The following is a 123,185-nucleotide window of genomic DNA, read 5'->3' on the forward strand; positions in this document are numbered from 1 at the left end:
AAAATCTACATCAGCCATTATATTACGGGCAAAATATCTTTGTCATCTATCAACAATTGCATCTTCATTCCTAAGTTTATGACTTAATGAAGTAAATCATCAATCCTCTCTTGAATGCGGTGAAAGGATGTGAGTCTACAGTTATCAACTCATAATATTCGATATTTCAGTACTAACTTATTTTTGTAACATCACACAGAATGTGGGTTAGATTCATTAATGAGACATTAATAATTTTTTTTTCTTTTTCTAACTAAAAAGTCAAGCCACAATAAAAAATGTACACTCTAATTAAAAAAGAAATTGGCCATACATAAATAATTAAGTTCTCACACTTAGCTCGACAAGAAGCACTACCTGACATTTATTTGATTTACATTTTTGTTAGGATATCTATAATGGGTAAGTCAAGCATCAGTAGTCAGCTCTTTGTTATCATATTTCCCCATTTGCCTTCTGAATAAGGAATACTAATAGTTAAAATACTCACAATCAATATTTTTTTTTTTTTTTCTGGGTAAGGTAAAGAAAAATATTCACACTCAATCAAATATAGTACATTGGTATCAACTAATCCATATAATTCTAACTATTTTGCCTTGCATCTTTCTTTAACACACATATATGCTGTTGGGTTCTTAGTTTTCTCTTTTTTTTTTTTCTTTTTTATTCAAGTTGTAGCAAATAGCAATATTAATATTTATCAACCGGCCGGCAAGGATAGTAGCCTCTGAGATGTCAACAATAGACCTAGTCAAGGCTTCGAGCTCTGTTCGAGTCAGAAGCAGCAAAGTGGTCCCTGGAAGTTGGAAAGGTGAATATCAACTTTCTAATTAATGGCCACCAAAGGAGAAAAGATACTAGAGAATCTATTCAAATCATGCATTTCACTTTCATTTTCCAGAAGGTTGATGAGGTATTAAAAAAAAAGAGGGAATGTAGAGACGTATGCAAAGGATTCAATCCAAATGCAAGGATCTAATTCTCAACAGATTCCTTATTCTTTTTTTTTTTTGAGGAGAAAAGATGAGAGTGACAGAAAGAGTTCTATCAAATCAATTGACAAGATCACAATTTTGAGATCACAAATTTCAATTACAACAGTTACCACGCCCTAAGATCTTTCTTATATTTTCGAAGCATTCCCATTAAACATACCAGCAATAATCTCTTAATTAAGCAATTTTGTGGGTAAATGGAATCCTTTTGAAGGGTCAGGCATCAGGTAGAGTGAGACACTGGAACAAATTCGCCTTGAAAACCCAGAAGGAAGCAATGGGTATCAGAATAACTTTGAAGAAAGATGATCCGATAAAATTGCTATTCTTTCGAAATAAATCGACCAATTGTCAAGATACCAAAATGCTGGGATAAGCATACCTCTCCATCAGGAAAAGAAGGATAAGGAATGGACCCCTAGGATGGAAAAGAAAGAAATACAACACTGGGGGAAGACAGCGAGCTTATGACAATTAAAATCAGAGTTTGAGTCCTACTTTTCAGTTGATTCCTGAAGCAGACATCAGTAGAGAAACAATCAGATAAAAGTCATTGACGCAGACACACAAGAAATAACTAACACTCAAACAACTTACTAATAGACCGATCGAATTGGGCGGTGTAAAGGAATGTCGAATTGTATCGCCGACTTCCGCCTGTCTTGGTATTCCAGCTGATCCAGCCTATCAACAAATGCATCTTGGGGAAATAGTAGGAAGCGATTACCTTCAATGAAAACTTTAAATCTTGGACCATATTTACTGATCTCAAGATTTCATCACATCGCCAAAATGTAACCACAGTCCAAATCATCTCCCACAAGTGTGCCAAGTTGAAAACAGAAAAACAAAAGAAGAGAGATGCTATGATTGATAGGGAACAAGTACAGGAGAATCAGCCTCCAAATCACTCTGGGGATGTAGCAGATAACTCGGGCCCAACCCCAACCCCAACCCCAACCCCAATGTCCACCTAGTGTACAGAAGAAAAACCTAACAGAGTTCCCACAATTAAAAACAAACTAATAATGGCATCTCAATACAACAGTATGATTGCCCCTAATGATTTTTCTTGATTTCACTAGTGAATCCATATTTCAACTTACCATCTCAGTGCTACCAACTACTAATACCCATAACCAGCACCATATACTGAACCGTAGCCTCCAGCATTGTTGCCTGCATGCCCTGGATTGGATGGAGGAGAAGCATACATAGAACCATGTGCTTGATACGAATTATAGCCTTGGTCGTTGGAACCTCCAACTGGGTTTTGTGCTGGTGCAGCTTCAGCCATGAAATTCTGAAAAAAAAAACAAGAGAGTTTGTTCTTAACAAATATTATGATAAAGTCAGCAGACAAATGTAGCGCTGTTAAGAACGGATCTATTTCTGGGTCGTTTTGACATGATAGCTGGTGGGGTCTGGTGATCCAAGCACTGGACAAGAGGCCCTAAATGAATGAAGTAATCAAAAAATCATCGAAGTGTAGAAAGCTGACTACTAATTTTGTGTGAAATAAGCAACAATTGTGATGGTAACATGCATCATTAAGTGGCAGGTGTAGTGGTTGTTGACAGGACCTCAGGATTTGAAACACTCTCATTAGCAAGATTCTTTTGTTCATCTAACTTTTCCATGAAAAATGAATGTCGACTGGTTTCGGATGCCATACAAAATGTTCCTATTTGAATGAACCAAACTATCTGCAAGTCAAAGCTTGCAGACTATGAACCATGGGTAATCAGGATGATGGAACTGAGCTTCCGGGCTTAGCAGTAGATGCTCTAGAAAAGTAGAACTGTGGTTTAAAAGCAATACCAATTTCTTTAATATTATTAATGAAAACCTAAAAACCACTTCTTTGAGAAACAGAAGAATTCATTTCCTAGTGTATCTGAAAGTAACAAAAATGTGAATACTGAAGGATGCAAACACAAGGGGTTAAACTTCTAAAAATATACGCTAGAAAAATACCCAGGTCTACCCAATGAAGAGGTTATTCAATTCAATACACGCATCAGAAGTTCAGTGTGGCAACAAGGCAAAATAAAATATAAGCACAGAAACAAGAACCAGCCAAGACAAATGCCAAAGTACAAACCTGTATCAACTGCTGAGCTGCCTGGACCTGAGAGGAAGAACCATTTATCTCAACAGTCATCTCACCGGGCACTCCTCTTGTTTCCTGAATTGTGATTGTTGCCCCACTGGCACGTCGAATGTAACTTATACTTGCTCCTGCTGTCCCAATTACAGCATCAGCATAGGACAGAGGAATTTGCATGTGCTGCGTGACCTGTACCACACAGAACCCACTTTAGTCACAAATTAAGGTCAATTCGACTCCCCGAAAGCCAAACAATTAAATTGAATACATTAGAAAGATCTAATAAGAGAAATTTTAACTCTCTATAGCAGCTCGCACTCCCCCACCCCAAAAAAAAAACAAAAAATATCAATCCTTCATGGTAACCAAAACAAAAGTTTCACCAGTTCTTTCCACATCACATCTTACTGTCTCTGAGATATCAAATTAAATTTAAATGAAAAGAAAGAGAAAAGAAAAAAGAAAAAAAAAACCTGTGTAATGATCGACGGTGGCTGTTGTGTGTTTGCTGAAGGATGAGCCCCGATAGGTCCTTCTCTTCCATAAACAGACAGGCCCTGATGGGGTTGTTTGTCCATAGGCGGCATGTCAGGTGGCGGATAATAATTCTCATGCTGCCGCGGGGGTGGCATATATTGAGGGTTAGCTCCATAACCAGGGCTAGCTCCATAACCAGGACCACTCCCAACATTTGGAGGTGGGCCCCAAGACTGGTGTGGTGGCATGTTATGCTCCATCTGAGGGTTTGGCATTTGCATCTGATAAAGAAAGATAGATATACTGAACCCAAATAATTGAAATATAGCGATATTTCTACTCGAAAAAATTTAGAGAACCGAAAAAATAAACTGCTTGCCATATGATTCTATGCCTTACATGCATTTCAAATAATCCAATTACACTGCGGTCAACTAAAAACTTCCTGAGATGAGATGCAATTAGTTCGACTGCTTTATGCACACCGGAAGGCTCCCCTTGTATCTCAACAACTCTATCATCTTGCAGGGCAAAAACTGGAAGATCTTCTGCAGCAATTCAGAACAAAAAGGCCAAATAACAAGTCAAAAAAGATAGGAGTGCCAACAATTGGATGACATCAAGTAAAAAAGTGCAATCTGATGTACAAGCAGAAGTTATTTAGATCAAACAATATAGTATCTTCTTCCTATTTTTGAAACAACTAATAGCAAAAAAATTTAGGGAAGGTTATCGTTAAATATTTGAATGATCAAGCACAAATTTTTCTTACTTTTGAGAAGTGGTTAGAAATGAAAATTAAAAACAAGGAGAAAGAAGCTCACATACAAAGCCCTAAGACAATTCAGACGATCCAAACTTACTGATCCTTTGAAGATCAAGTAAATATGACTTTTAGCGTCCATGGCCAGAATTCTGAAGGAGATTCAGAACATGCATTGCACCTATCCCAATTTGCAACTCCAAATGAAGACGCTATTGAGGTACTTGATGACAAGTATACCATGATGAGAGGCGGCAAGGATTATTATTCTTTCCTTGTCAAGTGGAAAGGCAAGCCTGTCAAGTACAGCATTTGGATACATGGAGATGATTTTAAGCGCCTTGACCTAGAGCTTTATGACTTTATGACCTTTCCATGTCTTTTATCCATTCCTCGGAGATGAATGATTCCAAAGGGGAGGGGGGTTAATGCAGAACCAAGTTGTTTGGCAAGAAATATTAGAAAAGAATAAAGAAAACAGGGCTGATTCACTTCTGAACCGACCCCTTGGGCCATAGGGCCAAGTAGTTGCACACACGGATTCTAGAAGAGCCAAAACAGTGAACAGCATCCCATGCGTGCAACTACTTGGCCCTATGGCCCAAGGTGTTTGTTTAAAAGTGAACCAGCCCTGTTCTTTTTAATTCTTCGTCTTCTCATATATTTCTTGCCAAACAGCTTGGCATCCACACCATTGTTTGTTAACCAAAACCAGTCCATCAAATAAAATGTAAACGTAAAGGCTTTCCGATTATGTTTTCCCATGTTTTCCACTCAGCCAAAAAAAAAATGCAAGGCAGAAGTTAACAATATAAATTGACCCCTGCCTACAGCGCTTCTCTCCAACCAGTGAGATCCAGCAGGAGATAAGTTTGCAGCGATTGCACAGTTGCCCTACGGAATAAAACAATATCTACAAAGAATTTTATAAGCAGAGAATCAGGGATTGAACTCAAGCAAAATGCTGGTTAAGGGCTCTGATTGAATGGGAGAATATGATAACCAGAAATCTGGCTACATCAAATAGTAAAAACTAATAGAATTTGAAGATTCCTACTTGAAGGAATTCTAAAATCTAGAATAGATGAAAGGTTTACAAAAAGCCCAATTGGGGGTCAATTAAGTACCGAATACCAAGACTAATGGAAGTCAATAATTGGAAGTAAAACAGAATTTGGACATTGATGAAACTGAAACCAGACAAGCAGTAGAGAAACAGGAAATCAATTTGATGTTTAATTTTGAAGCTGTAAGAAGGTTCAGAACAAAAAGAAATTGGCAAGTCTGCAAGCAGAACTGAAATCCATAAGATTTAAGTTGGGGTACGAATTAAAGTAAATTCAGAAGGATGTGATTTTTATGCCACGAATACTCACTGCTAAACAATGATACGAAAAGAAAAGCGAATTGCAGAAAATGACTTTGAGATCAATGGAAAAATAAGAGAAAAATCAAGTCTGAAATACCAGTCCATATATTGAAGGAAGGAAGAAGAAAATAAAACTACAAAAATCTTTTAAAAACTCTTTCTTTACTGTTACTAAATGGACTTGTAGAAGAGGCCCGAGTAACTCACCATGGGCCAAAAGAAAATCCTCCCAGACCTGATTGTCCTACTTATACACTCTAATTGCATCACTATCCTACCAACCCCACACCTCTCAAGCCAAAAACAGTATTAAGTCTCCTAAAAAAGAAAAGCGTCAATTGTACATATTCATGCAGCATCAAATATATCCAGCAGCTGCCACGACAAAACATGACTAAAATAGAGCCCCTAACATAACATAAAAGAAAGGGGTGTAGCATAAGAGCAAATCCAGATCATTATTCAAAGAGCACAATACAAGATGACAAAAACAATAAACATAAAAGAATCAAGGAAAAGAAATCAAGAGAGGAAATAAATGATTATGAACAGAAATGATACTTTTCACAAAGCAAGCATCAATGATTGCCCTAAGCAGAACCACACAGTACCTTGCCCGAGAACTCGAACAATACAATTAGATGCTTCTTGAATAGATTTTATGGTAGCACCCTGCCTCCCAATTAGACTACCAGCTTGCGTAGCAGCCACTAGCAGCCTTGTTGATGCGGTAGCACCAGCACCTGGCGGAGCATGAGCAACATCACCATCCAAACCATCAATGGTGCGTCTATGAACCCTCAGTAGGCCATCCATTGCAGGAGGAATAGAAGCATCAGGCTCTTCTTTTGCTGAAATCAACACCTTTTGAAATAGCAACAAGTTGTGAACAATCAATAGCCAATTTTAAGGATTATGTAACGACATTATCTGAAATCTAATTTCTTCGGAGGATTGTAATACAACACATAAGTGCAAAATTTTCCTCTATGTATTTCACTTTGTAGTACCACACGTAAGTGCAAAAACCTTGTCAGACGCATTCCAGATTGACTGATCAACCTAAACCTAAGTAGTTAGGTATTTGTGATCCTGACTGGTATTATACATAATTGTAGATCTAAACCAGTTCAATTTCCAGGTGTTTTTTATGTATAATGTTCTTAACATTATTTTAAAACTAAGCATCTGAAATTCTTTATAAATAAATCCTTTTTTCAGTATAATATACCATACATTTTGTTATCAAAATCATGTTGTTAGTGAATAATGAACTCTTTGGGTTGACGAATAGTTTGACTGCCTCAAGAATCAAGATCATGACCAGCTGAAATTGGCATCTACTAACCAGACCACATGTTCTGATATTATTAATGGGTTAAGATGTAGGAGGTTAATCCCCCCCCCCCAAAAAAAAAAAAAATCTGAACTTGGCATGTATATTGTGTCAACATGGCAACCAAACATTTTGAGGCGGTTTTGCATCTAGGTGTGATCACCACACACACCGAGGAATCAACAGGTAGCTTTTATTTCTCCACATATTTTGCACATCCACATGGAACGCACATTATAAGGACGAGAGAGAGAGTAGCTTTTATTTCTCTACATATTTTGCACATCCACATGGAGCTCACATTATAAGGATGTGTGTGTGTGTGTGTGTGTGTGTGTGTGAGAGAGAGAGAGAGAGAGAGAGTAATAAAGCTCATACAAATAATTGGTTATTTTTGCACACTATGATTGATACCTTTAGAGAGTAATAAAGAAGCTCATACATATAATTGGTTATTTTTGCACACTATGATTGACACCTTTACCTAGTTCTTGCTCACCAAAATCACTTTGTTATCACGCCCACCATATTTTGGTAACAACAGGAATCCAAGCTTTTGGCACATCCCAATCTGCTTTATAATACGTCTTAATAAGCAAATCCCCCCCCCCCACAAAAGAAAAATACTTTTTTTTTTTTGGATGAATAACTAATTATATTAAAAAACAACTAGCAATATACAAGCACAAAGGAGCAAGGAGCTCAAGGGCAAAGAACAGAGTCCTCCACCAATTCAACTAGAATCAAGATAACTGTTCGAATTTTCCTGAAGTTACCGGGTTTCAGAACCTTGGCTGCCCAGCAAAATAGGGACTGAGAGCCTTGACAGTCTAGACAACAATTACTATCGACATAGATGAAAAGCTGTCTCCATAACAGTGGTGGCATCTTCTATCTTTTATTTTTTTTGGTTTTGCAAATGTAACTGTACCCTCATCACATCTCTAATTATTTAACCATGCAAATGGGTGACTACATTAGCTAACAATAATGTAACCTTCTTATGATGATTTGTTATTATGTGAAAATTCATTGATTTATAATGAAACCACGCCTTAATAAAATTTTGGGCCAAAAAAAGAAGGGGAAAAAGAAAAAAAACCATGCCTACTTTCTGGAAAGAATGAATAATATGACAATTTAAATTCCTTCAGTACTTTTCATGCTCCTCTGATCCAAATCCAATGCTTAATGAGTCAAACCATGTTGATAGTCCAGGTAAAATGCAAATCAAACAGACAAAAAGCCCTGGAAAGCATTATCAGCTTATCACCTCACATATAAACTAGATATAATACCTAGTTTCGGTTGGAATGACGAACCCAAACCCCTAGCTTGCCTTCCAATTAAAGCGGATGCTTAGAAAAGAAAACCATCACAATGTTTCTGTTAAGATATTGGTCATTCATCATAGGTTATCATGCGTGTACCCCAACTGAAGCCTTTCCTATAGCCCCAGCAACTCTTCCTCTCTCCCTTTCTGGACCTGGGGGATTTGTATGCTCCAACTTGAGGGGAAGTACTAAGATATTGGCCCAACAAGGCATCAAGTGCACCTTATTTACCCATTCCTATAGCCCCAGTTTTATTAAGCATGCGATTGTGTAACTCAAGATACAAAGTTCTTTCCAATGTGAGAATCCTTGGGAGTTAAGTGAAGCTGTTCTGTTTCTAGATTGTTTCCTCGGAGGTATCTTATGCCGTGTGTAGTATTCCAGCATATTGTTAATGCTTTTTTTTTAATTTGGTGAACACATTGTTAATGTTTTTTTTATTTGGTGGATGCATATTGTTGATGCAGACCTCAGGAATATGCTGCTATGGTGGCTTTGACAGAAGACAAACTTGACAAATAGGAAGAACAGAACTCCACAAGGAAAAGGGGGAAGAATCAATAATCTTGTTCGATTACACTAAATTTTCCTCAGTTCATTCTAATCTTAATTGGGTGTTACAAGCATGTACTTAAAACAAAACACAAATTCTAGTTGAAATATGAAACTAAAAACAAAGTTCAAACCAAAATGTCACTCCAATGTAGGAAAGCTGAAACAATTAAAAGACTAAAAAATCAAACTGAAATAATTTACTTAAGTCCAACTCTCATTGTGGACCACTGGACCGGGTTTTTTGGGGTTGGACTGAAACAATTCGAGCAGTCTCTAGATACTGCATCAATTGTTTGGTTTTCTGGACATCATTTTTACTCCCGTTTGAGTTACAATGGTTGTGCAGAGTCCATACAGGTATTGACATAGATAGGCCACCGACAACTTTTATCAGAACCAAGAGAATGTTCAACTTACAATTCAGGCAAATAATGGATGTTCAGAGTACCAACATATCAAGCATTTAGTTCACTTATAACATATAGGAAGCGAGCTGGATGGACAAAGAAAAAGAATTTGAGTAATGTTTTCCCTTTTTTTGGTGGTGGACTCTGAATTCCACATGAAAACCAACAAAAATTGTTTATCTAGAAGGTTTTACATAGATTATAGAACTTTGATTCACGAAATTGTTCTGGTGACATTTTAGAGGAGGATAATGCCTAACAGATCTGCCTTGAAAAGTAATTATTATTACAGGTTTCATTTGAACTCAGTCAGTGATATGATTAATTAATATAAATTTTTTTTATTATATGACTAAATTCACTTCAAAACTAGGAAGCATTTTATTTAGGTGATTAAGAATGATCTTCCACATGTATTAAACTAATTATGATCTGAAGCTTTTGAAGGAGTTTAACCAAGGATGAGAATCAGTCAACCAAGTTCTGAAGTTACCAGGTAAAATGCAGAGCTCTTGGTTCAGATGTTCTTACAAGGTATCTCTGAATGCTTATCAGATCTACTTTTCAGCACTTGTAATGCTCAATGCTGATCCCTGCAATCTGGACCAGTGGTTCTTCTAATATGGAGTCACTTTGGTGACTGATTTGTTGCCTTAGGTTGGCGGGCAGAACCTGCACAGATTCATCTCAGTTATTGTGATGAAAGGCACCATATTCGGATTAATGCCCTGTTTAATGTGATACTTCTTTTTTATGTTCTTAGCATTGTAATTATTTTATAGTAAGACATGCATTTAGAATTTTATCATGGGATTTACCATTGATGATATTCCATCCTCACTGAAACTAATATACATTTTTAGATTAGAAGTAGGAGATCTTTCAATCTTTTATCACTATCAGATTGCTAGTTAGGTTTCCTCAGTATACAGAAATAGTTTCAGAGGCATTCTAAGATGTCTGCTGTTAGTGGGTGGAAGCTAAGGATTTTACAGTAATGGATTTGTCATGTCCCAAGCAGGGGAGTTAAATAGGTATCCATCATGTGACCAAATGTCTACTATATCAATTAACAAAACATCTGCATGCAACTAAAAGCATGTTCAACCAAAAGAGCACCAAACTAGATTTACTGGTTAATTAGTAAAACATGCAACCTGAAAATAAAAACACCTTCATAATGCAGTCCTACACATGCAAGAATCTCATATAAAATGCCAAAATTTTCAGTTGGCTTGGAAGCTAAAGACTAACACCAGATGAATAATGTATGACTTCACCACAAAATATAACTGGGCTAAACACACGAGGATCTGAAATGCATTGATTGGATCTTCATGTTCAAATTTCAGTAAAATTAGATTGTCTTCTAAGAAGAACTTACAGCCCTTTCTGAAGTGCCTGGAGGACCATCAAGAATTTTTATACGAGCTCTCGTCTCCTCACACATTCTTTTGATAAACTCCCCTTTACGGCCAATGATGCCACCAACTTTTGGTGAAGGAACCAATAAACGGAATACACTCTCCCCTGGCCATCCAGGCCACCTCTTTTCGCCACCAGAAACTCCCAAATCATCATCATGCCCTCGTTTTGGTTGAGGGAGTGAATTCCCAGGAGGCACAGTCATCTCAGGCTCATCAAAACTCTCCCCTGTTGCAGCTATCTGTTGCACTGGACCATCCAAAGTTCGAGACCAGTAAATAAACTAATTCAACAACAAAGATAAAACTCGATGCATAAACTATCCTGCTAGAAATTTAAAGAGTAACTGACAAAAGAAAATTTGAAATTTTAGATGCTTCATATAAAAGTTTACTACTGAAGATGGATGTGCCAAAGAGAGGAATGGGAGGGGGGGGGGGAACAAAAAGAAGAAGAAAGAGCAGCAGCAGCATCAAGACTGAATTTAATTTTCCCATCCACAAAACATGCAAGAAAGGAAGCACTAAGGATGCAACAGTAACATTATACTAAAATTAAAATAAGTGAACATTAGTGTGTTTCCATCAGAAGGCTTCGTCTTTTGCCAATTAAACAAAAGAAGGGCTCCCAGAGACATCAGGGTCAGGGAGCCAACCACTGAGGAGTGCGAAACACAGTTCATCAATAAGAGGTGGGAAGGAAAGAATTAATTGGGCCTTAAGGTGGTTAACCAAGTATGTTTTACTCATTTCAAATTTACATCTTAGAAATATGCTCGTCAAACATTCTGTTTCTCACCAAAAATAAACTCTTTCAGAATCTTTGGACAAACATGCTAGATCAACGAGCATATTTCAGATCACAAAATGTGATCGTCCCAAACTTTCAGAATCTTGAGAAACAAAATGTTTGACGGGCATATTTCAGATCTAACGGTTTGTCAAAAATAAAAATTTTGTTGGGGGTGAGGTTCCTAAAGTTTGGGACAGATCTAATGGTTAGATGGCATAGATGTGACATTAAACTTAGGGGCTCTTAAAAAGTTCAAAAATTCCATAACTTCAAGAAAAATAAAAAAAAGTGGGTGATATGAGAAGAGGAATGGGATTAAGTGCTGACTTGTCAATAACCTGTAACACAAGCCTCGTAATGAGGTGCGATGGAGATCGAAAGATGTAGAGGCAAGCTACAAGCACTGCCGAAGGAGAATCCTTAAAATAGAAACCCTAGGTTGGTTGCTCAATCACATGACGGTCCGTTACCACTAATGAGAAGCTCCAATTCTACCTTGCTCTTAGGGGGCAAAACACTTTTTAGTAATTGTAATCTCCAGTCTGTAGTCTGTTACATGCCCAGGGCTTTATTTATAGCCTTTTATAATATGTCCTGTGAAATTAGGACTTGGAAACTGACTTTCCTAGTTGTACTCACCATGCTAATCCAAATTCAAATAGGACTCTCATAACTAAACATAAAAGAGTCCTTATCATATCCTAGACTATCAAGCATTCTTAAACTAAAAGAGAACATAAAAAGACTATTCTGCCCTTATAACTTAAATTGGGCAGAATTTACATAATTAGATCAATTAAAACTAATCTATTTTCATACTTGGCCTGGATGTCAAATTTCACACTCACAGAATAGGCCCATGACCAAAAACATATTAAACAAAGGCCCAACCATCAATCCCTCATATCTATCAACCCCAGGTTAATTTCAAAGGAAAAAAAGGTCAATTTGGTGCTGAATCCACATAAAAAAAAAACAACAGCTACATAACCTCAGCACACAGCAGTGCAAAAACTCATAAAATCAGCTATCCCAGTCTATTTTCTGATGGGGTTACATGGTAGCATATAAAAAGGAACAATAAGAATCTGAATCAGATTAAAAAACCGGCACCCGAGATGAATTAATCTATGTGATCTAACTCCCAAAAGAATATAGTAAAACAAATTATGAAAATATCCCTAAGCAAACTATGTGCATAGCTGCATCAAACAGACTCAAGCTGTGTGACGCTAGTAGTCTTCTAGGACTTTCTATTTACACTAACTTCTTATACTTGATTGAGGGACTTTTATGTGTTTATAGTGAAGGCAGACTCCTCTGGCATTAGAGGCACAATTAGAGAATGTTAGTGGAGGGTATTTCTCCTTTCTTGGGCTCTATAGAAAGCTGTGTATTTGTTCACACAAACTTGCATACCTCTTTTCTTTCATACCATGTTCTCCATCATCCTCTGCAAGTAAGTTTTAGTCACCATGGTTGCATTCAACATTGCACCCACATGGAGGCACAGACACAAGCTTGGGAGGCCCATTCTGCACTATGTTCTCAATCATCCTTGAAAGATCTGTTAGACACAATTATATTCAATATTGACTCCATTTGAAGGGCTAAACACAAGCCTGGAGGCCTACAAGGTACCTGTAGCAGCCCAACAGGCTGGAAACATGCTTTGGTAGTATGTTATAGGTTGGACCTTTTATTTTGTTGGGTTTCATTGTAATGAGACCTAATTCATGAGCCAGTAAAGTAAGGATGAAAGGCTTCAAGGTAGATAGATTACTCATAGCATTCAGAGACTTATTTTGAGTTTATTCAATTTAAGCATAGTTGTCACAATGTCTAAATGACTAAGGAATTACCAACACAGTGTCAGTTTAGAAAAATACGGTGGCCCTTGCTGTCAAGGTGCTAGACGGTAAGGAGCCCCCTATGCAATGCTGATGGCTATGAATTTTGGTTGGTGTGAAGTGATTATGAGTGCATTTACGAGTAATTTCATGGAATTTGAGAGGCTATGTATAAGGGTTACCCAAAAAGAATTATATGTATACCTCTTCTTGTAGGTCAAAAAGTTCAAATGATCAAATTGAAGCATTTTTTAAGACTTATGGAGCTGTTGTGTCACACTGGACTTGGTAATCTAGACTTGAATGCTTCCTTTTTCTTCTATCCTGATATGCTCTAATCAAGTGTGATAATACCCTGTTCTCTTCCTGTTTCTTCTTGTCATTTGTCTTGATTCCACACCAGGTGGAACCCATGATTCTGGAATAATTTGCAAATTTCCAAATACAATCATATTCTTTAGAATAGTTTTATTTCATCAACTCTTTCACCCTACTATGTCTAATTGAGTCTACATAAATCCAGGTATAGGTGCCAGGGACCAGGGTCTATAGGCAACAAAGGCTACTAAATCTACAGAAATCTAAGCATAGGTGGCATAGCATTTAGGCAACAAAGGCATTAGAGTAGCTCCAGATGCATGTGAACAAAGTGTAGAAGCACCTGGGCACCAAGGACATGGCTTGACAAATGTGGATCCAATTATAATTGTAGCTCTTATTCCCATTACTGTAGAGAACTGTCGTAGAGTGGTTTGAGAGCTTGATGTGAACACAAGGATCCCCTGGCCGAAAGCTCAAGTGGGGCCCCCAAGACGGCTTCAAGAAACCACCTATTGCTTGGCCGAACCCTTACTTGGGGGGTATTTTGCGCATTTTACCTTTAATTTATTTCTGAAATTAATCTTAGGATTTTCCAGAATATTAGTTGAGTCCAGTTTGTAGAGTCAGGTTTGGTTTTGCTTAAGAGTCCAATTTGATTTAAAGTAGGTTGCTTTGGTCTTAAGTTATCTAATTAGCATATGCTTAACAGAATAACTAAAAGTGTGTTAGAGGGATTCCAATCTAAGGGTTGTAATCTCGTAGTAATTTGATTACCCTTTTAAAGTGTTCGGATAAGAGTCTAGTCCTATATAAGAGTTGGTGTCATTATTTTCAGGCTATAAATAGCATATTCATGTAAGTTATTTTCAGCTTGGATTGTTTAATAAATTGAGTGTTTTGCCAAGAGGTGGCAGGGTTCCTTTGAGGAGACCCTACGGTTGTCTAGTGAAGCATTCTAAACTTGCATCCACTCTTCAAAAGCATTCAGCATTCAAGTTCTAGTTTCAGTTCTGCAGATTCAGCCATCATCTTCAGCCTTTAAACCCTCAATTCCCACAAGTACAGTCAGTCTTCAATCTGCAACATCCAGTTCAGATCAGTCCCAAGCAAGTCCCGCACCTCTACAGCCCATCGCAGCCATCCTCACCTCTGTTCTGCTCCCATGCACAACAGAGTTCCCCTCCCCCTGTTCACAGACCCTCCAGCCCTCTTCCCCACCTAGTACAGACCAATAGAGACCCTCTCCACCCTTCTGCGACTCCCTTAGACCCATCCCCAGCTTTCCCCCAGCTCTCCCCTAGCTCCTTACCCCTTCTCCCCACGGCACCAAATCCTAACCCTCTTAGGAACCACTGATTCCCAGGCCCTTCTCCATCCCTTTCACCTCCATTAGAATCGCAGGAAGCCTTAGATCATAGTCCAAACCATTGTTTCCCAAATCAGCCCAATTTCTGGAGTTTAAAATTTACTGCACTTCATCTTCTTCAAAAAGAATTGCAGTTTTTTTTTTTTTTTGAATTTTCAAAAAACCTTAAGTGCCTAAAAATCCCAAACGTCATTCACTGAAACAAATTCTGAACTGCAGAATATTATCATCCATAGGTCTGAACAGCAGGACAGCAAATCCTTCTTCCTTCCCCTACCCTAGCCAAAACCCCAGCTGGACTGTTAGATTCAAATTTCAAATCTGAATTCTGACAACCAATAAAATTCAGATCTGGATTCCATTCTCAACAGGCCTGATTGCTTTAAAACCCCTAACAAACCCCTCTGCCTATTGCTGGAATTTCCTAAGCAGCCACATTTTAGGGAAATTATAGCTTTAACGTTAACCCTAGATCCGTGGTTACATAAGAGCCTGAGGGTTATTCCATTTTCAAGATTAGCATTGTTTAAATTTAGGCAACAGACAATTGCAAATTAGGTCAGGTATAATTCAATTATTCCAAAGAAAGTATATAATAAAAACTCATCTACATAATCTAACCTTCAGATAAGATGCGCTAGCCTTCCTTGGTAACTGATCTAATGATTAGTGATGACTCATCTCCAAATATGGAATCAAGACAAGGTTGCAAAGCATATAAGCAAAAATAGAACAGCTTTTACTACTGTTTAATTGGTTTCATCTAGTTTTCATTAATGATATTACTTTCCCTTCTTTCTGGATCCTGTGTACACTTCATTTTACATATGCAATATTACATCATAAAAAATAGCACAAAATTAACACACAGAAAATCACATGGAATAACTCAACGGATATGTATTAGAAATTGCATTCAGAAAAAAGAATTCCCAAAATGCTTAAACTTTTGAGTTTTACATACTTGTCTGCTGAAGCTCTTCTAGATCAGCCATCCTAAGAAGAAATTATCAATATCCAGAGAAAATATACCAGCAACCAACCTGACCATAGAAAATGATTCAGTCTTCCAATTCACCAAAGTCGTTTTATAGTAAGAATTCAACTTGGCAGGTACATATCAGTACACATTATCATATACGTGAGAACACACAACATCAACTCATAAACAGATAATCTGCCCTGAGTGAGACAATCCATAACCCTGCTTCGGAGTGTAAATGAAACATAAAATGCCATGGTAAAAAGCCCCATGAAACAAAGGCGAGAAATAAGGATATAGAGGAATTTAAGTAAAAAATACGAATGAAAAGAGAAGAAACATTAATATCATTGCTTCCTATTATCCTAAACCCAGAATACAGGAACCTCACAATATATCAATTCCGCCATGCCAGAAACTAACTCTACTGGGTAGCCCCCATTCTAACTGAAAGATAATTAAAGGATAAAACAAATAGTTTCGTAATCAATGTAGAAAGAGCGAGTAAAATCAAGTTCAAGAAAGCTTCACAAACGCAGGCAACAAGAGTTAAAGCACCAAAAGCGAAGGAAACAAAAACAGAATTGGACAGAGAATAACAAGTAAATAAAAGCATATAAGTAGAAGACGAAAGCCGACACTGAACCCTAAGAACTTCAAGTGACTTGAACTAACTTACAAGGAGGTTTTGCTAATCGAGTTCTCAATAGATAATAATGGCTGGTTGCCGTACGACGCGTCGACGATGAGAAACCCTATATAGCTAGCTTCTACTGTCTCCTGCTGTTTTATTGGTTTTGCAGGATTTTGGGGCCGCGAGAGGCTGCGACGGAGAAGCTCGGGTGGTTAAAGCCGGCGCGTAAGAAGATTAGGTAACGCAGGTTTTGTGACGATGGCTTTAGGTGTCCTAGGCTTCCAAAATATGACCTGTTATACTTTTTATTGACGTGACAGTCCCCACAATTCGAAGGTACTGTTTGTTTTCACGTAAAATGATGGGAAATTCACGGATCAGCTATTCTCAACTTTCTCTTTACAAAACTAACCGCCCATTGTTTCAATTAAAAAAGTTTGGCATATTAAATAAACATAAAAGTTTTTTACATAAACCCCCTTCGTTTCTATTTGATACTCAGCGCACCCCTTCAAAATTGAATCGAATCTTATAAGGCCCCATTTATATTTGACACCGTTCAGTTTTTGTTAGTTTTAACTTTAATTTAGCAATTTTACCCTTGTTTGAATAAATTTATTTAAAATCTTAAAAAAATTTATCTGAGGGTGTGAAGAGTGAAGATGCCTTGTAAAGTTTTCATTTTGAAAGAGGTACATCATGTTTCCAATGGAAATGAAGGGGACTCATGTAAAAGAATTCTTACAATTATTATTTAGGATTTCAAATAAATTTATAAAGTGAGAGTAAAATTGTAAAAACAAATTTGAAACAAAAGGAAACTTGACGGTGTTAAATGTGGAGGGGCTTCGTAAAGTTTCAATTTTGAAGGGGTGCACTGAATTTTCAATTGAAATAGAGGGGCTCACGTAAAAAGCTCTAATCATTATCTTTATTTGGAAACTCCAACCACTTTGTTCTTTTTCTTTATTACTTTCAAAACTGCCTGATATGTCAATATAGTTTGTTTTAAGGATAAAAATGTCTAATGACAATTAAAAAAATAACTTTTGATTAGTTTTATAAGCCCAAAACCAGTGTCAACTAATTTTATTAATTGAAATATTGAGTGTCTATTTTTATAAAAAATAAAACCTAAAAATAGCTATTCATATAATTTTTCCTAAAATAATTCAAGTGGAAAAAAAGGTAAAAGGCCTGTTTAGTCCCATGGCACAAATCCATCATTACTCTGAAAGAAAAGTATCAAGTTCTATTATGAATGTGGCGGGAAGATCAAGGGTTAATCAAGGGTATCAGTGTAAAGAACAGGGCTCCCCATATTTCCCATCTCCTCTTTGCTAATGATTGTTTAATATTTTCTGAAATGAATCTTCAACAAATTAGTCATTTCAAAAGCCTGTATTACCAAGCCAACGGCCAAGCAATCAATGAAAGTAAATCATCATCTATTTTTAGCCCCATTACCCCGGTTCGTTTTTAAAGGTGATTCGCTCGGATTCTCAAAATCAAGTATGGTGAAGGTCCATCAAAATATTTAGGTTTTCCCTCTAACTTTGGAGTCAAGAAGTCAGATATTTTCAAAGAGATGGGTGAGAAAGTTAGCAAGAGAACCCAAGGCTGGAAAGCTAAGTTACTCCCCAAGCTGGCCGTGAAACACTCATCAAATCAGTGTCATTTGCTATTCCTTCATATGCAAGGTCTCACTTCCTCCTACCGGCGGCTCTTCATAATGATTTAAGAAGGTCAATTTCAAATTTCTACTAGGGTTAGAGGAGAGGAACACAGAGTACATTGGACGTCTTGGTCAATCTGTGCAAATCTAAGGATAAGGGGGGGGGGTTCGGCTTTCATGACCCTATCCTTCACAATTGGGCCTTGCTTTCCAAGGTAGCATGGCTGTTATGGGCCCACCCTAAATCCATTTGGGTGAAATTCATCAAAGCTGTGTATTTTCCCCATTGTGACTTTATGGAGGCCCGGAAGGGATCCTGCTCTTCGTGGGCTTGGCAAAGTATTATTAAAGGCAGAGAAGTTTTCCGATTGGGCCTCATTAACCTAATTGAAAATGGAGAAAATACCCCAATTTGGTATTCAAACTGGATTCCAAGATTACCCAACTTCAAGATTTTTTCTGCTAAGCCCAGAGGATGTTCACTTCAGTGAGTCTCCGACCTTATTGAGCCCACTTCAAGATCTTTGAACATAAATCTATTATAACAACTATTTATAGATTAGGAAGTGAATGCAATTCAAAAAATCCAACTCGGCCAATTACCATCTGAAGACTCAGTTGTCTGGGGGGAGCTTCTAATGGCGTCTTCTCTGTTAAGAGCGCCTATCATGTGCAGTGCAACCGCAGGGATTCCCAAGCCTTACTTGCTCCTTCATCCTCTTGTCGACATAAATGGGAAGAAGTATCTCCTAAGTCATGGAAAATGTTTTGGAAAGCTTAGTGTTACCCTAAAGTTCAGACATTTCTATGGAAGGCAGTGAACAAGGGATAATCTTCAAACCACGCAAATCAGGTGTGATCCTACCTGTAGAAGATGTGGCATAGAAGTGGAATCAATTGACCATCTCTTATTCAATTGTGACTTTTCACGAGCGATCTAGTTTGGTATGGGGCTCATCGGATTGATTGATTCGTAGAATCAAAAATCCCTGATCAACATCATCAACAACTGGGGCAACTGGCAATTTCCTGATTCGAAAGTGAGTAGAGAGGCATTCAGTTTATTCTTGTTCACCTGTTGGTTCTCTTGGTTAGCAAGAAATGATCTGAGCTGTAATGGGATGATCTGGAGCCCTGATCGGATTGTGGAGAAAACTTGGAAAGCTTACCGTGAGCTATGGAGGATCTTGCTTCCGATGTGCGATGGTGGTTTGGGTGTGGCTAGGGTTTGGATCCCTCCGTCGGTTTCTACAATCAAGATCAATCCAGACTTCTCGCTTTCTGCAATCGACAATCTGGCAAGTCTGGGTTTTGTCGCAAGAGATTGTAGGGGTTCTTGCCTCCATGCAACCTCAATCCCTTGCACTGCTTTTTCTTGCCCTACTTCTAATTAAATATCCATTTACCAAAAAAACGCGAAAAAAAAAAAAAAGAAAGAAAGTATCAAGCATACATCCTTATGTTTGTAAATTATTTAAGTTATATTTTTCTAAATTTTATTCTATTACTCTTACATCTCCTATGTTCCTTAGTTCTGCTAGAATAATGAAATTAAATAATGACTTAATATTTTACTGTATTTTCATAATTCCCAAATACAATAAAAAAGGATAAAAACACGAGAAAGAAGAGGAAAAGAATGATTAACTTTTTAATTGTTTTTTCTCTCTCTAAGAAATTGCAGAGTAAATCTTTTTTATTAGGAACACAGTGTCATTAGTCAGAACTATTTTAACCATACATACAAAATCAGACTTCTTTCATGAAGATACTAATGTACAAAAATCTCTAGGAGGCCATCCATATATACATATAGATGCCTCTCATTCCATGCACCCAAAAACTGCTTCTTGGTAATCTGTCCATTCCAGATGTGATCACTGATCACACCATTGTCCGTTGCACCAAAAAAATCACCATTGTCTATGCACATCCATGCCCTTGATGGAATGTCCTTAGTTCTCATTCTCGAGTCTCCCCTACAAAATCAAGATTTATCATTAAAAAAGAAGAAGATATGATTGACAAAAATATATAGTAAAAGAAACCAAAAAGGTTCTTGATCTATAATTTTTCATTTTTTTTTTACTACAAAGTGTCTAAAGTGTCTTCTTGGTATTATAAATCAGTACCAACCATGTCAAGGTCAACAATTTTCCATGCAGATTTAGTTTGCTAAGCTGGACCTTTCAAATTAAACCCATTTATCCAATGGTAGCGGTACAATTGGAATAAAATGTGACACACCAACAGGATGTTTTGTAATAAAAAAACCGGATAATAAACATGTAAGCATGCAACACCAGGTGACGTATACCTAATTTTAACATTATGATGCGTTCATGGCACAACATGAGAGACTTGGAAGATTCAAGTCACGTTTTAACCTATCAAAGACCTTCTATAAGGGTACAAGAAAACCAACACAGGCAGGAAGACGGTTCAACAGAAGTGGATTTGGGCCTAATTGGAATTAAAGAAACCCAAAATAGGACAAAATATCCAATAAATTCAGCTCTGGGTCGTCACAGTGAACGTTTGTCATCCGGGTACCAGCTTGTTGGGTTCAGGTTTCTCTATAAAACAGAACTATACATGTCCTACCAAGTGCTATATTGTGCTAACCTGGAGGTTTTTAGTGCAGCTCACTTCAGGCTAGTGCTGTTGAGCCTAGACCTCAGGAGGTTTCGACTTCGATACCTCCCTGTTTCTTACCAGGCTTAAGAATCTAACCCACAACAAGACAGGATAGAAAAACGAAAAGCAGCAGAAGACTACAGCATTGAACACCAAACCGGCCAGCATAAACCTAAGCACAGCCGAAGGGAGAATCAATTCTAGCAGGCTGGACCAAGGACCAGCTATTTCATGCCATAGACAAGCTGCGAACCTAAACTGAACAGCTTCAGCTCATGAGGCTAGGCAGCAAGGCCGGCAGGCATCCCAGCCAGAAGAGTATGAGAGATGGGCAGTCGGGGGATACAGAGAAACACTAAAAACCAGACTCAGATGTCCAAGCAACTAAATTGAGTCCCAACTCTGTATGAGTAAAACACCTCAATCCCCACCCCCACAAAAAAGGGCTTACACACACACCGCCCCCCCCCCCCCCCAAAAAAAAAAAAAAAAAAAAAAAGGAGCCACGAAGAGATCTACAATTATCCTCCTGATCCAGAATAAAGATGCAGCTCCCTTGAATATCTTTACACAACCGAAATAGCAAAAAGAGGCTTGATATGTTTGTCTGATGCAACTTACTGTTGAGGACAGATTACCTAGTTGAGTGTTTTTCTCTTCCGACTCGTAGCCTTAGTTGGTTGACCTTTCTTTGAGGTGCCGGGGTTGTTTTCTGATAGCTCTTCATCATTGCTTCCATTATAATCCTCAGTTTTGTCAGTGGACTCATCCTCTTCTGGTGGTGATTTACTGGTAGTTTTGCGTGTTTGTCTCTTCTGACTCGTAGCCTTGGCTGGTTGACCATTCTTTAAGGTGCTGGGGATGTTCTCCGATGGCTCTTCATCACTATTTTCATCATTGCTTCCATTATGATCCTCAGCTTTGTCAGTGGACTCATCCTTCTCCAGTGGTGATTTACCAGTAGTTTCTAGCTTTGCAAGTCGGTCTCGAAGCTCTCTCAATTTTGCTTTCTTTGAATTCAAAATCAAAACAAACTGAACACAGGCAAGAGGAAAAAGTAATGCCCTGTGAGATGCAATTATTTACTAGTTTTCCAACAGCACTGCCAACCTACAGCCAAAGACTTAACCATAAAACATAGAAATTCATATTATCAAGAATGAAACAAATGGGAGAAATTGGTGCAACAGCACAACTGCAAAAGCAATTATAGTCATTTCCTATGTCCGTCTGGGTGAGCAGAAGATGAAGAAACACTTGTCCAGTCCATAAAATGTCCAATTAAAGGTGTAGAGTGAACTCTACTACACAAAGAAATGTCTTTACCAAGAATGGAATAGGCATCATTTCTAAACCCAAGACATCATTAATGGAAATTAACCCAAGGTCGAAGTAGACAATAGAAGAATATCGACGTAGATTCAAGGTTTAGATAGCAATACAAGTGCAATAAGAAGAGGTGGTCAGCCAGCAGAAGCAGCCATCTAGGCCTGTATCAAGCCCACTTGCAGTTCAAATTTAAGCCCATTAAGGACCCTTCCATATAACTTGTGGAGAAGGATGCAAGAAGATCCTCTTAGTTATTTGTTACTATTTTAATTACTAATTAGTAGCAGATATCAGCTGGTACGTCACTACATATATTAGTTAAAAGTCATTAGAAGGTAGCCCAATGAACCCTACATGCTATGTTGCTTAGCTGCAATTTTATGTGAAACAGTTCCTGTAAGAAAGAGTTAGCTATCCATTGGGAAACTGGACTGACAGGTTGAGGCCCAGGTGAGAAATCCAGCTCACATCCTTCTATTTCTTCTTCATTCTCTGTTCTAGTTGTGAAATTTCAGGTATGCCACCAGATTTTCTCAAGTTGAATACTACTACTGTTTTGATATTGTTTGAGGTCTGTTGTCATCTTGCACATTGCCATTGCACATGTACAGTTAATACAAGCCTACTGCTTCTATTTCTGCCCATCCTGGCCAGCAACAACAGAGTTTGGAAAGCACGATTTTGAGCAGATAAGTATGGGGTTTGTGTGATTTTTGGCTTGTGGAGACAAGGAAACATGTGGAGAAGAAGCCTAGAGGCAAGGATGGTGTGGAAAAGAAGCCATATGAGTTGATGAAAAGTTGAAGATACTGGATGAGTGTTTCTACTGTGATCCTCCTTTTTTAATTTGTATTACCTTTCAAGTGGGTGCCTGTTTGATATAAGTTGTTGGGGTACTGGCCTCATTCTCTTGTGGGTGCAGAGATTTATTCCTAATACAAAGCCCTATTAGGGCATTACTCTGTGGACGTAGACAGTCACTCACTGTACTTGAGATGCTCTGAGACAGCAGGTATACTGAGAAGCAGCAAGCATATACATATTCAAACAATAGGATGCTGGGGGGCAGTATAGAAATAATAAGAGACGGCACAATATGCATACTGGAAGTCAGCTTTTCAGTTGTGAGAAAAAGAATTTTGTGACCCTCATAAAAGAAACAAAGTTTAACTCAAAAGGAAAAATATCACAATAGCTTTGCGTGCAAAAGCAGAACTCTTTCATTTGGCGACAACATTTGTGGAAGGCCAAGCTAAAAGATAGAGATAAGGAAGACTAATAAGGTTTGCAACTCAGGGCTGGCAGAAACACTGTCGATTGTCCTGCATGGTCTGGGTCATCAACCAGAGCTGCAATCTGCAGATAATAACTAATTCTAGCCACTGTAATTTAGGACTAGGCCAATGAAGCTTTAACATACTGGAAGATCCCGAAATAGCAGTTCTGCCAGAACTGGCTTACATGCAACCCCAGTCCATCAAGATGAAATTGTTAGTTAACGCAATTCATAAATGGCCATATTACCCCTTCACTTTTGTAGTTTCATCATTTTACCTTTCTCCTCAACCATCCATTGCTCCAATGCCATCATCCATCTCACCCTTTTTTTTTCTCCAGCAACTTGCACATTTCTTAAACTCTCAACTCCCCAATCTGCAAGGAGTAATCTCTCCAATGCGGCGATCTTCGAGTTGCAAAACCAACCAACCAACTTGGCAACTCTCACCATTCTGCTAATGCATTAATCTCTTCAACCATGTGTTGTAATTGAGAGGTCCATCCAACTGCCGTCCCAAAATCAAAACTTTGAATTGAAATACAAGGAGGTTCAAACTCATGCCCAAATTCAAGTAACAGCTCCTTTGGTACAGAAATCCTCTGATTTCACCCCCCCCCCCACCAAATCATATTTCCTTTCCAACCCTTCCACCACACCTTCCTTGCTGGGAGAATGGAAAAGCAGAATTAGTTAATCTAAAAATCAGTTATTCAAATCATATATGGCAGCTGGGAAAAAAAACGAGAAGGGTCAGGCAACAACCTCATCATTTTCTAATAAACTAATACTGTTTTTCAATTAATCAAACCATGTGGGCTGAGATTCCCTGTTTTCCATTTTCTCAGGTAATGCTTGGAGGACTTAGACAGCTTCTCTATGTGCATCCAGTTTCACAAGCAAGACATGATCTGTCCTTGATCTTATCTAAATAATAGAATTACTTGATGGATTCAACATTAACACCAAAAATGGCCCAGACAAATTGTTTGTTGCTTTGATGTATCCAAATAATAAGGGGAAGAGCTTTAAGCCTTTGGCTAATGTATGCCTACTTGACATCTGAAGTAACCAAATAACTTTTGAGGGAATGTAGAATCTTAGGTGCTGTGCTTATAGAAGGCATTGTTCATACCAGGTTGGTGAGCCATGATATCGTCAATGTGAAGGTTCCTCGTCCAACAATCACATAATACTTATTTGGAGTTAAATAATGGTAGAACCAGAAATAGGGGTGTGAGCAGAGATGGGAAGGGGGAACCAGCAGCAGAGGTATGGGAGAGTTGCAGGAGGACAAAGAAGAAGAAGAAAGAAGGGGACAACATTGTCTTTTACATTTCAAAATTAACGCTAAAGCCGTCAGCGGTGCGGATGCAAATGTTCAGAGGGGCAGTTTTAATCAGAGAAAGTCCAGGGAAGGACCAATAATTTGCTCAAATAGAACTGACGAGGAAAACAGAAACTAGAAAAGAAGGGGATAGATGGTTTGAGTTCCTCGCTCATACCCAGGCATCTCACATCGATGTATTTCACCTAACATAGGACTCTCTCTCACACTGCTCCACAGTCATCGGTAACTAGAAGAAAACTTCTCTTCGTTGAACCTTAAGGGAAAACAAACGTCTCAACGCATATAGGTTAATTATTGCTATGACTACAAAGGAAATAACAGAAACAGAAAGTCCCTTACAAGTTACAAGTAAGACATGAGACCTGTACCGTGAGCAAAATGAGATCCTATTAACTGAAATTAGAAAAGAGCTACAACTAAAGGTTACAAAAATAGAAACTACTAGGAAGCCGAAAGAAATAGCAAGTAAACAAAATAGAAATTATTTTCTACCAAAAGGGTCCCTTATGCAGTTCGATTGTGCAAAACCAGCCTCAGGTGTAGGGATCCACCCTCCACCAGCACCAAAAATTGTGGATATAGCTTTAGGTATTTTAAGTTTTAATTAGCCTATTAGTTGTTCTATTCAACTCATTACCATGAGTTTCTGATCTGAAAGTCAGCAAATTTTCTTCTATTCATCTAGAAGATCATATAAAATGCACTTTCTAAAAGATCTCTGTCCTGTCACAGTTGAACTACATCATCCGTTAAGTAAACTTTATCCATCAATACAAATTTCATACCATTGACACCCTAGTTCTCAAACTTACCAGTTCCCCCCCCCCCCAAAAAAAAAAAAAACCTATTTTTTCATATCTCACAATTCAGCAATCCAAACGATCTCACATTTGGACCCAAATCAACCTCTCCAGCACCCTTATACTCGATCCAGCTTGCAGCCCTATCTAACCATTCTAAACCTAATTTCTTGCAAAATATTCCATTTTGGAAACCCAAAACTCTAACCCAATTTGCTAAAAAAACTCAAATCCAGCATTCAAACTGCTTCTGTGGGACCCCAATCCATTACTGGCAGCTTTCCCATCATTAACTTGACTAGATTGAATCATCAAATCCTAGTTTTAACGTACCACTTCAAATCAACCATAACCCTAATTCTGTGATGCCCAAACTTGTGACCACTCAAGATCCTAGCTTGCTGGTTCTTTGGTTGAATCTTATAAACCTAGACCTGCATAGTGCCACTCCAGCAATACGCAAATCTCCAAGGCCCATAATATCTGGCCTACACCATTATTCACATGTCTTGAACTGCATCACTGTGAGCCCTCTTAAGCGACTGACAACACAAGATTGACCCAACAGCTTGAATGTAAAAACAGATTATAGGGCAGTCAATCTGTACTAGCCAAGACGATATTAACCTGAAGCTGCAGAGAAGAAAGATGCCAGAAGTTCTAACCAGGAGCTAAAAACATTTCGATCTTAGATCTACTTCAATCTGAACTTGGGAATCATTCCTAGATCAAAGCCAATCCTAACTAAGTTGGCAACAGTTAAACATCTAGGATGATGTCTTAATGAATAAACGGTCAGACCTGAAAATGAAACATGCAACAGCTTCTGTAGCTTTCCACCAATCAGATAGGAAATATCCAGTTATTCATGAGGCAGAAAGGACACTGAACGGGGAGATTCAGAAGCTTAAGAAGCATTTGGAAGACTTACTGAAAAGAACCACTATAAAAATGGAAGCCAGTGGATGCTTCTCTTATAGCTAGAGAAGGCAAATAACTAACATATATGGCTACGGTAGTTGTTCTCACCTTTCTAAATAAATGCTCCAACTTTGCAAATAAATTTTAAATAGTTAAATAGATGAAGTAATATTGATAAAACAACATCCAAGGACAATTAATATTCATAACACACCTTAGAATAGACTGCAGATTCAAATTCTTCCTTCTCACGGGAGATCCTCTCAGCTAGTGCCAAAGATTTTTCAGCTTCGAGTTTCATTCTTTCGAATGAATGGGTCTTGCTAACAACTTCTTCCTATCAAGATAAACCAGCATAAATTTTATTCTCCCTATAAATCTTTTGTTTCAGTCAACAAAACATCATAAACAGATAACTATGAGCTCAGGATAGCTTCATATACATAAGTTTTAAGATCAACAGTGTAAACCCATCAAGAAATTTGTATTTAGTTAAGACAAAATTTAAATATACACATGAAATATTGAAAAGGAGCTGGTAAGCCTGGCTTGAGTAGATAATTATATTTCCATTAAGGCAAGTTGAATTCCTCTAAACACAAAATATTGAAAAAGAGCTGGAAGGGCCAAGTCAAGTGCTGTTCAAAACTTCATACCAATTTCCTTTCGTAAGCAAGAATTAACATGTAATTCCCGATTTCCTTTTCAAAGGATTCAAATCATGGTCTGAGGTCTTATGAGATCTCACCAGGATCTCGTATTTTTGAGACCTCTAGACAAGATCTCATACGAGTTGAGTTGATACCAAAAAAATACAATATCTTGGTCGAGATCTTGGATCTGCAAGATCTCAGCTCAACCTAGTCTTTATTAATTACCCCATCTTGGTCGAGACAAGTCGAGATATCGCTATCTCGACACTCCTTCTCCCTTCATCTACAACAAAGATCTCTGATTTCGAAGCTAATCATGAAGCATGGTAAGCGTTCTTCCGAGACTTCATCTTTATCAAAAACTATGTGCTATATTGATTGAGGTGGTGCTAAAGCAATAGAAGTTGGACAAGCAATGTGCTATATTCATTGATTTTACTATAGTACTCTTGTGATGTAACTGATAAGTACATTGTTGTGCTAATGTAAAACTGTGAATAACTAAACATGTTTGATGTACTATTTGACTTTAAACCTTTAGCAAGTAATTGTTGTGTAAATCATGTTGTATAGGTCAGCCTGTTCAGTCCTTCAGCATATTGGTTTCAAAGTTAAAGTCAGGTTGGAACTCATACATACGCTTGTTTCTCGCAAATCTAAGGCCACCAATGTGTTTACAATGACTAAAATAGGCTAAATACCAAGATCCAGCCCAAGCGGAGCCTTTAAACCCATCAAGATGGGCCCTCAAGTTGGGTGGAGTTGACCGGGGATCTTTACCACATCTCGGCCAAGACCTTGTGAGATCTCGGTTTTTGGGGGACCAACATCCTTGTTGAGATCAAGTTCTCAAACCATGACTTGAAAGGGGAGCCAAATGCAAACTTTAAAATTTCAGGGGGTCTGGATGAAAAAACAACAACTAAAATGTGAAGTTTGCAAGGCGTGAACACATAACAGCATCTCCAGGTCAAAGTTATTTTTCTGATTGTAGTAACAATACAGCAGTTGTACCAACTGGCATACTCAGCATATGAACAAGCTTAACAAGTAAGGGAAGAAGAAAAATAATTAAATGTAACAGGAAAAGAAATAAATGCAATTGAAAAGAAGAGATCCAGAATATATTTTTTCTATAGTTTTCAACGAGAGCAGATTCGCAGTCTTACACTTAACCGTATATTTGCATCCATAAGAAAATCCAGGATTTGCAGCGTAGTTTTCTTATTATCAGAGGACGGTTGACACTTCCAACGCCATTCTAGCTTAATTCCTTGTTTTTCAAAAGTCCATGACAACTGCAAAAGAACAACCCCCAAGTCAATACAGACTCACATATAGAGATCATATATTACTGTATTCTCAAACCTTGATGGAGGCATTATATACGCATTGATCACTACGTACATTTATAACCCAAATAGGAAGCATCCAACATTACTAACTACAATTAGAAGTAGAAATTTAAGGACGGCAAGCATTAACTGAATGAATATGAAAATCTTAAAAAAGAAGTGGAGAACTACAAACCCTTTTGGAGCCATCTCCAGCTTCCACGAATTTGTAAACGGAATCAGGCTGTTGAAACCCTAGATACCGCTCGGCGGTCTCGATGTATTCGGAAGCTGATTGGTCCCATTGGGTTGCCCTATCTCGAACTTCAGCTTCTGATGCTGTTTAGCAGAACAGATGGAGTAAATCAGCAAGGAAATTGTTAACATCAACAGTAAGTGATAGTGAGAGACCAAGATATACCGTTGCAGATCCAAGTATCGAGACCGTTAGTGATAGAAAGATCGAAATGAGACTCGAACCAAGTTCCCTTGACGAAAATAATATCTGATTGCTGCTGGACCTCGCCTTCTTGGCTTCTTCCAGGGATTTCAAGTCTCAAGCAGGTATGCCTTGGCGATGAATCCATCTTGTTTTAAGCTTTACTCTGCTTGGTTACCGTTACGCGTCACTCTCATGGTCAATAAGGTTTTTCCTCCCGCCACTTTCTTTGTATGGCGAACTCACAAAACTTCCTTTGGCGGTGCGACGTGGACTCACGGTCCTCAAAACCGTCAGCCGGAACTGCGGCTCTTCGACCTGAGTCACGACTTTGACCATTTTTTTTTCTTTCCTATTTTGGTACAAAAGAGCTTTTGGAGGGTGAGGAATCAGCTCATGGCCTTCCATGCACTTTCCACTAACATGTATAATTCAGGAAGAGGTTGATTCATGACTAATCACAAACATACAATTAGATGATGACTTCTGTAACATTAAGGGTGATTAAAAGTGAAAATTGGTTATTACCTAAAAAATGTAAATAGTGGAAGTGGGTGTTTAAGGGAGCAACAAGAACAAAATGCATTTGATAATGTTTTCATTTCGGAAGAACATTTTTTGAAATTTGACATTTGATAAAACCTAACCTGTTCTGAAGTATTTCCCATAAACTCATCATTAAAAAAAAATCTAATTTTTGAGCAAACAATTTGGTTATGAATTTGGATTTTTGGTGACTGGGAAAGAAGTCTACGTAGAATTTCACCAACCTGGGTGATCCTTATATTTCATGTTACACAGGTTTATCCCTTCTTTTCCATGAGTTTCTGAGATTCACCTTAGCAAATGGTTCTTTAAACCATTACACCCTGTGATCCTTTTACTTAACTATTCATCCAGTGCCTTTTCTCCAAATAAATTTGGTGCATTCATCTGATTGACCTGATTTCCAAAGTTAGTTCTGTTGCTTCATTCCTAGTTTAATTAAGGGGGGATTATTTTGGCCAATCTTGAAATAACTGGTGGCAAATTATGATTACAATTACACCTTACCCTGCTCCAAATGATTAAGTAGAGATCATTTTGAGCAGTAGCTTGTAGAAAGTTAACAGAGTTAAGAAGGCCCAAAAACGAAAAAAGAGAACATGAATCATATAGGATCAATAAAAGCTTCATTACGCAACCACTATCTTCATCACATGTGTCTAGTAATCAGAATTCAGAAACAGTACAAAACACCCAGGAATGGGGTAAGATGAGAATGAAAATCGAGTCTATTAAATCTCTGGTTCTCTTCTCATCTTTCTCCCTCACGACAGCAACAACAGGAAATTTACGTTTCCTATCTGTTCATCAAGACCTATTGAAACAACGTTTATATTACAGAAAGCAAATCTTAGTATCGCTGCTACATGCTAGCATCATTCTTCTTTGTCATTTGCAACCACCTTCGGTGTAGTTTTAGCAGTCAGCCCATTAGAAAAACTTTCAGTTTTCACCAGCCATATCTCTATCTACAAATCAGTAGGAGAGAGAGAATGTGTTACTAGCAAATAATGGAGAAGCTTATGTAGTCCATTTCAAAATGAAAACATCAACAGCATTTCTGTAGGGTTGATACAAAATAAAATTCAAACATTCACCTTAGCTTTCTGAACCATGCGGCCTTTGTTCTCATCCTTCATGCCGACTGTAGAAGTCATAATCTCTGTTGAAGACTCAGAAAATTATCAAGTTAGTTACGTGAAGAAAATGGATTAGCATGAAGAGGGAGTTGGGTGTTTCTTACTCTTCTGGGTAGCCAGTCCATTGTTCTTCAGAATTTCAGCAATTGTGACAACCGTAGTGATTGCTGATGCAAGAAAAACATGTCAATAACAAACAGGAATTCAACTCGGCATTTAGAACTTTTGGCTTTCAGGGTTTAAATTCACATTTACTGGTACTCAGTCCCTAACAACCGGAACTGAAAATGATCTAAGGGGAACAGAGTTTAAGAGGGGTGGGAATGATGGGAATCAAATACAAGAAGACTAAAGAACAGAGTATACAATATATAGTTGATAATACGAGAAGTCTTATCAAGAAAAGATAGATAGGAGAAAGACACAAGAGCAGAAAACTATTATACAATCAAGAGTGTATGAGAATACGAAGAGACCAAAGAACTGTTCTAAGTTAAACGTACCCATGCCCAAGGCGGAGAGCTCAACCTCCTCGTGCTGCTGCATATACTTCTGCGAAACAGAAGAAAAGTTGACATGAGAATAGATGTTGAGCATTAGCTAGAAACAGACCCAAGCAACAGAAAGAGAATATTCAAATGGGGGCTAAAGCGATCCAAGAATCTTGGGATGAAGATCGAAACAATCCATTGCTTCCAATATCTATAGGGTATTTACATGCTACTTACATGTACGCGTAAAAGATTTCAATTATCAATGATGCAATACATTACATTACAGAGATTAAATGAAGCACAAGAACTATACGAGCCATTTTCCAAATGACTTCGAGGCAATTCCATTCGTCTCGAATTAAGAAAAACAGGGAAAGAATACAAAGGCCAAAATTCAAGAAATATTGATCAAAGTAATCCCCATTTTAATGCACTTACTTTTGACATCTCTCCATTTCATGTCAGTAACAAACTCACACTCAAAGAAGTAATCCAAAAGCAGATTCGGATCCAGCAATTAACAGCGGATAAAAGAAACGACGACAGAAAAAAGCATTACAGAACAAGAACTAGATCAGACATAGATCTGTCAGAAAGACAACCCTAGTTTTGGACAATCCAGATAGCGAGACACAGAGAGAGAGAGAGAGAGAGAGAGAGAGAGTTTGATTACCTTAGCGAGATTGACGTAGAAGAAGAGAGGCTTCTTGGTGCTAGAGACCTGAATCTTGTTTGACATCTGCCTCTCAGGGGCTCCAAGCTTGGCCTTCACAGTGGCACTAGCGTCTGCGACTGCAATCGTCTCCATTAAAACCTCGTTATCGCAGTGTTAATTCTTTCTTTGTCTCTCGAACACTACACTATCGTTAGCGTGGGCGAAGAAATGGGGAAAATCAAAGACTTATGAATCGGTCTTGTTGGTGGACGAGTATATATACTCACTGGTCATGGAATCACGACCAATGAAAATTAACCACTTGGCTGTCCTGGATAGGTCCTCTACGATCGGAGCGTTCTTGGCAGTTGGAAACAAAATCATACGGTTATTTAGTTCATCCGAATGACACTTTTACCCCCATTATTGTGTTTTTCCTTTGAAAACTAAAGCTTATCCAGAATCCAGATCACTTTGGACTCATTTAAGGTGAAGCATTGGTACTTACTAACTGATCCAACTCCTTGAGGTTACTTTCGTCAATTTTTATTTATTTATTTTTTGGGTTAAAACCCTCATTAATTATTTTTGGGGGGGAACAGGGAGCTTATATTAAAATCCTCGTTGTTTTTTTTAATAACAAACCGTCATGACCAATAGATGACCTGTGCATGCCTTCCCCTGGAAGATGGAAACGCCAGTTCACCTTAAAATCATAACAAACGCAACCATAATTTTTGAAGTATACATTTATTGTTCATTTTCTTCAACCATGGCACGGAGTTGAGATGTTCCTTTGGAGGGAGGTTAGCTTTGAATGCGAGACCCACAAAATGAGGTAACTATATACATCATATAAATGATACATAAATATGTTTAAGGGTGGAAGACTAATAAATGAGGTAACTATACATCATATAAATGATACATAAATATGTTTAAGATCGTGGGTGGAAGACTAAGGTTATGTTTGATATGATTTTGTGAGTATACAAACGATTTTAAAGTTGCATTTTCACAACACTGGAGAAAATGCAATATCTATATTTCATTAGTTGCTTGACCTGACTGTTATTCAAGAGAGTTTTGTTAGAACTCAACTTCTTAGTTCAATGAGGAACAAAACCAATAGTGATTGTATTTTATTCTAACTATGATTTATCTCCAACTTGTATTAGTTATATAAAGATAATTATTAAATACACATATCGGTAACCTGATGAGATGAAAGCTTTCATATATACTATGGACATAGTTTCCCTACAGAGGTTGAACCACATAATCCTTGTTTTTTCAATATAAATATGTACATGAGTTGAGTCGTATGATAATGTACCCTCCATAAGATATTTGAACACCCCCTTATTTTTTTTATTTTTTTGGTAGTAAATAAGAGCTTAGTATTACTTAGAATAGCAAGTAAATAGAGTAGCGGGATCTATTACATTTAGTATCTTATTATAGTCTATGGAGAACATGAAAGCTACGTGGTTGAACCAATGGTGGAGTGTGTTCTCCCCAAAAAGCTTAAAGCTAATATCATTAGTGATACTAACAATATCAATCAAAATTGGGACATGAGTTATTGGCCACTTCTTGTGATTTGGTGGTTAAAGTAACTCGAGCACTTCATTTTCATTACACCATATGTCATGTATTTGAATGTTGTTAATTTGTACTTGGGCTATTCCATCCTTTAATCCAACCAAGAGTGTTTCACTGATGTTTCCCTTCCCTAGTCCTCCTGTGTTTAGATATTTTAACTGGCCTTCCCATATTAATCCCACACTCCATCCTGAGCTATCTAGTTCTGGATTATGTAGCCCTGTACCACAGCAAAGTTGAACACAGATTTAAGTTAGTAAAGCTTTTACAAAAACAAGTATTCGGTCTAGATACCTCTACATATGTCATGTGATTTGGACCTTCAGCCATGTCATGTGGTTTAAGATTTAGATCATCAATCCAAATTGAGATGTTTTTTAAAACTCTCATTGGGTTGGGATTTGTTTTTTCAAACAGCTTGCTATTCCGCTTTTTCCAAACAAAATGAACACCGGCCCCCTTATTATAAAGACCATATTGACCCATGGTGTTTTTACCTCCAAAATGAAAGTTTCTAGCTTATGGTCTTAATGACATGCACTCCAAAGGCGACTACCTACAAATAATATGTAAATGTAGCACTCACAATCTCGTCAACAAAACATGCATGCTTTGGCAGGAAAACCAAAAAACTAAAATTCATTTTAAAAGTTGTTAGAGCCACTATGTACCAACTCCTCTCTTTGTATAGAAGACGAAGAGACACCCATAAAGAGATATCTCAAGATGATATGTCTCAATTCATGTATTTTCCTTTGAGACTTATTTGTTAGCCACCCTCTCCATAGAACACTCGTTAGCTATTTAGGTCTCTAACATGAAATAACGTCACCTTTAACGCTTATTTGTAAAGCATAAAAAATATTTTGAATCCCACATTTTAAAATTCCAACACTATTTCACTTAAAACCAGCCCCACTCAACTTTTGCTTCCAAAAAAAAAAATTTCTTGTTGCCTCGAAAGTGTTTCTCGAAGTATAAATTGTTATAAATTTAATTTATATTGCAAAAATACCAAAAATCATGGCAGTTTAAACAGTTTTCAGCCAAATTGTTTGCTTCTTAAAGCAAGAAACAGTAGGAATTGTTTTTTCAGTGTATTACCAAACAAATCTTGCGTTTTCACAACAAAATAGCTTAGACTTGATTGAACCACACCTTGGACCAATTCCAATCTATGTTGGAAGAGATTATATTTGGATTATCAAAACTCTTGACTTTGATCTCTCTTAATCTTTTTAAAGGTCAGTCTACGCTACTTCCTATGAGTATCACACATTAATATGCATTAATATGTTGTCATCGCAAAAATAGCTTAGACAAGGGCACAGCTCCCTTAGGGTCAAGGGGGACCCAATTTGAAGATTTTCTCTTGCCCTTCTTATTTTATAAATTTTTGATAATAAGATTCCTCTGGCCCTCTTTCCATGCATGAAATATCAGTATTTTTTTTATTTTTTATTTTTTTTTTTTTTGGAATTCGTCCAAAAAAAATATGAGTATCTAAACTGCTCCATGTAAGTATCATGCCTATCAATATGCATTCCTTAATTTGTAGCATTCTTTCATTTTTTTTAAATGACAAAAATAACCTAGAGGGGTGGTTGATGTTGATTTAACCTTTAAGTAAATTATTTTTTTACCTGGGTAAATAATAGGTAAAAAAACTTATTTGCTGCGATTTTATCCCATATTGAAGTTGGCACTCTGACTAAATGACTAATAGTTCGTCCGTAACTCAACAATAAGACCAAAGTGGTAATTTTATATGTATATCTGTTTGATGAACTTGATTTTAATTATAACTTAAAATTAAAGAAGGGTAAAATTGACATTGTACACTAATTAACACCCACCCCCTCAAAGTCCACAATATTGCCGAATTTCTGTAGTTTCGGTTCCTAGAGAACCTAAACCAACTCCAAACCTCGACATGGCAAGATATTGCCAAAATATCGCCATTTATAGCTCAATTGGCGATATATCTCCGATATCTTGACCTTGGTGATGTGGCCTCCATCATGGCTAGTAATTGGAACCAAAAAGCCATTTCGATTTTCTGCTTCGACGGTTCCTCTTTTTGCTGTAGATTAATATTGTAACAAAGAGATTGTGGATTATTTGCCGGATTTTTTCTTGAGACGCTCTCTAACGAAATCGTTTCGAGCTTTTATGCATGCCTACTGAGGAGCAATATTGATGAAAGAGAGATAACCGCCGACGGCGAACAAAGTAGCCCTAGCTAAGAAGCAGCAGATGATCACTGCCAACGACTTGGGAGCAGAGGGGGAGCACCAAATCATCATGCGTAATTTTTTTTTTCTTGTAATTGATCCTTTGGCATTATCTTTTATTAGAATGACTCTTCGAAATTGATTAGGGCTTTAACATTTGGAAAAGATGTAGAAGTCTATATAACTATTTTTTTCACATTCTTACCCATGACTTCGCTTACTCTGTCGCCAATCACTTTCTCCACCAGCGAATTTCTGGCACTCCCAACCGTTATTATGCAACGACCTCGACGATATTTCAGCGAGATTTCGCCATATCGCCCGGTTCGCTAGGTAGCAAACCGGCGGGCGATATGGGGGGAAATTTCACACCCTGCACCCCCTCCCTACCCCAACACCCCACCAAAAAAAATATATATATATATATATCTCAACACCAATTGAAATGAAGAGGCAATAGTAATTTCATAAAATGAGAAGTTGGACGTTTAATTTTACTATATTACAAGGGGCATAAGTAAATATCTCTAAAATTTAACCTACTAACCTAAATTCGATGGAATCAAATTAACCAAAATACAGTAAATTGAGGATTAAGATTCGTCATTGGTTGAATAATGATGTGATAATGTGTCCATCTTTACTAATTAATCAAGAATAAGACATTAAGCGATAGGTTGTGACTTGTTATCATGCTCACTAAACAGATTAACTAACAGTCAACCACTTGCAAAGGAGTTAGAACTGAAAGCCAAAAAAAATTAAGGCAACATATGAATAATAACAAAAGAATTGGTCAGAAGATGCTCAACAGTTAAGAATTATCCATCGGCAAGATCTTTTAAGGATTTTTTTTTATGTGCATTCAATGTCATAATGCTTTTATCTAATTAAAATGTCTACCTCTCAACGAATTTTTAAACATGTCTTAATCACTTCTCAAATTAAATTAAATTTCGAATTAATGTTATAATATCAATTATGTCGTTCACATGTTTTGTGAGTGTTGAATGAGTCGGTGGGTTTTTTCTAATAAATTTGAAAAGGAAATCATTGTTTTAAATTTTAGTATTTAATTTGATGAAATTATCACTAATCAACGGGACATTTAATTTCAAATTGGCATACCAGACAAGCATAATTAAGTTCATCCATAATGGTCATTTTGTTACAGCAAAAGTGCAAAATAATAATTGAAAACATAATTAACAAGGATTAAGCAAGTAAATATGACAACCACGAGCCACACAATGCTCATTAGGCAAGCCTGATTCTCACACATTAGAGGCTCTAGATTGAACTGATTTTATGATTTCGTTGACATCATCAAATCACACTCAAAATCGCGGATCCTACATCATTGTCAAAAGCAGGTTTTCTCTCATATCACGGATTGGATGAAGTCAAAGCTTTCCGATTGGCATGAGAAGCTTATCTGCTCGGCAAGAAATGAGGTCCTATTGAAATCTGTTGCAACTAGTCTTCCATCTTATGCAATGTCAGTGTTTTTTCTACCTAAATGTGTTCACAACACTCTAAGTGGACTTGTTCGGGATTTTTGGCGGAGAAATAATGGTGTACAGGGAATTGATTGGCTGAAGCGGAGTAAGGTTTGTTTGTGTGAGAGGGATGGAGGTTTAGGTTTTAGGGAATTTGGGTGTTTTAATCAGGCCCTGTTGGCGAGGCAGAGCTGGCGACTGTTAAATGATTAATCTAATCTTTATGCTGTTGTAGTGAAGGTGAAATATTTTCCTAATTGTTCCTATCTAGAAGCTCCTGCTATAAGAGGGAGTTCATTTGGGGGGTGGGGGGTGGCAAAGCCTCCTAGTAGGGAGAGATCTTATTGCCAAGAGTCTTTAAGGGTATTGGCAAGGGGGCTTCCACCTAGATTTTTGAATACCCATGGGTACCCTATCCCCACGATTTCCGAGTTCATGCTTCAATGGGCTCCAATTTCCTCCCCATGGTATCGAATCTCAATAATTGACAATTTAATAATTGGAAGACATATTTACTGAATGCTTCATTTTTTGTAAAAGAGAAAAAGTCTATTTAGCTTATGTCTTTATTATCGGTGAACATAATGGAGAAATCGGTAAGGTCTCTCTCAAAGACGGGACGCTTTTCAGTAAGTCAACATACTTTCTCGCTGTCTCTATAGATTCGTGCTTCTTAACTGTCCCTAGTAATTCGGCACCTACTCGATTTTGGAAGTTTATTTAGTTGGACATCCAAATTTTCTCCACTCAGGGGCCCAAATACTGATATTTCAAACATGGAAAGAAGGTTACTAGCAAAAATTTCAAAATTTAAGGAAATAAATGTAAGAAATTCAAAAAATTGGATAGAAGGACAAATTCTGAAATTTCACACATGAAAAGGCACTATAACTCTATAATTAAATAAATAAAATAAAATAAAATAAAAAGCAGAAAGTTTTAAAAATTGGACTCTTCATAGAGTCTTACCATTGGGATCACTCGGGGGGTTTTTTTTTTCCTCTACAGAGGTTTAAGTGTGTAGGGGTTCCATACTATTTTTTAGTGAATTATGGTACTCTCAACTCTCAAGACAATTTAAGATTTAATTTTAAATTAAAAATTTGATAAATTATAATAATTAATTCAAAAGGAGAGAGATTTATGTATTAATATAGAAGTCAATAAAAAAAAATGTGGCTTTATCAACGTGGGTTAGCGATAGTAAATCATGGCAGGCATAACCATAATGGTGTATTGGTCCACTGTTCCAATACATCTACTGTCCAACTAACTAACCAACCCCACTAAAAAATATACCAATCCAAAGGACGAAAGATTTTGATTGGTTGCATCACCGACCGATTCTGATACTACTTGTAGAAACCGTTGATTTGATTAAGACGGAAGTGGAATATTATATTAGCTAAGGACATTAAATGTCCTGATAAAGCATATAAAGACACGGAGCTGGCCGTTCCGTCAGACTCACGGATTTGACTACGGACCAGTTTACGAAACTGACCTCATACCCTTACTTTATTCAACTACCAGATATTTACAAAAATTAGATTAATTAGGCAAAAATGACCGACCAAGCGTGTTGACTTTTTCCCATTCTCAATGAAAAAAAATAAAGGTGGTGGTGGTGGGTGAAGAAGATGAACTTTTCTCCTACTTTAATTCAAAGTTCAAACCAAGAAGCCAAAGGAAAACTTTAAATGATTTGGGCGCCATCACTCCACCATCATCTGCGCCTAAGATTTTGCAATCTCCTCTTGACCCAAAAGGTTTGGTCTGGTTTGGTTTGATTGAATTTTGTTTGGTTAATTTGATTATTCAGATGTTTTGTTATTTGTCTTGAGAATTGACGAGGTGAAATTGATTTGCTTAGTAATGACAAACACCTCTTAGTGAAAATGTCATATGTAATAGTTACCATCCCATAGTTTTAAGGGATTTGGCTTTGAAAATCCTTTAGGACTAGATATCGTAATGATATGAGAAAACCGACCATTATAAGCCAAACCAACCACCATTATTTGAGTTGATTTCGATACTCTTACATCCAAACCCAATCCATGTCACGCCCCCAAGGTTGAACTCTCGGGTCAAGATCTCGGGTCAAGATGTAGCTTTGCAATTGAATTTAAGGATGGCATGTCCGAGGAAACGCGATGCATTTCATGGAGCATGCAATCGGCTTCTTGGCAACTCAATCGCATATTCACATTAGACTTTACCCATCTCAATCATAGTTTGACCTGTCAAGGTTTGCAGAATGTTGAAGGGGGGGGAGGGTGGCGAGGGAGGCTCACATAGATGTAAATTAACCGTAGACATTCAATTGCTTTATTTATAGTAGTCATTAGCATTCGAGTTAAAGGCCTAATTTAGACGTAGTATTGATATGTTATTTTACTTAAACTTTAGAGGTGGCTTACATCATGATGGTTAGTCTACTTTGACAGTGTGCTCTTTTGATCCAATCAGAGCCAAAGGAGTTTCACTTCAGTGTTGTGCATTAAATGTGCAACACTGTGAAACCAACGGTTGAGATTGAATTATTGACCGAGATTTCGATCTCGACCGTCCATTTTGGTTTAATAACACACCAAAATGGACGATCGAGATTGAGATTTCGATCTCCACCATCGGCTTTACACGCACTCACGCAGCATTGAAGTCACACTAGAGCCAAAGAAGGCCAAAAAAAATGGATTGGTACAACCGACGGACGAACCCTACGTTGTTGGTGACGTCAGTGGGCCCATCAATTTTGGACCGGGTAAAGGGTATTATTGTCATTTAGTCGGTATTTGTCACCATTTTTAAGTAATTCCGACAAAAGATCCAACTAGAAGATTCGAAAACAACTTGGCGGAAAGAAATCTGAAAAAAAATGGCGGGCCCTTTTTAAGGATTCTATAGTCACGCCGTTAACTGACGCCGTTAATATCTGACACTCATAATACTTAATAAATAATAATAAAGTAAATAAATATAAATGAATGAGTCTCCGACGTTTTGAGAGGTTGGGGAGGAAAAGTGGAAAGACCGGACTCAAGAGCAGAGAACGTCGGAGGGAGAACTGGGAGCGTTAGTTGAGCTCGAATCGCTCGGAGAAGCTCGGAGACCATATCAGATCGGTGAAGTAGCGTAAGAAATCTACCACATTTCTCTTTTTGATGCTTTAATATGTTCTTGATCTGCTTGAATTCGTCTATAGTTAGTGATGTGAGTGAATAGTTGGAAGAGTTCTGAGTCGCTTTGTTTGATGCTGTTGTGCTGGTTTTTGTATCACTGATCTGAGATTGAGTTGGAGTTTCTGTTGAGTTTGTTATGGTCTTAGTGGTTTTTTCAATTTATTTGTTTCTCAACTGCTTTAAGCATTGGATGTGATTTTTCTGGTTTTGTTTTAGATCAAATGTGGCTCTGTGGAATGAATTTTGGATTTCCTTGTTCTTTTTTCAATTTTACCTTGTTTCTTAGATTAGATAGTTAGGCAAGGTCTTTCATCTTCCACCACCTCGACCTCTGGTCTTCTGTTTTCTGCCAATGAACTTCGAGTGACATCCCGTTTTACCTCTATCGCTGTTCTTTGTCTTACAATAAAAAGCATGAGTTTCAGTAAAAATACCATCATCGAACAGTTTTTATGGATCTTGGTTCATCTGGTGTTCTTTCAGATTTTCTTGTTTTTTATTTTTTATTTTTAAATGCTCTGATGTTGTGACTATTGGTTTCCTATTGGCCGTTTCAACCGTTCTTTTCTTTCTTTAAAAGTATTCTGTTTAAGGTATTGCAGGAAGCGAACTGCATAGTTCTCTATCGACTTAGGTAATTAGGTACCATTAACCGTGAAAGGGAGAAGGCCAGCCAGAGTTAGCGGTATTCTGTTTGATTTTTTAACTCACTGCAGCAACTGAAGTTAATTAACTTAGGTTACTGGGTGGTATAATAATAGAAGGGTACTAGGAAGGCTTGATGATAAAAGGGAGAGTTCGAGGATTCCTCAGTCTGGTCTTACTTTCATCTCTTTTTGCAAATTCTTAGTAGAGTTATGTTCGCTGACATGTTCCTCTCTTTAATAGTTCCACACACACGCACACACACACAAAGCCCCCACACAATGTGCCTCCATCACCTCTTCCCCTTGTATGTGCTTTCTGGTTAACTTATCATCATCATCATTTCATTTAGAGAACCAATGTATTTTTTCTATTTTTTTTGCAAATTACTTCACTGTGTGAGATGAAATTGTGATATCTGCTGTCAATTTGGTACCCTGTCTGCATCTGTGTGCAATATCCATCTTTTGGTTAACATTTTTTTTTGTTCCTTGACAATTTAACTTTAGGTTTCTTGTAAGTAAAGAGCTACACATTTGATCTAATTGTTATACTTTTTCACTTGTATTACAACTACTCAGACCACCTACTCTACCACCAGTGCTAGTTAATAATTTTTTTTATTAGAATCTGGAACACATAGCCTTTCATTGATTCAAAAGGTAGTATGTATATGAATGTGGACGCAGAAATAGTACTTCAATGTCCCTCGGTCATTTTTATGGACTTCTTAGCCATGTACCATGAATTTTTCTTTTAAGCATGAGCATTTTATCTTGGAATATATATTCTAACCAAAGCTTCAAGGATTGTTTGTGTGTTATTGATTTACAGACTTTATTTGCATCAGCAACTTGGTATCACTTCTGTTGCAAACATCAGATTGTGTACACTGGAATCTATATATTCTAACCAAAGCTTCAGGGTGGGGGGGGGGGGGGTTTGTGTGTTATTGATTACTGGACTTTTACTAATATCAGCAACTTGGTATTACTTCTATTGCAAACATTAGGTTGTGTACACTGGATGCTCTGGTATGAGCAACATTTAGTAACTTTCTGTGAGTAAATAAAGTTAATGATTGAATATTAAGTACAGATTGATGGACAAAAATTAAAAAGGAAAAGTAGGTGTTCACACAAGAAGTTGCACTTTGGATCTAGTGATATGTATTTGTCCCTCATTTCCTCTTTTGCAGTGTAATGGGCAGGGAAATTGCGGAGACTTGTATGGATAAGGAGCCAGATTGTGGCTTAGTTTATTCAAATGGTGTAGTGCATGATTCAGATAATGGCATTGCTCATAGGCACCATGATCTTCCGGAATCACATGATATGAAGGGGAATTCAAAGTCTCAAGTTCTAGAAGACTTTATCGAATTAAAGGATTGTGATGTCAAAGAATGCACAGTAGAAGATCCAACTGAGATTTCTGAGCGCCATCAGGTTGAAAATTATCACAAGGAAGTGCAAATTGGGCTTTATTCGTCACCTAGGGATGAAACAGTAAAGTCTGAAGGCCAGAAGCGTTCCAACAATAAAAAGATAAGCTCTCCTGTGAAATCATCGTTAAGATCTGATGGTGTCGGAAACATGCGATCAAGCTGTACTGTTCCACAACCATTTTCACTGGCAACTGAGAAGCGTGCTTCATTTGGAGCTCGTCCCGTGGGGCCTGAAACTGCCGTTGCTGGTGGCTTGAACATACCATCTAACATGACAAAGAAGCCTCAGGTAACATCTTTTTTCTTTTTCCCCCTTGTGTATTTTTCACAAATTTGTCATCTCACGAGGTCTGGAATCCTTAGCCACCATCTGAGTTGAAGGGTTTGTTTTGTTTTTCACGCAGTGAATGTGTTTTACACATTTCATGTTGTTTGTGTTTTCTATCTAGTATATGTTTCTTTATGGAGATGAGCTGCAGTTAGCTGTTCTCATTATGCATGCAAGCATGGTTGCTTGTGCTGTACTGTTCATGAGGGCATCTTTTTTTAACATGATAATTTGCTTTATACTGTAGAAATATCAAGAAAAATATGAAACATGTATTGAGCACATTATTTGGCCCTTCTCCTGAAACGTATTGTAGACTAGGAAATTGCACTCTAATTGCTCCTGCTATTGTGATACTTCATTTTTAACTACTGGATCTATAGTCTCTCCCCATAGACATTGATTTGGGTTCCCAATTTTGAAGAGATTACAAGATAGCCGTTGTCATTTGAATTTGCATAAAAGATTTTGTTGGAATGATTTGGGTTTTGAATTCTTAAACATTTCATGTGAATGTTTCAGTTCACTGCATCCTTGGAAACATATGCTGTTAACCAATTCTGAGCAATACCACATATATTATTGCCAATTTTTGGAGTTTATTTCTTTGCAGCTTAGATCATCATTGGCATCTAGAAAGCCGCTGCAGCCTGATAACAAGAAACATCCTGATGAAGAAGATGTCTGCTCTGTTGCTTCCTCGTATCCTCTGATCTTTGTCTTTTCAATTCAAATTCTAATGTCTATCTTTTTCCTTTTGGAATAGTTTTGAATTTGTAAATATGGGAATACTTAACCTTGTATAGAACTGCTACATCCATCAGGACATTAAAATCTAGGATAACTGTTCCTACAGCTCCAGTGTTTAAATGTAGTGAGCGTTTAGAGAAACGCAAGGAGGTGCATTCTTGCTCGCCTTTTTTGAACATGATTGTTGTATATAGCATTTCATTTCCTAATGAGGATTTAGTCATACTTTTTCTTCCAATTGCAAACTTTATGGTCATATGCTTTCTTTTGTTCCTCTCTCAGTTTTACTCAAAGTTGGAAGAAAAGCATCAAGCATTGGAGGCAGAAAGGACCCAATGTGAAGCTCGGACAAAGGTACCCTACTTCCTTAAGTATCTCTGCTAGTGGGTGCAAAGTTGTTCTCTTTTTCTGTTTTTTGTCCTTCCTTTAAATTTATGTTTGTTAGAAATTGTTCAAGTTTAAAATGAGTTGTTTCTGGGGAAAGTGGTACTATTGTTTTGAATTGTGTTTAGTGCATAAATGCAGGAAATATTGAAACATAAGTTTGACATTTTCAGTCTGTGTTCTATGCACACTTTTTCCTACTTAAGTTCAAGCCTTGGGTACTTTGCTTCATTATTTGGTAATCTTGTGTGAGTGCCATTAATTTTCCCCCATCCTATGTTTTACAGGAGGAACGGGATGCAGCTATGAAGCAGCTTAGAAAGAGCTTAATAATCAAAGCAAATCCAATGCCAAGCTTTTATCAAGAGGGACCGCCACCAAAGGTTGAACTCAAAAAGGTAAAAGGAATCTACTGTGTTGGGAGTGCTATAGTAGTGGAGATCTTCAAGTGTTATTAATTACTATTGAGGGTTTAAGCACAGTCACTGAAGCATTACACCCTGGGTATTTAGTTTGAAATACTTATGTCCTACTTCATTCTAATATTTAGTTAATGGATTCTATCACAAGGCCTGCTACACCATTAGATTGTTACCAATGCATAGGTTGGGTATAATTCAAATATATCAACAGTTAATTGATCTCCTTCTAAATTCTACTAACAGAATGCTGTGCATTCCCTTGTTTTATGCCAGCTGCCTACAACTCGTGCAGTATCACCAAAGTTTAGCAGCCGGAGAAAAAGCTGCAGTGATGCAGTTAAAACATCTCAGGTGGATGACCATAAAGAAGTTTGTTGTCGGGCAAATCGTCATAGTCTGGGTAGTTACAAGGAAGACACTAAGGCTACTAAAAATAGCATTCGAAGCACAACCTCTGGTTACAAAGTCAAAGATGGGTCTAGACAGGTGAGAGAGAGCACTAGGTCTGCTGTCCTCAAGGCAGCTGGGCAGAGGAATGTGGACATCACAGTCCAGTCATGAGTCTTTTGGTGAGTTTTCTAATTTGACAGGGAACAGTCGATTCGCTTCCTATGTTATTAATATGGGTTCTGAAACGATGCATTGTGCTCTTGTTTGCGAGGACTTGTTGCAGTGTTGTGTGATATATAAGGTGTAAATTTTCTGTAAGTTATATCCACACAATATATACAAAGAGTTCCAGTTTCACTTATGGCATCAGTTCGACATACTGATCCAGGAGAATAGGTTGCATGTCTTTTAATCCAAAGCATCATTATCATGATGTGTGTGTTTGTGAACTCTCACTGGTTAAGTTAGTGCTCAGAGCTCTTACTGTTAAGCTCAGTTACTGTGATTTAGTTGTCATGAGTTTTGTTTTGTCGATCTTTTTATCTTTATTATGTGATCATCCCTGTAGTCACTCCCCCATGGGCAGTAATTTTGCTTTAACATACAACTTTACATGTTGACACTGATGTCTTTGAGTCATGTTTGGGGGCCAATTAAGTCTGTTTACATCTGTGTAATAAGCCTACGCTATTTTGTCAAGAATTGCTTCTCTTCATGGTAATCAAACCTGAGTTCTTTAAGGAATAGTTGTTCCAGAGTTTTCTCTGGAAAAGCTTTTCTTTCAAAACCTTTACTTTGTGGGCATAGTACAAATTTAGAAGCAAGGTTCCTATTCAAAAAGGGGACACTTGCTTTAAGCGGTTTTCACACTGCGTAAAGTTTACTCCATTCACTCTATTATTATTGTTTTAGCAATTTTCTAGTTGAAATTTGAGAACTTGATTTTGTATTTTTCTATTAATCTATTGACATATCCACCAACATGAAGCTTTGACTTTTATATTAGTTCGGTAAAGCCTGAGCTTTCTATATCGAATATTCATATTAGGTGGGTTTCTTTTGTTTATAACCTCATGGGGCGGCTATAAACCTTTAGCTATAAAGTTCTCAATCTTAGTTCAAATTCAAGATTGTCAACGGCCTTTATGGGTGTAGTTCTCCATAGAAATTGCCTCTTTATTCCTTCTCTTTATTTGGAGGTTCTCAAGCCTTGGGAAGATCCATTAAGTTGCAAGGAAAGTAAAAGTTTCGCTTGATTAAGGCACCGTTTGTTTGTTGGATTTGAAATGGGGTGAGAAAAAGTTTTAAAAAAATAAAAATTTTCATAAAATCTCAAATTGTGGCTTGTTTGACTTATTGGGTATGAGAAAGTTGACAGATAAACTTTATTAATTTAAGAAAATTTATTTGCTTAGGTGACATTAGTTTTTTCACCCATCTCTTTTCAAATCTCAAAAAAGTGAGATCGATATTTAATTTTCTTGTAATAAATAGTATTCAATTTGTCTTCACAAACTATTTAAAATTCTCATGATAGTAAAAATAAAATAAAAATTCAACCAATTAGATTTAGGTTATTTTGACATTTATTATTCAATTATGTGACATAAATTTATTTTTTTGATAGAATCATGTGAGATGATGAGTAGACCGGGGTTATCTTTGTTTCACCCTAGACCTTTTGATGAATGGGCTACTTTCTAACTATATAATGTGAAATATGTTAAAACAATTACAACTATTTACGGATTTACCCTCCAAAAAGAGAGAAACATATCTAGTTTATACCTGATATTAAAGTATCAATATACGATCTAATTGGCTCTTTAGTTTTTCCATTTAAGATCCACCGTAATGGGATTCCAACCATCATGCATCATAATATATTATAGGATTTTTTTCTTGTGACTGAAATTTATTTGAACCAATCAACTTACGTGCATCTCAATTACATTTTTAAAAGATAATTTTATATATTATCTATTCTGAGAACTTCACCCCTGGTCACAAAAGAATTTAAACTAATAAGTGCTTGAAATTTTGAAAATTCAACGTTAGGTAATAACCAATAGAATGCCAAAGCTAAAAATAGAAGAAACGACAAACCCTTGCAAAAATGTCCAGAAGTGGACAAATTCTTGCATGTTCCTGGAAGTTGCAGCCTCTAGAAGGTTACAAACACAAATGCACCCTAAATGAAAATTTCTTTAATTTCAAATTCTTCCCTCTCTGGTTGGTTTTCTCACTTTTCTGTCAAATTAGCACATTGTTAACAATACTGAATGAAAAGGTTTTATTGATTTATTATAACTTCTTTTTAAGTTTTGGTAGGTAGAAGAAGGATGGAATTGCCAAAAACATGAGAAGGTGAAAACTTATCTGAATAATTACTTATCTGGAAAAATGTTAAAAAGAAAGAAATTGCTTGGATGTGCGTAATTAATGCACAATACCTGCAGCGAACGGTTGATTTATTTGCAGCATAGTGCTGCGCATTAATTGCACAACACTGAAGTTGAGCCTTAAAAAGAACTTACCCGGTCTAAGACAATGCTCACATGTATTTTCATTATTCACTGACACAAACACTGATATCTTTCTAGAAGAAGAAAACATGTATTTGTTCCCAAAAGGAGAAAACCAGATTGGTACTGATGATCCAGCTGTCCAATAATCAAAATGACAAACTAGCTAACAAGAGTCATCTAGCAGTAGAACCCATTGGTACTAGAAACATGGGTTCCACCAAATTTAAAATAAGCAGTGGTAACCACCGAGAGCTTTCAAAGTATAATCATTTGAGAAGGTTATACGTACCACTGCAAAAAGGACTTTGCTTCAGTGCTGGACATTTACTGAGCTGCCATTGGTGAGGACCACTTTTGATGAATCTCGACCACCAGTTTTGGTTATTTATTTATTTTTTATTTTTTTGAACTACACCAATGAAACAAAAAAAAGAAAAAGCAAAACGGGTGGTTGAGATCGAATCTCGATCACTACTTTAGATATAGACCGTAGGCAGCTCTCAGTGATGATGCGCATTAATTGCGCAACACTGAAGCAAAATTAGTGCAAAAGATCTAGCATAGAGCTATTAACTGAAGATGAATCTATATATCCAATGGAGTTAACAAGTTTCTTTGAGTTCTTTAGCATTCTCTCATGTGCATTATGTGCATTATGTTCATACGTGTTCTTTTCTGCTAAGAAAAGGAATTGATACCATGTCAGAGGAGACATACTCTAAGCTGTGTGGTTGCTTTCAGTACTGAAAAATGCTAACTTAAAGGTTCAATTCGAACCTCTCTAAAGCTGTTCTTGCTTTTGGGTTTGTAGCTAATTGCATATATAAGAGATCACAGAAGAGAAAAGATATGTATATGATCTCCTTCGATATTATTGTACTCAAGAATCAAAAGCCAGATTCCCAAAGCTACAACTATGAGTATTGCTCAGTACTGCACGTAAGGAACCAGTAGAGCATTCCCCATGCATCTTGTAGCTAGAAAAAAAATCACCTGAAAAATAATCTCATACTTGAAACACAAGTGGTTCTGGACCATTTCTTAGAAGAGTTACTATGGGCAAGAAATTCATTGCTTGGTCATGTAGATCTGTATTTTCATACATAAGAGTATTGGATTCATATGACTAGATAGGATTTCTTTCTCAATAATTGATTAGACAAAGGTATGTCTTAGATTCTCAATTTGTGTGTTATCCTTGAGCATGGGCATGCTAGTCTTCTCCATTTCATTCAAATTTTATTGTATGTCTCTGAAGAAACACATATCGTATTCAGTAATAATAATATACAATCATTTTCTTGGGCAAGGTGTCTTTCTTTGAAATGTAGGTTAGGGTTTCGTAAGACTTTAATAGAACTCATCGTTAAAAACTAGCCATTAAGAAAAATATATTAGAATTATGCAATTTCATACTAATTAATTTTAGTTCAGATAGAGCCGCTAAGACATGATTTTTCTTTGTTTTCATAATAACATGCTACTCTATGTGGATAGAGAGAAACTCAACAGTTTGAAACTATAATGAACCAAATCCAAATGACATTTACCATAACGGATTTAAAAGTAAGACCATCACAAAACGAGGAAACCATAGGGGATCAACTATTAGAGAATGATGGCCACAATATTTGTTAATGTGTGATTTCAAAATACTTGTGCTTACCCACTCTACCGTGTGCAAGGGTGTCTAATGAACATCTGAAATGCATCAACTGAAGTGTGGGACTTTTTTGAGATAATAATATCCAGTTCTTTACCAAAGGAAGGCTACAGAATCGATCATTATTGGAGGTGTAGGTGTTGGGCATCCTACAAGGAATCAAATTTACAGTAGACAATAGAGTGTAGATTAAGGAAATCTAGTGAGGTGAAGACGGAATTAATTCCAATCTAAAAGGAAAGCATGATCATATTTGACCTCTAAAATTGGTCCCTAGTTAGACAAAAATCTTACAATAAAACCCACCAACTCAAACAATGGTTTTTGAAAGCAAGCTTGGTGAAGGCTAATTTGAAAAAATATTAGGGGAATATGTAATACTAATTGTAATTCCTCTTTTTAATATCTATAATATCTTTCTTTTTCTCATTAAAAAGAAAAAAAGAAAAAAAAAAATTTTAAAAATCTAAGTCTTCATTAGTGGGTTACTCATTAGATCCGATGTGAGAATTATAAGCATTTTCACCTTCCGTGTAATACTGCATTGGATATGAGTAGTCAAATGTGGGGACTACTTGGGTGGAGCTAATCTTAATTAAAAGCTAACCATTATCTAAGAAAAGAGTGTTTAAGAAGTCTCAACATCATAAAAGAAACACTAATGAATCAAGTAAACAAAGTAATGCATAAGAAACTCCATCATCAATGGAAAAAAAAATACAACTTAGTTTTGCTTTTCCTCTTTTCCAATTACACTTTCTTTCTTTAGTGTCGTGTTGATTCTATTGACCCTTTTAACAAGGCCAACATGTTTTCTTGCCATTTAAGCTTGGAAGTTGCTTAATGCTCCCATTAATGAAGATTCCCTATGGCCTCATATTCTCTTTCCCAAGTGGGTAGCAAAAGAGAGATTTTCTTAGCTAGCTTGAGAATGATATGCTCTGGTATCAAATTCAAAGCTCAATTAATGTTGTAGCTAGGGACCATCTTAGACTAATTAGCTCCTCTTAAGTGACCTAACAAAGGATGTAAATGAAGGTAGAAGGAAGAAGGAAGTTCTTTTGGTTCTAAATATTAGTTTAACACAAAAGAAAAATCTTGGGTTGACCTCAGAATGGCATCAATGTTTACTAATCTCGAGATCCTCTATTATTATTTAATGAAGAAAGAGTCTTCATGACCTCATAAGCAAACTGTTTCTGTTCTAATATTAATTTCTCTTTGAGACTTTTTGCTCACCCTTGCATACTCCATTTGGTAAGAGAAACCTGTTTATGTTATTTACATCCCTGGTGTGAAAGGCATGTAAGAGACTGTTGTACAAAGTGGACTCCATGTCACAAAAGAATCTGATCTCTTCTTCACGTATATAAGGACCCATGAAATTCATAATGCATGACCAAATCAATCACTCTCTTTCTCTTCTTTTTTTCTTTCTCTCTCTCTCTCTCACAAGTTGAGGGGAATGTTGTCTGGTTCGAAACCATTCATATGATCAGAAAGCACATATAAACATCAAACTGAATGATTTCGGACCAGGCTTCATTCCCCTCAACAAGAAGATCTTGATGATTGATCGATCACTGATGAGTTCATCAGAGCTAGATGGAATGATTTGCCGGAGAAGATGAAGATGAAGATGATGAAGATTGAAGAAGAAGAACAAAGGAGAGGTTCTTCTCAAATGGGTATACCTGAGTTAAGTCTACCATTCTCTTTTCTTTGTTCTCACCAAATGTGTTTGACAAATTAATAGTGTTTGTTAAGTGTGAACACAAGACAGTTAAATGAAGGTTTATTCTTTCTATCTTGGATCTTTTCTCTTTTCAGGTGTTTGTTTATCTGCTGGGAAAATTACCCAGCTGGGTTTTTGCTTGCAGCTTTCACTTTAGTCTTTGCATAAGAGGATATGTTCTAATTGATTGACCGGATCTAGCCATTAAAGGTGAGCTTTGAATTCACATTTTCTATTTTTCTCTTTTTCTTCTACCTTAAGACTGTAATGATAACTTCTCCTTTGTCCATGTATTTCTACCAAACCTTTTTCTGTCTTTGTGGGTCAGATCCACACATGCATGAAGAAACAAAAATTGATAGATACTTATTTTCCTGTAATTGTCAAAGATGTGAGTTTGAGAACTTTACAGAGAGACCATGTTACCACAGTAGAAATACATGATATGGAGAAAGAAAGAAAATGGGAAGAATGTACTTGTAGGTATGATAAGACATTGGAAAGATGAAAATTAGAAAGATCTAAAGAACAAAAATGGTGGGTCACCTACCAGACTCGTGTCTGATTCCTTGTTACCTAAGTTGTATCCACTTTTCCATGCATCAATCTGAAATAATAGCTGTAGTGTTAGGTTTGCCTTTTAAAAGATAAGAATGGGATTTTGTGGTCTTGACTCTTCAGCTGTGGGGTATAGTGTTTTGTATTATGTAGGTTTTGTATAATTGGGGTTCATTCATTTATATGGAAAACACAGTACTGAGAGTGTGGGGGTATAGTGTTTTGTATTATGTAGGTTTTGTATAATTGGGGTTCATTTATTATATATATTATATATTTATTTTTACTACAGCAGATGAGAGAAGGGGAGAAGGTGTGGAAGGATCGAGGTTCGAATGTAAAATTTTCTTAGTCTTACTACCTCTAATGAAGGCTAGGAGCAGCACGTCTATATATAATTTGATATAAAGGTTTATAAGTATTTGAACATATTTGAGAAGTCATAAATGATAAATTTATCCAAGTTCCTCAAAAATGGTATTTAAAATCAGGGTTTCATTGATTCAATTCCCATTTCTTAAAACCTAAAGGGTTAAATAATCAATTAACTAGTCAGAAGAATTTTTAAGAGTTGCGTCATAATATGAGGTCAAGAATTTAAATTTTCTCGAAACTAGAAACAAAATACTGTCTTATATCTAAATTATATATATATATATATATATAAAGTTATCCCTGAGGATGTAGTAAGATATGTATAAATTAGTCCGAGTCAACTTGAAGTTTCAAAGAACTACTCTTACTAGTTATTAGAACTTTTTATTACGCGTAATATACCTTTGAAGTGATGCTACTTTGCATCAAAGAGTCAAAAAGAAGGCATGGCATAAAAGTGAGAAAAAAAGATATGGAATAAATGTAAATGACAAAAAGCAATCCCCCAAGAGTCAATTAAAGACTTCCATTTAAATTTTTTACTTTCTTTCCAGAAAGTGATTAATTAAAGAGAGATAGAATTCCTTCTCACAATAATAAATGGGTTAATTCGTATTAATTTTTGACTTCACCATGGTGAGGGTCATCACACGGCATTGCAAATGTAGAGTTACCCCCACCTATTAAAACATCATCTCTTCTTTAATTAATCCTCACTTTATTTAATATAAAAAGACTTATATAGAGCATGATTGGTCATTCATGATATATAATATTCACTGAAATAGTAATCAAAAACTATATACTTTCCATAATTTATTATAATCTTATTGGAGTTGATATCATTTCAAAATGTGGAACTGTTCAATAATTCAATCTTTTTGTTTTTTTCTTTGGATCTACTTATTCATGATGGCCAACCACGATGGATGGAGAATTTATTCGCTCATGGGTTTTGATGCCTGTAGATTAATGGAATAAAAAATTATCTGAAATTCAATAATAGGAGTATTGGAATATCTCTCTTAATAGGGGTATATTCGTCATTTTCTGTTCAAGTGGTTTACTACTTTACTTGTAGTTTGTTTCCATTTAGAGGGGGCATTTCTGTTATTTCTAGTGTTGCATATATGAACTCCTGTTTTGGGTTTCATAATAAGTCATTTGTAATTTGCGTTGGGTTCTCTCTCTTTGAGGTACGATTCTTCTTTGTCTCTCTTGCTCTCTGGTTTGAGGCTTGGTGGTCGGTTATCTTTGTGATTCGATGGTGTTTTAGTCTTCGATTTGGCTTCTTGCTGTTCGTGGATGTGCTGTTGCTGTGCATTTCCAGATGAGATTGTTCTATGGTGTTTTGGTTGTGATGTCATGTCTTTTTGGTTGATCTCTTGAGGGTTTATTCTTTGAGAATTTGTATATGTTATTTGGGATTTTCTTTGTACCCAATTTTAAATTGATTTTGTTGCACATATTATCTTGAGTCCATTGGACTCATCTTTGGATGTACGTCACTTGACTAAACCAAGTAAAATTGCTGTCTTTTATTTATTTATTTATTTATTTATTATTATTTTTTTTTTATGCTTGATTTTGCTACGCGTATGAGGGTTTTCCTAATAAGGAGAATAATGATTGGTGGATGAACATATGAATGAGAGGATATTAAAGGCTTGAATGTAACGTTCTTTTTTTTTTTTTTGGGACCAATGCGAGAATAATATAAATATAATAATCAATGAATTACAATATTAGTAGCGGAAGAACTGTCTACCCTGCATCTATTCATAAACCAATCTGCGAAGCTTGTAAGGCAAACCGTTCGTATCCAACCGAATCTACATAGACACTGAAATGAAGCTCGCCAAAAGGTCAGCACACTGATTAGTCGACTTGGTGGATCACGCGAAATTGAACCAATGAGCCCTTCAACTCCTAAATATCCTCAACAACACCCATAACATACCACGGAAGCTCGAACTCACCATTCACAATCTGGGAAACATTGAGAGAGTCAGATTGAACCTCCACTCTGTGGAACCCACTTTGTATTGCTTCTTGAAGCCCAGCTTGGATGCCAAGTAAGTCACAAATGAGAATATTATCCTCCAAAGAATCAATAACAATAGCAAATATGACATTCCCTTCATGATTTTTCCCAATTTCCTTGTACCCGCCTTTACCAGCAGCCACCGAACCATCACTGTTAACTACCAACCATCCCTCTAGAGGTCTCAACTAATGATGCACTGAGGCCGTGGCCAACACAAAGCTACAACCAATGTTCCATTTGTCAGAACGCCCAGTTGACAGCTGAATCCTTCACTATGGGCTGCTCTTCCATGAATCGTAACTGAACTAGCTTCATGATTCGACGAGTCACCTGCTCACCCTGGTTGTAGAGACGATCATTTCTTTCCTTCCAAATGCAATACATAGTGGCATTAAAATTGAGACATTTCACAAATTTCATAATCGAGTCACCCAAAAAATGGGACGTAACTCACTTTAATTCTTCACTCCATCAACTAATATGATGATTAGGGTGACCATTTTAAAGAACCCACATTCAAAGAACAAGTGATCACAATTCTCATTTTGAATAAGTGATCACAACTCTCATTACCACCCTCGCAAAACATACAAGTGGGGTCCACTTGAATACCCCAACCTATTAAACGATCCCCTTAGTTGAGAGTCTTTTGAGAATAGCTAACCATGAAATCAAAGAGAAGCGATTGACCCTTTGCTGCCCACACCGCCACTTGAGCCGAGGAAGCCGTCGGTTTAGAGCCACACATTGCTTGCAATGCAATTTTCTAAGGGCCTGTTTGGTTACATGAATCCAGAGATTTAAAATCTCTGGATTCATGAATCTAAAAATTATACCTGTTTGGTTGTAAAAATATCTAGATTCATGAATTCTATAGATTTACCTTTTCACACTGAAAACGTGAATCTGTAGATTTATGGGTAAATGGTGAAATCCAGAGATTTCAAAAAAGTTATACATTTGCACATTCACAAAAATCACGTCGATCAAATAGGTTTTTTAGGATGAATCCACAGATTTTATTCCACAACCAAACATTTAATTTTATAAATTGTGACTCCACATATTTGAAATCTATAGATTTGAAATCTCTAGACATTTGAAATTTCCAGACTCATGTAACCAAACAGAACCTAAAAGAACTCTCCACTCGGGATAACATTCTTCTTTCTTGCTTTTTGAGTGGATGTGTGTTTTTTGCATTTTTGGAATAGAAATAGTTCATATGTAATTTAGTTCTTGTATTTTCCCCCATTTTTGAAACAAAACTTGTATACACTTCTATTACGAATAGAGTTTCTCTTTATTGTATGTAATGCCATATGCCCTTAAGTTATGAGTCCACTTAAGAAACACCACAAAGACGAAGGGACATTCTTATTTCTTTTGAAATCAACATCCTATTTTGAAACCCTAAAGACTCAAAGTTTATTTCTATTTCATTCATTTATTTGGTTAAAGAAATGGATTTTTTTGTGTGTAAATGTACATGATTTCAACGCTTAGAAATTGTGAAAAACAATGAAAATACATGGAAACTGAAAAATCTGTTTCTTACCTAAAAACAAGAAAATAGAACTTCCTAAAAATTCCTCGTTGGTTCAGAAGAGGAGATGGAGGCTCTTGAGCTTGAGACCTCCTTTATCATACTAACTCTATATAAGAGGCTGCCAACACTCTCTATAGCAAGTAATTTTCTTTCAACCATTGGGAGGCTTTCACTCAAATTAATTTCAATCAAAAGAAATGATACCACATTGTGATTCTCAAGAATCTCATTCTTAGAAGCAATTAAAAGGGTAAAACTAAAAGGTAATTTAGTCATTTTGAAATATTAAGGGATACAGGGAGGTAATAGCTCATTTTTATGGAGTAACCAGATTGGGAGAAAAGTAAGAGTAAATAAAAAATAAGGAGATTTTCAGTGCCACTCCTTGGTTACACCTAAAATTACTGCTACCCCTGAATTATTTAATTTATTAATCAGACACCGTATAGAATGAAAATGTGTCAAAAGACACCTCTGCCGTTAGGGAATAACAGTTAAGTACCATGTAAAGAAGTTAATTATTTGAAGAGGACAAGAATGATGTTTAATTGCAGTGCCGTTATCTGTCGGTCTCTTTTCGGGGTAGCGAATAGCGATCTCTCTGGTTCTCCGTTCAGGCACCTAATGACCTAACCTTCTGACCTTTGATGATCTCTTCTTCCTCTTTCTCGGAGAGATCAGAAGTTCCTGTAGTTCGATTACTTCTAAGCTGTGAAAAATGGATCAACTTCACGGCGATTTCAATCTCATGGAGTTCTTGAAGAAACCAGCGGTGGTTGAAACACTTGTCGACGTTTTGCTTTGCGTTGTTCCTATTTGGGTTGCTGTGATGATCGGATTAGTGATTGGGTGGTCATGGAAACCTCGGTGGACTGGTCTTGTCCTGTTGGGCGCCCGCAGCAAATTCAGGTTTCTTTGGACAGTTATCCTGGGTTTGGGAGCTCATCGTCTCTGGCTTGCTTTCACGGCGCTCTCTGTATTCTCTGTCGCTAGTAGGATTTGGTCCAATTTCAAAGGAAAAGAAGAAGATTCCACTATATCTGACTCACCTGAGGGAACGCCGATGCAGAATGAGGGTAGTAGTACTGTTGAGTAAGTTTTCGGCTCCGCTTCTTGATCTTCCTTCCGTAGAAATTCCTATCTAATTGACGTTTGTAGCTGAGACTCAAGGCATGAAAAAATTTCGAATTTTTAGTGCTAATCACCGTTCCATGTTATTTTAAAACGGTAATTCTTGCTCGTCTTTGAAGACAAGTTCGTTTGTGGTGGATTCTCTTGCTGAGTTAGGTTGCATTAAGCTTGTCTAGAAATGCTTGAGAGTTGGGGTGTCTTCACTTTGGTGAGATGCGCTATTGATACTATTTTAATCAAAGCCAAGTAACTTATTATTACTCGCTGGATACCTGCTAGGTGATTGACTGAAAAGTTGACAATTTTGTCTTTAGACTCGCTGTTATAGAGATTTTGCACCGAGAAGGCTCAATAGGCATAATTGTTAGGTATGTAAGATAAAGAGATTCTCTTGTGAGAATTGGAGGTGGTTCATGGTCTTGAATTTTACTTTAATTGCTTAGATTTGAATTTACAGATTACTGTTTGAGTAGATGTTGAGGAACTTTTGCTCTATAACTTCAGTTAGCTATATTTTAAAGAGTTGCAATTAAATTTGCTGTATATAGAAGCTGCAGTAGCTTTGTAAGTCAGATCTAAGAAGACAATTGTTGTGGGTTTTCATGGAAGAACATACCTAGCATGATAATCTCAAAGGAGAGGGTGCTTCCAGTCCCTGCAATGCAGGTGTGGTTGTTGTGTATTTTCATGGAAGAACATACCTAGCATGATAATCTTAAAGGAGACGGTGCTTCCAGTCCCTGCAATGCAAATGTGGTTTTTTTTTTTGGTGGGGGGGGGGGGAATGATTTTATGCATGTCATCTTTTTAGATTCAAGTACATCAATTGGCTTGGAGTTTCTTTTTATTACTAATAATATTTTTATTTTAGATATTGAATTATGGATCATGTAAGGTAGCTAAGGTCCCCTGGTTGGGGGTGTGAAGAGACCTGAGCCACTCTGTTATGTGTTGGTTAATTGTAAGTAGTAAGTGGTATGTGTTGGTTAATTGTAAGTCACTTGTATTCCAATATAACAAAGGCAAGGATATGTCAAAGATTCCCACATTATTAGGTCTTTTAACCCTTACTAGCAATGCTAATGAATGTTCAGGTTGGCTTCCTCATCAAGTGGAATTCGCTTCTATCCTCTCCTACTTTATCTCTGGTCCAAGTTAACCATGATAGGTAACCACGGAACCAACATATGGATCAGCTTGGTACTAACACTAGAAAGCAAGGTGAAATCCCTTTTTGCCACTGATGAACAAGGTGAACGAAATGCTTGAGAGGATTGGTGACATCACCTATACTGAACAAGTGGGAGAGACTTCCATGGCTCCATCTCGGACCCATGGAGAACAACGTGGCAAAATCATCCACTGTTGTCCAACTAGACCAGAGTACCTGCATTTTGAGATTTGTTAAGTTGGATATCACATATTTTTGGGAACAAAGACACTATTAGTTGGATTTGTAGGGTGCAACAGTCCTTTGATTTCCCCCAATCTCTGGAAGAGGAACGATTTGCTTTTGCTTTTTTCCATCTCAAAGAGATGCCCAACTATGGTTTCACATACCCAGTAGAAGGTTATGTTGAAGATTGAGGTGAAACTTCTCTGATGTAGTCTTTTAATTTCTACAAACTACTCTAACGAGTGGCGAGGTTGGCTTACCCAGTGAAGTCGTATCCTTCCTATCTACTCCTACTTTATCTCATCTGATAATTATTCCATCATATTTGACCCCCCTGTCCATTGTAGGCCTGTCTCTCTCTCTCTCTCTCTCTCTCTCTCTCTCTCTCTCTCTCTCTCTCTCTCTTTCTGTATCTATCTGTCTATCTACCTATTACATCCAACTTAACCACGATGGTAACCACCAGAAACCAACTTATGTTCCAGCTTAATGTTAGAACCAACGCAAAAATGAAGAGTGGAGAAGCTGGAAGGTGACATGGAATCCTCTGCTGGGCGGAACTGATCATGAACAAGCTGAATGATGTGCTTGAGTGGCTAGGTTCACACGTTTCCTACACCGATTAAGTAGTATATCTCCCTCATGTATGCGTAATGTGTTAAGTGGCAGGAGAATCAGTGAAGCACTTGTCTGGTCAATCTGAATCTGCCTTGAATTCTGGTGTTATTTTGTGAACATGTATAGTTGGAGGCATGGAAAGAAATTTCGGCGAATTTCGCCAGGGGGCGAAACGAAACAAGGGAGCGAATCGAGATTTGCGGGATATCGCCGATTTCTCGGCGATATCTCGCCTTTTCTTGCCGAACTGGCGATATCTCGCCGAACGTCGGCGATATTTCTCCAAATCTGTAACCGGTGAAGAGGAGAACCCAACAATCGGTTTCCATTGCCTGATTTTAGAAGATCAAACCGCTCAGCCAAGGAACAGTGGGCAAGCTAGAAATCTTCAACCATGGTTACCCCGGTCAACCCCAACCGGCTCGTTGTGCAAAGGAGTCCGCGCCTTCCTCGATCAATTGAAGCATCGCCCTTCCCGGTATTGCCTCCGTCTTCCGGTATTGCTATGTGATTTTGGTTAAAAAAGAAACACGATTTCAGCAAAGCCAGCCATTAGAAAGAGTCTGCTCCCCGATTGTAATCGCTGAGTTGCCGGACGGAGAAGGGGAAGCGAGGCCCGGGAAGGCGGGGGGGGTGGGGAAGACGGGGGCCGGGGGGGGGGGGGGGGGCGCGGACGGAGAAGACGGAGAAGTGAGGAAGACGAGGAGGACCGAGGAAGACGAGTGAGTCGCCGGACGGAGAAGACGAGGACTGAGGAAGACGAAGTGATGAAGATTGAATTCTGATTTTTTTGAGATTATAAGTTGTGAATTTGATCCGCACGCACACGTGGTTGATGGAGAATAATGGAGTTATTAAAAAAATGAAATAAAAAATATTAAAGATAAACATGAGGCTGAAACTACTGACGCTTTTGCAGAATAACAGGGATATTTATTAGTTTATTAATTTTTTGAACTTCAAAACTTTAAACGCATGTGAGCCAACACTCATCAATCATATCATCATGTTATTTTATAATATATTATTATATAATTCAGGTAAATATCGGCGAAATTGATTTTAATTGGTGAACGAGCGAACTTTCGTTCCATGGTTGGAGGTTGGTAATCTCTTAGCATATTATTTATTTCTTACAGAGTTATCATATCTCTCCCTATGGGAGAATAGAGCAACACTTGGAGAAATTTATCATTTTATAATTGTGCCAATTCTTTCATTCATTCGGGAAGGTGGGGGAGTATTTTTTATTGAGGCAGTGCCTATCATGCCTAAGATGTACTTGATAGAATTGTCATTGTTTGCAGTTTTCCTGTTGGTGTGTGCCAATTGATATATTGTTTAATAGTGTTGTCAGCTTGAATTTACTTTTTTTAATGACTAGTTGTTAGTTTCTTATTCATGGACAAGTAATGTGTTCTTGTTACGAATGTACTTTTTTTGCCTTACCAGTGAAGCTCAACAGCCAGAGCAGGACATTGTCACTGAAAAGGATTTACAGCATCTGTTATACCTTGTAGAAGGAAGGGATGGAGATATTTCGTGGCAAAGTATGATGGAGCGTTCTACTCCAAACATGCAATACCATGCTTGGCGTCATGACCCTGAGGTAGATTCTGGTGTTGTAGTTGATGTCTTTTTGTATTCCTTTTTGTCAAGCTATAAGGACACCTGAAACATATTGGTTTCTTTAGCTGTTGGATTTGTATGAATACTGTGTTGTGTTTTGCTGATGCCCTTGGGTCATATCTTTGTCCCTTCTGTTTTGCACACATAGTTCATTGCGCATCTGACTGTATTTTTTTCTCTTTGTCTTCATTCTGTTTTGATCATCATGAAATATGTAGTTAGCTGACCATCTGCCACTCTTTCAAAGATTTTCCTCCCTACTTTAGTGTATGTTTATTTTCTTGAAGATTTTTGTATGTTACATTCAAAAATCATTTCTCCTGTTTTCCTTGAGGACCTGGATGTTGACTTCTTTTTAGTCTTCCCTCTTACTACTTAGGGTTTATTGATAATCTGGTTCAATATCTGACATTGGAAATGGATACTGCTTTCAGACAGGCCCAACCATTTTGCGGAGCAGAACTGTTTTTGAGGATGCAACTCCTGAGTTGGTTAGAGATTTTTTCTGGGACGACGAATTTCGGCTTAAATGGGATCCAATGCTTTCATACTTCAAAATATTGGAGGAGTGCCCTCAGACAGGAAGAATGACTGTCCACTGGATAAAAAAGGTTTGTGGAATATGGGAACTCTTGACCTATGTCATTGATCCCTTCTTAGTTCTGATCTCTTGTTCCTGTACCATCTGGGCTAAAGTCTTGATTTGATCATCTGTGATCTGCAGTTTCCTTTTTTCTGCAGTGATCGAGAATATATCATTGGCCGAAGGATATGGGAATCCAGGAAGACTTTTTATTGTGTTACAAAGGTATGAGCTGAAGCAAATGTTTAACCCTACCATTCAGTTTGTGTTAGCTATTAGTATCCTTGAAACAGATAAAACATCTAATTGGGCTTATTTTAGTGGAATGAGCCTTGGGTATGGGGTAGGAATATGGGATTTACTATATGTGGTCAGTTTGAGATATTTCATCTAATTAAGTCATTGATATTTTCTTAGGGGTTGACAAGGGGAAGAGTCTAGATTGAACAGGAACTTCTTTGCACTTTTGATAGAGTTTTACTTATACGGGACAACTACTGTAACAAGTTAAGATGGAGTTTTAGTTATATATTTCTGTGCCAATTATGAATAAAGCTTCCTACTTCCAGAACACTTTTAGTTTCTAGTGAAAAAATGTAAGGCTGTAGAACCTCCCCATGATTCTCAATATTCAATAGAAATTGGTTTTGATCCAATGTTCTCTGAAATTCAGAGAGGTATTGTGCAATGAACCGTTGATTAACATGATAATTTATCTATCTTCCTTTCTGTCTTCTGTTTTATCCACCATCAAATTGGGTTTGTTTTCTTAAGTGACTAGTCGCTTCTTCTGCATGCTTACTTGCTGGAATTTCAGTTCTCTATGGTTTATGTCTGAGATTCTAAGCCTAATTTTGTATTCGGTAATCGGATTCTACTCTCCGTTGTGATGTCAAATTTTGATCTTTGTGCTGATTGCTTATGGTCCTACTTAAAGTTAGATTTCTATTTTACTTGATTCTAAATTCAGGTTTGATTTTATGATTCAATTTAGTAGTGTCCCAGTGATCTCAAATCTGCACAGCCTTGCACCCTGCAACCTAAATATTGCACCAAGATTCGCCCCACTGTCTGTTTTCTTGTGTTATTTTTTTTTTTAAAATTTGTTTATGTTTTACTACTCTATAGCTGCTAGTTTCAACCCTATACAATCCTGAAATTTTGTTTTAAAAAGTCATATTCTTTGCAGTATAACCTTTTAACTCTAGATTGGACCATTGGATCAGATTCATTTTTTGAAACCTTATTCTTGGCCATACTTTGATCTTTGACTGGAATTTTAAGCGTATCTGAGTTTTTGATTCTTAGTTATAAATTTCTCTTGAAATCTGGTTTCTAAACCTGTCATTACAACTGAACGTAGTAATCTTAGGTTTTAAGACAGCCATCAACTTTCCCCCCTGTTCTCAGCGTCTCATGTTTCCTACATTTTTTGGTTTTATACACCAACCCTTAACCCTCAACTGGAGCCTCAAACCAGGCAGACTCACCTGATCTGTCTCTAACACATAACCTTGAGCTAAACTGAACACTATAATTTTGTTGAGGTCATAGTTTCTGGTAGAAATTAGTAGTCAACCTACTTAATTTTCGTTCTTTGGAGCATGGAGTAACATAAATGCACTTGTACAGACATACATTGGTCAGTAACATGAATAATGAATAATGAAGAAGATGTGAGAACATCCAAAAATAAAAACATGAATAATGAAGATGTGAGAGATGCCTCAAATGAGGGAGAAGATGAATTTAACAAATGGCTTATGCAGTTTATTTTTTATTTTATTTTATTCCCCCCCAACACACACACACAGAAATTTGCCCATTTTGGTTTGACTTTTTTGAATGCAAATGGCAGCTTAGCCAAAGACTTTAGCCTTGGATCTTCCAAGAAAACATACCTTCTTGGCTTAGTCACGGTTACATAATTTAGCTTTAGTCTGACCAGTACTAATTCTTCATTTGTTTCTACAGCCAGATTGTTTTTCTCAACTTTCTGAGCTTTTACCCAAAATAAACTTAAGGCTTGCCCTTGTATACTAGAATTGTCCTGGGGTGATTTAATATGATTTTGGATTTGAGTGGAACCACCACTTCAAGAACTATGGAACAGTACTTGATTTTATTTCTCACCTTTTCTTGGTTGAAGAGAGATTCATTCTCCCTTAATCATATTAGCGTTTGTTTCCCCCAGGCCCTGAAGTGGCAGGAGCCTTGTGCTCCAGGGACACCCTTTTATGCTTTCAAGAGTTTAATTCACTTTGGGGTCTCTCCTTGTGAGTGTTTGAAAGGGATAAACTCACTCTATTTCTTAAGTATTAAAATATTACTCCTATTCTTCTTTATGGTTTCTTCCATCCCCTCATTCTTCCTTTTTCTCTTTCCTTGTCCTCATACTCATTTACCCTGGTTGCATGTGTTTTGCCTTTCATAAATCTTAGTCCCCAGTTTTCTCCATATTTGGCCTTTTATCTATTCTTACTCTGTTACTCCTGCACTCACTCATCACTCCTTGTTGCACATGGGCTTTCAAGGAGAGATGCTGAAGGTAAGTTAAAATTTGGTTAGGCAGTAGCAATGAGCCCCTCTGCATCCTCACTTTGGGAGCCTCTCCTGGCAACTGAAGAAGGTAATGTTGTATGTATTAACCAGATGGTATGCGAGTGCATCAACCACAGCTGGGATTAGTCGTGGCTTTTTGATTGCCGTAACTCTGGTATTACACAGTAGCACTTTGGTATTCAACGAGTCTAAGTTTCTAGGGTCTCCCCCCCCTCCCTCTTCCCCGTGGATGGTCAGTGACAAAAAAGGAAAGTGAAAACAGGTTTTGGCATTCACTGAATTTGGATTAACTGTACTTGCTTTTCTCCTTATTTTGTTCCTCCTATCTTATTATCATCTTGTTCTCAAAGTTTGCTTGATGTTCCTTGCTCCTTGTAATATACTTATGGCTGGGCCTTGATGCTCTGTGGATGCTTCTATCTTGAACTCTTTGCAAGGAGATGCAGAAATGACAAACGCAAATTTTGCAGGGTGTAAAATATTCTAGTCTGCCCAAGCGTGAGAAGCCAAGGCGTGTAGAGGATTATTTCTCTAGCTGGATCATCAGGGCTGGTAAGTGTCAACACTACTAGTTTGTTTTTTACATTTCTACCTCCAGCAATATTTGGTTGGAAGGGATGTGTTATTTTTGTTTTCTGGGGGTGTTGGGGGTTGTGTGTTAAGAATAAGAATTTGGTGGATTTCTGTTGATCAATTTCAGTGGCATCTCGGAAGGGGGATGGACAATTATCTGCATGTGAGGTGACCTTTGTACATTACGAAGACATGGGGATCCCAAAGGATGTCGCAAAGCTGGGTATTCGTCATGGTATGTGGGGAACTGTCAAGAAATTACATTCTGGCATGAGAGCTTATCAGCTTGCAAGGAAACCGGGTGTACCACTCTCCAGATGTGCATTGATGGCACGATCCACTGTAAAGATTCCAATTGATAGCAATCATTTTTTGGAGAAAGCAGCTAGTGGTGAAGAAGTGGATGATGATGGGAACATGAACTTGCAACAAAATAGAGATCATGGTTTAGATTGGAAATGGATAGCTTTAGGTGGAGCTGTGGCTGTGGTATGTGGCATTCATTCGGGGGCAATTGGAAAAGCTTTGTTATTTGGAGCAGGAAGGAGGCTTGCCCAGAAGTAAATTCACCTCCATGGTGTATTTGTGTGTTTTTCTGGGGGTGGGGGTGAGGTTCAGTCATAAATAATCTCTCGTGTGGTGCAGAATGTTGGTTATGAGATGAGGATGTGGATGTAGGTATGGCGGAAGAAGGCAGGATTAAAAATGAAAGATCATATTAGAGCTGAGTTGGGAGTGACTTCAATATACAATAAGCTATGAGAATCATCTGACATGGTATGGCCATGATTAACAGAGGCCTTGGGATGCTCCAATATGGATAAAATGATTTGATTCAGAACAAGGGAACTAAAAGAGCTGGTTGCATGCCTAAAATATCCTCTTAGGATATGTGAGGATGAAGATGCATGGTATAGGTTTTGTATCTTGTATGATTTTGAATTGAAGTGATGGGTTACATACTTACATGTAGGAACCCTATATTGATTCCTGTATGTTTTTTCTTTGTTGTGGTTGCTACCAGTATCTAATTATATGCCATTTTCAGGGGGACCCATATAAGTTGATGCATTACTCGAATCTATAATCATTTTGTGCTTTCTCTGAATATCACAATACACATCAACTCCAATCTGGCCCTGTCAGCATAGTTTCACTGGAGGCCTAACATAGTTCACAGAAGTGATCTTATGTTCAAGTAAAAGAACACACAACTGCCCAGTGAAACAGAGATGATTCAAATTTGGGACATGGGGACTACTAAATTGTATGGGAGTGCACTTGGAACTACTAGACCTAGACCACCACTTCTGGTAGTAAACCCAATCAAGCTTGGAACTCTAAGAGGACAAGAAGGGCAAAATGATTTTCTCACCTCTAATTTTTTATTTATTTTTTAGGTTAGAAATCTCAGCTCTTACGTAGGAAACGAGAAAGTCTGAAATGAAAAGACATCTTTACCCCTTATCTTGATCGGACAGAAGTTCTCATTGGCCATATGCATGTTCTTGGCCTTTTCGATGCAGAGGCAACGCACCAGCTCCAGAAAACCTCTTCTCGAGAAGATGCATGAAATTTCCTAGTTAAAAGATCACTATTCCAGCTTCACTTTCCAACAATTTCTGATCTTAATCATCTCCGAGCACTGGGCAGTGGGCATCTGTGCAAGCAGAGCTCAATTGAATTCAAATCTGAACCGGACTGGAAATATAATGAGGCCCTGATTTGAAGTTTCCAGAGCACCAGGGACAAGAAAATCTCATGGGTGTTCTAATAATTTGTGTTCTCAGATAACGAGAGATTCGGACTTACAAAGTTTGCAAAACCAAAGGGAAGGAAGTAGGCTGCGCTGTTATCTCCCTTGTAAATAAAAACTTAGAAGCTAAGGGGTTGTATGATAATTGATAAGCTATTTTGGAAACAGTTTTTGTTGTTTCCAAGCATTTTTACCATTTTTCACTGTTTTTGACTATTGAAATTAGATATGCAGACAAGAATACCTCTCAGCCATTTGAAGGGAAGCAATTTTTTTTTTTGGTGAGAAGCAGCAATTTGGTGTTTTTTTTAAGCTTTCAGAAAATTCTTTGAAGGCTTGGTGCTGGTGGCTTTTTATCTTTGCGGGCGGTTTCTAGTACGGAGGAGTGATTTCTGGAAGAAAATGGGTGAAGGGAAAATCTTTTCACCCATCTACATGAAAGGTAGGAATATGTAAGATATTAAAGAAGGGTATCTTAATAATTTTATCTCTTTTCAATTTACATGAGAGTATTTTGGTCATTTAACTAATGAAGTTAATTGGGCTTAACTGTGTTAGTTCCCCCGTAATCCAAATGTAATTTTGGTTACATTAAGAAAGAAACAAGTAAAATTTTCCTAAGCAAAGGATACAACTTACCGAAAGCTTACACTCTTGTGTAGATATAGACATATAGTATTACTGAACTAGTCACATTTAAGTTTTTACTGTCTTTTGGTTGTTGGGGGGGGTTTTTTGTATTTTTTTTTTGTTTTGGGGGGTTTTTTAAAGTTTTTTTTATATTTTTTTAAAAAAATTTTTTTTGTTTTTTTTTTGGGTGTTTTAATTTATTTAAGAAAAAAAGCCCAAAAAAAAAAACGTTTGGGGTGAAAATTTAAATCTTTTTTTTTTTTTTTTTTTTTTTTTGTTGTTTTAAGACCGAGAACCTGGGCCTTGATTCGGCGACAATTGTGGACCATTCAATTCGAGCCCAAAGTATTGGAAATTAAACAAATGTTGGTAGATGACCCTTATAATGACTCAAAAACTCTCCTAGAGTTTAAGTGAAGAGAGAAGATTAGTCTCGATATTGTAAAAAGGGTAATTTTGTAATATCTGTAGATCAGTGATGGAGAATCCGATTGACACAAATAAGATATTAAATCAAAGATCATCTAAAGACCTTTCCAACGAGCCAAAGATCATCAAAATCGGAGTTCGTTGGGGGTCCAACCATGAGCCGGAAGTTTGAGCCGTTTAGGTGAACCAACCCCCACCCTATTTTCTATTTAGGGGCAAAATTGGAAATTCGGATTTTTAAACCCTATTTATGTTTTATCTCATCCGTAAACGCATTTTTGGAGGCTAGAAAGAGGCGGAGGCTTTGGAGAAAAGGATAAACGAAAGAGAGGAGCGATTTCCATTCTTCCGAAGGTGTCTGTGATCCGAATCTTCGCAAAATCATTACGAAAGGTTAGTTTTCTTTAATGCTTCTCTTACTCACAATTTTGTGAGTATCTTCTCTCCTTTCCTTTTAAGGAATCTTGAAAGGGAAGGTTGTTAGGTATTGCTTTCCTTTATTGTATTAATGTCCCTTCCTAGTTTGTGGGAGTGATATCTTTTCTCTTCTATTGAGGGATCTGTGAAAGAGAATAATGATAAGTACCCTAGATGCTTATATTTTCTTATATTAATGTTTCCCTTGAGTTTGGGAGTATTGGTTTATCTCCTTGCAAAAGATTTTAGAATTTGATTCTCTAGGTCACCCACGGGTGATTTATGAGAGCCAAATTTGGGGCATTTTGATTTTGGTCAAATTTAATAAAATTGAAGGTACCCGTAGGATCCTTTTGTTTCCAATTAGATTTTCCCAAAGTTTTGTTTCATTGTAAACTTGAGTTGGTGGCAAATTAGTGACCATTCACTAGTGAGGTTGAGAACTACCCTTTTTAACCTAGTTTTCAGATTTGGGTTTTTGTGGGAAGATTTTAAGATATCATTTGAAACCCAAATTGGCTCTAATTTGTGATAATTATTTCTTTTGCATGAATAGGTTAATATATCTTTAATCACTAATTTGTGGGAGTAGATTCTTGGATTTGAAGGAAGAACAAAGTAAAAGGTGAGGAATATACTTAACTTTATATTACATGTGTAATGATGTCAGTTACTTTTCATTATTGATATCTTGTATTGCTTTAGTATTATCTTGTGGTTATTTTATGTCTTTTGTTAAATATGAATTGCTATGATTTATGTTTATTATTACTTTGATGTTGCTCCTTGCTTTGAAATCAATTATTGTTGTTATGAAATGGAATGTGATTGTATGAGAGGAGAAATATTATTATTTCTTCTACCTTGTATTTTCTACTAGGGTTGTGGGTTCACCCATTGCCCTAGTGATATTATATGATTGCTTACATTGTAGTTGGGAATGGGGAATGCCCTTTGGGCATTTCTGCCATAGGATACCAAAGGAGGCGGTATGGGACGCATTCCTATGGTGCCCTTGGCTCTTTCCCGATTACTAATTTACATATTTAGGGCATGTCTAGAAGTGTTTGGTTAGGTGACCTCATGAGTACTACTACCCTTTCGGCGGGGGTATTGAAGCCGGTTAACCCGTGATGTTAGTGGCTGGGTCTGTATGTCAAGCGGGCCCACTATCATCATAGAGAGGTAGGGTTGCATATAATAGATAAGGGCTCATGGACGCTCAAGACCGGTGAAATGACCCGTGAGAGGACATGGAGATCATCCTGTCCATTATATGTGGATGACCCTTTGGGTTAATGAATGGGGTCCAACAGATGCCTCCATTGAGGATTCCATTCATAGGTGGGAAGGTATTGAACCAACAGAGCACTAGGCGTGAGGGGAAATATCCGGACCATATGTAGTACGAGACCATATGACTTTGCATTGGGCCTAAGATTATCCTTGACACGCGCCGGATCTTATACCAATGGTGATGTGAGAGAGTGGTGACCTAATCCCCAACCATGGCTTGACAAGACTTTACACAACAACCGCGGAGAACCCAACAGACGTGCTTGAGTGCCGTGAGGGAAGAGTGATGAGACCGCCCAAAGAAGACCGGTGTATGACTTAATGCGTGTCTACCATAGAGACTTCATGATAGAGTTAGGAGCATAATCATTCACATATCATATCATTGTCATTAATTACATTATTGATATTCATGTTATATGTGTGGTGTGGAATCTTGAGAATGAATGTGTGATATGATGTTGAGTTGACCTCCATTGAGTTCTGTTGAACTCATTCCTTTTATATGTCTTTTTCTATTAGATTATCTTTGCAGAGTTATGAGGACTTCTTCCAAATGGATGATGCGTTACCAATATGTCTTCTTGAAGGATTGATCGAAGAAGAAGTGGACGCACATGGAGCTTCATGCCGGTATCAAGACTATTCTTTTGGGTGGGATTCCATTAGAAAACTAGTCTAGTTTAGTTTTTCATTTGCGTTGAAAACTACTCTCTTTTCTTTTCAAAACTACGATGTTATATTTTTATTTTGAAGTAATGGATGACTGTAACCATTATTTCTATTTTGATAATTTATTACTTGAACTTGATTTATTCTTGTCTATTTAATTATGCTATATCATGTTTTGTATGGATTTGTCACTGAACCTAGATCTTGCGGTGTATCACCCCCACGGGCATTCGGGTATGACCGGATCCGGCTGGGTGGGGTGTGACAGAAGTGGTATCGAGCCAAGGTTCATACAAGTCCTAACATTATATGATACAGTTAGGGGCATCCTGAGTCATCGATCCATAAATGACTCTACCTAATAGGAATGAATAATAGGTTCAACATGAACTTAGAAAATTTATTGTAATGTTGCATAATGAATCAACTTGAATAAGATACAATAAGTATATGAAACACAAAGTCATGAATGTCATTAATTAAACAAAAGCATAAAACACAATAAAACATATGAAACAGTAAAGTGCATAATTTATCAAATATTTAGATTCTAAAATATCATAACACAATATCAAGTGAAAGAGCGTGGACAAACACGCATAATAAAATATGTTTGAAACATAATAAAGCAGTCAAGGTTGTTAACGCTTGGATGGAGGTTGAGGCATTTTGGACGAAGGAAGTTCTCCGAATTTTCTCCCTGATTTTTTTTTGTGTTAGTGAAATCCACTCCGAAGTGTCTGAAGATACGGGTCAAGAGACACCCGTAGCCAAGGTTGGATACCTAGGGGTGCTGCTCGTGGAATGGTATATGTGAAATCAATGGGGATACCTCACATATAAGCGAAGATGGTGTGTGGAGAAAGTTTGCATTTGATTTCGTGAAGGAGATGTAGTTAAATATCATGTTTGAGCGTCGCATGGGGTTAGATCTAACCTAGAAGTGTAGTAGAATCACCCCCAAGGCAAGAGTGAGGGTGAGAGAAGGTGTAAAAAAGTAAAAGAATGAAAAAAAAAATAAAAAAAAAAAAAAAAAAAATTTTGGGCTGTGGGCGCACGCGCGCGCGCAGCAGGCACGTTCGCGCGCGCAGCGCAGACGGCTGCGCCAGCGCGCGCCTCGTGCGCGAGTGATTTCAAAAAAAAAAAAAAAAAAAAAAAATTTTTTACTTTTGGCAGGTCTCTGATTCCAGAGACCTACCGGGCGGGTGGCCGGGCGCTTGAAGCCACCGGCCCAACCCCCTTTGTTTTTCAAAAAAAAAAATAAAATTTTACTTCTGGCAGGTCTCTGATTTCCAGAGACCTACCGGGCGGGTGGCCGGGCGCTTGAAGCCACCGGCCCAACCCCCCATTGTTTAAAAAAAAAAAAAAAAAAAAAAAAAAAATTTCCCGGGACGCTGTTTTTAGAGACCTGTGTTTTAAAAAATATAAAATATAAAATAAATATAAATATTAAAAAAAAAACCCGGGGGGGGCTTTTTTATATATGTATATAAACAAAAAAATTTATATATAAACAAAATTAAATTAAATATAAAATTAAAAATAAAATAAAAACATTTTTTTTGGGCCCTTAATTTCAGAAACCTCCCGGGTCCCACCAAAAAAAAAAAAAATGTTTGAAAGAAAGTTTTTCTTCTTCTTTTGGTTTTGGGCATGTGATTTCAAAACCCACATTTGGTTCCTTTAAAAATAAAAAAATAAAATAAAATAAAAAGAACATTTTTTTTCGGGCCCTTGATTTCAAAGATTGGGTATTTATTTATTATATAAAAAAAAAAAAAAAAAAAAATTTGGGTCCTAATTTCAGAAACCCCTAGTACTCTTGGGAAAAAAAAAAATTTTTAATTTAAAATTATTATTATTATTTTTCTTTCTTTTGGCCCTCTTATTCCAAAGACCCCATGGGATTTATTAAAAAGAAAATTTTGGAATCCTTCAAGCACTTCTATTGATTTCCAATAATAATAATAATAATATAAAATTAATTAATTTTTGGGGGGACCTTTTAAGCGCTTCAATTGATATGTATTCTTGTCTTAAGCTCAAATGGTTGGTTGGTTTGCTAGTGGTTATTACAAGAGATGGATGTATGGGACAAGTGTTTGTGAAGTTGGGATTTTGGTAAAGTGAATAGTGAAGTTGGTGCAAAGTGTGGGAAATCTTTTTGTTGAAGCTTGGCTTGTGCGGAAATTGGTTGGAGTATGTTTCTAAACACCCTTAGGCATGTTTCTAACAAATATCAGCAAGCATTTCCCAGTTCTGAAAAAAATCATGTTGTTAATAATGAAATTGAAAAGAAAGATAGGTAAGAATGAATGTTTTCTTGTGTTGTTGATTTTGATAATCTGTATGAAGTGTCTATGAGTGTTGTTTTGAGTTCCTCTTAGCTGTTTAAGAAGTCAGCTCTTTACCCATTAGACCTATTCTTCGTTGTACTTTCCATCCCCTTTGTAAAAATTCGGTGGAACAATCACACCCCTGAAGAAATTCCTCATCTTATTGGGAGTTCAAGTATGCTTTCAATTTCGAGGACGAAATTATTTTAAGGGGGGGAGATTGTAAAATCCCACCTAACCCTAACCTTTCTTTTTGTGCCGAATGCATACCTACCATATACATTGTTCGATTTATTCTCTATCATATGAGTTGCCTAATTTCGTTTAGTAGAAGTTTACCCCAAACTTGACATATTCTCTCTTCGAGTTCTTCTTGTGCCTTCTATTCCTTTTGATAGGAGGGTGATCTTAAGTCATTCCCATGATTGATCCTTATATCCCTGCTGTTCTAGAGTGGATCTCCATACACTCTATAACCTTGTGAATTCTCCACATGATGATTTTGAAAAGAAATCAAGTGTGATCTTCATGATTTGTTATTCCTTCTAATTGTTTCAAGACTTCAAACTTTTCATCTCCTATTCTTCAATCAAAGAATTTTAATCTCTCTTGTGTTGTATTGATCTACTCTTGCTATGATTTATTCTTTGAGATTGAGATTATAAAGTAGATGTTGCATCCTTGCAACATATTGATCCTTGCAATCATCTCTTCTACAATCTCCTTTCATTCTTAAAGTTTTGTGATCTTCATATTAATCTTCGCCATGATCCTTGTGAAATCTTCATGAAGCCATGATCATACTTTCGATTTGATTTCAAAGCATGTCAGATTTACTCCTTGTTTTATTACAAAAGACTTATTTTTATTTGTTTCCCGTAGATTTTGGGAGAAGAAAGTCAAGATAAAAGCAATGTATCTCCATCTCTTTGGAAGCCTAGTACTCTCCCAATTTCGAGGACGAAATTTCTTTTAAGGGGGGAGGAATGTGAAATCCCCCAGATTTCTACCCCTTTAACCCGTGGTTTTAAGACCGAGAACCTGGGCCTTGATTCGGCGACAATTGTGGACCATTCAATTCGAGCCCAAAGTATTGGAAATTAAACAAATGTTGGTAGATGACCCTTATAATGACTCAAAAACTCTCCTAGAGTTTAAGTGAAGAGAGAAGATTAGTCTCGATATTGTAAAAAGGGTAATTTTGTAATATCTGTAGATCAGTGATGGAGAATCCGATTGACACAAATAAGATATTAAATCAAAGATCATCTAAAGACCTTTCCAACGAGCCAAAGATCATCAAAATCAGAGTTCGTTTGGGGGTCCAACCATGAGCCAGAAGTTTGAGCCGTTTAGGTGAACCAACCCCCACCCTATTTTCTATTTAGGGGCAAAATTGGAAATTCGAATTTTTAAACCCTATTTATGTTTTATCTCATCCGTAAACGCATTTTTGGAGGCTAGAAAGAGGCGGAGGCTTTGGAGAAAAGGATAAACGAAATAGAGGAGCGATTTCCATTCTTCCGAAGGTGTCTGTGATCCGAATCTTCGCAAAATCATTACGAAAGGTTAGTTTTCTTTAATGCTTCTCTTACTCACAATTTTGTGAGTATCTTCTCTCCTTTCCTTTTAAGGAATCTTGAAAGGGAAGGTTGTTAGGTATTGCTTTCCTTTATTGTATTAATGTCCCTTCCTAGTTTGTGGGAGTGATATCTTTTCTCTTCTATTGAGGGATCTGTGAAAGAGAATAATGATAAGTACCCTAGATGCTTATATTTTCTTATATTAATGTTTCCCTTGAGTTTGGGAGTATTGGTTTATCTCCTTGCAAAAGATTTTAGAATTTGATTCTCTAGGTCACCCACGGGTGATTTATGAGAGCCAAATTTGGGGCATTTTGATTTTGGTCAAATTTAATAAAATTGAAGGTACCCGTAGGATCCTTTTGTTTCCAATTAGATTTTCCCAAAGTTTTGTTTCATTGTAAACTTCGAGTTGGTGGCAAATTAGTGACCATTCACTAGTGAGGTTGAGAACTACCCTTTTTAACCTAGTTTTCAGATTTGGGTTTTTGTGGGAAGATTTTAAGATATCATTTGAAACCCAAATTGGCTCTAATTTGTGATAATTATTTCTTTTGCATGAATAGGTTAATATATCTTTAATCACTAATTTGTGGGAGTAGATTCTTGGATTTGGAGGAAGAACAAAGTAAAAGGTGAGGAATATACTTAACTTTATATTACATGTGTAATGATGTCAGTTACTTTTCATTATTGATATCTTGTATTGCTTTAGTATTATCTTGTGGTTATTTTATGTCTTTTGTTAAATATGAATTGCTATGATTTATGTTTATTATTACTTCTGATGTTGCTCCTTGCTTTGAAATCAATTATTGTTGTTATGAAATGGAATGTGATTGTATGAGAGGAGAAATATTATTATTTCTTCTACCTTGTATTTTCTACTAGGGTTGTGGGTTCACCCATTGCCCTAGTGATATTATATGATTGCTTACATTGTAGTTGGGAATGGGGAATGCCCTTTGGGCATTTCTGCCATAGGATACCAAAGGAGGCGGTATGGGACGCATTCCTATGGTGCCCTTGGCTCTTTCCCGATTACTAATTTACATATTTAGGGCATGTCTAGAAGTGTTTGGTTAGGTGACCTCATGAGTACTACTACCCTTTCGGGCGGGGTATTGAAGCCGGTTAACCCGTGATGTTAGTGGTGGGTCTGTATGTCAAGCAGGCCCACTATCATCATAGAGAGGTAGGGTTGCATATAATAGATAAGGGCTCATGGACGCTCAAGACCGGTGAAATGACCCGTGAGAGGACATGGAGATCATCCTGTCCATTATATGTGGATGACCACTGGGTTAATGAATGGGGTCCAACGGATGCCTCCATTGAGGATTCCATTCATAGGTGGGAAGGTATTGAACCAACAGAGCACTAGGCGTGAGGGGAAATATCCGGACCATATGTAGTACGAGACCATATGACTTTGCATTGGGCCTAAGATTATCCTTGACACGCGCCAGATCTTATACCAATGGTGATGTGAGAGAGTGGTGACCTAATCCCCAACCATGGCTTGACAAGACTTTACACAACAACCGCGGAGAACCCAACAGACGTGCTTGAGTGCCGTGAGGGAAGAGTGATGAGACCGCCCAAAGAAGACTGGTGTATGACTTAATGCGTGTCTACCATAGAGACTTCATGATAGAGTTAGGAGCATAATCATTCACATATCATATCATTGTCATTAATTACATTATTGATATTCATGTTATATGTGTGGTGTGGAATCTTGAGAATGAATGTGTGATATGATGTTGAGTTGACCTCACTGAGTTCTGTTGAACTCATTCCTTTTATATGTCTTTTTCTATTAGATTATGCTGCGGAGTTATGAGGACTTCTTCCAAATGGATGATGCGTTACCAATATGTCTTCTTGAAGGATTGATCGAAGAAGAAGTGGACGCACATGGAGCTTCATGCCGTATCAAGACTATTCTTTTGGGTGGGATTCCATTAGAAAACTAGTCTAGTTTAGTTTTTTTTCGCTGCGTTGAAAACTACTCTCTTTTCTTTTCAAAACTACGATGTTATATTTTTATTTTGAAGTAATGGATGATTGTAACCATTATTTCTATTTTGATAATTTATTACTTGAACTTGATTTATTCTTGTCTATTTAATTATGCTATATCATGTTTTGTATGGATTTGTCACTGAACCTAGATCTTGCGGTGTATCACCCCCACGGGCGGGGGGGAGGGGGGGGGGGGGGGGGGGGGGGGGGGGCCGCAAAGGGATCAAGCCCCCCCTGGGGTTCAAAAAAAAAAAAAAAAAAAAAAAAAAAACCAAAAAAAAAAAAAAAGAGAAGAGGAGGGGGAGAAGAGGAACAAAACACCCCCCCCCCACTTTATTTTTTTTTTTTTTTTTTTTTTTATTTATTGATAAAAAAAAAAAAAATGGATCGCCTAGCCATGATGGAAATGTGGGGGTCCAGGCTTGTGGGCAGGTCCAGGGCCAGCTGGGTGCTTCTTCTTCTCTGGTTGACCATGAGATGGCTTCACCTTCCTGGGCATTCCTGCTAAGTTCTCTTGGGCATTCTCAACCAGGGTCCTGCCAGGATGGTGGGGAGGAGGAGGAACCTTGTGCTGTGGTGGTGCCTTCTTTCCTGGAATTGGGTGCTGCTGGCCATGGTGTGCATCAAAGGAAGCCTTGGGGGGAGGACCACCATGGTGGGGTGGTTTTTCAGTTGGAGGAGTCTTCTTTGGTGGTTCATGATGATCATGTTCCTTGGGTGGCTTCTCATGATGAACAGGTTTATGATCATCAGCAAGAGAGGAAGTGGTGGCGAAAGCTGCCACCACAAGGAGCAACAACACAAATTTTGGGAGATGAGACATTTTTGATTGAACTAGCTAGGGTGAAGGTGTTCTTCTTCACTGGGATACCAACTTGGAGAAGAGGGGATGGGTCATTTATAGCACACTTCTGCCACTTGTAGTATGCCACGTACGTACTAAAAACTAGAAAGTAATGAAAACACAGGAAAATTAGCAAATCTGTGTGTGAACAGCTTTGGCAAATGCGGCCATGTACTCTCCCTGCCAAAGGAGGGGGTTCCTCACAGAAGAAGGTTTTCCATGTCGGCACAGAGAGAGATATTCAGGATTGCAATTCTTAGAATGATTAGTAAGAAACCAAGAACACAAGGAAACAACACAAAGCAATATAGAGATTAACATGGTCCATACTTATGCACTGATTCGTTATGTAACATTTATGAGCGAAGAACTTTCACCACATAGGAAGAAGATTACAATGAAGATCCCTCAACCCAATCATCAGAACAATGTTACAAAAATTCTCACCAAAAATCCTGAAATAAAAATCTCAAATCTCACAATGGTCTCAAAAGAAAACTTAAGGTACAATATTTTTTTTCCAGAATTTAATCAGATAATAATAGGTCATATCATCATTTACCAAAATATATCTCTACAACTCCATCTTCAAAATCAATTATAAAAATTCAGATCACATACAACAACAACCAATTATATAGAATCTCTGAAGATTTTAAGATCATAATACAAAAAATAGCAAGTGGATTACTCCATTTTGTTGGTTAGTAGCTCCAATAACAGGGAGATTCACACAACCCATATGGTAGGCAAAATTTCTCAGTGGACCCACACGCTGAGAAATTCTTTTTTTCTTCTTTTGTAAGGGGAAATCGCACCGAGATTTTATGAATGAAAATCATCCGTGATATGCTCAGAGAACACATTCCTATCTCCCATATGAATATAAGGAAAAAACAGGAGATAAGGGTGATTAGAAAGATTAAGCAAATTGTCAAAATTTGCGGTTCCTTATTTCCTTAAATCACAGTCTTTCACCTACATGCACTACAGCTAGGCAAGTTTAAGATTTGGTGAATTGCTAGATCCTTGAGGTATGAGAGGTCTACATCTTTTAAGTAGGAGTATATTTTGACGTTGAAAATCATCCTTGATGCTTATGAGAGTTGGTTGCTTCATATTTCGACGAATTTGAATCTTGGTGAAGTTTTCCCATTGATTCTTCAAAACCTCTTGTGACTTTCTTTCCTCCATCAATGCTTTTGCACTGATCTTATCAGAAGAGAAAAAAAAAAGAAGCTTTCGAACTAACTAATAAATTTTCTTTAATGCATCTTGTCTTCAAGAGAATATTTAATCCTCTCACATGAATATTTAATCACCGAAATATGAGGCATGTGTTCTACCATTCTCAGATATTAAAAGCACCAAGTTGATGTGGAAGACTTCTACACAAGTAGAGTCCGACAGTAATATTTGATTAAACATTGTTTCATTAAAATCAGGTATAGTAGGTAAAATTATTCCAAATTTTCTAACTCCATCATTTGAACACCCCAACTTGGCCTAGGATATTTAGTTATTTTCCTGGGAAAAAGCATTTAATTTATGAATTGGGAGATACCGAAGGAGATTTTACAGGATTCCCTCATCACTGGAAAAATATTTCAAATTATCATCAAAATGTTGTGTCTACACCTAGTCACTAAATGAAAGTGGCTTTACTGAAAGAGACTGAACTCTTAAAGATATGGGTAGGAATGTGACTGATAATTCATCACTTGATCTTGTAGGGTGATTTCATTCGGGCAATTTTATGTGTACTTTGATTAATTAAGTTCTCAAGGATAGTTACTATCAAAAGTGTTTCTCAATGCAGAAATTTTCATAAATCTCAATTTAGTTGCAAAAATCATTAGGAAAAAAAAAAGTTATGTCTAAAGTTATCTCCTTTAGTATGCAGTCGAGGTGCTGGTCGGAATGAACCTAAGTTCTGAAAAAAAAGAAAAATCTTTTTTAGTGACTTAAGACTTGGAATTTTTTTGACCTCTTACCAATGATGAAGTGTTGATCTTACCAGCTGAGATCATCCTTGGGGTGGAGTTTTTTTTTTGGGTAAATCTTAGGGTGGAGTGAGTTCCTATACGTTGAAGTTTGTATTGAATATGGTTCCAATAAATGTTTTTACAGACACTCCATTTGTAGTATGGAAAGGATATATCAAAACCTACTTTAAAAGCATATACTTGTGTCTAGTTGAAGTTGGCTTAGGGTTATAATTCACAAAAGCAAAGGTAGAACCACAGAAGAATCAAGTTCAACCAATGAATCATACTTCACTGATCCGGAATCTAATAATCCATAGTTCTTGAATGAAGTGTTGGTGCATGCGAATGAATAGCTGGTTATGGAACATAAGATAACTGATAAGCCATGGATAACAGAAGTGTACATCTCTTCCATTTGATCTCAAGTCTCAAGCCATACAAACATAGTAGAGCAAGAGCAACCCCACTAGTAGGATATCTCTCTATTGCTCCAAGATAGTCAACATACACGCAGCTAGTTAGCAGCAGCACTAAACTACTAACTGTTATTCTTACAGATACACGTATACTAGCTCTATTTTAAGTAAAGAGAAGAAGAGAAGGGTCTAGAGATGATGAGGGAAATGGAGTCATGGCTGATTTGAAAATCCATGACCAGGGTGGTGATGCTTCTTCTTGTGTGGATCATGAGATGGCTTCAGCTTCCTTGACACTACGCCAAAATCTTGGGCACTCTCAAGCAGGGTCTTGCCAGGTTGGTGCTTTGGTGGCTCTTCAGTTGGAGGACGCTTCTTCTTTGGATGTCCATGGTGATCATGATCGTGGTCGTGGTGGTGGTCGTGGTCGTGATCGTGATCATGATCATGACTATCTACTTCTTGGGCATTCTCAAGCAGGATCTTGCCAGGTTGGTGCTTTGGTGGCTCTTCAGTTGGAGGATGTTCTTTCATTGGATGTCCATGGTGATCGTGATCATGATCATGGTCGTGATCGTGGCCATCTAATTCTTGGGCATTCTCAAGCAGGGTCTTGCCAGGTTGGTGCTTTGGTGGCTCTTCAGTTGGAGGATGCTTCTTCTTTGGAGGTCCATGATGATCATGATCATGGTCGCGGTCATGATCGTGATCGTGGTGGTGATCGTGATTGTGATCATGGTGGCGGTCGTGATCATGCTTGTGACCGTATAATTCTTGGGCATTTTCAAGCAGGGTCTTGCCAGGTTGGTGCTTTGGTGGCTCTTCAGTTGGAGGATGCTTCTTTTTTGGAGGTCCATGATGATCATGATCATGGTCGTGGTCGTGATCGTGATCATGGTCATGATCATTATCTGTTGTTGAGGACTTTGCACGAGCACTTGTAAGACTATAATCACGAACGTTATCGTGCACTTTGGATGCCTTCTCACAAGCCCGTTTGTGAGCATCATCGTCACAAGCAGCCAGAGAGGGAATGATGGCAAAAGCTGCCACCACAAGGGCCAAGAAGACAAACTTTGAGAGCGGAGACATTTTTTTTGACTCAAGGACTGGTTCTGGTTCTTCAGTGCAAACAGGCTGAGCTCATTTTATAGCAAACTTCTGCCAATTCTAGTACACCACGTAGTAGAAAAGTAACTAGAGAAACACTGAGTACTGAGAAATCTGTGTGTGAAAAAACTTACGAAATGCTCGTGATATGTTCGAGCATATGCCGGTGTGGAGGACAATGTCAAAGTTTGCGGTTCCTTTCCGCTAAATAACAAAAGACGGATCAATGGATCGTACAGTCACTGTGCATACCAGGGATAAATTAAGCTTTGCATTCACGGTTTTCAATCCATAAAAACAGGGTAAATTGATCTGATGTCGACGTCGGTATGATCTCCTAGCCTACATGCAGCTAACACTCTACGCTCAAACGTAACTTGTGGGTGAAGTGGTAGGTACCCATCTTCCAATCACTGCACAGTTTTATGCTTCATGATTCATAAAGTATTGCATGTTTATGTTGCACCAAGAAGAAGAAGATGCTGGGGGAGGGATTAGCTTGGGAAGGATATCTGTCTAATTAAGTATGAGCTAGTATGAGGAACATTTTGTTGAGGAATCCGTATAAACATTTTAACGGTTATTGTAATCACAATATTTCTTTAAAACTGAAATGTATTAGAAGTATTTTTCTTTGAAGTATTTAGATATTCTAATTTGTGCAATACGGGTTCTAATTGTGTCTTCACCCCAAGTTCAGTCAGTCCAAACCTTTAAGATTGCACCCTAAATATGTTATTTAAAGTGTAATTATATTGTTATATCACCCATTCATCTCACGAACCAATAATTCCGAAAGCCATACAACTATTGGCTTTTATAATTGAGAGTTGGTGTTCATTCTTCTAGAAGTGAGACAAGGAAGGTTGTAGGGCAGGAAAGTGTACGATATGAACGCGTGCAAAACACGTGTCACCAAGTTTTGAAAAGGATTGGTTGAGCCAAGTAGCTTAGTATGTGTTTGGTAACGTTTCCGTCATGAGAGACTGGTTCTTATGCAAAACTATTTTTTAATATTTCTATGCAAAAAGACTGTTCTTTTCTTGGAAATGGGCGTTTGATAAATCCGTTGCTGAAAATATTTTCAAAATACTATTACAATATGTTGGTATTTGATAAACTCGTCCTCTAATGTTTCAATCCATTCTCACTTGTCTGCATGCATTCAATATGCATATATACAAGTCAAATTTATAAGTTTATAGTCATTATGCATTTATGCTGTCTTTGGCTCTAGGCATCAAATATGAAAATCTCAGCTTAGCAACTACAAGAAATGGCGAAAAAAATGATAATCTTTTTATGGGGAATTGAATTAAGTTGAAGTCTTTGATTTACTTCATAACATTGCTTGGTGGGTTTTATTGGCATGTCCTTTTTTGTATAGTTTCTTGTTTGTTTATGTGAAATTTTGTCTTGTATTCTGTTTGGATTTTCACAATGTTTCCTCTAATTGCTTTGAAGTTGGTGATGGAACAATTAGGCTTTGCCTTTTCAAGTGGTTTATATAAATTTTAGTGTGTTCTTTATTCTTTTTTCTTTATATTGAATGTTTAATTGATATCTTCTGTTTCATTTATTTGTTAACCATTGCTGATATGTTGATGATTTATCCAAACCTTTGAAATAATGGGTATTGCTGCTCCTGCTGTTGGGAACAATATCGTAACATATGTCATTAATGAGATGCACTTTTCTTCTTGCCTCTCATGTAGCCTCACATCAGAGTTACGATTCCTGGTAGGGCGGTAGGATCAGGGGCGGAGCCAGGATTGAATGTTAAAGTGGGCTAATGCAGGACCCACTGTGGGTCCCACAATTATAAGTAAATAAAAAAATATTAAAATAAAGTAACGGTTAAAATTGTGGGAAATTTTTTTTTTTGATGATTAGATATGATAAAATTGATGGCTGAAATCCTAAACGAGATTTAATTTTCCGTTAATAGGAAATGAATTTTAAGAGAAAAATTTAAGATTAAAAAAAAAATTCAATGATTATGATTAGATCTGATAAAATCAATGGCTGAATTCTAACAAGATTTGAATTGCTATCAGTAGAATAAAAAAGGAGATTCATGAGAGAATAAATAGGAATGAAAATATGAGAGAATATATAGGTAGAAATTCATGGATCACGAGTTAGTTTTTAATTAGAATTTAACTTTCTATTCCTTAAAATTAAATAATGACATTTGTACCCATTACTTCTATCTTAAATTTTATTTTTAATTTTTAGAAGGGGTCAAATAGTGGTATTTCACATGTAAAGTGAGAGAAATAATAAAAAATATAGGTATGTTTTAAATTTAAAAAAAAAAAATCCAAAATCCATGGCCCCGCCCCAACGGGCAGGATACTAGTGCGCTTTGGTTTGATGAAAGTACGCTCTCCTTGAAGTAGGTCTTTGGCCTTGTCAATGTTTTCTTAATATTGAGTTAAATTATGGTCGTTGGATAAGTAGAATTGTAGAAGAAGCGATTTAGAAGGAAATGGAGACCAAGAAAAGAAGTCTAAATTGTAAAGGTCAAAAAAAAAAAAAGAGAGGAATATCTTGAGAGTTTTTACCATTCACGTAAGTGCAGTGTGCAGAGCTGGGAGTCGTTTTTTAAAACTGACGTTTAGGGATTCACATCTTCTCTAAGTCTTTTCTTTACAATTTCCTGTATTTCTCTTTTAGAATTGTACCACGTGGTATTTAAGTAATTCAATGGTCAGCCAATTCAAGCTAAATTTGAATTTTATTTAAATCCACCTATAAATTTGAATTTTATTTAAACTCTAGTTTGTTGAGTGATCGTTGAATTACTTAAATACCACATGGTACAATTCTAAGAGAGAATTACGGGGAATTGTAAAAAAAAGGAATTACAGAGGATGTGAATCGGACGTGTAGATCCCAATCCACCACGTTTGCCAGCTTAGGTATTTATAATCTGATGATGAATTTCCGTCCCTTGGTCTCGGTTCTTCATCTAACCTCGTTCTTCTAGACTGATCTATATACAAGCATGAGCAGAATTAAGGGTTTGAGTTTGAAAGATTACAATAATGATATTCTTATGGAGATTCTAATTCGGTTGCCGCTCAAATCAATATTCAGATGCAAGTGTGTATCCAAGAGATGGCATAGCCTTATCTCCGAGCCCTTTTTCCGTATCAAGGTCATCAATAGAAACCGTATTACCAGTTTCCTGGGTTTCTTTGAATCCCCATCGAGGTACGCTGCCGTTCTTGGATCTATTTGGAGATTAATACCAATTCCACCACAATCACCATCACCATCACCATCACCATCAGCAGAGGAGGAAAGAGTAATCATCATCAACAGTATGAAATCCTTATTTGATAAGTTGAATTTAAAACCCCGATTCAACTTCATCTGTTCCTCAAATGGCCTTTTTTTATGTGATCAAAATGGTAAGCCACCCAGCTATCAATCTTTGAGAATCTATTACATCTTCAATCCTCTCTCCCAGATGTTTTACGTACTTCCACTCGCCCCAGAGCAACAAGAAGCATACGATCAATGGCAAGCGGGTTCAGCGAAGATGAAAGTAGCATTGTATGCTGTAGGTCTCGTTGTTAGTGATAAGTATGACACATACAAAGTGGTGCGTGTGACTGTGAAGGCCCCATTGCAGCAGGTGCAGGGTCCCGGTGCAAGTCCCACAAGGATGGTTGAGATCCAGATTTTCTCCTCAGACACGGGAGAATGGGAGTTATCCACCCTCTCCGTTTCTCCGCAGATCCATAACAACGTTTTGGAAATTCAAAAACAAGTTCATGAGGTCATCGTGATCAAAGGAGTAATTTATTGGATTTGTCGTGTGTCTTTTTTCTCTACTATCACGTATGATCCATATAGTAGCAGTAGCAGTAGCAGTAGCAGTAGCAATGCTGGTGGACATGTACACTCGCGTGGAGTAGTGAACATGGTAACACCTCCACCTTTTCCCACGAACACGTTAAGGTCTGTCTGCATGGGAGAATCTACTGATGGTCTACTCCAGCTCGTAAAGTGGGAAGGGCTCGGGGAGGACATTGAGGTATGGGTTTTTCGTTCCAATGGCATTAATGGTTGCGAACAAGAATGGTCATTAAGATATCGCGTCGCACCACCAATACTGGAACAATATACACGTCGAAGTCTGTTGGGCTTTCATCCTCATAATCCCAACTCTGTATTTGTTGAGATCAACGGTTGCGTCTTCGTTTGTACTGCAGCAACAACTCCTGCAACTCCTACCACCACCACCACCACCCAAGAAGAAGAAGGAGAATTAGGAGTGGGGCAACTTCTTCAACTTCCTCACGGTCTAATGGAGGCTAATGTCATTCCTATTGTTCTACAGCGATACACTCTCCCACCTTGGCCCATATCTCCTTTTCCATTACGAATTCCCCATCCCTCTCTTGTTCCAAAATACCCACATTTACCATAAATTTGATTTAGCCTTGTAACTAGCATCTTAATTTTATTGTTCCTGTTCACACGGGACATGTTGATTTTTCCATTACTTTAATGAAAGTCCTGCAAAACAATTTTCAAGTTATTTTAGAAAGAACCGCAATTAGCTAGGATTCATGTACATGGCAGGATAAATTTCTCTAGTTAACCTACCTGCATGGAATTGATTAAGAATCTAGCTTTTGGAAGGATATATTAGTGGAATCAAGATTCAACATTTGAGAGGGGGCATAATAACCTTTCTATCTGTGATAGTGGCCAGTCCGGCCATCATATTAAGGGAGCCCGATCTAGGTAAACTTCTTTCACATGTTAACTACCTAGAAGGATAAATCAGCTAATAAAGAACTCTTCGTAGAGTTACGAAGAGACTCTACGAAGAGTTCTTTTCCTAATACAACTCTACTTAGAGTTACAACTCTTCTTAGAGTTATATTCGGAGTCTAATCGTGATATTTATAAATATATAAACCCCTCAAACAGGCATAAGAAAGTAAGTATTCATATTCTGTGTGATCAATTACTTGAATTCTCTATTGAGTAGTTGTGATCATATCTCATTGGTACTGACTTGCTCGTCGGAGACGTACCTAGATCCCCCAGGTCTAGCACGTATTTTAATTTACAGGTACTTAGCAGGGAAGGATGAGCAGGATTTCGTATCAACACTACCCATTGTCTTTACCTTTAAAAATTTTCTCTATTAGAAGGAGAGAGGGAGATGTTCTGATATTTCACATTGAAAGAGGGCCAAAAGACCAAAAAAAACAAGGAAAAAAAAAGGGCTTCAAAATAAACTTATACAAACAATCTTTAAGAAAATTTAAAGGGTTCAATTTCTCAACTTCTGTACCATACATTCTCACTTAAAAATTTAATATGTACTTATCCATTGTAACTGATCTACATATTATATAAACATATATTATAGTGACCCACCAATTAGGTAAGCAAAATCCTTCAGACCTATTTTTTACAGTCACTGGTCTCTACACATTGACATTGAAGAAGATCAATCATATAAATTATTGATCATTAATCTTTATTGCTCTGGATTGGCCCTGTGTTCAAAGGATAGAAGGAGTAATCAAATTAGGAATATGATATTACCTTCAACTTCTCCCAGTGGCAGCTCCTGAAACTTAACAACTCCCAATTGTGAACCTCAAGTAGTTGTTGAGAAAATGAAACTAATTTTTCTTCTTGATTAGAGAGGCTACTTAGAAGTTCGTTAACTATTGCATCGGCCTCTATGGCAATTCCTTTGAGAACCTGTACGTGCGATGGAAGAAAATGGTCAAACAACAAAATTGAGATTAACTGGAGAAGGTGAAAAAGCAACCATTCTTACATCTTCAAATGCAAATGAGTACCTGGAAACTCCTGAATTTAGATTTTCATAGGTTGACTGCAGAGAATTTCTATTAATTAAGCTCCCCTGCTAAATCATCTAAAGCTTTGATGCCAAAACCTTACATAGCCTTCAGCTTTCCCACCCGTCCTTGAAGTTCTTCAGCAGCCTATACATAGATACACAAATAGAAATGCCACACTGCCAATTAAGCCTAAAAACACCATATGATTACATCTGGAAGTCTTGCACTACCTCAACTTTTATCTATATTTCGCCTGAATTTCATCATTTGCCGGAAAATCAGCGATACATCGTAAAAAAATTCGCTGATATTTTGTATTTTCGAATTTCAACGTGTGTTTCGGTTCGTCTTCCACTGAAACGACTGAAAATCGACAAAAGATTATTCCTTGGTTTTATGTAACTCTAGCCCCTTCACTAAAAAATGGTTTTATATAACTCCAGCCCCTTCACTAAAAAGTTTTTGGTCGCTGCCAACTGAACCAACCCTTTGGTGGTAATGAGCCCCTTAACTAAAAGTTTGGTCGTAATCAACTGAACCAACCCTTTGGTGGTAACGAGAGAAAAATTTATCTCGTATAGTTTATGCTATTTCTCATTAACATGGTCAATGCCAATATGAGCTTTGCTCTTGGCCCCGGATAAACACAAACTTTAGACCTCATACTATGAGGCGATGATCTTTTTGCAAAACAAATTAAATTTTGATAGTAAAATGGACCTTGTTTACGGTTCTCGTTTCTCAATCTCAGTTAAGACTTTTGGAAACAGTATGAGTATAGAATTGCATGGGCCACTAATTTTCAGCCAACCAGCCCATAAGTTCATACCATATTAAGCCATATGTAACCAGCTTGAGTCCAAATTTTAGGTGGCAAACCCTCTAATCAAAGTCCATTTAAGAAATGGGTCTAGCTCTTCCTTGTGATCTCAAATCTCAAACATACAAAGCATAATAACTAATACCCAAGACATACTAGAGCTAGAGTAGTAGAAGCAGCACTACACTACCACTACTATCACTACTCATTTATTTCTACATATACGTACTCAGACTCAAAAGTTACAGATGGATCGCCTAGCCATGATGGAAATGTGGGGGTCCAGGCTTGTGGGCAGGCCCTGGCCCGGCTGGGTGCTTCTTCTTCTCTGGTTGACCATGATGAGATGGCTTCACCTTCCTGGGTACTCCTACGGAGTTCTCTTGGGCATTCTCAACCAGGGTCCTGCCAGGATGGTGGGGAGGAGGAGGAACCTGGTGCTGTGGTGGTGCCTTCTTTCCTGGAATTGGGTGCTGCTGGCCATGGTGTGCATCAAGGGAAGCCTTGGGGGGAGGACCACCATGGTGGGGTGGTTTTTCAGTTGGAGTCTTCTTTGGTGGTTCATGATGATCATGTTCCTTGGGTGGCTTCTCATGATGAACAGGTTTATGATCATCAGCAAGAGAGGAAGTGGTGGCGAAAGCTGCCACCACAAGGAGCAACAACACAAATTTTGGGAGATCAGACATTTTTGAATGAACTAGCTAGTGGTGAATGTGTTCTTCTTCTTCACTGGGATACCCAGTTGGAGCAGAAGGGATGGATCATTTATAGCATACTTCTGCCACTTGTAGTATGCCACGTACGTACTAGAAACTAGAAAGTAATGAAAACACTGGAAAATTAGCAGATCTGTGTGTGAACAGCTTTGGCAAATGCGGCCATGTACTCTTCCTGCCCAAGAAGGGCTTTCCTCACAGAAGAAGGTTTTTCATGTCGGCAGAGGGATATTCAGGATTGCAATTCTTAGAATGATTAATAAGAAACCAAGAACATAATAAGAAAACAACACAAAGCAATATAGAGAATTAACGTGGTCCATACACGTACTGATGCGTTATGTAACAATTATGGATGAAGAACTTTCACCATGTAGGAAAAATATCACAATGAAGATCACTCAACCCAATCATCAGAACAACGTTACAAAAATTCTCACTCAAACCTGAAATGAAAATCTCAAATCTTACAATGTTCTCAAAAAAAACCTAAGGTACAATATGTTTTTTTACAGAATTTAATCAGATAAATAGGTCAATCCATTAGATCGGGTCGTATCATCATTGACCTAATTATGTTTCTACAAATCCATCTTCAAAATCAAGCATAAAAATTCAACATATAACAACAACCAATTATATAGAATCTCTGAAGATTTTAAGATCAGAATACAAAAATTAGTGGATATATGTCAAAAAAATAGCAAGTGGATTACTCCATTTTACTGGTTAGTAGCTCCAACAACAGGGAGATTCACACAACCCAGATGTTAGGCAAAATTTTCAATGGACCCACACGCTGAGAAATTCTTTTTTTCTTCTTTTGTAAGGGGAAATTGCACCAAGATTTTATGAAAGAAAATCATCCGTGATGTGCTCAGAGAGTCAGAGGACACATTCCTATCTCCCGTATGAATATAAGGAAAAAACAGGAGATAAGGGTGATTAGAAAGACTAAGCAAATTGTCAAAATTTGCGGTCCTTAATTCCTTAAATCACTGTCTTTCATCTACATGCACCACAGCTAGGCAGGTTTAAGATTTGGTGAATTGATAGATCCTACAGGTATAAATCTTTTGAAAATCATCCTTCGGTGCTTATAAGAGTTGGTTGCATCATATTTCGATGGATTTGGACTTGGTGAAGTTTTCTCATTGAATCTTCAAAATCTCTTGGGATTTTCTCCTCCATCAATGCTTTTGCACTTGATCTTATCGGAAGGAAAAAAAGCTTTTGCACTAATTAATAAATTTTCTTTTATGGATCTTAAATAGAAGAGAATATTTAATAGAAATACATGTCACGCAAAGATTTACCTCCGTGGAAAGGCTTGCATCGACATCCCCCCCTTTCTCCTCGGTCCACAGAGACAATGGCTGGGTCACAACAAGGTTTAGGCTTGGTTCGCATTGTACATGGTTCGATCATTAACCCCAAAGTAATTTTAAATAGGTCATTGTCATATATAAACGAGATAATCAGCTCCTTTCAGCCCGATGTGGGACTAAAATTTCCATTATAAAAATCATATGATAAAAAACATGATTAAAACATATATTTATATAAAAATAAAAAATAATAAACATAAAGTTTTAAACATATTTACAACAAAAAAATATTTTAGGGCCTGTTTGGTTATGCGAATCCAGAGATTTGAAATCTCTGGATTCACAAATGGGAGATTTTTACCTGTTTGGTTGTGTGAATCTCTAGATTCATGAAATCTAGATATTCACATTTTTACACTAAAAACGTGAATCTGTAGATTTATGGGTATGAGGTGAAATCCAGAGATTTCATCCATACTATCAAAGCGTTAAAGATTTGAACCATAATTCAATAAATATCTTTTTAGGATAAATCTAGAAATTTCATTCCAAAAATTCAAACTAACCAAACAGTTAATTTTACGAACCATGAATTTTATAGATTCACCTTTTTACACTAAAAACGTGAATCTGCAGATTTATGGGTAAGGGGTGAAATCCAGAGATTTCAAAAATGCTATACATTTGCGTATTCACAAAAATCACGTTGATCAAATAGTTTTTTAGAATGAATCCACAGATTTCATTCCACAACCAAACACTTAATTTTATAAATTATGATTTCATAGATTTGAAGTCTATAGATTTGAAATCTCTAGATATTTGAAATCTCCAGACTCATGTAACCAAACAGGCGAGATTTGAAGTCTGTAGATTTGAAATCTTTAAATTTTTGAAATCTACAGACTCAAGTAACCAAACAGGCCCTTAAATTATAAATTGGGATTTGGGAGATACGGAAGGAAATTCTACAGGATTCCCTCATCACTGAAAAAAATATTTTAAGTTAGGGATAATTATTATTGCCCCCTTATACTTTGGTTTTATTACTAGTCAAACCCTATTCTTTGTGAAATTACTATTGTCCCCCTCATTTCTAACGGCGTTAAGTGGCTGTTAACATCAAATATGAAATGTCTATTTTGCCCTTAGAATTAAGAAGTCAAAAATATTGCATTACCCTCATTTATAGAAACTATATTAAATGTCAATTATATCCTTAAAATCTTATATTTTAGAATTAGTTTTGGATTTGGTGGGACCACATACTTATGGTTGTTGAAACTTTCACATTCCACTTAAATTTTTCATTATTACCATGATGGAAATTTTACAAACAAATTAGCATATAAGATGTTAATTGATAGAAAATTTGGTAATATATAATATGATCAGCATATATTAAGTGATTTCCAATTTCCAACTTTGAATTAAATTTGATATTTCTTAATATTTTAGTTTCCATTTTAAGTTTTATTTAATTACATTCCTTTATTTGGTGATTTCTTTTTAGAGAAGAAAAACCACATCTTTCCTTTATTTGGTGGTTTATTTTTAAAAAGAAAAAATGAATTTAAAGTTAATTTTTTTCCTATAGTTAATTAAGGATAGTATTATAACTTGACAAAAGAGTAAATAAGTAAAAAGATAATTGTGGAGTTATTTTTGGGATTTTGAATAAATATATAAATGCCACATCATCAGTAAACTAATGGAGTTTAACGGTAGGTGGCATTAGTAATAATAGACAAAGTTAAAGGTTGAATTAACAACTTTAAAAAGTATAGGGGATAAAGTAGTAATAAAATTAAAGTACAAGATGGCAATAGTAATTATCCCTTTAAATTATCATCAAAATGTTGTGTTTACACCTATCGGCTATCACCATATCAAAGTGACTTTGCTGAAAGAGGGACTGAACTCCTGAAGATATGGTTTGGAGTGTTACTGATAACTCATCACTTGACCTTGTAGAGGGATTTCATTTTGACAGTTTTATGTGTGTTTTGATTAAGTTCTAAACCATGGTTTGTATCAAAAGTGTTTCTTAAAGTAGAAATTTTCATAAATCTCATTTTAGTTGTAAAAATCATTAGAAAAAAAAAACAGTTTTATCTACAGTTATCCCCTTGATGATGGAGTCGAAGTACTAAATGAATCTAGTTTAAAAAAAAAAAAAATACTGTTAGTGACTTAGGACTTGGAACCCTTGACCTCTTACCAATGATGAAGTGTTGATCTTTCAGGTGAGCTAAGCCTTGGGGTGGAATGATGGCCAAAGCTGCCCCCACAAGGACCAACAAGACAAATTTTGAGAGCGGAGACATTTTTTTTGACTCAAGGACTGGTTCTGGGTTCTTCACTGCAAACGGGCTAAAAGCCCATTTTATAGCAAACTTCTGCCAATTCTAGTACACCACGTAGTAGAAAGTAAGTAAAGAAACACTGAGTACTGAGAAATCAGTGTGTGCAAAAACATACAATATGCTCGTGATATGTTCGAGCATATGCCGCTATGGGGGACAATGTCAAAGTTTGCGGTTCCTTTCCGCTAATTGAGAAAAGACGGATCAATGGATTGTACAGTCACTGTGCACCGGGGATAAATTAAGCTTCGCATTCACGGTTTTCAATCCTAAAAGAAATGGGTAAGTTGATCTGATGCCCACATAGCCTACATGCAGGTAACACTTAACACTCAAAAGTACTTGTGGTGAAGTGGAAGGTTCCCGATCTTCCAACCACCTCTCGATTTTATGCTTCATGATTCATAAAGTATTGCTTATGGTACAACACGAAGAAGATGCTGGTGAAGGGATTAGCTTGGGAAGGATGTCTGTCTAATTAAGTAAGATTATCAGGGACATTTCACATGATAACAAGGATGGGAGCTTCATGCATTTAATTTCTCCATTTTTTAGGATAGAGTGGTAGAGCATCTTGTTTTAACTTCACCATGGGCCTACCTCAGGTTTTACCAATTGTTCTTACCATTTTGACACTGAGAGTGTAGGTGGATTATTTTCAAAAATTCTCTTTGATGTGATGCTTTTTTAATTTCAAAACAAGATTGATCTGGATAATTTCGTAGTTATTAACTACACATCGACACGTCCATCACACATCATAATATGACTAGGTCTACCAAATGGTGTATCTTACTTAGCAATCAAAGTAATCTAATATGTATAACAAAGAAAAATAAACTAAAGACACAATGCACCAAAATTTTACGAGGTTCGGCCAAGCTACGTATATCCACGGAGTAATCCCTACCTAGGATTTCGTATATTATTCAAAAGTCACAAGAGCAAAGGTAGAACATTAGAAGAATCAAGTTCAACCAATGAATCAATACTCCATTGATCGGGGAATCTAATAATCACATAGTTCTTGAATATTGGAAGTGTTGGTGGGAGTAATATAGTCATGGAACATTTATTATATGACTGATATACCATGGATTGCAGTACAAGGTAGTCTACATGTATAGCTCTTCCTTTTTATCTCAACTCTCAAAGCCATTCAAACATACTAGAGCAAGCTAGAGCAATCCCCACTAGTAGGATATCTCTCTTTTCCTTCAAGATAGTCACCATAGGAGCAGCTAGTTAGTAGCACTAAACTACTACTCTTTATTTTTACATATACATGGTAGCTCTCTAAGTTAAGAAAAGGGTCTAGTGATGAGGGAAATGGAGTCATGGCTGGTGTGAAGGTCCGTGACCAGTGTGGTGGTGCTTCTTCTGGTGTGGACCACGAGATGGCTTCAGCTTCCTTGGTATTTTGTCAAAATCTAAGGCATTCTTGCCAGGTTGGTGCTTTGGTGGCTCTTCAGTTGGAGGACGCTTCTTATTGGGATGTCCATGATGATCGTGATCATGGTCGCGATCGTGATCGTGATCATGGTTGTGATCATGGTCGTGGTCATGATTGTGATCCTGATCGTGCCCATGACTATCAAATTCTTGGGCATTCTCAAGCAGGGTCTTACCAGGTTGGTGCTTTGGTGGCTCTTCAGTTGGAGGACGCTTCTTCTTTGGATGTACATGATGATCTTGATCATGATCGTGATCATGGTCATGATCGTCATCATGGTCATTATCATCATCTCCTCGTGGATCATGATCATCATCGTCATCGTGATCATGATCGTGCTCGTAACTGTCTAATTCTTGGGCATTCTCAAGCAGGGTATTGCTAGGTTGGTGTTTTGGTGGCTCCTGAGTTGAAGGATCATGATCATTATCTGCTGTTGAGGACTTTACACAAACACCCGTAAGACTATAATTACAAACATTATCATGCTCTTTGGGTGCCTTCTTGCAATTATTACTTTTGTGAACATCGTCATCACAAGCAGCCAGAGAGGGAATGATGGCAAAAGCTGCCACCACAAGGACCAACAAGACAGACTTTGAGAGCGGGGACGTTTTTTTTACTCAAGGACTGCTTCTGGGTTCTTCACTGCAAACGGGCTAAAAGCTCATTTTATAGCAAACTTCTTCCAATTGTAGCACGCCACGTAGTAGAAAGAGAAACAGCGAGTACTGAGAAATGTGTGTGAAGAAACTTACTAAATGCGGCCATGCCCAATTGCCCATGATATGCTCGAGCATATGCCGCATAAATTAGGCTTCGCATTGACGGTTTTCTTTTTTAAAAGAAGTGGGTAAGTTGTTCCAATGTCGACATAAAAGAATGATCTCTTAGCCTACAGTTAGACACTTTGCCCTCAAATGGTACTTTTTTTTTTGGCCAAATCCCTCAAATGGTACTTGTGGGTGAAGTGATAGGTTCCGAATCTTCCAATCACTGCACAGTTTTATGCTTCACCACTAGATTCCCGATTCATAGAGTATTACTTACGTTGCAAATAAGAAGAAGATGCTGGTGAAGAGATTAGCTTGGGACATTTCACATGATAGTAACTAGTAGGATGCGAGCTTCATGCATCTAATTTCTTGATGTTTTAAGATAAAAGTAGGACGCTGAGCATTCTGTTTTAAGCTTCCGGCTGCCCGCGGCCTACCTCATGTTTTACGAACACCACACTGAGACCTGTAGAAGAAAGAGAATCAAAAGCAAGAGAAAGCATATGAGAAAGTTCTAGGCATGTTGCTGATGGTGCTTTCTCAGATTTTGCAAAGCACTGATAAAATCTAAGTACATGCATGCCCACTTGAATGGTACGCCTTCTTTGTTCGTACACAGTACATATGCATCAGCATGTAAGACTAGGTTAATAAGCACCATTTATTAATTAACTTGGACTCCAACTTCTTGGTTTATGATGTAGATTAAATAGAAATTTCTTTCCTAAAAAGAGAATAAAGGAGAGAGTTGGCACTTTATTTAAATCCAAGAATATATATTGTGTTATTTTTATTATATTAAAAATAATACAAGATGATCAACATGCAGAAACCAACACTAAACGTGGTGGTCCTGGTGACAGTGAGAGGGAAGAAGAGCATTTTAAGATTCCCAGTTGCAATTCCCGCAATGTGTCACTGTGAAGCTCTTCCAAGCTTCAATTTAGATATAAAGATCTCCAGTGTAAGCTTGACCTGGAGCAGAAACATAACTCTAGTTCATTCCCAATCCCTGCAACTTCAACAACGTGCAACCCTGAAAAGAACCTTGGCTGGTTATCTTTTACCACTGGTTTTCACATTCTGAAACGGTTTCGGCTTTAGATTTGATCACCATCTTGATACAGCTAACAAGCCGATTTGGATGTTCTAGTGGATGGTACATTGCCCTGTTGTGGTGATGCTGGAGAAACAGTCGAAGTTGCAGAGATGAGTCCTACAGAACAGCTAACAACTGACCAATAAAAGGGTTCTGTAAAAGAAGAAAGGATGCATTATATTAACAACTGATTACTGAAAGAGTTCTGTAGAAGAAGAAACCCTTTGACATGTAAAGTGACGTGAAGTGATTCATCATTCATTGAACAGCTTTCCTCTTTGGGGGGTTTTCAGCTTCCCCTCCCCCTTCCCATCCTTGTAACTAGTTTAATGATGAAGAATATATATATATATATATATATATATATATATATATATATATATATATATATATATATATATATATATATATATATATATATATAAAGTTAATTATTACTAAAAAATTAAAAAACTATAAACGATCAAAAATAAGAAAACGATTTTACGTAACTCTAGTCCCTTCCCTAAAAAGTTTTGATCAATTGTCAACTGAACCAATCCTTTAGTGGTAATAAGAGAGAAATTTATCTCAAAAAGTTTATGTTATTTTTCATTAACATGATCAATATGGCGTCTTATGTGAGAGTAATTGTCAATATAGGCTTTGCTAACCTGAATATAGGCTTTGCTAACCTGACGCCAAGGAGATACAAACTTTAGACCTTATACTATGAGGCGATGATCTTTTGCAAGGCACATTAAATTTTGATGGTAAAATGGACCTTGTTTGCAAGTTTCATGCCCCTCACGGTTCATATGGCCACTAATTTTCAGCCAACCAGCCCATAAGTTCATACCATATTAAGCCATATGCAACCAGCTTGAGTCCAAATTTTAGATGGCAAACCCTCTAATCAAGTCCATTTAAGAAATGGGTCTAGCTCTTCCTTGTGATCTCAAATCTCAAACATAGAAAGCATAATAACTAATACCCAAGACATCTAGAACTAAAGTAGTAGAAGCAGCACTATACTACCACTACTATCACTACTCATTTATTTCTACATATACGTACTCAGACTCAAAAGTTACAGATGGATCGCCTAGCCATGATGGAAATGTGGGGGTCCAGGCTTGTGGGCAGGCCCTGGCCCTGCTGGGTGCTTCTTCTTCTCTGGTTGACCATGATGAGATGGCTTCACCTTCCTGGGTACTCCTACGGAGTTCTCTTGGGCATTCTCAACCAGGGTCCTGCCAGGATGGTGGGGAGAAGGAGGAACCTTGTGCTGTGGTGGTGCCTTCTTTCCTGGAATTGGGTGCTGCTGGCCATGGTGTGCATCAAGGGAAGCCTTGGGGTGAGGACCACCCTGGTGGGGTGGTTTTTCAGTTGGAGGAGCCTGCTTTGGTGGTTTATGTTGATCATGTTCCATGGGTGGCTTCCCAGGATTATTAGGAGGTTTATGATAATCAGCGAGAGAGGGAATGGCGGCAAAAGCTGCAACCACAAGGAACAACAACACAAACTGTGGGAGAAGAGACATTTTTTACTGAACTAGTGATGGTTTTCTAGCTCCTTCTTCACTGGGATACCAACTTGGAGAAGAAGGGGCTGGTTCATTTATAGCACACTTCCTCCACTTGCAGCATGCCACGTTCATACATTAATAAACCAGAAAGTAGTGAAAACACTAGAAAGTGAACAATCTGTGTGTGTGAATGAAGGGGCTCCTCACAGAAGAAGGTATTCCATGTCGGCACAGAGAGAGAGAGAGAGAGAGAGAGAGAGAGAGAGAGAGAGAACTACACAAAACAAAGTAATGCAGAGAATGAAAATAAACCGCATCAAGATTTTATGAATGAAAATCATTCGTGACACGCTCGAAGAACACATCCACCATCTTTCCCATGTGAACACAAGAAATTAAGAAAACAGGAGATAACAGTGATCAGGAATAGTAACAAGCAAATTGTCAAAATTTGCGGTTCCTTAATTTCCTTAAATCACAGTGTCTTTTATCTACATGCACTACAGTTAAAGCAGCTCTAAGGTTTGCTGGTGAATTGCTAGATCCTTGAGCTATGAAAGATCTACAACTTTAAAGGTAGAAATATATTTTGATGTTGAAATCATCCTTTGGATGCTTGTGAGAGTTGGTTGCTTCACATTTTGATGGATTTTGGATCTTGGTGAAGTTTTTCCATTGAATCTTTAAAACGTGTTTTGACTTTCTCTCTTCCATCCATGCTTTTGCACTAGTGAATGAATTTTTTTGATGCTTCTTTGTTTTGAAGAGAAGATTTTTTCTTCTCACATGAATAAACACACAATAATCTCAAATACCATTATCTACTAATTAATGGTTGTTTAGTCACCGAAATATGCGGCATGGCCTCTACCATTAAATATTAAAATACCAAGTTGATGCCATAGACGTTTACACTAGCAGAGTTTGACTGTAATATTTGATTAAACATTATTTCCTTAAAATCAGGTATAGTTGGTAAACTTATTCCAAATTTTCTAGCTCCAGTTGATGGCACTATTTGAACAACCCAACGTAACTAGGCTTTTTAGTTATTTTCCTGGGAAACAACTTCGATTTATGAGCTCAAATATCAAAGAAGCTCCACCGGATTCTCTCATTACAGGAAAAAAAATATTGGGATAATTACATGATTAAATTTTTAAATTTTTTTTAACAAAAATAATCACTTAATGTTTTATTTAACAAAACTAACTAAATTTGAATTTTCATTTACAAAACTAACCAAAATAGTGATTTTTAATCACTTTGACCATTTTTGTCCTAAAATTGACAATACCAATATGGGGGGGGGGGTAAAAATGTCAAGGAATATGGAAAATTAATGACTTTTCCTCTTCAGTGTGACTAGTTTTAGAGGTTAAAAATGTCTAAAATGATGAAAAATCACTATTTAAAACATTGAGTGATTACTTTTGTAAAGAAAAACCCAAAAGTAGTTAATCATGTAATTTTTTCAAAAATATTTCAAGTTGTCAGTGTTGTGTCTTACATCTGGTCACCAAATCAAAATGGAATTACTGAAAAGAGGGACTGAACTCGTGTAGATATTGGAATGTAATTGATTACTCATCACTTGACGTTGCAGAGTGAATTTATTTGGGTGATCGGTTTAGGTGCACTTCGAGTATATTCTCAAGAATAGTTTTTGTGTCAAAAGTGTTTCTCAAAGCAGAAATTTTCATAAATTTCTATTTATGTTGCAAAATATCATCAGAAATAAAGTACTTTTATTAGACGGTTTTAGGTCAATTTTTTGTTTCTCAAAGTAAGAAACTTTAGAAACTATTTATCGGTGACGAGTCTTATACGACAGTGCTTCACACATAGACCTAAAGAGATTTATGCTTTTGACCTCATATTGTGAAACATTATATTTTTTTGCCAGGTGATCACATTATATTAGGAGAGTTCCAATCTCCTTGAGGCAAGCTTCATGCATCTAATGAGAATGTACTCGAGGTGTGTGTAAGTTGGTTCGGACAAATCTCAAATTTTAAAAACATGATAAATAAAATAAAATAAAATACTAGTGACCCAATAAAGAAACTTAAACTCTTGATCTTTTACCCATGATTTAGTGCTGATCCTTGTCAGCTGAGCTAACTAATCCCTTGGTGGAGTGAGTTCCTATAGGTTGTGCCGTTGTGATTTTAATATTGAGTATGGTTTCACTAAAAGTTGTTCCAGACACTCCATTAGTAGTATGGAAGGGATATATAGAAAACAAATTTAAAGCATATACATGTATGGGTCTGTCTAGTTGAAGCCTAGGGTTAAAATTCACAAAAGCAAAGGTAGATCATTAGAAGAATCAAGTTCAACCAATGAATCATTGAATCGAAGTGTTGGTGGGAGTAATATAGTCATGGAACATTTATTATATAACTGATATACCATGGATTGCACTACAAGGTAGTCTACATGTATAGCTCTTCCTTTTGATCTCAACTCTCAAAGCCATTCAAACATACTAGAGCAATCCCCACTAGTAGGATATCTCTCTTTTCCTCCAAGATAGTCACCATAGGAGCAGCTAGTTAGCAGCACTAAACTACTACTCTTTATTTTTACATATACATAGTAGCTCTCTAAGTTAAGAGAAGGGTCTAGTGATGAGGGAAATGGAGTCATGGCCGGTGTGAAGGTCCATGACCAGGGTGGTGGTGCTTCTTCTCGTGTGGATCATGAGATGGCTTCAGCTTCCTTGACATGCCGTCAAAATCTTGGGCATTCTCAAGTAGGGTCTTGCCAGGTTGGTGTTTTGGTGGCTCTTCAGTTGGAGGATGTTTCTTCTTTGGATGTCCATGATGATCGTGACCGTGACCGTGACTGTCTAATTCTTGGGCATTCTCTTGGGCATTCTCAAGCAGGGTCTTGCCAGGTTGGTGCTTTAGTGGCTCTTCAGTTGGAGGATGCTTCTTCTTTGGATGTTCATGATGATCGTGACTGTGACTGTCTAACTCTTGGGCATTCTCATGCAGGGTCTTGCTAGGTTGGTGCTTTGGTGGCTCTTCAGTTGGAGGATGCTTCTTCTTTGGATGTCCATGATGGTCGTGACCATGACCGTCTAATTCTTGGGCATTGTCTTGGGCATTCTCAAGCAGGGTCTTGCCAGGTTGGTGCTTTGGTGGCTCTTCAGTTGGAGGATGCTTCTTCTTTGGATGTCCATGATGATCGTGACCGTGACCGTCTAACTCTTGGGCATTCTCAAGTAGGGTCTTGCCAGGTTGGTGCTTTGGTGGCTCTTCAGTTGGAGGATACTCTTTTTTTGGAGGCCCATGATGATCATAATCATGGTCGTGGTCATGATTGTGATCATGGTCGTTATCTGTTGTTGAGGACTTTACACGAACACTTGTAAGACTATAATTATGAACATTATCACGCTCTTTGGGTGCCTTCTTGCAATTACAACTTTTGTGAGCATCGTCATCACAAGCAGCCAGAGAGGGAATGATGGCAAAAGCTGCCACCACAAGGACCAACAAGACAAACTTTGAGAGCGGAGACATTTTTTTGACTCGAGGACTGGTTCTGGGTTCTTCACTGCAAACAGGGTTAGCTCATTTTATAGCAAACTTCTGCCAATTCTAGCACACCACGTAGTAGAAAGTAAGTAGAGAAATCTGTGTGTGAAAAACACTTACCAAATGCGGCCATGCCCATAATATGCTCGAGCATATGCCGCTTTGGGCTTGCAATGTCAAAGTTTGCGGTTCCTTTCCGCTTAATTACAAAAGATGGATCAATGGATCGTACAGTCACCATGCACCAGGCATAAATTAGGCTTTGAATTGACGGTTTTTCAATCCAAAAAGAAGTGGGTAAGTTGATCTCTTAGCCTACAGTAAGAAACTTTACGCTCAAATGGTACTTGTGGATGAAGTGTTAGGTTCCGAATCTTCCAATTACTGCACAGTTTTATGCTTCACCGCTAGATTTCATGATTCATAAAGTATTACCTACGTTGCAACAAGAAGAAGATGCTGGTGGAGAGATTAGCTTGGGACTTTTCACATGATAGTAACTAGTAAGGAACTAAGAATGCGAGCTTCATGCATCTAATTTCTTGATGTTTTAAGATAAAGTAGTACGCAGGAGCTTTCTGTTTTAAGCTTTACCAGCGGCCTACCTCATGTTTTATAAACACCACATGAGATCTGTAGAAAAAAGAGTATCAAAAGCAAGAGAGAGCATGGTGAAAAAGGTGGACTTCTAGGTGTGTTACTGATGTCGCTATCCTTGAGATGTAATTCACCCCCCACAGATGGTCAAATGGTGTTTTCTCAGATTTTGCAAAGCACTAATAAAATCTAAGTACATGCATGCGTGTTTGAATGGTACACCATCTTCGCTCGTGCACCACACACATGCATCAACGTGTCTTATTATTATAAGACAAGGTTATTAGGCACCACTTATTAATTTAACTTGAATTCAATTTTTTTGGGTGAAATTTACTTGAATTCTAACTTCTTGGTTTATGATGTCGACTAAATAGAGTTGCATCAGAAGGAGAGAGTTGGATTGGAAACCACCAATTTGTGGTTGGGTAAAACTAAACTCCGATGCTGCAACGAAGGGAAGTAGAAGTGGTTGTAGGTTGGGCTTTATAATCAGAAACATAGATGGGCAATGTGTACTTGCTATTTCAAAACCAGCCCAGGCCCAATCCGTTTTCGAAGCCAAAGCCAGAGATGGTTTGCTTTATAATTTGGGGGAAGGTTATGATATGGTGATTTGAGAATCATACTGTGTTGATTTGATCAATGCGGTAAATGACCATGAAACACAAGGTCTAGATGATATCTACTATCCAAATTATAAATTTTCAATTGTAAAACCCAACACATTTGTAGAGAAAGCAACTCATGCGCAAACACCCTATTTTAGAAGGCACTATCTTTGGCGAGCGAAATAATCTGACCTATTTCCTCTCCTTGAATCCTTTCTATGATTGAGTTGGACTCCTCGGCTGTAGCTCGATTCTCTCTTGTTTGAATGAAGTTCATTACCCAAAAACAAAAAATGTGGACTATATAGAAAACTCTTTCCTAAAAAGAGAATAAAGGAGAGAGTTGGCACTTTATTTAAATCCAAGAATATAAATTGTTTTATTTTTATCATATTAAAAATAATACAAGATGATCAACAAGCAGAAACCAACACTAAACGTGGTGGTCCTGGTGACGGTGTGAGGGAGGAAGAAGAACATTTTAAGATTCCCAGTTGCAATTCCCGCAATGTGTCACTGTGAAGCTCTTCCAAGCTTCAATTTAGATATAAAGGTCTCCAGTATAAGCTTGACCTGGAGCAGAAACATAACTCTAGTTCATTCTCAATCCCTGCAACTTCAACAACGTGCAACCCTGAAAAGAACCTTGGCTGGTTATCTTTTACCACTGTGGTTTTCACATTCTGAAACGGTTTCAGCTTTAGATTTGATCACCACCTTAATACAGCTAACAAGCCGATTTGGATGTTCTAGTGGATGGTACATTGCCCTGTTGTGGTGATGCTAGAGAAACAGTCCAAGTTGCAGAGATGAGTCCTACAGAACAGCTAACTGACCAATAAAAGGGTTCTGTAAAAGAAGAAACGATACATTATATTAACAACTGATCACTAAAAGGGTTCTGTAGAAGAAGAAACCCTTTAACATGTAAAGTGACGTGAAGTGACTCATTGAACAGCTTCAATAAGGATGAGTAACAATTAAATGACACGGGCTTCGTTTTTCAGTTTGTCGATTAGTTCATCGACTGAGGAAACAATAACCCCAGCTTTCCTCTTTGGGGGTTCAGTTACTTGAACAGTCTCCAAATCAGACTTGATTTCCACATTCAGCTCTGCAGGAGTAACCTTCTTGATAACCTTTGATTTTGCTTTCATTATGTTGGGAAGTGTTGCGTATCTTGGCTGGTTCAATCTCAAATCCGTGCTGGATCATGGAACAAATATCCCCAACCCCAACCGAACAAGGCAACAACAAAAGAAGAGAGTAAGTGCTCAGCCACACAAGATTACAAGTGCAAACCATTAAACATCCCCCAATAAGTTATAGCAAGGCTAATAAAATGAAATTTAACTAAAACACGCAATTATCAGGTCTCCTTTTCTACCAAAAATCATAAAGACGTGACCAAAATGAAGAACAAAACCTCTTTTTTCCCTTCCAAAAGTAGAAAGGTGTTCAAAAGGCATTGCACAAACATAACCATCAATGATGAGAAAATCAGTAGACTGCTCTCAAAACAAGCTCCAAAAAGCAAACACCAAGGATGAACGGAAGTAATATAAGCTAAAGCTCCAAAGAGAGCATATCTATTTACTACTCAACAGGCTTAAATTTCATTAAAAAAACAATTCACTGTATTACTTTTTTTTTCTTTTTAAATCTAACATCCTTCCATATAATAAAGAAAGAAACGACAATAAATTATTTGTTTTGTAGATACCAATTCTTAAGTGCCTACCACAGAGTTTCACAAGTTTGTTCTACTTTGATCTTTGCTTCTATCAGTCCCAATTCTAGTATTATTTGTGGCACACGAAATGCGTGGATTGTGTCTGTGATAGAGGACTAAGACTAATCATCGCAGCATCAGTAGCATAGGCTGTGATCAGACAAAAAACTTAAATTGAACCTATCTAAATTTGAATTTAAGCTTCCAATAGGTATCAGTTTTAGCCCCAGCCAGTAGTCAGATTTCCTTTTGGGTCAGTGTGTGTCTATATTTCTCTTTCTAATTTTAGATTTTGTGCTTCTTTTTTTCCCAGATAGTCAAGTGAGCCTCTAGTGTTATCTCTACCTCTAGGCATCAACCTAAGTTCCAGTAGTATACCATGGCTGGATTCTGCCATAGGTATTCAAGTTAATCATTTCAGTCCTTCTATCTTATCAAGTATAACAGGCTACGTTTTACTGTGACACTTGTGAGTTTTAACTCCATTCACCAAGCCTTCAATTGAAGTAATTTTGGTACTAAACAGTCAAATGAATTGTTACTAATTGGATAACCTCCATACATTAAAGGTACCATTCTCCTACCCTAGTTCACCCATTTGACCAGATTTTATGCTTCATATGTGCCCTGGTCTGTCATTTAAGTTCACCTTGACTGCTGGAATATTCTGATCTTCTGTCCAATGTGTGGGATGGATATAATACACAATGTTTAGTGAGTTTAGACCGATCATCAACACAATGTTGCAGAGCAGCATAAGACAGGAAGAACAGTTTGAGGAAATCGAATTTGGAGGAAAAAAACAAAGAGATTTTCAGAATGGGAAAATTACACCCCTAAATGTTAACACACAACAAGTATATAGCCTTATCCCAATTAGATGGGGTTGGCTAATCTGGGACATGTTCTGAGGATGAAATAAAAAATTTCTTTTTTCAAACAGCATGTATGTCATTTTTTGAGCCCTATGATCAATGAAACTCAGAAACATGATACACAACCCAATATCCCCTTTTTGGTTTCCAAAATGACTAATCTTCTTTTTGGAGGAAAAAAACAAAGAGATTTTCAGAATGGGAAAATTACACCCCTAAATGTTAACACACAACAAGTATATAGCCTTATCCCAATTAGATGGGGTTGGCTAATCTGGGACATGTTCTGAGGATGAAATAAAAAATTTCTTTTTTCAAACAGCATGTATGTCATTTTTTGAGCCCTATGATCAATGAAACTCAGAAACATGATACACAACCCAATATCCCCTTTTTGGTTTCCAAAATGACTAATCTTCTTCCAATCTATCTTTGTTGCAACCTGAATGTATACTGGCCTGAGAATAGAGATATTCTTCTAATTTTACATATTGAAAGAGAAAACATCATGTAGCATCTTTCCTTATTTTAGATGTAGAGTCTTCAATTCCAATTTCATGTTTTCTATCTACCTGAGTAATCCTGATGCTGGAAGCAATAAAATGAAACAAAATCTACCAAATATAATTGCTCATATGTATTGGACCAACTTGTTAAAGAAATTTTTACATGGTTAACACAGGCAGAGTTCAGATTCTGAAGAAAGACAGTGGTAAAAAAGTGCAATGTGCATACTAATATGAGAGTGAAGGGCATCTGATATTTACGTGATTACTGCTGGTAAATCTAAACACAAAGTCTCAAGACCTTCATCCACCTCCCTGTCCACTGTTGCAACCTGCTTCTCTTTGTCGATTACAACCTACCAGAAAACAGCAAACAAGTATTAATAGATGAGAAACCAAAACACTTTCAGCTTGAACATCCCAACATCTAGTTGCATTTTTAGATGTATGAAACCTCAATTAAATTTTATTGATTCATACATTAAGATAAAAGAAACATAATTAGATACCTAAAACATTAAAAAAATTGAATGATATCAGTCTGTTTCTTGTTCACCCGAAGAATTTCTAACAAATAAAAGGTTCATAAGGCTTTGCCAAGTGAAATGATAACATCAATGCACTATTGACCACTTAATTGGAAGCAATTAATCAGTAGATTAACCTGCTTATGTGTCTACTCTTCAAGCAAGTAGCAACCTACAAACCTTGAAGGTCTATCTTATCTTATCCATCTAACCAGTAATCAAATTACATTTACAAATCTTACCCAATAAAAGCTCCTTTTGCAACTATTTTCAATCCCGCACCACCCTCTGATTATTTAATAAAAAGAAGATTCCAGAGAACTCTTCTAATTATATGCAGTTGAGGCATCCAGCATTAAGAAAATCTCCAGAATTTAGCAGCCAGTAAGAATTGGGGATTGCATAAATCATTATATGAAGTAGGAGATGAGTAACAAGTATGTACTGTGATTAAGAAATTGTAAATACAGTCAAGAGAGTTTTGCTACAAAAACCTAGTTATTACAAGCAAGAATAGCTTTTCCTCTCAGTATTCTGTAAATTGGCTGAAGCCTTTATAGAATAAAAAGTGAACACTCAGTGCTTGAGTTTCTTTCTTGCAAACAAAATGCAGAAACTAATATGCAGCAAAAAGGAAGATAAAATCGAAACCAAAAGATGATCTCAAGAATCTTCTTGGCTTTATCCCCTGCTCCCAAACAAAGAAGAAACCACGCATTTAAGTATTTATATACTGGATCAAAATCAAACCTTTGAAGCAAAAGTACCCTGTGGCCATTTGAGCAGCCCAGCCACCATCTGCCCTGTTTGATTGCAATCATCATCGATAGCCTGCACTAGAACACAAACAATCACAAAGGAGCACAATAAATGCAACTGCATACACATTTCCCCTTTTCACCTAATTCTTATCAACACGAAAATGTTATCATTAAATTGCTTCAAAACCCAACTACAGTAGATCTATTTTAAGATCGAAATTCAGCTCAAATCCTATTTCTCAAGAAAAGAAAGAAAAAAAAAAGTTCATTCTAGAGACGAATTGATGGACCTGTTTACCGAGGATGAGAAGACCGGGTTTCTCAGAGTCGACAAGCGATTTAAGAATCTTGGCGACCGAGAGAGGATAGAGTAAGGAAGGAGTATCGACATGGATGGCCCTATCAGCTCCCATGGCAAGACCCGTCCGAAGAGTGTCAACGCACTGGGCAGGTCCCATGCTGACGGCGATCACCTCAGAAGCCAATCCCGCCTCTTTGATTCGAAGGGCTTCTTCCAGAGCTATCTCGCAGAATGGGTTCATTGACATCTTCACGTTTGTCGTTTCAACACCAGTCTAATTTGTTTTTCGATTGCAGACACAAAAAACCCAATCAATTCAGTGCAAACGACGATTACGAATTGATGATGAAGAACTAGTTAAAATTCAAAGTTAGGTTTTGGGTTACCTTGTCAGGCTTCACTCGAATCTTGACTGCGTAGTCAATGACCCGTTTTACAGCAACCATGATCTTCATCCTTGTTTCTCAATAATTGAACGAAGCAAAGTTGCTGAAACCTGAAAGGAGGCAGAGATGGAGCTATTGCTGATATGATGATGGTGGATGATCATGGACTCATGGTTCATGCCTTCATGGATATATTGAGCGTTCTGGGCGAAAGATAAAACTCGCAAATAAGGACAACGATTAGGGGCATTTTAGTCAAATAGTGATTGGATGAGATTGCCACTTGGGCATCACTGTACCACGTCAGCAAGATATATATCCAAATTAAATAAATAAATAAAAATTGACATTGGTTTTTTTTTTAAATGAAAAAAGAAAATCATTACACTTTTTTTTTTTTTGATAGAAAGATTCATTAAGGCTGGGCAGTGGCCGAGGCTGAAGAACATAGCCAAAGAGTGGAATTTGGCCAACTTGTCGTGCCCGCAATCGACAAGGCCTTCCGGGCTAGGATATGCGCAATTAAATTGCAATTCCTAGGGATTACATCAAATCTGCTTTCAATGAAGTCGGATCGAATTTTCTGGATATCCTGAACTATTGGATCAATGTATAATGGCACTTCCATTATAGGACTCTGAATAGACCTGATGAGATTAGTGCAATCTGATTGAAAAATTACTCTATCATAGCCTTCAGCAAGCGCGTCCAACATAGCCAGAAAATCATTACACAATTACATGGATTTGTCCGAGATACACAAGACCCTGTAAGGGCCTGTTTGGTTACTTGAGTCTGCAGATTTCAAAAATTTAGAGATTTCAAATCTACAAGACTTCAAATCTCTAGAGTCATGGTTCATAAAATTAACTGTTTGGTTAGTTTGAATTTTTTGAATGAAATTTATAGATTTATCCTAAAAATTTATTTATTGAATTATGGTTTAAATGTTTAATGCTTTGATAGTATGGGTGAAATCTCTGGATTTCACCTCATACCCATAAATCTACAGATTCACGTTTTTAGTGTAAAAATGTGAATCTCTAGATTTCATGAATCTAGGGATTCACACAATCAAACAGGTAAAAATCTCCCATTTGTAGACGCTTCTATAGCCCTGATATTAGGCTTAAGTAAGAGAGATGGTAGAGCACGGTGATTGCTCCAAATCTCTTGGATTTTCCATCTTTTTGTTGCCTTGTTAATACTTATTTGTAGGCGAAAAAGTATTGTCTCTAAATAATCTGCTATACTTAATCTACCAATGTTAATAAACCTGCAGAATTTTGATTTGGTCTTGATCATTATGATGTATTTTAAAATTTTATTTACCAAAAAAAATTTTGAAATTTGAAAATTATATTAGTGCCAAAAATGTCGAAGAAGTAGAACATGAGGATTTGGGGACCTCGAAGAACACTTTCGATGGTTTTTTTTTTCTTCTTTTCAGAGAACAAAAGAACAGATGATAAGTATTTATTAACACAATTTATTCTTTCATTATTGAAGAACAAACGAATAAGAAAAAATGGTTTGAAAGATGAATTTTTGAAACATGTAAGTTGAAGGAACAATAACTTGGTAAAATAGTCCTAACAGTGAAAATCTCTCAAAACCAACCCCCTACCTCCAATTGCAAGTCCCTGTACTTGGCTCTCCTGCCCCATTGCCTTCCTTGAAAACTAAAATTTTGTATTGTGGATCCAATTGGAAATCTATTCAGAATGTGTTAACCCAAAGAATGGTACTCAACATGAAAACATGAGTTTTAGACAAAAACTTCTTCAAAAAGTGTTACCAAATGCATTTTTGAAAATTTTGATCTCCCAAAGTTGTGCTGTTAGACACCCTAATGGCCTTTTCAATCTCAACTTGCAGCTTTCTTAATTGTTGCAGCACCATCAACAGATCTTTGAGGACACCAATCTGGAATAATAATGATTATAAGTTTTCTTTCTTGGTCATAGTTCAGCTATCTTGCATTCTTGCCCCTGCTTTAGCTGTCATGTCTTCCTTAACTGCCAACTGTAGCAATAACCAGTTCTAACTTCTAAAGGATCAAAAACATAATTCAACCATAAGAAGGCTTAATCTCCCTTAGCAAGCATTCCATTTTTGATTCCCACAGGTTTATTTATTTCTTGATAGACAATATTTGCTCTTTACTGCATTAAAAGAAGAATTTCTATCTGTTTTGATATGACAAACTGAAAGTTCAGAAGTGCAAACAAAACCAAAACATTACCATGCACAAAATCTCTTGGTTGTAAAGTATAGCATGCTTACTGCAACTTTTATTGGCCAAGTTACTGTTAATGTGGTTCACTTTTAAGAATGATAAGCCAGTATTTCTTTCAAATACAGCTATATTGATATGATTAGATGCAAAACTTAGCATCAGTAACTGCAGAAAAACAAGAGGCGATATTTACAATGAAGTCTGAACCAAGCCAATACCCCCTCAAGAAATTCAAAAGGCTTTCTCAAGACTTACTTTCTATATGAATAACAAAACATGGGAAAAACTGTAGACCTTGTGGCAAAAAAATAATTGAGTAACGAAAAAGGAAGCTTAGATTTGGCGATGGCTGCTGGGAGACTTCCTTTCCATCGATATCATCTCTATGTTTTAGAGCCACAATTCAATTTCCCTGATGACAGACACAGCTTGAAGAGATATTTACATTTCTCTACCATCTCTTACTCAGCTTCTGCAAGTCTTGAACGGATCAATTCAGGGCTTGAATTCTTATCAACACTGCACAAAACACCCATAGAGATGTCACAAACTGTTTCACAAATTTTCTTTTAACAACTAAATGTGGAGAAATACTAAAGAACGCAAACAATTGCTTTGATGGGCATTATAGGAAGCCCATTTAAATATGGGGCAAAACCAAAAATAATAAGAATTATTATCATTTTTTTTTTTTTTCAAGTAATAGGAGCCTCAGGATATAGGGAGAAGGGTAGAAAGAAGAGAGATTTAGGGCTGGGGTTGGGAGGGTTTCAACTTTCTCGTTCACAGAATCTGGAAGAGATTGGTTGCTCAATTTCTTGCTGGAATCACAGAACAGAATTGACAAAGATAAGAGAGCTCTCGATAACCACAAGGTCCCCCTCAAAAGGACCCTGCTGCACCTTCTTGGCTGCAATTCTTCCAATAATTTTATTAATCCAGACATTTTAGATCACAATAAAAGACTAGGCTACTTAAAGCATATGCTAAAAGACTTTGATCTAATTGAGAATCCTTTATAATTTAGGATCTCCCTTACATTTAATCTCAGCCACACAAGTAAAATACTAGAACTTAAACTAAACAACTGATGGAATCTTCTTGCATCTTGAAAATAGATTCCCTAAGACACTAAGAGTCAAACACAAGGAAAGGAACTCTTCTTGTAATAAAAGACTTATAAGAGTAGGGTTTTTTTTTTTTAAAAAAATTTATTTTTTTTATCAAAAAAAAAAAAAAAAAGACTTATAAGAGTCCTTCAAAGAAAGACTCCTAAGGACTCAAGAGCTCAACTCACAAATCAAACAAGACTTCTAAACGAAACAAGACTCTGAAAATTAATTCCAGCAGATAATTAGAGCTGAAATTGACCAAAATACCCCTCTTACTAGTGGCCTGGGGGCCCACTCCAGGGTTTTGGCCAGGGGGTGAACCCTTGTTCACGTCAGGAAAACTAGGAATAAAATGAAAATAAGGGGTAAAACAAAAACAATCAAGAAGATAGGGGCAATTTAGGTAACAAGAAAGAAAGGATGCCAATAATTGATGACCTGAGGTTGTCTTCAATCTCTCAAGAGTCAAGACACAGTAGATTGTCAACCCTCTTTGATTTGGTAAACAGAATTCACTCTGGGTTTTAGTTGACCTGATATTATGTACAAATGTATAACAAATGGGCCTTTTAGGGGTAGGCAAAAATGATACCAGAAATCAATTTTCATCCAATAGATAGATGACTGGACTGCCTCTGGTGGTAGGTTATGGTTCTGAAAACAGGGGAGGTTTCGGGCAGAAAGTCTGGGAGTTTTACTAACCTATAGAAAAATTATTTAACCCAGAATATTAGGCCCAATGGATCAAATATGTAGGGGATCAATAAGATAGTGTAGGAACAGTTCACCCAAGAACCACTTTATAATAGGAGTTACGATAACATTGCAGAACAAGCTGCAGGACACCAAACACACCAGTTGGTTGGAAAGTAAACAAGGAAAAGGCAGAAGAAGAGGATAGAAGGACAGTAGGCTATCTCAGCTTTGCGTCTCTCACCCACAGCTACCTCATCCATAGAACGGGAGATTCTCTCCCAGAATAGTGCAAGCAATTGCCTCAGATTCTCATCCACTAAGCCATTGTCAATCTCTTAAACAGCTGCCAATGTAATGACTTTGGCTCACTAACAAAAACTGAAGGGAAAATAATAGCTGCTACTAAAACTTAGCAACTATAGATAATAATGCCAAGCTGAAAATAGAAACTACCAAAGGCTTTAAATCCAGCATTTCTAAATCATGCAAGAATGATCAAATTAGAAAGCAGAAACTACACAACTAAGATTTTATAAGTCATAGACCAGTTATGATACAAAAAGCTTGCAGCTCTTATTGAATATTCCAGAATCTGCAGTGGGTTGGTTTGATCTGGTTCAATGCTGGGCCAATAAACCTGGTTCAACATGGCTGTGACACCATTAAGTTGAGCGGTAATGTGAACATTGTTTGGGTCTTTTCCTCTGCATGTTTTTTATCTAGATCAAAGCAAATGGGGGCTGTTATCCTATCTAATTGCAAAACAGGCGATGAAGACTCAATAGGATTGAGGGTCAATAACCAAGATCTCAAATCAGAACCAACTCAAAGTGGGCTGTTTTAGGGTTTCAAGGTTTTAGATTTGTGTCGGATGCAAAGAGTGCTGGAAGAAAGGTTCGATCCATGTTAGAACAAAAACCGTTGGTAGGAAATACGGTGTTAAGCATGGGGCTTGATGGGAATAAGGGTTCAAATGGACAGAACTGACAGTAATGGTCGAATGAAGGGGTTGCTGTGGGGTGGTACCCTCCAATAAGGGAGAATTCTGGTTGCTCAATCAGAGTTCCTAAAAGTTAAAACAGTTGAGAAAAACTAGGACTTGTAGGTTGATGGGATTTTGATGGGAAATTGGGACAGGCTTGGGATTGAGTATATGGGCAGTGATGGAGCTGCTGCGCACCAAAGTAAAATGGATCTCATGGTCAGAAAGACTGGAAACCGGAAATATCTGAAGGCAGGAAGATGAGTTGGATCTATTCACCAAGTAGTAGTCTTGCCCAGGCAGCAGACTTGTAGGCCAGATCTCCTCCAAAGACTGATTCCACAGTGAAAACAGGGGTTGAAATTAATTACCATCTCCAACCAGCAGCTTGGGTTCCAAACACCAAGGAGCATGCAACCCAGATATGGATGACCAAGTTTCAGCCCAGATATTACACACTAGACCAGACAACTCTCATGCAGTAGAAACTGGGAGCATCCACAATTGTACTCATCAAATTTCGATTATTGTATTCTCTAATCGGTCTTTCTATTCCCTCCAATAAGGTACTAATAGGAGCTAAATAGCCAGCATTAACAAATTTCTATTCGTAGTTGGAATAGACAAATCCCTAAATGTAAGAAGGAAAAAAGATCCTAATAAGCTAATCAAGTCATGTGTGATATTCTAAGTAGTTACATGACCTCTTGATGAATAAAACAACTAACTTCAATTGAACCAACACAGAACAAGACCAACTCAGAAAAATAAGAACTAAACTATTTTTGCACTAAGCTTAGATACCCCCTACTACAGGCCCTTAAAGTGGCCCATTACAAGGCTAACCAATGGGATCAAGGACTGGATGCATGCATATCCCATCCCAAGGCTTATTCCACTAAAAATAAGGTCCAAATTAGTTGTGGATCTGCATCAGTAGGAGAATTGCAGGACAGCAGAGAGAGAAGTAGAAATCAGAATAGACACCAAGAAAGAAAGAGAAGAGGAGTTAGGAAGGAAAGCATACCAGGGAAGAAGAGAAAAAATCCAAAATAGCAGAGAAGAAGAGAGAAAACCTAACCAACTTACCAACCAACTCATGCTACCCAGGTACACAAAACCCAAGTTCTCTTTTCATTGATCTTATTGTCTAGGTTCGGTTGATTACATTGTTTAAAAAAGAAAAGATTCCTAGGTGCCTATGCAAAAACTGGAATAGTCTCAGACTAGGAAACCGCAAAAGAGTTACCTTCATACTATCCAATTTCTTGCCAAAACAAATAAACGCAAAGATTGCAAGATCTCAAAACTTAGAAATAAATCCAAATAGATCCTATGAGGTATGAACCCTTTCAGGACAAAACCCCAGGATGGACCAGTACTGTCTCAGTGTAGGCTTCCACAGTGGACCAGCATCCATCCAAAGCAACCAACTGCACCACAGTCAAACTCTTTCCTTCTGATGTAATCTGACTGTCAAAGTTGCTCCAGATAGAGAGAGCTTCAAAGCAAAGGCAAGCCAGTCTGCAAGTGAGATTTATTGCACCCCACAAAGAGATGAGAAAGGATTTCCTAGTTGTAGTGATCCCATCCATGGATAAAATTGTACAAGTTATACAATTTGAAACTAGACATGTAATAAAGTTGCAAAGGAATTCAGCATACCCAACGTACTGGATCAGAGAAGGCTTCTTTTATTGTTGATTCTTTTGAATAGGCTCAAGCTCAAAGAGTTACGCCATTTGAATTTTGAAATATAGGAAAGTCACATCATATACATAAAGGTCTTGGGAATATGGAACACAAGTATCTGACAATTTCAAATGAAGAAATTCTGATAACTGTGGTAGTTCTTAGCTGGCCAGCGGCTATGGTCACGCTTCACTACACCTGATATTACTAACATTAAAAAAGGGACTATTCTTGTAGTGTTGACTACATGTACAGGCTGGAGGATGCAACAGCAAAGAGTGTAGTTTATGGATCAGAAGAGCTAAAAGAATATCGGTACACCCAAGATTAACTGAGGATGAAATAGTTTCGAAAAAATGGATGCCTTTGGTTCAACAATAACTTTGGCTTCAAACAAGACTGAATGGCAGGACAGAATTCAAGTTAACAGCCTTATTTAGTTGGGGAAAAGACTAAAAAGAAAAGAATAAAAAGTAAGTTCAGATGAGTTGAGCATATTATAATTAAGGTTGCACCTAATTATAAATAACTCAACTGCATGCTCGCAGTTAAACTTTTGGGCGCTCATTAAATTATTATACTGCTTCCCAGAGAAGGTGGAAACCCTTGTAGGACTCAAGGACAGTCCACCATGGGCAAATTCAGTGAAGGAGGCACAGGGAGGCATAGAGAAGGTGAAAATCTTTCTAGGGCTCAAAGCTGATCCACCATGAGTGAATTCAGTAAAGAAGGCAAACCATACTTGACAACTTTCATGTTCTTTGACTACAGAGCAGTTACAGTACGCTTGAAGGAAAGGTATTTGGGAAGTTCCAAGTCAAACTCTTTCCTTAATTTGGAGATTATTTGTCACAGGGCTGAAAAGAAGAAGGATATCCCCAGGCAGATAGCTTCAACCTGAAGGTGAACCAGCCAGTCTACAAGACTTATTTTTTTCAACCCACACAGACAAAGAAAGGGTTTTCTAATCCCTGTAATTCCATTAAGTTAATGCAAATCAAATAATCAAAATCGAAAAGTTGAAGTGAAGCATACTTACCATATTGAACTACTTGATACTATTAATCAGTGTCAAGTTCAAAGAGCTGGGCCTATTTAGGGTAGGAAGACCATATGTTGCAGGATTGAAGTCTTGAAGCATATCTAACAAACAGATCTAATACTTTTAAATGAAGAATTCTGATTTGATATGCAAATTCTTAGCTGGATGTGGTCAAACTTCTCCATAGCTGCTAATCATTACTGGTTGCCACTACTACTTTCCTCTAACAGATCAAGTCTGATTGAATTGATCAGATTATCCCAAGTCATATTATTGGAATTTACATGTGTCACTTCGAGATGAAAATTAAGTGCAACAGACATTAAACAATTGATGAAAGTATCTGGATAAGCTTGATCCAGGTTGCATCCCTTTGTCACCACCGTATTTAACAGGATGCCCATGGCTAGGAAAAGGTAAAAGATACATATGCATACAAGCTAAGCATCAATTTGAGAAGAATTCGGAGAACACATAACATGGGAAATATAAAATAGACATAACGTAGAGAAAATATACGAAGTACTTACTGAATTATGAATCATCATTTATTAAAAAAAATCCATGAGGTGAAGATGCTTGATGCTTCATATGTAATGATACAAGGACCTCCAGCCACTCACTAAGTTCACCATCAACTTGAGGTTCAGGGAGACTTCAGCTCAACTGTTCAATTAAACAGCCACAGGAATAGCAATTTGTGATGGGGTTTTTCTTGATGATGATAAACTCAAGTCTAAGTTCTTCTCCAGAGTTAACATAACCTGATTAGCTTCACTGGGCAAGCCAGCCTTCAGTAGGCAAGATATCAAAGAATTGACAGTAATTTTATCGGGGGTACAACCAGCACTTAACATCTTATGGAAAATACTGAGTGCTTCAGTTATTCTCCCTTTCACACAATGCCCAATCATCAAAATCGTATATGTAAACTTATCTGGCTTGCATTGCTTCTCCTTCATCTCTGCAACAATCAAATTGGCCTCGTCAACATTGCCTGCCTTACAGAAACCATCAATTACAGGGTTGTACATAAACGGTTGGGGCTTTATATTCCTCCACTTCAATTGACCCAGAAATTCACGAGCCTCCTTTAGTCTATTCTCTTTACACAAAGCATTAATGAGAATAGCAAAAGTATACTCATTTGGAGAAAGATTCCGGTTGCCCATTTCATGCCAAAGCTTTAAACCCTGATTAACCTGCCCAGCTCGACAGTGACCATCAATCAAGGAACTGAAGGTCACCACATCGGGAAGACATCCCTGAAGAAGCATCTCATCATAAATGGCTACAGCTGACTCCATGTTACCAACTTTACCAAAACCATCAATAAGAACATTGTACGTAATCAAATTTGGCTTGATTCCAGAACAGACCATCTCATCTAGAAGATTGGAAGCTTCTTCCATTCTGCCCAACTTGCAATAACCTGATATTACTGATGTGTAAGTCACAACATCTGGGGGAAACCCGTGTTTGGATTGAATTTCGTTTAACAACCCATGCCCTCTATCTACCTCATTAGTCCTACACAATCCGCTTATAAGTGTGTTAAAGGTAACAACATCAGGACAGCATCCAAAATTGCCCATGTCATTAAATAACTCAAAACCCTTATTTACTTCTCCTAATCTGCACAAGCCTCTCATTAGAATATTAAAGGTCCAAGTATCTGGACGGAAGCTGGACTTTGAAAGCTCTCTATAGAGAGAAACAGCCTCACCTACCTGATTACTTTTAACCAATAGATCCAATAGTTTATTACACGTATATGGGTTCACAACTGTTCCAGTGCCTTGAGCTTGAGTAAGCAATTCTTTGGAAATATTTAACTTACCCACTTGTGCACAGGAAGATACCAAAAAACCCAATATGAAACCATCAGGAGAGTACCCATCACTTCTCATGCAATCAAAAACCAATTTTGCAGAATCATGGAGTCCAGCTTGACAAAGTGACTTCACTAGAAAATTGTAAGTATTTATTGAATGATTATGCTTCAGCTTCACCCTACTAAATTCAAACAATTTCAAAGCTAATTTTGGATCATTCAAACGTTTAATGACTCCATACGTAACCGAAGGATTCAAAACCTTACTGAAATAATGCAAGCAAGAATCAAGAGAACTTGAACGAACACATAGAGTACATACAATCTTGATAACCCAAGCATCAGAGTGGTCTAAGGCTCTCTCTCCATGGTGCGGACCTCTGAGCGCATGATCATGGAACCGGGCAATGGATATATCAGACACTCGAAACCGTAATCGAGAGCTAACAATGAAAAGGAAGGTCATCTGGAATGCAGACCCATTAGTTGAGTAGCTCAAATCTCTGCAGCCATTTTTGTAGCCAATCCTTTGCTTTCTCTGGCCTGATTCAGAATCAGATTTTTATTTGTAATCTGCATTCATTACAACGCAGCATTGTAATCTCAGAGAAGCCCGGTTTGTACTAGATCATCAGCGCTGGAATTCAAGAAAGCATACGATAAATCCTAAAACACAGGAGATATAAAACCCTGAAAAACTACAGAACCCACGAACAAGCGCGAGAATGAAGATTGAAAATAAATTCATAAAACTAACAACGTTAAAGGGTAAAAGATCACCATTTGATTTTCTGCAAAAAGTAAGAGGAATTCAAGAAAAGCTTCAACTCTTCACCGGCGGCGACTTCAACTCCTTTCACTCTCTTGTTTCTCCTTGCGGGTTTCTCCCTCTATAGCATATCACAGGATAGGCTTTCTTAATACCTGGGCTTTAAGCCTTTAACAACCAGAATCGGAGTCGGCGAGTGTAGCTGTAACTCAACCGATTCTAAACAATCTCGGTTGGAAATCTGATCGACATTGGGATCTATTTGATCTGATTCAAGTGGTAATGATTACCATTTTTAAAACTCGGGATCGAACACAGCCGATCTCATCTACTTAGCACGATTGGGTAATCCAATTCCTGATTCTTCAAGACAAACATTCTTCTTCGTTCAAAGCAAATTTTATAAACTCAGTCTGAATCGGTCCAATCACCGATTCCAATTCATTTTAGAGTGACCATAGCCAAATGATGAAGATATAAATCCAATTGGAGAACAGAGATTAAGATTTTCGCTTTTTTAATCACAAGATATTAAGATTGTACGAATGCATTTGATAACACTCTTAGTTTTTGAACTATGTTAATAGCAATCCTAACAGGAATTTTATCGGCCCCTGCAGATAGTTTTTGCTAATCCAAAAAAAAAAAACTTCTTGAAGTGTTACCCTTGTTGTTACTGGTGAATTGTTTTCTCAACCTAAACTCCTCAATACACTAACGGCAAAAGAAAGATTAGTGCACTCATTTTAGCTATATTAGGCGTGGGAGAAAGACTATTATATATACTATTAAACACAAGCGAATCTTGACCTCTTTACTAAGAGGCCTGAGCAAACTCTTTGATGATTTTATTGTTGTAAATGTTGGTTGAAGTACAATGGTATAATAATTCTGCTATCATATAATAATTTACATTATTATTACGATTATTTTTTGGATTAAGCATCTATCTAACATAAAAGTAATTTATTTCATATGAGAATGAAAAATATATGGTGATTTTATTTTTTTCTTGGCAAAGAGAATTTTATTGAATAAATCATTATGACCTATTATTATAGAAAGCACATACTTCTTGGAATCATAGAACGGAATGTGACCAATCCGTTGTACACAAGTGATAGGGCCTTCCTTACTAAGGAGTCAGCTACTACTGGTTGACCGCTCACTTCTTATGATTTTGGGCAGGGCATGCATTCGGGCATTCTGTCGTTGAGTGCCCTACCCGTAGTACTAAGATTGGTTACCTAAGCAGCTACATGGAAGCATGCACTGCCCTGACGCAGAGCCATATGTTTGTGGTGTTTCTTAAGTTCGATTTTAGTGCGGTGCAATTAATGTGCAACACTGTACTACAAACAGTTGAGATCTTCACCGAAATTTCGATCTCGAACGTCTTTTTCACAAAAGTGTGAAAACGCACTACAGGTGCTGCGCAATTAAACAATTTCCATGTTTCCATCCAACCAGAAGGTCCGATATAGTTTGTCATTTCCTCTTTTATCATCTGATTGGATGAAGATTGGGATAATATTTCATGTGGCAGAGTATAGGGAGAAGGTTTCTGTTTATCCGTTTCAAAGTTTTGGTATATCATATCCATAAATAACAGAAATTTAGAGCCACTTAGAGAGAGAGAATGGCAACAGTAATTCTGAATGCTTCCATGCCGCTGCAAAGGTCTTGGAGGAAAGCTTTCACTAGGAAACGAAGCCAGAATTCCAGAACGTTGAGGGCTTGTCTGGCCGACGGTGATGCACTTCTTAAAGCAGCCCAATACACAGTAAAATTCCCCTTCGATTGTCTTCACTGTTTTCTCTTGTAGTTTGATTTTTCTCTTTGCCTATCTTTCTAAATTATTTTCTGGTTGAAATCTATCCTATACTGCTACTGTTCTGCAAAATATTTCTGGGAGGAAGATCAATCTAGTTAATTTGTGAAGTAGAAAGGCTTGGAATGGCTTGTTGCTTTGATTATTTTGTGAATTTGGTCTACGTGGGATGCTTTGATTTGTTGGTTACTCCATCAGCGTAAAAAATGCTTTACTTTGTGAAAATGGTTGAAGAGCTACTTTGATTCGGCTTCATTATCCATTTCTTGCTGTCCTTATTTCATTTCATTATACTGCCGACTTCATTTTAGTTGGGATATGGCTGAATTTGTTTTTGCTATTGTTGGTTGAAAAATGCTTTGACATTGGTCCAATTCAATGGATTCCCCAATAAAATGGCTAGAAGAGAATCACTTCACCCCCATCCGGTGCTCAGATAAAGGGGCCACCAAGACAAGTTTCCATTGTACAACCTTTCCTGGTGAAGCATATGTTGGGAACTGATGCACAATCATGAAGAAGAACACAAGCAGAACACACTCACAACCATAAGGAATTTTCCATGGTTAAGCAAGATTGCCTACATCCACCCGAGAGAAAGAGACTTCACTGTTTCTTGAAACCTCACCAATCTCATACCTTACAAAGTGCTACTTTTGCTTGCCCCTCTCTTTCCTAGGTTCTCCCATAGAGACTATTTATAGGAAAACCCTTATCCCCATACAATTCTATTCCTGTACAAGTAATCAACCCAAAATCTGTTTCAGCCAAACTATAATTATATGACCCACAGAATACAAAATATACTTATACCCAAAAAAAAAGAAAAAAGGTAACACAAGACATACCCAAACCCAACAGTATACTGTCTACAAAACACTGTCAAGAAAACTGGAACTTCTCCCTTTGTTGCATTCAGTTCTTTTTGTTATAGAGCATTTTGAACTTAAGACTGGGTTATGATGAGAGCTCAGTGAAGCAGATTTACTGATGATCTTAATGCATGATTTTTCATCATCTAATTAAATATAAAACTATATATGTTAACACTTAAGCACTGCTGTATACTCTGTGTCTAAGTGCTGTTGAATTTCCTATAATGGTACTTTGTCTGGTTCCTGGTTCCTCTATTACATGGAGAATCTTACTAATTTGAGGAAAATAATTTGTTTTCAACACTCCAATGATTGCTAAAAACGAATAAGAGATGGGAGTCATGGGACTAAAGTCTGGAAGGTGAATTCAGAGGTCAAGAGGGCATATGAACTAGATAAAACCATTTAAGAGCTACAGTTTATCTGCTTCGTGTAAAATGGGTGGATAAATCTGAGGCAGATTGAGCTCTTATCAGTCAATATCTCTTGAGATGTCCATGCCATAGAGATGTTATAGACTGTGTTGATTCATGTAACCTTTACCAGCTGCTACAGGACGGGATGCAGTCTTATGTATTGTACTGTAATGAAACTAAAACTTTTTTGAAGTGTATAGGTGATATTCTTGACATATACAGAGACTCCTATATGGCACCCAACAACAAGAAAACATCAGTCCATGGTTAGTAACTTGTGCTGGTCAACTAAAATACCTGCTGCTTCGATGTAGGTCAAAGTTCCAAACCCTCTTTGTGCCCAAAATGTTCGTCAATGTCTCCCAAATTGGTCCCTTAGCCCATAGTTCAGTTACATTGGCTACCATATCTATCGACCTTTTTTTTCTTCTTTCCGGAATAATATTAAGAAGAGCTTTGCACTTTAAGATTTGAATCACAGAAGAGTAGTGATATACAATTTCAACATTGTGTTTGTACTGCATTAGTTTAGCTTATGAGTGCACTTCTAGTGGGCCTACTTTTCTAGTTCTTTTTACATACAAAAGAAATTTTGACGTGTAACTTAAGGAATAATATGGATATAATTTGGGATTCTTGCAGGTGGATACTTATATCAGAAGTGGAATGGTGGTTGGATTAGGATCTGGTCATGCTTCATGTTTGGCCATAGAATATTTGGGCCGCCAACTTAAAGAAGGAGCTTTAGAAGATATAATAGGAATACCCATGTGAGTTTGTTCTGCTCAACTCATTTTACAAAAAGCTTTACTTGTTCCCTCTTCCCCCTGTACAGAGAGGACCGGGAGAATCTTTGTTTCTTTAGCCCTTTCCTATTTTTAAATTGATAAATTTATAATTTTACTGGAGATGAAAATTTTGAACTTAATGAACCTTAGCAACAACCCCAAATAAAAAGGTTTTCAAAGCTTTGGAGTATTCTTCTTGCCTATGGGATTCTCATTACAGTGAATTCATTTGATTTAAGGAATTGGAATATTTTGGCATCTACTGGAATGGTAGATAATGTTGTAAGGCTTTTGTTACTCAAAAGAACCACCCAATCTTGGTGGAATTAGGGAAGTCATTGAAGGAATAGAACAGTTTGTCACAAAGAATATCTCCAACCCTTACTGACTTCCAAAAGCTATTGGAAATGATTGTGGTTTTGTATTATCCTATTCTTGAAGGTCCAAGATTTCTATGGGGCTGACATGGCTAAAAAACTTAAGGCAATTCTTCTGGTTTGGACCAAGGCATGGCAATCCTTATAGGATGAACAGAATGAATTCAGCATTCTAATAACTTGCACTCTACTGTTTGGATGCTTGAAAATATCAACTATAGTCTCCTAATAATCAATTTTAATGGTAATCACAGTCGATAAAATTCTCGCAACAAACGGAGATCTAAAAATACTCTGTAGTATTTTTATTGATAAGAACTTCAGAAAGAGTTTTGAATCTTCTTGAAGGGCACCTTTCAGAAGATTTCAATTTCAAAATGAATACAATCTAGCTTGAGAACTACATATTCATTGGAACGTTGGAGTAACTCTTGCGTGTAGATTTACCATATTCTTGCACCTTGACCAACTAAATGATGATACCTTCACCAATCACATGCGTAGCATTCAGTAGATGGTGAGAATATACAGGTTATTAAAGTTTGAGTTGTTCTGTCATATGTTACCCTTCGTACTGTTGGCATTCCAAATTATCATTTCAGCTCTTCTTGATTTGAAGAGACACCAGCCTATTGGGCTGGCTATGTATTTAATTTAACTTTATTTATGGGTTGTTCCAGTGTGGCAGAAGATAGGAGTTAATGCGTTTCCTTTCAGTGGAGATGACACTGCAGTTAGTGTACTCTTAAATTGTACTATTGGTTTATGCTATTTTTATTGAACAATTCTTTCACTATTTTATGTTAATCCAGATTTGCTATTTTTAATCAGTTTATATTTTTTAGTCAAACCAGGAGTTAAGTCTTTTGAGAGCACATTCAACTTTGAGTTAGAATTTGACCAATCGGGTCAAGGTTAAGTCAGTGATTTTTATGATATACTCCACATGATCTTATGGCAAGCCATCTCCAATCATACTGATCTTTTACCTCTTCTTTTCCTACTCCTTTCTTTTAAGTTGTTTTTCATGGTACTCTACTGTTACATGACATCACTTTTTGTCTACTCCTCTCAGAATTTATTTCATGTCATAAATTTCTTGACTGGCCCTCTGCACTTGGCCACTGGCCAACAATTTGATGGCATTCTAAATCGCCAAAGGCTTAGGAATTCAGGAATTTCTTTTTAAAAAAACCAGAAACACAGTGACATGTTCAGACACCTGATTTTAAAAGGTCTTAACTACGAAAATTCAAAAGATCGGATTCAGCCACAGTTCAAGCTGAGTAACTTGTTAAAAGAATGTAATATCAGAAATCATGCTTAATCGAATTGTCAAATTCTAGGATGTAAAATTCCTGTTGGCAATGAGCTCCTCAAATCTAGTAATCTTTGGGAAATCAGAAGTTTGAGAACAGTAAATAAATGAACTAAGATTGCGAATATTAAGGGTAATTAAAGTCTGAGTTTAGAACTTGAAACTGAAGCTGAAAAATGAGTTTTTGAATCATACTAAGATTTGGATTTTAAAAAATCAGTAGAAAGCTTGGATTTTTAAACCAATTGACGGTTTTGAATAAAAAACAATGACCATGATTATGGGTAGGGTAGATGATGAGGTGGTGAAACTTGATGAGAAGGAGATTCTACGACGAGATAATTTTAGGTACCTTAGCTTAATCACAAATAAAAAAGATGATATAGAAGATGATGTTTTCCAAATAATTAAAATAGGATGGATGAAGTGAAGAGGTGCGCTGGGGTTCTTGTGTGATCAGCGTATTCCTTTAAAGCTCAAAGGAAAACTCTTTAGGGCTGTTGTGCAACCCGCAATGATGTATGATGCGAAGTGTTGGGCTTAAGAAGCATCATATAAATAAACTCAGTGTAATAGAAATAAGGATTCTACGATGGATGATTGGCAAAACTAGGAAAGATAGGATAAAGAATGGTCATATTTGAGCTAGTTTGGGATTATCTCTTATAAGTGATGAGCTACAAGAAAGTTGTTTGAGGTGGCTTGGCCACATTCAACAGTGGCTTATAAATGCCCCTGTATGTAGAAGCAATTTAATTTTGGTTGAAGGAATTAGAAGAACTAGGGGCAGACCCAAGATAACCTTAAGAGGAGTGGTGAGAAATGATATGTATAGCTTAGGCCTTGTATTTAGTATGACCTCAAATAGAGTAGATTGGAAGGCAAGAATCCATGTAGCCAACCCCATTTATTTGGGACAAGGCTTGTGTTGTTGAAGTTGGATTTCAAAACCCTTCGTTGGTACAGGAATTCATGATGATTGACGAAAAATTCGGGTCAATCCACAGATTAGAAACAAATGAGGAGGCTTAAACAAGAGGGTACCAATATCATACCATTTACTAGCAAGAGTTGCACTTACTAGAGAGAGCGATGATAAAATTTCTATTACTTGGTTAATGGAAAGAATAGAGCAGAGAAGAAAAAGGAGAAGGATACAACTAAGCATCCCACAATCCCTCTTTAGTCCTTGATTGGAATCTGGCCAGCCATTATTTGCAACCTACCGATAGTCTTGCAACAGTTTCTTAACCGCACTGATATTGAGATTTGAGGCGAAAGCTAATACTCTATTCATTTATTCCCCACCACAAAAACCCGTGTGGGGCAGGGCACCCTTTCTGTTATTAGTTACTTTTTCCAAATTTTCCTGGCACAAAGGTTAAACAACAGGGCTGTTTTTGCTTTGTAGTGTGAGTTAAGTTCTTCTTTCTTTTTTCTTCTGACTGAAAAATTGAACTTCCTGGAAGCTGCAGGTCTGTTCTTAGTGAAAGTGAAGCTGTGAAGGCACGAATCCCATTAGATCAATACCAAGAAAGCTCTCAAGTGTGCTCGCATTCTTATTGTCCAATAAGTTGCATTTTTTATGGGGTTTTGTGAGTATTATATGTTTTAGTGTGGTCTGGCTGCATGTTAATTGAATGAAACTGTATATGAGCTCTCTTCATAGTTCTTTTCTTGATCCATAAACAATACCTGAATATGATATTTTTTTGGGACTTGCCATGATATTGCTATCTTGGAGATTGATTTTGCATTTAATGATGCTGATATGATGGAAGAGGGAACACTAATAGGAATCATTGGTCGTCGGAAATTGCAAGGTGGTGAGTCCATAATCCAAGAGAAGGTGAGTCAGTCTGCTCTTTCCTAGCTTTTCTCTGTTGGTTTTGTTGAGGAATTAAGCTTGAGCTCAAAAAATAAGGTTATCTGAGCCTGTGACTTTGAGATTACCCCTGAGATGGAAATATCCTTAATGGCAGATTTAGGTTGTGTTTGTTGAAACTGGAAGTCTTAACTATGGGTTTTATTTTATTATATTTGCAGTCCATTGTAGAGAGAGCTGGTGAACTTGCATTTCTTGTTGCTGAAAGGCAATACACGGGACATCTAGATGGTTCAGTTCCAGTCTTGGTTCATGCTGTAAGCTT

At 37.2% G+C, this 123,185-nt stretch overlaps 8 protein-coding genes and 1 non-coding gene across 11 annotated transcripts in view; 3 read left to right on the forward strand and 6 right to left on the reverse strand.

Annotated features, from left to right (window-relative positions):
* Positions 1–997: 997 nt before the first annotated feature.
* On the reverse strand, positions 998–17,007 carry LOC149003342 (flowering locus K homology domain-like). Its single transcript, XM_089136363.1, has 8 exons — positions 16,765–17,007; positions 16,068–16,146; positions 10,734–11,023; positions 6,329–6,581; positions 3,985–4,133; positions 3,582–3,866; positions 3,103–3,297; positions 998–2,301 (listed from the first exon to the last, which is right to left on the reverse strand). Exons 2-8 carry the CDS (start codon positions 16,096–16,098, stop codon positions 2,125–2,127), a joined length of 1,380 nt encoding a protein of 459 aa, XP_088992489.1. The 5' UTR covers positions 16,099–16,146; positions 16,765–17,007; the 3' UTR covers positions 998–2,124.
* Positions 17,008–20,063: 3,056 nt separating this feature from the next.
* On the reverse strand, positions 20,064–29,352 carry XRCC4 (DNA ligase IV-binding protein). 2 transcript variants are annotated; one of them, XM_089137499.1, is made up of 6 exons: positions 29,117–29,352; positions 28,892–29,034; positions 28,531–28,659; positions 26,923–27,045; positions 21,670–22,065; positions 20,064–20,373 (listed from the first exon to the last, which is right to left on the reverse strand). In XM_089137499.1, the coding sequence occupies exons 1-5, from the start codon at positions 29,280–29,282 to the stop codon at positions 21,670–21,672; spliced, it is 957 nt and encodes a 318-aa protein (XP_088993625.1). In that variant the 5' UTR covers positions 29,283–29,352; the 3' UTR covers positions 20,064–20,373. The 2 variants fall into 2 exon arrangements, with proteins under 2 accessions (XP_088993625.1, XP_088993627.1); XM_089137501.1 differs by having other exon boundaries at positions 21,653–22,065.
* Positions 29,353–30,298: 946 nt separating this feature from the next.
* LOC149003344 (uncharacterized protein At2g34160-like) lies at positions 30,299–32,192 on the reverse strand. Its single transcript, XM_089138083.1, has 5 exons — positions 31,987–32,192; positions 31,323–31,371; positions 30,924–30,986; positions 30,778–30,842; positions 30,299–30,648 (listed from the first exon to the last, which is right to left on the reverse strand). The coding sequence occupies exons 1-5, from the start codon at positions 32,119–32,121 to the stop codon at positions 30,556–30,558; spliced, it is 405 nt and encodes a 134-aa protein (XP_088994209.1). The 5' UTR covers positions 32,122–32,192; the 3' UTR covers positions 30,299–30,555.
* An 8,119-nt stretch (positions 32,193–40,311) lies between these two features.
* Positions 40,312–46,266, forward strand: LOC149003345 (protein WVD2-like 3). Its single transcript, XM_089137490.1, has 7 exons — positions 40,312–40,444; positions 42,335–42,869; positions 43,522–43,610; positions 43,715–43,808; positions 43,941–44,012; positions 44,330–44,440; positions 44,738–46,266. Exons 2-7 carry the CDS (start codon positions 42,339–42,341, stop codon positions 45,023–45,025), a joined length of 1,185 nt encoding a protein of 394 aa, XP_088993616.1. The 5' UTR covers positions 40,312–40,444; positions 42,335–42,338; the 3' UTR covers positions 45,026–46,266.
* A 2,277-nt stretch (positions 46,267–48,543) lies between these two features.
* LOC149003346 (U6 spliceosomal RNA) lies at positions 48,544–48,644 on the reverse strand. Its single transcript, XR_016170462.1, has one exon. It is a non-coding gene; the product is annotated as a U6 spliceosomal RNA (small nuclear RNA).
* A 7,203-nt stretch (positions 48,645–55,847) lies between these two features.
* LOC149003347 (uncharacterized) lies at positions 55,848–65,068 on the forward strand. Its single transcript, XM_089137535.1, has 6 exons — positions 55,848–56,401; positions 59,907–60,063; positions 60,518–60,694; positions 60,808–60,891; positions 63,699–63,780; positions 63,929–65,068. Exons 1-6 carry the CDS (start codon positions 56,028–56,030, stop codon positions 64,363–64,365), a joined length of 1,311 nt encoding a protein of 436 aa, XP_088993661.1. The 5' UTR covers positions 55,848–56,027; the 3' UTR covers positions 64,366–65,068.
* A 35,224-nt stretch (positions 65,069–100,292) lies between these two features.
* LOC149003348 (electron transfer flavoprotein subunit beta, mitochondrial-like) lies at positions 100,293–105,142 on the reverse strand. The gene is made up of 5 exons (XM_089138290.1): positions 105,065–105,142; positions 104,668–104,952; positions 104,367–104,447; positions 103,351–103,445; positions 100,293–101,182 (listed from the first exon to the last, which is right to left on the reverse strand). Exons 1-5 carry the CDS (start codon positions 105,131–105,133, stop codon positions 100,957–100,959), a joined length of 756 nt encoding a protein of 251 aa, XP_088994416.1. The 5' UTR covers positions 105,134–105,142; the 3' UTR covers positions 100,293–100,956.
* A 3,458-nt stretch (positions 105,143–108,600) lies between these two features.
* On the reverse strand, positions 108,601–115,544 carry LOC149003349 (uncharacterized). 2 transcript variants are annotated; one of them, XM_089137995.1, is made up of 2 exons: positions 115,442–115,544; positions 108,601–115,234 (listed from the first exon to the last, which is right to left on the reverse strand). In XM_089137995.1, the coding sequence occupies exon 2, from the start codon at positions 115,125–115,127 to the stop codon at positions 113,502–113,504; it is 1,626 nt and encodes a 541-aa protein (XP_088994121.1). In that variant the 5' UTR covers positions 115,128–115,234; positions 115,442–115,544; the 3' UTR covers positions 108,601–113,501. The 2 variants fall into 2 exon arrangements, with proteins under 2 accessions (XP_088994121.1, XP_088994120.1); XM_089137994.1 differs by having other exon boundaries at positions 108,601–115,298.
* Positions 115,545–116,988: 1,444 nt separating this feature from the next.
* LOC149003350 (putative ribose-5-phosphate isomerase 4, chloroplastic) overlaps positions 116,989–123,185 on the forward strand; it is a 12,235-nt gene continuing 6,038 nt past the window's right edge. Inside the window, exons 1-5 of the mRNA XM_089138821.1 lie at positions 116,989–117,213; positions 119,195–119,322; positions 122,511–122,580; positions 122,780–122,884; positions 123,082–123,177. Coding sequence (XP_088994947.1) covers positions 117,070–117,213; positions 119,195–119,322; positions 122,511–122,580; positions 122,780–122,884; positions 123,082–123,177 — 543 coding nt within the window. The 5' untranslated portion in view covers positions 116,989–117,069. The remainder of the gene's footprint in view (positions 117,214–119,194; positions 119,323–122,510; positions 122,581–122,779; positions 122,885–123,081; positions 123,178–123,185) is intronic.

This window comes from Hakea prostrata, chromosome 10 (assembly GCF_041222555.1).
Source record: "Hakea prostrata isolate BN-2017 chromosome 10, UWA_Hpros_2, whole genome shotgun sequence".
In the NCBI taxonomy this organism is placed as follows: domain Eukaryota; kingdom Viridiplantae; phylum Streptophyta; class Magnoliopsida; order Proteales; family Proteaceae; genus Hakea; species Hakea prostrata.

What these genes read in the sequence shown, in the direction of transcription:
- LOC149003348 (XM_089138290.1), bottom strand. Translation starts at nt 105,133, where the DNA reads ATGAAGATCATGGTTGCTGTAAAACGGGTCATTGACTACGCAGTCAAG. An exon ending in TTCTCATCCTCGGTAAACAG is followed by an intron (nt 104,448 to 104,667) that starts GTCCATCAATTC and finishes GTTCTAGTGCAG; the next exon opens with GCTATCGATGATGATTGCAA. An exon ending in GATTTACCAGCAGTAATCAC is followed by an intron (nt 101,183 to 103,350) that starts GTAAATATCAGA and finishes TCCATGATCCAG; the next exon opens with CACGGATTTGAGATTGAACC.
- LOC149003342 (XM_089136363.1), bottom strand. Translation starts at nt 16,098, where the DNA reads ATGGCTGATCTAGAAGAGCTTCAGCAGACAA. An exon ending in CAGGCACTTCAGAAAGGGCT is followed by an intron (nt 6,582 to 10,733) that starts GTAAGTTCTTCT and finishes CTATTTCAAAAG; the next exon opens with GTGTTGATTTCAGCAAAAGA. An exon ending in TTGGATTATTTGAAATGCAT is followed by an intron (nt 3,867 to 3,984) that starts GTAAGGCATAGA and finishes TTTCTTTATCAG; the next exon opens with ATGCAAATGCCAAACCCTCA.
- XRCC4 (XM_089137499.1), bottom strand. Translation starts at nt 29,282, where the DNA reads ATGGATTCATCGCCAAGGCATACCTGCTTGAGACTTGAAATCCCTGGA. An exon ending in CGATACTTGGATCTGCAACG is followed by an intron (nt 29,035 to 29,116) that starts GTATATCTTGGT and finishes TCTGCTAAACAG; the next exon opens with CATCAGAAGCTGAAGTTCGA. An exon ending in ATGCAAATATACGGTTAAGT is followed by an intron (nt 27,046 to 28,530) that starts GTAAGACTGCGA and finishes TTATCTTGATAG; the next exon opens with GAAGAAGTTGTTAGCAAGAC.
- LOC149003344 (XM_089138083.1), bottom strand. Translation starts at nt 32,121, where the DNA reads ATGGAGACGATTGCAGTCGCAGACGCTAGTGCCACTGTGAAGGCCAAG. An exon ending in GCTCTCCGCCTTGGGCATGG is followed by an intron (nt 30,987 to 31,322) that starts GTACGTTTAACT and finishes TTCTTGCATCAG; the next exon opens with CAATCACTACGGTTGTCACA. An exon ending in TGGACTGGCTACCCAGAAGA is followed by an intron (nt 30,843 to 30,923) that starts GTAAGAAACACC and finishes AGTCTTCAACAG; the next exon opens with AGATTATGACTTCTACAGTC.
- LOC149003349 (XM_089137995.1), bottom strand. Translation starts at nt 115,127, where the DNA reads ATGACCTTCCTTTTCATTGTTAGCTCTCGATTACGGTTTCGAGTGTCT.
- LOC149003345 (XM_089137490.1), top strand. Translation starts at nt 42,339, where the DNA reads ATGGGCAGGGAAATTGCGGAGACTTGTATGGATAAGGAGCCAGATTGT. An exon ending in ACATGACAAAGAAGCCTCAG is followed by an intron (nt 42,870 to 43,521) that starts GTAACATCTTTT and finishes ATTTCTTTGCAG; the next exon opens with CTTAGATCATCATTGGCATC. An exon ending in GTCTGCTCTGTTGCTTCCTC is followed by an intron (nt 43,611 to 43,714) that starts GTATCCTCTGAT and finishes AACCTTGTATAG; the next exon opens with AACTGCTACATCCATCAGGA.
- LOC149003347 (XM_089137535.1), top strand. Translation starts at nt 56,028, where the DNA reads ATGGATCAACTTCACGGCGATTTCAATCTCATGGAGTTCTTGAAGAAA. An exon ending in GAGGGTAGTAGTACTGTTGA is followed by an intron (nt 56,402 to 59,906) that starts GTAAGTTTTCGG and finishes TTGCCTTACCAG; the next exon opens with TGAAGCTCAACAGCCAGAGC. An exon ending in CTTTTTATTGTGTTACAAAG is followed by an intron (nt 60,892 to 63,698) that starts GTATGAGCTGAA and finishes CAAATTTTGCAG; the next exon opens with GGTGTAAAATATTCTAGTCT.